This window comes from Lepeophtheirus salmonis, chromosome 6, assembly GCF_016086655.4.
Source record: "Lepeophtheirus salmonis chromosome 6, UVic_Lsal_1.4, whole genome shotgun sequence".
In the NCBI taxonomy this organism is placed as follows: Eukaryota; Metazoa; Arthropoda; class Copepoda; order Siphonostomatoida; family Caligidae; genus Lepeophtheirus; species Lepeophtheirus salmonis.
The window spans coordinates 43929307-44073485 of record NC_052136.2 but is presented as its reverse complement, the minus strand read 5'-3'; the positions used below and the strand labels follow the sequence as shown (position 1 = coordinate 44073485).

At 30.9% G+C, this 144179-nt stretch overlaps 3 protein-coding genes across 6 annotated transcripts; 1 reads left to right on the top strand and 2 right to left on the bottom strand.

Annotated features, from left to right (window-relative positions):
- Positions 1-4543: 4543 nt before the first annotated feature.
- Positions 4544-7408, bottom strand: LOC121120503 (2-acylglycerol O-acyltransferase 1). 3 transcript variants are annotated; one of them, XM_040715393.2, is made up of 7 exons: positions 6917-7350; positions 6589-6858; positions 6432-6532; positions 5916-6129; positions 5519-5847; positions 5204-5227; positions 4544-4655 (listed from the first exon to the last, which is right to left on the bottom strand). In XM_040715393.2, exons 1-6 carry the CDS (start codon positions 6919-6921, stop codon positions 5223-5225), a joined length of 924 nt encoding a protein of 307 aa, XP_040571327.1. In that variant the 5' UTR covers positions 6922-7350; the 3' UTR covers positions 4544-4655; positions 5204-5222. The 3 variants fall into 3 exon arrangements, with proteins under 3 accessions (XP_040571327.1, XP_040571326.1, XP_040571325.1); XM_040715392.2 differs by lacking the exons at positions 4544-4655; positions 5204-5227 and having other exon boundaries at positions 5321-5847; positions 6917-6972; positions 7055-7408; XM_040715391.2 differs by lacking the exons at positions 4544-4655; positions 5204-5227 and having other exon boundaries at positions 5321-5847; positions 6917-7359.
- A 691-nt stretch (positions 7409-8099) lies between these two features.
- LOC121119803 (uncharacterized) lies at positions 8100-39526 on the bottom strand. Its single transcript, XM_040714600.2, has 10 exons — positions 39224-39526; positions 30069-30341; positions 28810-29037; positions 19669-19888; positions 19434-19600; positions 17034-17528; positions 14411-14654; positions 14074-14337; positions 11558-11911; positions 8100-8675 (listed from the first exon to the last, which is right to left on the bottom strand). Exons 1-10 carry the CDS (start codon positions 39293-39295, stop codon positions 8191-8193), a joined length of 2802 nt encoding a protein of 933 aa, XP_040570534.1. The 5' UTR covers positions 39296-39526; the 3' UTR covers positions 8100-8190.
- A 25417-nt stretch (positions 39527-64943) lies between these two features.
- LOC121120295 (FMRFamide receptor-like) lies at positions 64944-143227 on the top strand. Of its 2 annotated transcripts, XR_011780883.1 has the most exons (8): positions 64944-65144; positions 105940-106329; positions 122482-122636; positions 135603-135772; positions 137097-137390; positions 137447-137783; positions 137849-140431; positions 142572-143227. XR_011780883.1 is itself a non-coding variant. In XM_071889535.1 (7 exons), the coding sequence occupies exons 2-6, from the start codon at positions 105951-105953 to the stop codon at positions 137757-137759; spliced, it is 1311 nt and encodes a 436-aa protein (XP_071745636.1). In that variant the 5' UTR covers positions 64948-65144; positions 105940-105950; the 3' UTR covers positions 137760-137767; positions 137849-138385. The 2 variants fall into 2 exon arrangements, 1 of the variants encoding a protein (XP_071745636.1); XM_071889535.1 differs by lacking the exon at positions 142572-143227 and having other exon boundaries at positions 64948-65144; positions 137447-137767; positions 137849-138385.
- The last annotated feature ends 952 nt before the right edge of the window (positions 143228-144179 follow it).

Genomic DNA, 144179 nt, shown 5'->3' with positions numbered 1-144179 from the left:
TTAGTGTCTACGTTTTGTTATTCAATATTTTTACTAATTATAATATTTTGAAACTAATAGAGGATGACCTATGTTTGCTAGAAACTCTTGACGTTTAATGCGATGAAGAGTCTCATTTCTATCGTTTCATACTTTGGTCAAATTATCAAATGCATGGCAAAACAACTAGTTTCTGAAGTAAATGATAATATTCAAAAAGATATAAAAATAAAAAGTAAAAAAGTATTAAAAATTGAATAGTGAGGAATATAATGATGATTTATTCTATTAGGAATATTGATAATGTTCTTCAACATTCATAAAAATTTTTGTCAATTGAATATTATATTCAGTTCACAACAATGAACATATGTTGCTATTTTTCACCACTAGAGTGATAAACAAACACATATTGAGAATTCTAACATTGTCTATAATATTTGAAAGAAGTAAAAATTATCGCTTGACTGATAAAATACCCTTAATGGAGGGATAGTGCATTGTTCTGATGTCCCTTAACATCAAGCTCTGTGGCAAAGACTTGTAAACTCGTGGATCATCGCTTATAATTTCTAGAATAAGTCGGCTATTACTGTTTTAAAATACTATCCTTTAATATTTAATTAATCATCGTACATATAAATAAGCAGAATAATTATTAATTAGGCTATAAAAACTGAGGAATTTAATAAAAATGTATCAAAAAAATCAGTGAGGAATTGAGAATCGAATTTTATCATCCTCTATTCACATCCCTTCATTGATTTGAGCCCCTCGTATCTTTAATTTACAAAATGAAAAGTTTACACATCTATATAACACTAATATATCTTCCATTGATAAGTTAATGAGTAATAAATTGTTAATTATCTTATAAGTTATGTAACTAAAAAAAATGTTTCTGACAATATTAAAATATTAGCCTCGCAAGGATCTAAGATTTACTTTAAAGTAAGTTATATAATATATTTATAAATTATATATTTTCCTTAATATTTTATTACTTGTTGCTTTATTTTTATAAATAATGAAATAAAATGTAACATAATATTTAAATGATTCTTGTATTCATTTTTAAAATTATATAACAATGTAGAAATTATGTAAATATACCGAAGTATTTATTCATTATACATTTATTTTATTTTTTAATACTTTATTTGGAATGTTTAAATACTGTGCCATAACTTATAGTTATGGACTTATAATTTATGTACTTTAGTCTTGTAAAGGGACGTAAGGTTTTGCTTGTATCCCTATACTTAGTTGATTTAATATTATTTTTAACAAATGACTATGCCATTTTAATTTAATTTTAAGATAATACTAGATATGAAACTATATATATTATATTGTGTGTACCACATACAAGAGTCAAATATAGTATATTTTGATTTTTTATTATTCGAATATTTATCATCAAATCCAATAATTTTATATAAATATATAAGAAATAAACACCCTGTAAATACCTTCAGCTCCTCCATTATCTTTTGGGACTTTCTGCTGTCTAAAGTTTTTGTATTTTAAATTATGTCAACAATTAGTCAATATTAATTAATAAAATAAATTATAAATAGATTTTAAATCTATATTGATAATATATAGTTTATATTAATATTGTCAGTTTATGTACTATGTAAGGTGAGGACTGAGGACAAATACTGTGTTGGAGGAGAAAAACAAAGACAAAATAGGTTTAGACATAAATTACTACATATATGGATGAACGGAACTTTTAAAAGTCAACGAAACCTCAGAAACTCACCTTTTTCTATTAATTAATAATCAAAAAGGACAAATATGATGTAAACTTTTAAGTAGTCCTTCATAGATACATTGAATAATGAAGTAACTAAATAGTTGTGTTTGAATTTTTATACAGTGAGTGAGCTACAAGTCTTACATGGGAATATTTTGAATTTAAACAAATAATATAAATATTTTAACCCAGCATAATCGGTATAAGTATTCTAAATTTATTTTATACTAAATTTAAAAAAAAAAGTATTTTTTATTAAAAAATATATTTGACATCTACATGTCTAGTTCCACTTTGCAAAATTGAAAAAATTGCTGGGAAAGATATTAAAAAAGCTTCTTTTCATCAATTTTCTAACAAAAATCAAGAGTTTTTAGAAAAATAAAATCTATCATACCTCGAAATTAGATGCTTATTGATTCTATTTAGAGACTTCTCTTAATTTTTGTAATAAACAGAATTACACACAAATATAGAATCGAATTGTACTTTTAAAAACTAATTTTACTTGAAATAACTACATTAAAAATTAAAGTGATATAATAACTATAATGAATTTATATTTGACTTTGAACTTGGAAACAACTTATTTGCTTTTGGAAAATTATTTTACAAATATTTTTTAAATACATCTTAAAATACCTCACCCATCAACTATTTCAAATATTTTTAGATGGAAAATTAGTTGATAGTAAAAAGGAACTTATTTGTTACCTTCATTTCAAAGACGAAGATTTTCACAGCCAATATATATGCTCGGACACTCTTATCATTATCAAACACTGTTCGCTGAAGGAAGATGTAGTTCCATAACTACATCTTTATAACACTCCCATGATTAAGCAGAACACCAGAAGAGCATCAAAATTTTCTTGTGGTGAAGCACAAAGGAAGAAAACAATTAATAAACTTGATCGAATGTCTGAATTTTTTTTGGACGATGAAAAAATTATCTTTATCTGAATTGAAGGGAAAATTACATTTAAATCGCGTTCCAAAAGAAATTCAAGTTATTTGGATGAAAAATGATTCTCAATTTTTATTCATAACTAAAAACTATGCAGGTCTAATAAAATTTAATTAACATATTGTAAGTAGTAATTTATCTATTGTTTTATATAATAATATTAAAAATTCAATAATAAAAAAAATCGTTATTATACAATAACTATCAAACAAAACCAACAGCTTTTAAAAATTGTATCATAAAAGTATAAAAAATACTCATCACTATATCAAAAAAAATAAAAATATTTATTTGGTTAGGTTTTACGATTTAAAATCAAATAATTAGAAACTATATAAAATAGACTATCGAAATAGTAAGTTTATAGTTTAATATTAACGTTTTTAAAATGACAACACGTTTCATTTAATTGAACTCTATCCTGTTGCTCCGATCGTTCATTATAGATATCTAGGTTAATTAATCTATAAGGATTAATTATTACATTAGTAGGTATAATATTATGTTATCATCTTGTAATTAGAGAAGGAGGCAGGAGAAATAGGGGCTAAGGAGAAGTTGAAATATATGTACGTATAATTACATTATTATTTAAATAATGTATATAATTATGTCATTATCAATTCATTCCCAACACTTTAACTTATAAATGAAATTAACCATAAAAATATCTGCTTCTTCTTATTATACACACACACTTGAAAATGAAAAATAATATTAAGTTCATTCACGAGTTCTTCTACATCAATCATAAATTTATCTGCACCATATATACTCGTTTAAATTATATGTATAAATTAAAGTGACTAAGGCATTGATTCCCAACCTTTTCATCACTGCGGAGCCTATTGAATATGTTCAACCAAATGTTATATTTATTACTATTTATGTAATCCCCTGAGCCCTTGTGGATCTCACCCAGTTGCAAACCACTGCGATAAGGTATCATTTTTGTCAAGTCTAATACATAATATTAATATTTTCTTTTTGATTTTACTTAGTTATCAGTTTTATTTTTATTTAAGAAAGTGGCAAAATAGTAATTAGGGAGAGTGAGGAAACATGTAAAAAAATCTTTTTTTTTTTTTAACTGTCATAAGTTTCACAATTTAAAAGATAATTCAACGCCGGGTAACATGATATGGACATTGAACAGAAAAACGAACGGCGTTCATTTACTTATAATCTATAGGAGGTAGCTTGTTGACTATTTTTTCCAAAGATGAATAAATTTTGTTTTCTTGATTATGGGTATAATTATTATCTTTGATGGTTGCTTGCTAAAATATAGTTAATTTAGTCTTTTTTTTCCAGTCCGTTATTTCGTTTAATTGTACCATTCACTGGAAAATATGTCATGTCAAGATAGCCTTCAAAATTACACATAAATTATAATTGATCAAACTAAAGGTAAAATGGACGTTTATTAATTTGTTTATCTATTATAATGTAAAATTTTTATTCAATTTGTTTATGCGATGTACATAAATTTTAACCCGACATTAGTACCTTCAATCTATATTCCTGCGCAATATGAAAGTACTTAATCTTAATTTTTAACATATCCTTTTTTCAATATGGTTGTAGGGCTCTTACCCCCCCCCGTCATCCTTTAACTCCTCACCAATTACCTCCTTTTATCCCCCTCCCTAGCATTTTACCCCCTATACAACAAACAGAAACCATACGACCAAACATTATATCTTTTAACAGCCATAAAAACGTAATTATTAATTTAACTTAATGACGTAAGTATAAGTGATGGATTTGACTTCTTTTGACCTGATCACTTTTCACCTCTTGAAAGTTGAAGAGGATTTTTAATTAACTATACATTTTATTTATTTACATTTATTAATAGTTATTATAATAATTAAAAATATTATAATAAATGTATAACTTAAATAAAATAGTTAATTATTGCCAGAGGTGGGAACTTGGATTCAAGGCCTTTGACTCGACTAGGAGTTGAATCCATATTTTGAAGACGATTTCACATTCAAAGACTCGAAACTTGACTTAGACTCTATAGCTAGGTATTTCAACTCGACTTGGACTCTAAAGCTAGTATATTGTGCACTGTAGACCCAGTATTATAGTTATGGACTTGGACATGACTTGGTATTTTACGTGGACTTGCAGTATAAGGACTTAGCCCCTACTCTGATTTATGCTATATCGTAAGCTGCAGGAGTGGAAACGACATTCCAAAATCTTTAGAAGCTATAGGTAGAAATTATTAGAAACCTACTGGAATTTAAGTGTGGGCTCATTACATTTTGAAAACAACCTATCGGATAACAAATCTTGCCCTTTTACATGTCATGGACTAATAAAAAGAAGCAAACTTAAAAAGATATATGTAGTTCCATCAATATTTCTTCTCGAAACACACTCCTTAATCTTGGTGATTTATAGAACTCATATGTACTTTTCGGTTCGAACTTGAAAGTTTCATTGTTCAACTATGTTAAGGATGAAGTGTTTGGAATCAATACATCTCCATGAAAATTACTAACCTATTTAAAAAAAGTAAAGTATTTTATCAAATTATAACTAACTAATATTAGTTGTACACACATTGTAAACCATTCATTAATTAAATAAATGAATAAAATATTTGAAGTTTTATTAACATAATAAAACATATTTATACCGAATTCAACTAATCACAAGTTTAACATTAGTATCTCCATATAAAGGGTTATATTTATTATATAATTTCTTTAATTCATTTACATATATGCAATGAACATTTTCGATCATTTCAATGGAAGGATTAGGATCCATAACCACGGGTATTGGCTTACCAATTACAACATGTAGTGGAACACGGAGAGGAAGGATACCTAATGAGTATTGGAATATCCCTCGACCAAAAAATATAAGTGGAACAAATCCAAATATTCTTTCGAAGACCAATTGAATTTTCTTTAACCATGGATGTTCAAACTGATGATAAAGTTTATTCTCTCCAAAGGTGAAAGACGGAATAAGATCAACGCCTGTACGAATAGCCATTTTGATAAAGCCTTTTCTTTTATCCAAATATAGTTTAAGTACGTCCTTATGATCTCCGAGATCCATTGCTTCCATGGCACCACCAACGATGAGTATATGGATTAAACCCTTCCCATTCCTGTAAAATAATTATTGGAGTAGGCAAAACGAGTTTATAAAAAAAAATCCTTGTTGGTCCCAACGAACCTCAAGGCAATTTCCATACTCGACTTTGAGCAAGAAATGTATCCACATGACGTAATTAGCTCTCTAATGAACGGTATAATGAAAAAATTGGATGTACTAATTACTCTAGATTTTATATTTGGATAAATTTCTTTTAAATCCTTGTCATTTGTTGCAAATGCTGCAAATACACCCGAAGCCATAAAACCGTGTGGATGACTTCCAAGCAAATAACCTATTTAAAAGTATTTAATAAAACTTTGTCAAAACATCTCGATTTACACAATTTTTGTATATGTACATAAATTCCCCTCCTGCAATAAATTAGTTGATATGATAATAAATTAATGAAATCACGAAAATATTTGTGAGTTTGTAGTTGAAAAGAAATTATATATAATACCATGTTTCAAAGGCTTTAGCCAGTCGATTAGTGGTCAAATATGTGTATGCCAATAAGAAAAGTTGAAAATTGAATATAAGTAATTACTGATTTTATACAAACAAATACAAAGTTATTTAATAAAATTAGAGTACCTTTATTAGAATCTAGATCAGCAGTTTTGATTACTTGGACAGGGAAATAATCCTTAAAATACTTCCAAATCTGCCAATTTCGAACATGGAGGCATATACTTCTAAACATTTAACCGAATTAAGATTAACTCTGACAAACTCTTAGTATATATCTCACCCATTAATATTCCGTCCTCCATTGAAAGGAGTATTAAAGTCATAGATTAACCATGCAATATACGGCCAAAGTATCCATCGTACTTGTGAGGTCCACAAAAGATACAAAAATATGGTACAGCCCAGAGGAAATCCAATAACAATGATACTGGACCAAATTAAAGCTGCGATAGTTTGCAGACGACGCTCAAATGGAACATTAAGTGGAGCAAATTTAATGCCAAGGATTTGAAATGGCTTCTGGAATCTTGATTTATCTGTGTAAACGAAACTGAAATTGAATTGTCAATTGAGTAAAACCCTTATTTAAATAGTTCTTTATGTGTTACCTCATAATTTATGTTGTTCATGGAATAGGTTTTATTTGTAACTCGTATTGAAGGTCCTTACAGAATGGTCATTGAACGTCAGAATATATAGTACATATATATTTTATAATATTAGTTAAGTATTGATGTTCAACTTACATGGAGCAGCTTGACGTTGAGTATTATATATTAATCATTAGTACACTATAACCCAACGAAAAAAAAAAAAAAAATACTAACTGTCGAGTACTCCCTGACCTTTCTAGAAAAAACAAGATAAATTTTAACTATAAGATAAGATGGAATTTCTTAATAAAAAAGTACCAACATTCATCGCACGCTGTTGGTATACCGTGCAGCATGTTTGTCTTCTTTCATAGCTAAACCTGGTATAATACTAGAAACCTGTAATTAAAGATTCCAGCGCTCTCGCTATAAAAGCTCGCTAAATATTGATATCCCCCCCCCACGAGTAGAGTTGTAGAAAATAATACAAGCGTACAATATTTTGGAATTTTTTTACAATAGCTCTGTATTTTTTTTTTTTTTTCCAAAACATTTAATATTTTCAGTATAACCATGTGTTTTTGAAATTTTTTCCTAAATTATTTGACTTTTTGTGAATAGTTGTAGATCTTTGAAAATTTTTATATTTCAAATTGTGTATTTGAAATTTTTAAGAGCAAATTTAATATTTGAAATTTGTAATAACAAATTTAATATTTGAAATTTTTAATAACAAATTTAATATTTGAAATATAATTTGTACATGGAAAAAAAAAAGATTTTTTTTCCATAAAAACACACATTTTTTTGGTGAAACTTGAAAGAGTCTTCCAAAAGCAATGATCAAGTATGATTAAATTCTATCGAAGTAAAATATAACTTTGTATACAAAATTTCCTTTTGTTCTTTTTAGATCTAACTTTTAATCGCAGATACCTTTATTAGTGAGAATGGAGGAATGACCTCTTATTAAACCACATCGAAGGAAGACTTTTTTTGAAGTAATATCCATAACATTAATAGACTTTTTCAGTTACTTCGTAGTGCATCGTATTTCACTTGTATTGGAGAAGAGCGTCTCTTGATTAACCTGTTCATCTATATATGACTTGACATTAAGTAATTCTTGCCTAACTTTTTGTGTTTGGATTTGATTTTCCTTTTCTAATTCTAATAACTATTGAAAAGATCATAATAATTAATTAGATACATTTATTTTTGTCTTGTCCTAACTAATGCTTATAAAATTTAGTGAATACATATATAAATAATTTAAACAAAATTTAAATTTACATAATTTTCTGAACGACTCTTTCAGACGTTTGATCATAAATATAACTTCTGCCATTATAAAAAAGTTCATCATATTTTAATGCCCACTTTTGCTTAGACTTTGTGGATCTCTTTCTGGCAAAAGCAATCAATTTCCTTCTGGATAAAATGATTGAGTCACTGAAATCTTCTGTTATTCTTATAGCCTTTTTAGAACGGGACAATCGAAGGATTCGAAACTTCTCCATTATACTAGGGAATTTAACTCTTATTTTGTCTTTATTAGAATGACGAATCCTCTCAATATCGGAAATTTGAACATCTGTTAAATCAAGTTTCTCTTTAAAGAATTCCCTGACTGATTTCTCTAAATGATTTGCTCTCTCAAGACGTCTTGAAGGAGGAATCCCTGCGATTATCAAATTATATTTTTTTGAATTTGATTCCATTACATCCAATCTTTTCATCACTTTTTTCATTGTATCGGATATTTCCTTCATTTCTAGCAAGTTTTAGAATCAATGGAAAACAAATGAGAAATAATTACAATTAGGGATAGTTTTCGGGATTTTTTTTCGGGCCGAGTAGAACTGGAGATTTTAATTCCCACAAAGAGTAATGCACTACGAATTTTTAAACGAAGGTGGTCATTCAAGAGTATTACTACATCAATTATATAAAATATAGTCTCTAGAAGGATACATTTTTTCCAAATGAGTTTTTCTTTGGAACCACTTAATTTTTGATAGATATTTTAAAAAGGACTATTAAAATAATTTTTGTTTCGAAAAATCTTTTACAGAAATAATTATATATCGATTTCAAATTTCCATTAAATTATCATAAATATTGCGTGATTTTAAAATAAAAAAATTAATTCAAACTATTGGCACTCACTAATCTGTGGAATCTTATAAGTATAAATGGTTGTTTGGGGCTCTAAGTCATTATCGAATTCGTTGACTTTAAGAAATATACATTAAAAACTCTTTAAAAAAAGTGAATACCATAAAATAATCACACAACCTCTGCTAAAAAAGTTAATGCAGATTAGACTTCGATATATAAGTGCTTGTACAACAGATTTTTCGAAACCAAATTGTATAAACACAAAAATATAGTCATGTAAAAAAATAAGGATTACCCTAACGGTGCCTATGTCAATAAGTAATTTATATGTATATACTATACATATAACTTTAATTACAAAGAACCTTCAGAAGTATGGAATAATACATTAATTTAATAAAGTAATGCATTTAAGTTACTGATGATTATGGTCACTGGAATCCAGGGGTGAGATCATTGTTCTATATTTGAAAGGTCCTAATAAGTTGTGTGATTATGTTGTCATCAGTACATGACTGCATTCTTATTCAACTACTCTCCAGAATTCTGAATGGGTTGTGTCCAAAGCTGTGTACCATTTGGCGAAATAAAGACCAATTGAAAATATTTGTCCCAGTAACAACAATAGCTACACAACAAATGTTTGTCTGCTAGGGGCGTTGAGTGTGTCATGACTATTGTTCTATAGCCAATTACACAACCTCTATGAACTCACCCATTTAATTGAATTAAGAAGGTAAGTTCTGAGAAAGGAATATTAATAAATTGTTCAGTAACAAGGATGTACGGTAAAACAAACTTATCTGTTATTACTGTTGTCTCAGTCCTTACTTAGGACTGAAAACTGAAGTCCCGTCCAATTCAGTATCGGTCCGGTACAGTTCAGTCATGCATATCAGTCCTAAAACTTACAAAGTTCGGTCCATGATGACCGACACTCAAATTTATTATTATTATTTTTTAAATCAGTTATAGTACTGACAGTCTTAAGAACCGGTACCAAGTAATGATTTGAACCGTCATAAGACTGGAATGAACTGGACCGAATAAATAAGGACTCACGCAACACTATCTGTGATATCTGAAAAATAACTTCTTGCTGGGAATTTTTTTTTTCTTCTAGCCTAGAAAATCTTCTCAAGCTAACAATTTAGTCACTTAGTTGTATTGCATTGATTACGACGTCTCTGTTGGCAAATAAGGAATTTTTTATATTTAATGTGACGTAATCGAAATTTCAGGCTTAGTGAGGATGTCGCAAAAAAAAAAAAATATTCAGTTATCACTTGAAAATAAGTGCTTATCCAAAAGGTAAATGCACGAAATTACTCCTCAATATTGATACATATATATAGTGCTTGCCAGTTCTTATTTATTTGGTTTAGTCGAGTATTACAACCAGTCCCATCAGTCCTTGGCACTGGTCCTTCGTACAAATTAAAAGAGAGAAAAAATAAAGTAGAGTGAGGTCATCAAGTACCGAACTTTCTCAGTTTTAGGACTGATGTGCAGTACTAAACTGGACCACACCGAAACTGAAATGTACAGAACCGAGACTGAACTGGACAAGATTGAGACTGAACTGATACTAAATCAGGATCCACATGGCAAGTACAAGGTAAAAACAGGTACTCACCAAATTAAAAGATACCTTTTTTGAATTTTACACACCAATGAGTAATTACTCCAGAGTGACCATTTTTGTGTGTAATATGTGGGTATTTTAACATTAATGTTCCAGGTATTAATCGAACCCATTCCTAATTATTAGTGATGCAACGATTAATCAGAATCGGGAATCGGATAATATGGTTTTTTTTCTCCAGGAATCGGCATAAGGAAAATAAGGACTTAATTGTCCATTCCGATTCTGATTTATTACTGGTATTTATCTATTTATTACTTTTCTAAGTTATGAGAAAAAAAAAAAAAAAAAATTACCCCCAAAATTAAGGAATTTTTGTTTTTTACTAGAAAATTTAATATTTGAAATTTCTTTTTCAAAAAATCATATATTTAAAATTTAATTTAATTTTTCAAATGTTTTACAAAAAAATTATTTTCTGTAATTAACTATGTATTTTTGATTTCTTTTGAAAAAACTTATATTAGCATTTTTTTTTTAGAAGAACTCTGGATTTTAGAAATTTTCCTCGAAGAAATTCATTTTTCTGAATTGCTATAGATTTTGGAATTTTTTTTGTCCAAAAAATTTCTTTTTTGGTAAACAGTGAATATTTGTGAAGTTTTTTTCAAAAAAAAATTAATTTCCATAGAGTATCTATGGGTTTTTGAAATTTTTTTTTAACAAATTTCATTTTTTGTGAATATTTTTCTACAAAAATTTTAATTTCTTGATTTTTTTTTTTCAAAAAAATCCAAAAACAAAGCCCTCCCCCAAATATAATCCTGTGGACGCCCCTGATAGAATCGGAATACGGAATTTTTACTAGAATCATGTCGGAATTGGCATCGAGATTTTTTTTTAATTGTCCCATCACTACTAATTATAAGTCATAATTTTGAATTTCATACCCTCTATAATAGATGTTTCTTCATTCGTTCTAATTTTTTCCTGCAAGTTGAATATGGCCTGAGCGTATTCTTTATCCCTTTTGTTGTATTGAACAATATGACTTGAAAATTGATCCAGGGTTACGTAGGTGGGATCGTCACTCTGTTTCTGAGAAGATTCCATCTCTGCATTTCGAAGTTGAAGAATTGATTGTTGAAGGTAATATATCTGACTCTTCATTTTCTGAACCTCAGATTTGATAGCAGTAAATTTCTCATTTTCGCTTCGGACTTTGGCTCGCAGTCTTTCATCCGTTTTCTCTCGGAATTCATCGAAATCCCCAATTTTAGTATCATAAAAGTTCATTCTGTGCTCTATAAAAAAATATTGTTTTATTAATGTTTATTAAATTTATTGACTTGGGAAGAATCAGTGTTAATTTCGTCACCCATTTTTTAATTTGTAGCGTCTACCTCTATTCTTGACATATTGGTTTGACAACATTTTGTCAGACGAATCAAAGAAAAAATTTGTTCTGTCTATTAGTTATTTGTAGACTTGTGAGCGAACAGGGAAAAAATTGCGATCTGATCAGAAATTTACTGCAATATAACGATCAAGGCCATTTTCAATCAGCGATCCCATCAATTTAAGTGCAATCATATTCAAATATACAATTTCTTTAAACCTATAACTAGACCTTTATATGATATATAGATACCACAGTAAATGTAAATCTGGTTCTTCTATTGGCGTCTGTCTGTAAATATTTTTTTTGTTCTGTCAACAAATATGAGTCATGGGAATTGATTTTGGCTGATGTGAGGGTTAGTTAAATTTGAAGAAAAGGAACGTTAAATACTTCCTCTCCCTCTATTTTCCCAAAGTTTGTCAGGAAAACCTTGATTACACATAGTTCTTCTATTACTTTAAAATTGGTAGTTTTAAGTGAATATATTACTATAAACCCTGCCTCTGCTCTCTGCCATTATTGCAGTGATAAAAAAATCTATATATAAATATCGGCACAAATCAGTTACCACGACATTTTTAAGAATCGAGACCAAGTCAAGACCGAGGTTATAAACTTCGAGACGAAAATTAAGATCAACACAAAGACCAGTATTTTTAGTTCGAGACTGTATTAGACCAAATACCAAGACCAAGACTTTGATGTGTAGAGACCAAAACCATAAAAAACAGTCTCGAGAGAAATCTCAAGACAACGACGTGTCTCAAGAACGACACCACTATTAAATGATATTTAATTTTGTATAAATTGATGGGGCTGCATTTTGTTTGCTGTTTATGCTGCGATATAAAAATCAGAACTGAGTGTGATTTTGTAATCAGCAATATAATATATTCATATCCCAATTTATTGCCGAACAGAAAAAACTCCGATCAACAAGTTTGTGAATTAGTCGTGGAAAAACCTTCCATTTTTTATTAATATATGAGCCGGCAAGGGACCATGAGAGCCACTTCAAGTTTAATTGTTTTTCTTTTGGGATAAACTGCTTTGACACTCCAGCTCCACTACGTAACGAATTTCACTTGTATGTCAGAGTATTACTGTAGATTATTTAATCTCTGGGGTATTCAGATAATGGAAGAAAGCTGATAGGTTAACTTTTTATTTTAGCATCAGAGTTGAATATCATTGGAATTAATGATTAAAAACATAAAACATAGGGGGGGGTACAACTATGAGGGGGGATTTTGTAAAAATAAATTAAAGACAATAATCGAATTGATCTATGAGTGCAGAATCCCAAACTGATCTTAGTTTTTTTCTCAGTCATCTGAATTCTGAAATATCTGAGATTATAGTAACTCGGGATTATTATCGTTACCCTTAAAAAAATCCCCAAATTAAAAGTAGTATTTTTTAAATTTTTTGAAGAAGGAGTTTTATGATTATATATACTATTGATTCTATATTTTGTTTATAAGTCGATATATTTCCATATTTAGGTTGAAAAATGATTAAAAACTTTATACTTTTATAACGTATTCATAGTAGATTTGTAGTGATGAGGAATATCATAGCAGCTTATATTATAGAAAAATATTCAATGTATTAATTTGGGGATTGTTGTAAGGATAAAAAAGGATTCTGAACGATTATAGTCCTGAATTACTATAATCCTAGATATTTCAGAATTTAGATGACTGAGAGAAAAAATAAGATCAGTCTTGGATTCTACGCATAAAGATAAATTCCTATTTATTCTTGAATTTATTTGTAGAAAATTAGTGTTCAACTGTGTTATTAATATGAGAAAAACAAACAAATGTGTGGTTATATTGTACCCTTTTTGTCAGCTGATATCCTTGCTCAATCATTTGCACATCTTCTCACCTTTAGTATTTATTTCTGCAGAGCAAGTATCGGTTCAAATACTGATCTATCAGAAAATTATAGTCTTGGCTGACGAAATTAACAATGGAAAGGAGGAAATAAATTATGAATAATTCAAAGAATTTTCCGTCTAACTTAATGCTTAATTCGATATGAATGGATCAACAGTACCTAAATCAACTAGATTCTCTTCATTTATTTTATCAATTCTTCGTCCGATCTTTAAATGAAGTGTAGAAGAATGCCTTTGAAACTTTTTAAATGTATCCAAATCCTGATGAACACCCTTTAACTCGTCCGCTACTATAAATGTATCATCTTTCAGCTTCTCAATCATGGATTGAATGCTTTTAAACTCAACTTCGAATCGTCGTAGTTTGGTCTCCATTTCCAGACTTGAATATGCTCCACCATAGAAGCTGTTATTTTTTGGTACTATTACAGTTTAAATTATTTTGAAATTCATTTCAAAATACGCAAATACAAACAAAGATTGAAACTCACTTACTAAAATTTTGGACTTCCTCCAAAAAATTATTAATTTCAAATCTTAATTTTTCGATATCCGCTTTTGCATCGTTTCTAAAATTTTGTAATATAAGAATATCTTTGTCGTAGATTTCTTCAATATTGCCAGTTGTTTGATTTGTGACTTCTTGTAATTCATTCACTTTGTCCCAAAGACGAAGAAAATCATCTTTGGCTTCACTGCTAAACTCAGAGAGCCTTTGAATTTGATCCTCATAGGTTTGCTAGAAATAATATTTGTTAGCACTCCTATAATATTTTTTTTTTTTGCAGAATTTATAATGTAAAAAAAGTCCCCATAGGAAAATCTGCCTTAGGAAAACTCGCCGTTATAATTTTAGCATCACCAATAAGGTTTTAAAATCCTTATTACCATGTATTCAAACATCATTTCATGGTTACTTCATTTTAATATATATAACATTATTGTTCTGTATACTGGTACTACAGCGTGCCCCAGCGAATCGTTTATGTAACTTTGGAATGGTTTCATTGACTTAATAAAAAATAAACGATTTTCCCCTGTAATATCAACTGATAGATTAATAAATACAAAATAATTGTTGTGAAACAAATTTCTTCGTCAGACCAACAACAACTGGGATGAGGGCCAAATTGAGGTTCAGTGATTCTTGACGTGGGTTCTCCACCATCGTTCCCTACTCGTAGGGTCTCATTACCAGGATTAAAAGCTGAAAGACGACAAAAAGGGAATTGAAAGGAAACCTGGAAGCCACAAAAACTCAAAAGTGATGTCAAGACTACGTGGTAAATTTTTGGTCAATGTGGCCTCCGTTCTCACCAAACTGCAACCCTCTTGACTATGAAATCTATGAGCCGTAAAAAAGAAGGTCTGTGCCACTTACCACTGTCATGGAGAAGTAGTGGGCTGAAATGTTGGAGGAATATGTAAATAAGAACTAAGACCAAGGCCATGGCCAAAGGTGATCACTTCGATATTCAACTGTTTATATTAAGTAAAATAAATATATATAAAGTCTCAATATAGTTTTTTAGAGTCTTGATATAGTTGTGCTTGGTGAAATTCGTTGTCAATTCGGAGGGACAAACCTCTCTCTTATGGGCAACTGGCCTAAGTGACAAAAACTCAAAAATTAAAAACGTGTGTGTTTTTAAGTTGTTTAATGGGCATTGCATAGAAATTTGTTTGAAATAATTATGAACGTTTAGTATATAATCTAATAAAATATGGTAAAATCCATATTATCAAATCTTTTTGTGTAGAGTTGATCTGTTTGAAAAGCATAAACGGTTGCTGCGTGTGCTCTTTCTTTTTTTTTTTCTGATTATTTACTGGTGTGAACTTCTACCTCTGAAGTAAACATTCTCCCTAATCTTTGTTGTAAATTATTTTCAAAATGTATAGCGGAATATTTAAACATATATGAGTTTAAATATAGTTATAATATTTTCCTAGAACTAATGTTATTTTAAATGTAAAAGGGATCCCTCTGTACAGCAGTAACTTTATTTTATTTCCCACCTTCCCTTGAATCATATAGCAAGCAGATGATATTAACAAGGTTCTTAATTTAGTTGTCCCTATGTCTCGCTTCCACCTTCTCTTTGCGCTTTTTTTTCCCTTAGAAACATGTCAACTCTTTGCATGAACATAATTTGACATACATCTCAACTTTTATATAATAGAAGTATTTATTTTTTATATGGACTAGAGTAGGTTTACCCAGCGTTGTCCAGGACATTAAGAAATTAAAATTAATTAAAAACTCTTCTCCTTGATATAAAACAAAAAATAAAGACCGTCAAATTGTAAGAACTATTCTCGCCTCATTTTGTTGTTGGCATGTATCTTTTCCACCTTTTTTTAATAAAGAGATTAAGTAGGTCTGCCCACCCTTGTCAGGATATTAGGAAATTAAAATTAATGATGAACTCTTCTGTTTTACTTTTTTTTGAAAGAAGATTTTGATAAGGTATAGTGAAGAAAAAAATATTCAAGTTGAACTATCGTTCGCTCATCTTTCATGTTATTGTCAAAAATTATTTGTCTTCTTTCCTCGTCTTTTTTTGCTTCACTAAACTGTATACTATCCTTGTAAAAAAGTGTGCAAAGAAACATACCAACTTGAAGCAAGAATCATTCTTAAAATTTTACGTTCTTTATTTTTTGTTTAATATAAAATAGTCCTTTGTTTTTCAAAAGATTTGTTTTTTAGAAAAATGCTATTTATAGGCTGCTATGGGCTTAAAAGCCAAGATTTTTTTTTTACCAGAACCATCTCTTAACCCTTAAGAGCCTACATGAAAAATTTCAGGAAAATCCATTTATTTGTTTGGGCGTGGGTCCCGGAAAAACACACATAGACACAGAGATTTGCATTTGATTTATAGATATTGGCAAGGACTGATTGATGATGACGTCACTAGCTGACATCTAAGATAACAAAATTTTGCAAATATGGGGGGTTTCTGGTTTCTGACTTGGATGTTTCTTTAAGAGTTAGGGCAGAATAGAAAAGACGTCCAAATTTTTGAGACAGATACATCCCTATTAATCAAGCTATCAAAGTTATAGTGGCGAGTTTTCCGACGGAGAATTAACCTAACACCAAAAAATATACCTCTAATCTCCTTAAATTCATATTGATTCTTTCTATATCCTCAAAAATATCATTTTCAAACTTTGTATCAACGAAAGTTTCACCGTTGGGAGAATCATTTCTATAGCCCGAGCTACTATTAATGGCCGTATAAGTTAAATTCCTCAATGCGTTTAACTCTAATTCGATTCCTTTGCGAAATTCGGATAATGCCTGCTTTTCTGCGTACAAAACTTTTTCTAGTTCCTCCATTTTACTCACAACGTCCTCAGGAATGGATTCATATCCAGATTTAGTAATTTTTGTTGAAAATTCCGCTTCATTCCCTGGACTCAAATCCTGAATTCTTGATTCATAGTTGGATCTAGAAAAGTCAATTTGTTCCTGATGAGTCCCAGCCTTATTTGTGGCATAGCACATGTAAACTCCAACATCATTACTTTCAATACTATTAATAATGAGAACATGGCGAGATCCAGCAGTTTGTGTTTGAACTCTTTTGTCCAGTTTGACGACCTAAAATGTATTATGGAGTATAAATTTTTATCACTTTGATAGGTGGGCTGATTCCTAGAGTTGTAAAAAATATGACCAAAAAAGAGTGCGGTACTCTTGTAGTTGTTATAACCTGAACAGTATTTTTTATTGTCTAATGCCGTTTTAATTATTCTAGAGGTGGGGACATCTAAATATGAAATGAATCTCGGAGAGTAACACTGTGGATATGTTGGGGATTTATTGGGTTTAATTGAAATCTGAACAGTAACTAATTCAATCATTAATGATGGTTCAGTGATTTAAATTAATTAATATTTGGGTATATTAAAATATTAACTATTAGTTAAAAACCAAACCAGAGCTCTGTAGCTTACGTAGAAGTCAAGAAAATGACAACTGAACCTGATCGTCGAATTTCCATTCACTCTTAATATTTTCCTGGACTCCAAGCAATTGAGCGTTTCTAGGACCACTGTCTACGCCGTAAGCAAGCCCAAACGTTGGAGAGAAAGAAGGGCTCTGTCAAAAAGGCTAAACTGGACCTGACTGATTTAAAGAAGACCGCCCAAGGCAATTCCGTCAAGTCCAGCTGGGGTGACATGCCTTCTGCCGTAGCCAGGAAGCCATCATTGCCGCGAAGGACGGCTACATTAATGATTAAGAGAGCTCAGATTCACAGTTATTTGTGGTTTTAGTTTTGTTGAAATTTTATTGTTAATAAATAAATTATATCTTATTGAAGTTTAAAATTCAAAGTGTTCAGATTTTAATGGACCAATCTGAATAAGTATGAGTATTTGTTGGATTTTGAGCAGAATTGAGGATCAACATCCGGATAATTCTTGTCCGTGCCTTTGCTAGATACAGTGTGGGATTTGTGATAATTCCCTTTCCCTCATAGATGCTTGCAACTAATCAAACGAAACATCAGGGCAGCTAAGCTGCCCTTAATTTAAACCTTCTTCAAGTTGTTAAGTTTACTATGCCATTTTTCGGTTTTTTTGGTATACCGACAGCCCTTGTTTATTCTACTCAGTCCGATCTTAGGACAGGCCCTATCAGCTTTAGGACAGATGCGCGGTACTCAAGTGGACAAGACTGCTCCCTTGAGTTCTTAATCAGAATCGACACAACACTACCGACAGGTAGTATTTTATAAAACTCCAGGAACAGATTTATATTAAAATGAATTGATGAACAGGAACATCTCTGAACAGGTTCAACCCACTGCATATCTCACACACATACACAAACCCTCATTCAAATTTGTACATAACTTAGAAATCAGATTTGAATGACAAAGGTCCAAAAGTGCGAAAAAGTTGTCATATGGTATGAAAATTACCTATGCAAAATTGCATTGTCCTATCTCTAGGTCGCACATATCGATCAAATTATGACATAAGGTAAAAACTCTTTACAATGTAAATATAACTACTATACATAAATTTTGGATGAAATTGTATAAAATAATTTTGATAGACATTTTTTTAACCCATAAAAAGTGTTATGAAAGTTTAATTTTAAAATTGTCCTATGAAAAAAAAAAAAAAAAAAAAAAAATTGATACTTTGCGTATAGTGTACAACATCCTTTTTTACATTTTCGGAAAGGAAACATCAAAATTTCCCAATGTTATTCCATTTTTTGCTCCATAGGAAAGCTTTAGAAAAAAAAATTATAAATGTTTTTATAGGTTAGAATAATGTATATCACAATTAATAAATCCAAAATAATGATTAATGTTAATCCTTTTGGACGAAATAAATAAACGTTGTCTATTTGCAAACTTTGAACTAGATGTGCTATCTAAAGAAGACATTGTAGGGAAATGATTTTAACATGAGTCAACTTTTCCGAACTAGCCGTAATCGAAATTTGAAAAATAAACCTCCCAAAGCATAAATTCTTCATTCATAATACCTCGTTTCCTTTATACCACGTAACTTTGGAGTTTGGCTGAGAGACGACTGTGCAAGTCATTTCAAGGGAGTATCCTTCACCAGTTCTAAAAGTCGATTGGTCAAGACTGAGTATTTTTGGAGCAAATAAGATTTTGACCATGAAGGACGAAGTGGCTGATTTATCTCCTATAAAATATAGAATTAATTACATTCAATCATAGAAGACAAAAATAAGAGATTAATTTTTAAAGCACCATCCTCTTTTTTAGCATAGCAATAATATTGTCCCGCATCGTTCACTGTAGCATTTGAGATGTACAATTCATTCCCTTCTACTGAATACTCTCCGTTTTGAAAAGATTGGCCATCTCTTGTCCATTCGATGACGTAGTCGTCGGAAGAAGCTGAAGATACAACGCATGATATTTTTCCCGATTCTCCTACTTTGATCTCAACGTTTCCATCGTTTGGATACTATCCAAAATATATTTAAAAAAATTAAAATGTACCTAATACAGGTCGATCCTAAATACTGTAAACCAAGTAATTGTATAAATAAAACACATTTGTAAAATAGGTTGGATTTTTTTAATTTTCTTCAAATTTCAATTACGACTAGTTCGGAAAATAACCTAGGCAAAATGTTATTTTCCTACGATGTAATTTTTAGATAGCACAACTAGTTCAAACCTTGAAAGGAGACTACAGTTCTTTATTTCGTTAATAAAGATTCAAATACAGCATTAATTATTATTTTCATTTATTAATGATGATAGACATTATTCTAACCTATGAAAGGTATTTGTAAAGTTTTCTTTCTACAGCTACCCTATGGAGCAAAAAGAGAGAATAACAGAATTTTTTTTGTTATTTCATTCCTGAATATATATATATATATATAGAAGGATGCACACTGCACGCAGTTTATCAAAATTTTTACCTACTTTTTTCTCTTTTTTTGTTTCATAGGACAATTTCAAAAATAAACTTTTGAAATATTTTTTATAGGTCTAAAAAAAATCTTACAAAATTTACAATGCAAATAACTAAAAATGTCTTCTTTGTGTCTATATTAACTAAGGATAGAGTTTTTGCTTGTTTTCATAGTTTGATCGAGTGCTACCTGAAGGTGACCTCATTGAACAATACAATTTGGCACACGTAATTTACATACCACATCACAACTTTTCCGTACTAGCCGTAATCGAAATTGTATTAGTATTTGACAAAAAAGAAAAAATCAAAATGGTTTCCTTATGCATAAACTACCAGCTTGAAATGATAAGGGACAACGCGCTCGTAAGAAATTATTCTCTAGAACTAAATGAACGAAGAGTCGCGTCTCGGTCGTTCCTTAAGAAAGAAATATTCATTATGCAGATATATGTATTACGGGAAATGTGGAAAATCGGGCAAAATACCCGTTAGAGCGGGCATGTACAGAATGCCCGGGCAATATATAAAATTCACAGGCAACCTGTAAAATACCCAGATATTGTGGCGCCACTTCCTCCAAGTCAAATAATCCTCATTATCAAAAGCCTGCGATAATTAAATTTCAACTTTCCGATTAGGATGTCTTCAATTTCGAGAGATAGAGAGAGAAAATACGACTTTTGGGGAAAATTTTAATCTATATATAAATTATTTAGCTTTATTTATCTATAATTGAAGAGAATAACTTAATAAGCATGTTACTTAACACATAATTAGCCTAAAGTATCCATAAGTAAGAATACCATTTCTGTTATGAAAATACTAAATTTAGAAATTGAACAGAAAAAAAAACTCTTCGCGCTTTAGTCTTCTTATAATACTAGACACCTATAAGGGAAGGCTCAAGCGCGCCCGCTATAAATGGGGTGAAAGAACTGCAAAATACTAAAATGACATAATATAAATCCCATTTGTCATATTTTATGAAAAAAACACTCATTGTTTATATTCCAAAGGTTGAATATGTAACTATATCTAAAAAGAGGACAATGATAGGATTGAGACTGGAAATAAATAATTTCATAAAAACTTTTTCCCCCATAAAAATATGATTTATGATTGACGTGATATGACGCCACATTTTTGAAATTCACTTGTTAAAAACTATTATTTTCTTCCATTGTTTCTACTTTTATGCTACGGGAAAGAGTTACGGTAGACTGTCCAATCATACTGAATAAACTTTCATTTTTGAACTTTTGACGAAGGAAACACAGAATTTCTGAAAAAGTGAGTGAATTCTCGTGAAATCACTCACTTTTGTACTTATTTTAAATCATCTTAGTAATTTTTCAGTTCTCTTACCACATTTATAGTAGGAACGCATGAGTCTTTGCTTTGAGGTTTCTAGTATTGTATGAATAAGCCGTGGGTTCGTTAAAATCTCCTTCTTATAGAAGAATTCTCGCTTATCTACGGATTTTGCATCTGATTTGGATGCATCTTCAAAAATTAAGACGGGATTGAATAGGAAGTCCAAATTTTTTTAACCGATACATCTCATCTGTTTTTCTAATTCCTATGTACCTCATAAAATATAATTGAATATGGATTCATACAAAAACCATATTTATGATGAGAAAATCTACATACGGTTTTTTGTTACTTACACTTCGTGATTTCTAAATTAAGTCTTCATAAAGAAATAACAAAAATATTTTCTATAAAATGTGATATTGAATATGTAAAAAAAAAATATATATAATATCTACTGAATATGCGGCAGAAAGAAAAATGAGTAGACTTTACTTAAGTTGATAAATACAATTAAGACCTAGTTTTTAATTGCAATTTTTCTAAAGTTTGTATTATTAATTAATTAAAATATAAGTTATATCTATTAGGAACTCATCTATATAATATATTGGCCTGTATAAATCGTCCTGTTTTCATTTCCCGAACACAGAAAATCAAATTATGACCACTTTTAAAAAGATATTTAATGAAGGTTTGTGGTGCATCAACAAAAAAATAATCTTGAACCAAAATCGAGAAAAGTACAAAATCCCAATTATTTTTTTTACTTCAGATATAAAGACCAATATTTCATAGACATATTTGAGTCAAGCATTGAGCTTTCTATTTAAATTTGTGTAATGTTGAAGATATTTGATAATTCTAGCTTTGGTTTCAAACTTTTTTTAAAGACTCATATTGGCCCACAGATAGTCCTTCAAATAAAATATATCAGTTTTACATTTTTTGATTGTGACGATCCTTTAAAACCAATTTATAGAGCCTCCAGAAGGTTTAAAGAATATTTTTTTCTTTTTGAAATTGATGACCATTTGTTGATAGAATTGAATGATAATTTGTAGAAGAATACAAATGTTAAATTTTGAGGGAAAAAAATACAAAACACATTCTAACTTGCTTTTTGTGTTGACAGTGCACATATCTAAAATCATATGTATGTATAATAAATTCAGTTACTTTCTTGAGTGTTCAAATTGAAATAATTAAATAATATTATTTTTTTAAAGTCACGTCATCCGTTTATCATCCCATGAGCTCAGTTTTCAAACATTTTGACTCCTTTATGTTGTTATTTGTCTATCACAATGATATATTTGTCCACCGTCGATTTATATACTACTCACACCCCTTCATTAATGTTCGGAACGTGGATTCGTTGCACTTGAATTAAATCAATTTTAAAATGTGAATATCCCTACTCCTGAAATATTTCATTTGGGAAACACAACGTTATTGTCATGCTACTACTGGGCGCGGCGAAAAAATCTTTACACTCCCTTTTTGCTACATAAATGAAGGTTTTGTGAATGTGGTAAAATTATTCCGGTCAAATAATAATAAAAAAAAAAAAAAAAAAAAAAAAAATGTAATAAACAAAGAAAAAACTAGATCTTCTTAAGTGTCTTAGAAACCAATATGCCGTCTGAACGTGACCAACGAATTTCGGTATATGCAATTTTGGACGTTGCCAAGAAACTAGCGGAGGAGAAGCGTTATCATGGGTTCAAACCAACTATCCGGACATGAATGTGATGTTCCAGCAGGATGGTGCGCCTGCACACACGTCCAAATATCCCTACATGTGGTTGGAGGACAAATTGCCTTTCTGATCTATGAAAATGTGGCCCCCTTACCAGATCCCAACCCATTGTACTTTACTTTTTGAGTATATGTTGAGTCCAATGCCTGCACCATCTTTTACCCAAATATCATCAACTTCAAGGACACCGTCAACCAATCCTGGGATGCCATGTCTGAGGACAACATCCACAATGGTGCAAGGCCTTCCTGAGCTGCGTGGAAGCCATCATTGCTGCCAAGGGGGGCTACATCTATGATTAGGCTTGTCACTCCACCGGATCTTCAAATCCTTTAGGAGTTCCAACTAATTACTATAAAATCCCCTTTGACCCTACTACACCCTCAAAGATGCATTTGGATTTGGGTTAATTTTTTGTCTTATAGGTAGGCTAGTCTCTTACTCTCCCAGGTTAAATGATGGACCCTGAAAATTTTATCCCAGCAAGCCCTCTAGTAACCCCAGCTCATATTTAACCAGAGTGGTATTTTCTGTTTAGGTACGCTATTTTGCGCTCAATCCCCAATAAATTAGGATGATTAATTGCTTTAGATTAATGACATAATGATTGACACTTTTTTTATTTTTTTTTATCAACAATTAAGTTGCTAGAACCTGTGAATAAGAATGCAAGACTTGACTGCATGACGAATTCATAATTTAGAAGAAGACTATTTTATGGGAGAAGTTTTTCATAAAAACAGCTTTTTTACGGTTAGTGAAGAATTAACAAGAGGGAAATTTTGACGAAAATAGATTTTAATAAGAGGACATTTGATCCAAGAGTTAGTTTTTTTTTATTGTGGGAAAGGAGGAAGAACAAAACAATTCAAGAATTACTGAAGGCAGAAAACGATAAAAAGCACTTCTTATAGTTTATTGAGATAAAGATTGAAAGACTAAGAATTAAACTCCAAGCCAATATATGTGTAGAGGACCCTCCGTAATGTAGGGCTAAAAAAATTTCCTAATAATTTAGGCGTTGTGAAGATGTGAGTTTATACTCCAATCTTGGCTGGTTCAGTCAGGAAATAACGTTCATAGAGTATGGAGGTCTCAAATGAAGAAATTCGCCATATTATACATTTTTACTACCTGAAAGGGAAAAACGTGTCAATTTTGAAGTGGATTGTGACAGGCGAGGAAAAATGGATCGTTAAGTAAATTTCAAGTGACAGAGATCGTGGTCGAAAGCCAACCAAGCGGAATAAACTGTGGTGCAGCCGGGTTTGACTACCAATAAGGTTTTGTTGTGTGTTTGGTGAGATTGGCAAGGAATACTCTACCATGAGTTGCTTCTCTATATAGCTAAATGCTCAATTATGCCCTCTACAGTGATCAACTCGACCGTTGGAAGCTGGTAATCAAACAGAAGGGGTCAGCATTAGTGAATAGGAGAGGAATCGTGTTTCATCGAGACAACGCCAGGCCGCACATATCTTTGATGACGCGCCAAAAGCTCCGGGACCTCAGATGGTAAGCTTTTATGCATCTACCATACAGTCTGGACCTGGCACCAAGTGACTACTACCTGTTCCTATCGCTGGCCAATGCACTTGGGCTACAAATTTGGCCTCTATAAGACATATGAAAATTGATTGAAATTGAGTGATAAATACGAAATTACTTTTTTCTCCAATCTTATTTGAATTTAAATATAAAGAGAAATAATATTTGAGCTATAATATATAACGTCTATGAAGACATCGCAGCAGGACATATCACCTCCATTGAAAGAAAGTCCCATTTCCTAACTTGAAAGGGGTTCAGTGTCTCCAATAGACAGTTAGAAAATAAATACTTAAAATTTCTTTGCACATTAAGGCAAAATTTCCTTTTTTTTGGGTGGGGGAGGGAAAGAGGACTATTGTCTCTGCAGGCCACTGTAGACACCTCTATATTCATTGCAGACTTGGATAAACTCAAATCCAAGGGGATGCTGGTGAAAAGTTGTGGTTCTAAAGACTTGGGTATGAGTCTTCTATCACTTCTGTGTCATATTGGATGTGTGAGGGGAAACTCCATTTGGCTGAAGCTTCTTCCTTGAAGTAGGAATTGTCCCATAGCAGGAAAACTTTTCTCCAGGATAGTGCTTACGTACTACATGCTCCCAATTTTCACCTTTTAAGGCTCAAAGATAAGGGGTGCATTACTGTACCTACAGATGGAACCCAAGACCTTCAGAGTCTCTGGTTTTTGCATCTGGGAGATCCCTACTGGTATAATTATGTCCTTTTTGGCCAAAAACCTGATGTGGTAAATTTGACCTTAACAGTAAAACATTTTTATAAATAAAAACAATGTTTCATTTGTCTCTCTTTTCATTGTTCTAGACTAAAATGACTCAATAATTTTTTTAAGCAAACATTGTTGACAGTTTGTTAATAATAATTTATTATTTACTTTTTAAATTTCTACAATAACATTAACCTTGATTAGTTTAGAAGGGAAAATGACTGCATTCGGCATTTAAAAATTTACTCGTACAATTTGCTTCAACAAAATACGATATAAATATTTTGAATTGTTAGAAATGCTAATATTTTACTAAATTGTGGTAAGTCTTCATTAAAAAAAAAGTATTTGTGTATAAAATCAAAATATGCATTCCCTTATTAATTACACATGGGAACACTCATTTTGTACAAATGAATTCAAGCCAAAGAATGAATTTATCTTTGAGCCCAGAATCCAAAACTGATCTTAGTTTTTCTCTTTGTCATCTGAATTCTAAAATATTTAGAATTATAGTAATTTTGGGATCATTATTGTTCAGAGTCATTTTTTACCATTAAAATAATCATCAAATTAAAAGTAAGATTAATGAAACTTATGTAAAAGCGTTCTTTATGATGAAAAAGTGTTTTTATTGATTATATATTTTGTTTTGAACTCGATATATTTCCATTTTCAGGCTGAACGGGTGAAAAACGACACTTTTTTTAGACCCTTAGAAACTTATTCATTATAAATAGTGATAAAGAATACAATAGCTTATATTATAGGAAAATATTCAAGGTATAATTTAAAAAAAAAGATTTATTTTTACAAATATACATCTCCATGGTTTTTTGTGCTTGGTGTATTTTTTAAGTGATACTATTTTGAAATATTAAAACTATCTTCTCATCGTGAATGTATTGCTTTATTGTTTAAATCCTGGTTTCTCATTTTAAGGAAATAGTCAACTTTACTCCCTTATGATGTCCAATAGCTATTCTTCTCTCAACGTCCCTCCTGGAATTCGGAATCCGAATCAAAAGATCTCTTGAGATAGAAGATCAAGTTAGAAGTACACCCTAATAAAAATTTGATCACTCATAAAATACAAAATTTAACAAAAATCCTTTGATATTCAAATCTTTTAAAAGGTTTTTTTTAAAATAAAACTTTTTTCTGTAATATAAGATATGATATTACTTATCACTATTAATGATGAGTAAGTTATAAGTGTCTAAACAAGAGTCTGTTTTTATGACTTTTCAGCCTAAAAATGAATTTATAGCGAGTTCAGAATATAATACATAATAAATAAAATCATAAATTTTAATCATAAAAACACTTATAAATAAGTTTTATTGATCCAAATCAGAAATCAGATGCCTAAGAGAAAAAATGAGATGAGTTTTGGATTCTGCGCTCATACATAAATTCGATTATTGTCTTTAATTGACCAAATCCTATCCAAAATCCCTCCCTCCTAATTGTTTCCCTGTCTTATTTCCAAGGTTGTGTTTCAGTTCTTCAACCACTAAACTGACAAAGTCGAACCGAAACCGCAATATATTACTTATTGGTCTCTGTTCTTGTGTTTGTTCCTATTTATAATATATATATATAAAACTCAATGTATATATGGTAAATAATAAATTAATATTTATCAAGAAGTGAAGTTCTGAGATTTTTTTCTGCATATCAGCAGGTGATAGAGTTGTATCTGAACTCCAAATAAGTAAGGCTATGTTTGATGTTTCTCTCCATATTTATAAATCTTATTTTTTGATACCAAATGTCTAATATATTATTATTGAATATAATTTCGTTGTTCATTCATGCCAAATATGACACGCAATTTTACCAATTTATGATTCTAAAAAGTATAAATACAAATGACAAATCATAATCAATTGTACGAGGTAATTTTTAAATTATTTTTGGGGTTGATCTCTTTTCATTGACGCATCATATATCACGGACAATAAGCTACACTACCTATGTCATGTTATTGGTGCTCATTGATTATTTGTATTCATACTTAATATTTTATTCTACTCCAAAACATGTGTAGATAAAGTAGTAAGTCCGCCTCTGAAACAGTCCCAGAGTAAGTCGTGCGGTCTTTTATTTTGAAATGACCAAGGTTATACCCTTATATATCTAGTAGTTCAAGCAGTTCTGGTTTTTAACCGCTAGAACTGGAACAGATGTTTATCGGTCTTCATTTTTTATGTTGCTTGGTTGATACAATTGTATCTGATTTCCAAATAGCTAAGGCCTTCTGGAGGATCTGGAAAAATGGTTTTATTCACCAGGCGATGTAAATAAAAGAGGGAAGGGGTTGGGTAGATTATGGGTTCAGGTTCACTACGATGCTTGTCATGGCCCTATAATATTTCTTAAGCCTGGGGTTTTCCAAACTTTATTATGCCAAGGCCCTTTTGCACTAATACATTTTTAGCTGAGGCCCACTTTATAATAAACATGTGCACTATGTATGTGTAGACTGAAAGCAATCTTTAATTCTCCATCTTTCATTGTCTTAAGCAACCTTAGTTTTTGGGGTCCCTGTTAGAACTTGGGGCACTGTGCACTCTGCGTATGACGTAGCTCCGGTCCTGTTTGTATCTAATATTATTTTCTGGGCCGGAATTTTCAAGCCACAAACCTTGTTTTAAGTCCCTCTTACTAAACTGAGCCTGAAAATGAGCTAAGACGGAAGACCGTAACTGAGACCTAAAAAGCTGAACCAAAACCGTTGAAGTAAAGGAGCTGAGACCAGGACCGATAGAACCGCTGAACCTGAACCGGGCACAACCTCGGATATTTCTCCTTATTTTAAAATTTTTAAGAAATCAGGAACAAGGAACACTGTAGTGTATAATGACTTCTGTTAGCAGATATGTTGTCTCTCAAAGTTACAATATTTCTCATCACATTAATTCAGGTGGTGTTTTTATACTCACTGCAATTTAGACCATATTCTCTTAATTCCCAGATTGTACAATTTAAAAGAAGGAGTTGATTCTTAAACTCTCTTTTTAAGTTGTACGTTTCTTATGCTTTACAGTATTTAGGGTCTATCTTGTATACCTTAATTGCGTACCTATTTATAGGTGAAACTTACTTTTTTAATGAAGAAAGCCTTAATCACATTGAGAGTATGTTGAACACTTAATTCTTCCTCCTTCACCATGATTGAACAAGTGTAAACACCAGAGTCCTCTTGGGAGACTCTTGAAATATAAAGAGATGATTCTTTTAAAGAAAAACGATCTGATCTATAGAGCATGATACTCCCAGTAAAGAGCATTTGACCATCCTTTACCCAAATTCGTACAAACTCACTAGAATTCTAAAATAATCATTAGAACGTGGCCAATTATCATTTTATGGGGCACAACATCAATACCCTCCCCTCTAGCCACGGGTAAGTAAAAAATCAAGGATGACTTGCAATCTTGTATTAAATGCTGGAATATTTTTATCAATTGCTGTTATTTAATTATTTCATTTCAAAATATAGCTCTGAATATGTAAAAAAGTGATATTATAAAAACTCCTTTAAAGGCCAAACCCACTGTAATTGAAAATTGAAAATTTTAAAGGTTATTTTCGTATCCTATAATAATAATAAATGTAGATTTTAGTTTCCTGGTGTTCCAAGCCTGAATTTTGTTCCATAGTGTTACATATAAAATGACCGGCATTCATTTGAGCAACATTAATTTCATCTAGGGGCATCTTAGCAACATTCATTTGCCCAACTATTTATTTTGGCGAGCTTTTTACAGTGTCGTTTCATATAGTAAATCAAAAGTAGCTATAGAGTAAAGGAACTTTCTATAGTTTATTTTGTCCTCTAAGAATGCTGAATGTTTCTTAATTCAATGAAACTAACAGAGTTATAAAGGAGCGCCCAAAAAGATACATCCCAACTCTCTTGAAGCCTTTTCCTGAAAAGAACTAAATGTATATGCTTTTGAACAAAGTCAAAAATGGTTCATGAATCAAATGTTTAGTTCCATAACAAGGAAAGTGACAAGAATGCACATCCTTTTTTAAAGATTCTACTCTAAGCACCTATCGATCAAAGTGTTTGAATAACATCTTATTTAATAAGTTTTCTAAATGCATCCCTCCACATAAGCTTACGCAGTTGAGGCGAAATCTGAAAAATGCCTCAGTTGCTCCTCCTAGATTTTTACAATTTGATTTGAACCACCACTATGGTGAGTGATGACGTTTAATAAATACGTCATTCATTTTCTATTGTTTACCATCTAAAAATATCACTGAAATTAACGTTGTTCAAATGAACGGCACGATATATTGGGATAAAATAACGAATCCAAGCCTGGATAGCACAAATAACACTGGACCCACCGTTGCTTCACAATCTAAGGAAACATCTTCTCCAACGGACACATGATGCTTGGTTGGCTCAGTCAACATTTTTGGCTTATACATCACTGCTTTTTCTTCGTTTTCTCTCTCTTCTGAATCTTCATCTTCGTTATTCCGACTCTCCCCTTCATAGTAGTCATAATAGTAGTCCTCTGAACCACTTCCATTCCCAGAGAAATACTCATCCATATATTCGTCATTCTCTTCATCTTCAATATCATCCAACTCTTGATCCTCTGTCAGCACAAGTACCTATCGAGAATAATAATTAATATGAAATAAACATTGATTACAAATAAATAACACCAAACATTTATTAAGCGGTCAGAAAAGGGAAATTGAAACAGTAGCTGCTTAGTGCAGGTGACAATTTAAGACAAGGTTTGATAATGTGGAATAATTCATGAGCTAATAATAAGGCATAAAAGAATACCATTAAGGATAAAATGTACGTCTAAAATGAATAATCAGGATCAGGGCGTCGCTAATCCGTTATATATATACATATATTTGTTGTTTACAAGTTGCGATGTGTGTACAACTTGCATCTTGTATAAGAAAATTGTACGAGTTTCAATTTCTTCGTCTTCAAAATTACTATGAATATTCTAATTACTAACTATAGGTACATTGATATTATCATTTCATTTAACCTATTAAAATTACATGGTTATTATATATGTAAAATATAATTGCGGATATTTGAACTTGGATATGGCCCACAAAATACTTCTATTTTAGTAATTTGTATTAAAATATTCAAAAATTATACCCTAAACATATGGATCCTCCATGAAATATTTAAATATCCTAAGTACTTTAAATCCTTCATTTAAAATTAGACAACTCATTTTGGATTGCAAATTGTACAAGTTTTGTATACAATTTCAAAAACTGTAACTTGTACAGAACATGAGCAATTTACTTATTTACATAAGTAATTGTATTACGGTGTTAATTGATGACAGGTCCCATTTATCTATCATCTGTTTACAGTTTTTCACCAAAGTTTCACGCGCAGTTGTTATGTAACAGAGATTTGAGTTCGTTGATATGAATATTTCTTTCTGACCTTTTATTTTTATTTTTCAACATAGTCTCTTTGAAACTCTGCACACTTCTCCCAGCGATGCTCTCATTTTTTAAAACTGTTTCTTTTATAACTTCGCTGTAGAGTTACAAAATTCAGATTTTTAAAAAAATAAACACCCTCACATCAACTCACTCAAACGACTGTTAAATAACAACTACGCTTCCAAAAGGGCTGAAACTTTGGTGAGTAAATGTTCACAGACTCTAGATATATGTAACTAGCTTTTATTTACGAGTGCTGTAATCTTCACGTTGATTTATGAATATTTAAAGGAATTTACTATAATAGGAAATATTACATTTTCCAATTATAGGGCTGAATGAAGGGGATTCTACCGAGATCCAACTTTTTTTTGCCTACTTACAGGGCATGAGTAGACTCAAGCTCTAAAAAATTGGTAAAATGGAACACGTAGATTGGCTTGGGTGCCATTTTTAATATTTCGTATGAAATATTTTTATGGCATTTTTTGCACATATTTATGCTATTTTGAATCAAATTTAAATTAAAGCAAATGTTCTTGTGAGTATTTTGAAATACCCATTTTTGAAATCGGTAAACTTTGACCAAAGTTATGTCCCACTGAATTTCGAGGATATTACAAAAAGGGCCTTAACTTTGTTTCTAGAATCTTATGCTGGACTCATGGGAAAAACTCTAGAACATAGGGAGGGACCAGCCTCTGAATTTTAATCTCTACCTCAAATCGCAAGTTGAATTACCCAAGTCTACCCAACGATTATATTCAATTTGTTTACTTGGGACAATTACCTCAAAAACAATAAGCGATGCATTGAAAATGGCAAAATCTAAGAGGTTGGACAGTGGTGTGCCATTTGTTAGGGGACGTTGCAGTATACTAGGGATCTTAGGCTTTAAGGAGGATTATAAAACAGTATTGGGATCCTTTTAATCCATATGAACAAAAATGGTTCTCATATCAACTGATATCGATCCTCCCTCTACACTAATAAATCAGCAGTGGGGAATAAATACAGCACTTGCTGTACTTTGGGAATTGAAAATTCAGAACACTTCTTGTTCCTATGTCTGTCCGTGCGACAATGAATTAACCAAGTGGAGGATATAGTACAGGAAAAATGGAACTGCAGAATCACTAAGAGTGATTGGCTAGTGTCAACGTCGGCCAACAAGGACTTGCAATTATAACACTGCAACAAATCCTCAGGGCTCCGTCTTTTATCAGTACACACAAATGTTCAATCAGGTTTTGAATCTACTTAGAAAAGGCAGGGGCGTCTGTTGTGGCTGTAGCCCCCCCCCCCTCCATATCAAAGAATTTCCGTTTCTTAAAAGATTTTTTTTGTCAAGAGGAAAAATTTTGAGGAGAAAATAGGGGTAAAATTTTTTTTAAAGGATTTCTTTATTTTTAAAGGTCATTCAGTCAAATTATGCAGCAGAGGAAAAATTTTGAATTTTGAAATTTTTCAAAAAAACACAAGTCATAAGTGGAGAGCAAAAAATCGTTAGTTTACAAAAAACAACAACATCAAGCGAAAATGGTCGTGGTCTAATCACGGCGAGCCGGCACAGACGGTGGCCAAACCAGGATTAACGGCAAGGAAGATATGTGTGTTTGGGAGGTAATCATCATGCTCAAAAAGATAACTAAAGAGGGGGATAGTGCATTGTTTTTAACGAATAGTGAATATTCTCCATAGTAAATAACAGAGGTGTAAACTTGGATCCAAGACTTAAAACTCGAATTGATCTGAAACTCAAAGAATCATGACTTGACATGGACTCGATAGCTGATACTCTTGACTTGACTTGGACTCCAATGCTATTTTATACTGAAACCTATATTATAATTATGGGCGCCCCGTTAATTTTGTCTTAGATCACTTTGGCTTAAACCATCTCGTATTAGCACATTTGTGCTGAAAACATTTTGCCTTAAGGATATTATTTTTGTTTTTCTTATTTTACTAATTTTTTTGTCCCTTTTGTCTATGGTTCGAATTAATGACAAGGGGAGACTTTGTTGGGGTATGCATTTTAATTTTGGGGATAGTTATAGTTTGTTAAATATTTATTACTGCTTGCCATTCATACATAAAATAAAATTGGACAAATTGCAATTTTTCCAACAGAAAATAACAATTTCATGCGTGTTATGGTAAATAATTACTAATACACATTTAAGATTTTGATCAAAAAATTCTAAAGGAACATCAATTTAAACCAAAAATAACAAAAACAACCCATAAATCTCATATATTAAGGGGAAATTAATTGAGGCAAAAGGGTTTTAAGGCAAAATGTCCTAAAGCAAAATTATGTAGGGCCTTAATTATAGACTTGAAATGAGCTCTGGAAAAGATGAGCACTTGTGCTAGACTGGATAAAAATATTCAAAGAATTGAGTCTTGACTTGGTCTGGAAGTTTGATAACTTCCCCTCCCCCCTCTCATAATAAATACACCGAAACTTAAGTATTCCTATAATATTTTAGGAAGAAGGAATACCTTTTTTAGGTGGAAACTTGAAACTTACACTCTTGTGTTATATTGGTTTGAGAGGTTCTGTGACACGACATTAGAACTCTCTGCAATTGTATAGGTCCCCATTTATTTCAAGCAGATACTACTTTTTAATTTTTTTAGTCGGACGATAAATGTCATCACAGCAAGATTAAAGGCTTAGGGCATAAACTCTTTTCCGTGCGGGTCACTCTCCAACAGAGGTAGCCAGGCTGACGGGAATGGCTCGCAAGACCATCTACAATATTAAGGAGATACTTTTTTCTTTCCAAATGTGTAAGTTTCAAGTTTTCACCTGTTAAAGCTAGTCTTATACCCATACTATGCTCCTAGATCAGATAGAGTATTATTAACACACTAATGTTTACTTATATGTCTATTTGACCAATTAAAGGAACGTTTAAAAAAACGGTATTGCATAATTTCTCGAATAAAGTTTCAGGTAGAAAGATCGTTGTACGAGGTCCTAGATCGTATATATTCACAACTGACAATTACATTTTGAATTATGATCTCAAATATCAAATAGAAGTCAAATCCCAATTAATTTGGCATCATTAATATCAAAACCATACCTTAATTTAAAATAGAAAGAACGCAAATTTTTATTTAAAAAAAAAGAAGAAATGAAGAAGAACATCACAGTTCTGAAAAATAATTATATTTATATATTTTAAAAAGACATAACTAGTCATGACTTGTCTGACTTGACACCTTTTGTATTGCATTCAAGATGACATAATAAATTTTTTCATTTTTGAATTATGGAATGGGGTTTATCAATTCTATAATTTACTATTGACCTTAAACTTTCACTGATATAGTTATTTCATTTCAAAATATAGCCCTGAATTGAAATTATATTCAAAAACCCATTTAAGACCCAAACCGTTTACGATTGAAAATTTTAATGATCATTTTCGTGTTTTATGTCTTAAATAACAATAATAAATGTGGGTTGTTGCCCGAGGGCGAAAATGCTGTTGCGTTGTGTTATGCTTTTTCTTTATATACCTTATAAATCCATTATAACAATTTGTGTTAGTTTTTTTATTAATTTTGATTCATATTAATTGAAAATTGAATATTCTAAAATAATTAATTTACAGCAAATACTTAAAATATCAAGTTTAGAATGGGAAATTATTCCGTACAAGCTCTCCAACTTTTTTTAATATGATACAATGCTCTTTTATGAAGCCTTCGTTATTCGACATGCATTTTCTATAGTCTGCAGTTTTTGGTATGCATCTGAAACATCCTTAAGAGAATGCAACTCTATGCTGTTTTAAAAATGCAATTTCTTCGAATAAATCTAAATTTTGAAATTTTTAATGAAGGTTTGGTGAATTTGGTTGTTTTGTTGACTTTTAAGTCGTTCTTTTGCTCTTTTTATTTCCCTTTTTACAATTTTAGGAATACATATGCGTTGCCACTAATCTAATATCAGCTGATATTATTTATATCACACTCAATCTTATCAAAATTAATAAGTTCATTTCTGGCACCTAAAGTTCCTTAAAAGTAATAAATATTAATAGAATTTAAGATGTTATTAACTTATAAAGATTAACTTTAAAAAAGAGTGTGGATTTGTCTCCTTTACTTGAACTCAAGCAAGTTTTTTTAGAGCTGTAGTGAATATTTCCTAGAGCAAAATGGATGAAATAATTAGAAAAATATTACAAACTTATACAGCGTCATTTTGAGTCTATTTTTTCATGTACTCTACAAGAAATGGCACACATCAAAGACTGTTTATTTAGTGCAAATTGTGATGTTGATATGTTTTTATTATATATTGCATCTATGCATTCTTAAAAAAGCTCATTATAAAATGTAAAACCCATTTATTTTTGAGTATTTATCCCCATTTTTATGGACAGGAGTCCACATTTTTATATGAAAATAGAACACATCAAAGTCGGTTTATTTAGTAGAAATTGTGATGTTGCTTCTAAATATGTTTATTAAAATTTGCATTCTTAGACAACTCAATTATAAAATAATTACTGACTACGTTAAAAAAGAATGTTGTTCCCTAACGGTGGGCGTCGGCTGGGGATTGGCTGGAGGTGCTTTAGCCCTCGCAAATAAAGGAATTATTCTTTTTACTATAATTTTTTGATCATTCGGGTAAATTATGCAGCAGCAGCAGGTTTCAATTCTTTTTAATTCTCCAAAGAATCAATTTTTCTTGAATAATTATGAATTTTTTAATTTTTCAAACTTTTTTTCTATAAAATTTATTTTTTAGTGAGTAGCTATGGTTTTTAGAAACTTTTTTCCCCACAAATTTAATATTTGAAATTTTTTTCCAAAAAATTTAATATTCAAAATTTAATTTTTTAAATTTTTTTTCTGATAAATTAAATATTTTCAATAAATTTACTTTTCTTGTGAATAGTTATTGATTTTTGAATTTTTTTGGTAATAACTATAGAATTTTGGAATTATTTAAATTTAAGGAAGTTCTGTCTTGACCGGTCTCAAATAAAAACTCGCATTCAACCGATCTGACAAAACCAATTATTTCGAACCGAATTTATAGATGAATTTTTGATGACGTCAGCTGTGTTTCAAAATTGTGATCATTGACCTAAATATTCTAAAGAGTCATATTTGTACGGCTCATAAATCAACACTTGTCCGACCGTTTGGGACAGGTTAATACAAGTTATATGCTGCCCGAATTGGGACAGGTGGTCCCAATTCCTTCAAACTAAGTTCGTTTTGATATTTGACACAACCGTTTTATAGTATAATAATTGGATTCTGCTTTATTTTAACAACTTTATATATTTCTATCAAAAGATTACCTGGCGTTGCTTAGCCAAGGAGGGAGCAGGACATTACACTGATAATGGTCAAAACAATAGAAAAATTATTCAGAAAATAATCAATCCGGTTAAGTAAGATAATCCACAAAGTCTCATCACAGTCCCCCCCAATACTCCTACTATTTGCTCTCGTAACCTTAGTAGTAGCATTATGAATTTGAAAAAATATTGTGTTATAAAAATCAAATAACATACCAACATATGTATATGCATCTACAAAATTGTCTAGATGATAAGTCAATTTTTGCAAACATTGTAAAAATAATATAATAACAGGTTCCAGAAATTGAAAATACTCAATTGCAATGTTAAAATTGTATGTACATAATTCGTAGTTTTGTGGAATGTCTGCTAAAATATTGACATTTGATGAAAAAAAGAGACAAAAATAATAAAAAAAAAAAAGAAGAAAATGGCAAATATTTCAGATAAACGTCAATTTTTATGTATCAAATTTATATGCAAACGAATCCCCACACACAAATTTATACAAAATTTAATTCATTTACGAATCCATTATTTTATTGAAAGTTTTTTGCACATGAAAACAAAAAAAAAACGAAATTTCAACTTTCACCAATTTCTTTTTTTTACCAATAACATTTTTCAATCTTGATTAAGTTTAGAAAAACTTATTCGTAAGGTTGTTTTTTGAAGCGCCAATCATTTATTGATAAATAACTCAACCCCCTATCTAGTCTCCTGGAGCTCCAAAATACGGCTTTTGTGTTTTGGGAATAGCATAAGCCCCCTTATACGACCCCCCAAATCGGACCCCCATATTATCCTGACCAGGGTCGAAAGAGGCATCAATAAAAATTGCAGCCTCCTAGGTTCAACGGCGTGGGCCACGTATAAAGGACGCACAAACAAACTATTTTATATATATATACAGATTTATATTTCCACAGGGTTAGAAAAATATACATTTTGAATAAAGTTTGCCCTATGGTTACTGACGGGGGTATTTAATTAATAAATAAATAAATCTATAACTGCATAAAATTAGAGTGAATGTTTCAATATTGTCGATATATTGTTGATTCAAAGGAAGAGTGAGTATTTTTATCAATCTAGGGGTGTATAATGTCTCAGATTACTAACAGAGGTTAAATGACATTTTTTAAATATTTTTAGTTGCATTTTTAGTAATTTTAGTATTACCTATTTTTATGGAAGGCAAAGCCTTCTTGTTGCCTTTTTTTTTAGTACATTCTGTAAAATTTCATTTAATGAACTGTTTTAGAAAAACTAATTTGAGTAAAATGATCCTTTTTTTCCTAGGATTTTTCTATTTTTATCAATCAGGCGCACCCCTATTAAAAGTCCATGGCACACTACGACTGCAGTAGTTACATTAGCCTTTGGAGGGCCCTAAAAAAGGAGTAATTTTTTCCATTGTTTTTCCTGTAATTTATATCATTTGAATTATTGATTATTTTGCTCTCAGTTGATGTAATTACATCAAAATTCAAATCTCACTTATTCATGATCAATTTAAGATAATATTGTAACGCTCACTACAGATGGGCTAGTTGCAACAAGTATTACAATTTTCCTTGTATTGTTTATTCTTCTATATTATTTAGATATTTACGTTACGCAACAGCTATGGTTTTTTTAGCTACAGTATTCTTGAGAGTAAATTTATTCGGTCTAAAATACTGATCTAATAATTTGTAAATAATACATTGAAATAAATATTTCAATATTATGAAATGGTTATTTACTCATCAAAATAAAGCGGATATTTCCAACATTGACGAGTCGCATCCAAATAGAATATTCTCATAAAAACTAACTACTGACTACTATAATCTTTAAATATATTTAAAAAAATGGGATCATGGGAGATAAACCTTTTTAAGTACGCTTCAAATTATCTTTTTTTATTAACTCTTTGTTATATTCTTATGTCATCATCGCGAAATAAAGGCTTTGTTACGAAGTGCCTTCCTTAGTAAAGCCTAATCTTATTAATTAAGCAATGTTTATTTGTTTGAATTACTCAAAATAGTCACTGCATATATATATATCATAAATATTGGAGAGGAAGAAGAACTCTTTCAAAAAGGCCAAACTAGGTCCGGGGGAGTTAAAGAAAACAGCCCAGGTCTCAAGTCCATGAGGGCCCATACAAGATATCTTAGGGTTTCATACCAGACTGCTCAGAAAGCTATCACAAAAGTGGGTGGAAAGATCCTTCTGAGGGTGGAGAGGCCACTTTTGATACCAGCAATGAAAGACACCCATCTTCTACACTACAAGACTCTTTTAATTTCTTGTACAATCTTTTTGGAAACTCCCCCACCCCTACAGCTCTGATGCCAACCTCCTCGATCATACATTTTGGGTGCATATCGAGGGGAGGCCCTGAAGAGTCCACTCAAAGCCATTATCAGCCAGGACTGGGACGCCCTACAGATGACTACATTTGTAGCACGTGTCAGGCCTTCCTCCGCCTGGAAGCCTTCATTGCCGCTATGGGGGCTACATTAATGATTAAGAGAGCTCAGATACACATCTATTCATAGTAGTAATTTTGTTGAAATTCTATAGTTAATAAATGATATCTTAATGAAGTTTAAAATTCAAAGTGTTTCAGATTTTAAAGTACCCCTCGGTAAGTTAGATCGAACTGAGACGATAACTGTTTGAGTAAAGACAACACTAATAGGAAATAAATGACCCACTTACGTTCAGGTAACTAATTGAAAATAAGACAAGGAGTAGAACAGAGGAAAGAGAAAGATGAGGTAGAGTCTTCATTACAGCTTCACTCTAATATAACTTCGATTTAAAACTGTCTCTTTTTTGCAAAAATATAAATTGAAATGTAATACAGCACAGACACACCAAAGCAAAAAAATAACAACAACTATTTCAAAATGGACACATTTACATTTTTATTTACGACAAGATTTACAAATGTGTGTATTTTTAGCCACACTTTTCCACCCTCTTCCTTGTCTTCGTTTGTTCCAAATGAAATAAGTTCACATAGACTATACATGTACGACACATTGAGTATTAAATATATATGTATATATATATACAGGGTGACCCTTTGAAATTATCCCTTTCCCCCTTTTTTTTGTGAAAAAGTCAATACAGATGATTAAAATGTTGAACATAAGTTATGTTTCCGTCTCGGTTTGTTTGCTTATAATCAGGATTACGAAAAAAGTTATAAAACCAATTTAGATGAACATTTGTATGAACGTTATATATGGTACCAGTAAAAGTTCAATAATTTGGAGAGGTCAAGGTTAAAGGTCAAGGTATTATTATGACAAAGGATCCGTTTAGTATAAAAGTAGGTTTTCTTTACTAAAATTATTTTTAGATAACGTTATTATGATAGTTTTTCAAAAGGTAACGGTAATTGAGTATTCACCCTTCACAGTTTTTATCTGGTTATTTGTCGTATATTTATTCCTTTTGACGAGTAATTTTGAGCATTTTCCTTTTTACCTACGTACGCATTTAGACAAGTACTGATGGAATTGACAATCTTTTGTTTCCTGGCCTCTCACTCATCACCAGGGGAGCTGGAGATCAATTCAAAGTTGAGGAGCTGGAGGTAGCTTTATGAAAATATATTGAAACCACATAATACCGCAAGTTTTTATTCATATGAGCTTTCATAAAGTATGGTGGTCAATTGCCCCCTTGTCCCCCTGGTCTGGGGTCCTATCACTCATCAGTAAATTGGACAAAGTACTTCTTTGTCTTAATGCTTTATTCTGTACTTCTGAAGGTCATTTGTAAATAAGGTTATAGGTAGACAGGTAAGTAGTTACAAATTACTCACAGGTCTTAAAATACCCGGTTCTACTAAATAGAGATCAATGTTGGCACGGGGAACTTGATCATTATTTATTTCGATTATTTCCCATGTATAATGACCATGGTGAATGAGAAAAATTTGTGATACTTCTTGGAGGTGTGGAATAGGCCACTGTTCTGCTTCCAAATTTACCCTGAATTTGTATTATTTCCTAGTATCCAGGGAATAAGGTTTCCTGTTGGGTCCTCATGTAGAAGTTGGAGTTTTCTTTCAGTGAGTATCCCATCTAAATCATCCGTTCTAGGAGATTATGACCTTACTTTTCACCCTATCACGACCACTTTTATTTCTTTTCCTTGAGTTGATCTCTAATTTTTGTGTTGTTCCGCGGCTCACAACCTCTATTTGCAAAAATGAACCTAGGGGATGCCGAGTATTACGATGATTATTTGACGCCAAATTTTTTATTTCTTTATCTTGTGGTTCAATATCTGCACCTTTTTCAGCTGCTTATGTTTTCAGCCATAGAGACGACGAAGGCAGTTCAATGCAGTAAGGCTGTAACAGATTAAAATCTTCAGTCTGCAGTAATGAATGTCAGCTATAGCCAAGGATATAAAAAAGATAGAGTGAGAACTTGAGATTTGAGTCTCACAGCTTCAAGCTTATATTATTTTTTAGTGTTTTCTTTCAAAATAAATGGCTTTGACTTACGAACTCCATCAAGGAACGAATATAACTCGTATGTCAAGGTGTCACTATATTATTTTGATATACTACATATATATTATAATTTCAGAATCAGTTGAAGGAAAGAAGTTGATTGTTTAAATTTTTATTACACTTTTAGAGTCAATCAGATTCAAATATCATTTCTCTATTTGTAAATGCCGATTATTAATGTAAGAAAAACGAACAAATGTGACGTCATATATTACGCTTTTTGTTTGCTGATACTTTTGTTTAATCATTCATGCATCTTGTCCCCACTATTTATTTCTTTCTATATTGTTTCAGCTATCAACTGACATCATTTTCAATAGAGTGTTTTGATGTGACGTCAACATTGTTGATATGGGTGATTTTGGAGCCCTAAACCGCCAAGTGTTATACCATAAAACAATTTTTATTATTGCTTTTAAGGAAAATAGTGAACTTTTGGATGTCCAAAGGGGGCCAATGATATAAAAAAAAAACTTAAACCGTGCAGTCTTTCACTAATATATCCCTATAATGCCAAGTTTAATTAAATATATCATACTCTAATATATATTAAAAAGTAAGAAAAGACATTGTTATAAAACATTATTTCCATATTTTAGACAATAAAGTTAAATATTACAATGGAAGGATTAAGATATTTTTTTCTTATAATTCTACTTTCCATGCGTCACCCGGTATCAAATTTCACTCTCACTCTCAGTATCATATTTTTCCCTTCGTCTTTTTTGGGCACGTCGTTAGTTTTCATTCACATGTGCTTACAATAAAAAAAACGACTCAAGATAATAATTACTTTATTATAAATATACATTTAAAGCGTGTTTAATAGTGATGTATTTGGGGTCTTCTCATTTCAAATTGACTCGTGTCAGTGACACCCGACCTGATATGTATTTTTTTAATACGGACATGATCACTTTTCCGCTCTACATTCTAATATATCGGGTATCGTGGATGGTCCATTATAATCTCTTTGACACTTTGAATTTTAAACTTCAACAAGATATAATTTAGTAATTAACGCTTAGCTTCCAGGCGGCGGAAGGGCTGGAACCCGCTGCAAATATAGTCTTCTGTCATGGTGTTCCAGTGGCTTTGAGGGCCTCATATTTTTGGATGACAGACACTGCACACCTCGGTTGGCATCAAAGGTTAAGGGGAGGGGAAAAAGTGTCAAAAAAAGAGTTCAAAAGACTAATTGAGAATAGTCTAGCAACGGAGGAGATAAGTTTATTTTATTACTGCTGTCAAAAGTGGCCTCTCCACCCTCACAAGGCTCTTTTAACCCACTTTTTTGATAGTTCTCTAGACAGTCTGATGTAAAACTCTTAGTGGGCACTCATGGAGTTGAGAGGATTTGCCTGGGATGTTTTCTTTAACTTCTTAATATGAATATGAAAATTATGAAATAGTAAGTGTTGGTAATGTATTCGGCAAAACTCACTTAAATTTTTAAAGCTGACAGCGCCCCTGTTCGCATATATATATTACCCAAACTATATATATATATATATATACCTAAATCTTACACTAGTGTTTAACTCTAACTAAAATATGTACTTACATATAAATAGGTATATGAGTCTTAGTCAAATATATTTGATGATAAATGATTTAATAAATTTAGTTGCTTTACACAAAAAAATAATTATTGATTAAACCTTGAAATCTAGTTAATCATAACAAATTTATATTCAACAAGTAAGTTTATTTTTTTATAACTAACTAGTAATCCTTGTTCCCTTAAAGAAGAAAACAAGGTTGTTACAATGTAGACTATTATGAGTGATGATACAAATATGATATTGAAAGACAAGGGGGGGGTATTTTTACCAGAAAAGGTAGTATGCGCTGTAGCCCCTCCCCAAAATTAAAAAGTTTGTACTTTTTACTAGAACAAAAGTTTTAGCAGAGCAAAAAAGAAATATTTAAATTCTTTTCCCAAAAAATTTGTGGACAACTATGGATTATTGAAACTTTTTCAAAAAATTAAGTATTATTTTGTTTTTCAAAAAATTAAATTTTGAGTGTAGTTTTGATTTTTTTTTGCAAAAATTTTATTTTTGAACTTTTACGTTTAGAATTTTTTTGAAAAAAAATTCAATATTTCATTTTTTTTGATGAATTTAATCTTTTGTGAACAGGTGTATATTTTTTTCCGAAAAATTTAATATTTGAATTTTTTTTTTACTTACACAGTCTTTAAATTATGAAATCCTTATTAATGACCTAAATCATAAGAAGGATGCTCCATGTTAAAGAATAACTATAAGGTATGGAACAACGTGGCTCAATGGACAGCGCATACTTGTTCTCAAGTTCTCCTGAACTCAATGTGGGTAGGTTCGTGCCTCAGTTGTTCCTAGAGAAGGAAATATACTTCATGTTAATGATGAAAATCCAGTTTAAAGTGAGGGCATGTTAAAAATGAAATCGAAAATCAACATGGTAACCCTGCCAAGAATGTTAGGAGGAGAGAAAGAATAATACTGATTACGTTTCATTAGATCAGCGACAATCGGTTGTCACATGGGAGGAAGGAAAAAAAAAAGGAAATTTGCTAGAATTACTCCTATGTCAATCCCCAATTATACTCCGTGTCCCACATACACTTACAATTATAAATCTGCAACAAATCCTCAAGATTACACTCTGTCTTTTATATAATATTGGACTACATTTAGATTTATGTCTGTATGAAAACGTTTATTGGTACACCAAAAGCTTCCATAAGGTTCAAATTAAGGACAAAGAGATATTTGGTTCAGTCAGTTAAAGAATGCCTTGAAGGCGAACAGGCAAGGTGCCCGTCAATAGCCTTGTTCGTGAATTTGATAGCAGCCTAACACTATGTACCCCTTGGTGAAGCAAGACTTAAGGCTTAATTCTTAGAAGATAACTCCTTGTCAGGTTTGGTGCAAAATCTTCCTTAATCTGCTTGAAAATCATGACTCTTAGCCTCCCCCACAACAGTGACTGTTCCCCTAAGGATTTGGGTATTTTTAAGCACTTTAGGGGGAGGATTTCAGGAGTCTGATACACAACAAATGACCAACGGGAGGCCGCAATCATTACTGCTTGATCCAACCTAGAGATAAGCTTTATATATTGTACAACTGCTGTGCAAAGTTCTGTACCAGGCCGGAACTACTCGTTAAGGGAAAAGGCTGCTATATAGATTAAGAATGTTTTCCATGTTTGATTATATTTTTTGAAATATGTTAATTTTTGTAATTTTCAAAAAGAGTTGCATTTTAGACGGAGGAACCTGTATTAAACAAAGAAAAGTCATAAATATACGCCTAAAATTTTCAAACAACTGCCTAACTTCTGACAACTGACTCTTTTGAATTCCACACAAAATAATTAATTTTTCAAAAAGCAGGGGGTTGTATAATTGTGAAATACACAACTTGACCCGCGCCCTAAAAGTCAACTCAGTATGCATTTATAATCATAATTGTTAAGTATAATAATTAAACACTTTCTTGTAGAGGAAACGACAACATCACTCCATTTTTCCCAAAAGACGATAACACAAGTTGTATAAATCAAAAAAGTTTTGTTACTGTTTTATAATTATAGTTACATTTAAAGTTTTGTTTTACACAGTTCTACAAATCATAAAAGATGGGTGACGTCCACCCGTGTCCATAGGCCGAACTTAGATATTTTGACACCAGGTGATTTTTTCATTTTTGTTTATTTTTAAATATGTTTTCATTGAGAGTTTTTATAGGCTTAGTTATTTTTAAAAGAAAAGATGCAAAATTTGATAAGCAACTTATTATATTATAGTTGTGGATGATTAGTTAATAATTTAGTCACCAACTTTTTTTTATAAAATATTCTGTGAGACGATTTTTGTAAATATTTACTTTTGACAACTTAAGAGTGTCTGACTGTATTTCCAAAAAACAACAACAACTTTAGAATATCGCATCTACAATGAAATTCGTTTTCATTTCTACATATTTTATTGTGTGACATTTGTATGGCAAGCATTTGAATCAAAAGTTGGTAATTCAATGATTTTTTGCACTTTTTTATGCAATATGTCCCCCTCCATTTTAAATAAGAACTTGAATAAGGTGACAGAAGCACAGCAGACCTTGATTAAGTCCGCTGACAAGTTGTTCCACTCCTCCATGATCACGGTGTTCAGGCCATCGACATTTGGGTCTTGTTTATCTTTCTCTTGAAGACACACCAAACAGCGAAGTCCAGAAGGTTCGTGTCGTGTGAGGACGAAAGTTAGAATTCTGCCGGCCAGAAGGCATCCATGTTTTCCCCGCTCAAAAGCTGCACTTCTAGGACGCGTGTGCACATAGTAAACACATAGTTGTCCCTGGGGCACTTCAACCATGATAAGCCATGGTACCTGAGGGCCGTGTTGTACGGGTCCGTGTTGACTTTCTAATTGGCCTTGAAGAAGTAGGGGTGCATCTTGGTGCCGTCAGATACCACAATGCCAAGGTCCATGACCTGAGCTGGATGTTTGGTCTCGAAAGTCATTTCGACTTGACCTCTTGATTCAGCAAAGGAGTGATCATTTATCTTGTTCAGAACAGCATCCACTGTGAAGAGGGGAGATCGCACACCCTCTGCTGTTTTGCTATTTGCTCGGACATTTTTGATTGCACAAAAACAAAACCTACATCAAATTTTAGCTTTTTGTCAGCTCTTGTAAAGTAAAAATTTGTCAGACTTTTAGAACTGAGTACATTTTTTGAGTCCTCACCCTGTACATAATACTCTGTTCATTTATAATTTGAATTTAATTTGTAATAATAAAATTTGTTGTAATGAAAAGAAGGAAAAAAATATATATATTTGAATAAGCGTGCCCCCATCGTTGTTACTATTACGGCTATAGTGTGTATAAGAGTGAAATACGATTTTTCCATTATATCGGTTTTAAGGTATTTGCTGGGTTTAGTACATTTCCTGCAGCTATTATCATACCTTTTTTATCCGTAGTCAGTATCGTTTTTTTATATATATGAGTTTATAATTTTCGTTCTTTCCTCTTTTATTTTTTCAAATGCCAGTTTAATGAGCCTAGATTTTGTTTATCACTTCGCATTGTTTCGTTTAATAATTTTATAAAGTCCTCTGTAATAAAGCCAGGTCTCCTTCCTGTCTCCTAAAGTGTCGTGCCGATATCTCACTATACGGTGAATTGGATTCAAATTATCTGAAACTACAGGATTGCCACGAATCATCGTCTTTCGCTTCAAAAATCCGTTAAAGGGATTTTCTTTCCATACATATTCCTATTCTGTTTAATTCCGGGTTATCACCTCTAGTTTTAATCCTCTGCGTGTCAACTCTTTATAGGTGAATATGTCATATTTTTATATCGTCAACTTTGGTTTTTATCTCTCCCTCTTTATCGTTGTCGATATTACATTTATATATTTGTGACATTTAGTGATTCTAAAAGGGAGAGTCCTTTGGGATTCTACTTTGATTACCTTGTCATCTGTTATGGATGAAAACATTTTCTCAGTTGCTCCCTAGAACGCGGCTCTTCTTGGAGAAAATATCTTGAGGATAAGGATAAAGATAAGGACACGGGTTTCCTTTATTCCTAAGTTAGAATATCTCTTGCCAAAAAAAGTAACGGCTAGTAAATTGAAAACAATGTCTTATAGTAGTGTTTGTCAACACAAATCGAAAAATCGAAAGAAAGGTAATGTAAATAATGAAAATGACCAACATTTATTGTCATATTGTGGAGCCGTCAACTGAAATTTAAAAAAGTACTTACGCTTGCCATTTGAATATATATCCTATGGTACAGTTAATGATTCTAAATGATGAAAAACTTATATCTATTTACTCACAGAATTGATAAAAGATGTCCGTTAAGTAAAAACTAAATGCATCCAGGTAATCTTGCTTTAATTGTAAATGTGGTTTTGAAATTTAACCAAACTAAAGTGCACTTCATTAATTCGGACAGAACTCATCGTCCTCTATTTACAATTCAAGAAAAAATCACGAACAAGATTACCTATATTACCAGTTGAGATTGATCTTAAAGACGAAAATGACAATCTGTTCAAAAATACGTTGGATTGCCGCAAACTTATCCTTGCGAGAGATGGAGACCATACCTTTGACATACAATTTAAGTAAGGCCATGTAAAAGTGTGTGAGAAGGCATTACAATCTATGCTTTTTGTGAGGTAAACTATTTTTGCATTGGAAATTTATCCACTACTGAAAAGTCAAATTTGAAAAATTCTCAATTATTAATAATTCAAGATTTCAAAATTGGAATTATGCACATTCGGATTTTGTAATCAATGTAAAGGGAAATCCAAAGAACAACGTCCCTTCTTTGATTCCTTTAGAGTCGGAAATTGAATCATTAGAATTCCTGGGACAGACGCGGCAATATGAAAATTGTTTTATCTTTGGGTACTATACGTCTGTTTGCTCGTCATGTAAGGATGATTACGCGTTCTGTCTTCTAAGACAGTTTAACTATTTTTTAACGGTTCGGGTTCAAATAGAGGAGTTATATCCTTTGTTTCTTAATCTCTCGGTGATCCCACATGTCAAAAATCCTACTCAAGTGCAAGTGACTGGCATAACATTTCAATATCTAATGAACAGGCTAAATTTGAATTAATCAATGCTTATGGTCCCAATGTAAAGAGTCAATATTTCTTCCAGGCCATTATTAACAATTGCAAAGGTAATAATTTACTAATCTTACTAGTAGGAGACCTTACCGTTGCCCCACATTGTGTCAACAACTCTTATGAAAATAAAATAAAAATTTGGAAAAACTTAAATGTGAATTAAATTTGATTGACGTAACAGCCTATTTTAGCCCCAGTGATAGTGTGTTATAGAGAAGAGGCCAATCAAGGTCACGAGTTGATTTAGCTCTTGCGTCAAAATTCATTCATCAAAATACTAGGTAAGCCTTCTATCGTTCTGAACCATTGTCCGATCACAAGATGATAGTTGTTAGCTTTGTACTCAAAACTTCTTCATAGCCCCTGTAACTTCTTTCGTGGTTGATTGAGTATGAAAAATGCATAAATTAAATGAAAACTAACATAGCAAATAGTTTTAATGCTTCATTTTCTGTAAAAAAGTTATGTTTTCTCCTTAACCGCACAATACATAGTAATGCTAAAAGCTCCATTTGTGAAAAATATAAGTGATGGATGATTTTAAAATTAATTGGAACGTACCTTGAACATGGATTCACTTTTTCAACGAAATAAACTTCTGAGTTTTATAAATCCTTCTGAATTGCAGATATCGCCGAGTTAGAAGCGAGGGCTAAAATAGAAAATGAAAATAATTCCCTTGGAAGGATTAAAAACCTTACCAACAAAAATAATTACTCATTCTCATTAATAAAGAGAATAGAGTTTGGGAGTAAAACTTTAAAAAACAATAGGACTTTGCAGAGGCATTTCGTAAAACCTTCCAGTAGTTAGTTGGTGGGATCAGAAGTAATTTCCCTAAAAGGAAAATGAAAAGAACCTCTGTATTCTCTAACGAGATATTATCCGAATACATTAGGAAAAACTTAAAAGACAATAAGACCTCTGGTCCAGATGGGATTAGGGGAAAGTTATGTAGGATATGCAGAGAAGAGATCGTTCTGAATATGATACAAAATGGAAAACTTTATGGAGAAGAAGGTATATCTGCCAGAAGCTGTAACTAAAGGACGAATTGTTCTAATCCCCCCAAAAAAAGGAGATAGCTTAAACCTTGACAATTGGAGGCCAATCATTGTACTAAACAAAAAATACACAATAATTTTAGGAGTTATATCAAGTCAGATTGAATCTATTTTAAATAAAAAGATAGGCCCAGAGCAAAAAGGGTTTTTAAAACGAAGAAAAATATATGACCTTTCCCAGAATATTCAGACAGCGATTAAAGCAGTGAATATGGATAAGCATGTTAGACTTATTAGTACCTATTATTTAGAAGCCTTCGATTCCCTTCTTCATTCTCACATTTTGAGATCGGGGAAAAAACTACTACATATCTGCTTTTTAAACCTTGTCAGGGTATCATCACAAGTAACGAAATGGTAACCAATTTACTTGAGCAGAAGTTGTTGCATGGTATGTAGGGTTGTACTTCACCCCTTCCCCCCCATCCCATCTCTTTGTTGCTGTAATAGAAGAGCTAAGAACGACCATGACAAATAAATATCTCGGATTCGGTGTTAGTTTAGGCTATAAATTTACCAATATTGGCGAAGGATGCCATATTAGAGGAAAAAAATTGGTTGGAGAATCATGATCACTGGAATTAAATTGCAGCACCCAAGGAGATCAAGAAATCGATTGGGTGGTAGGCTCAAATATTTTGTAGACATAATCACAAAAAACTATTCAAAATTTTTGGTTGATATAACGAAGAATCCCAACCTAGATTGGAGATATGTAATAACATCAAGTCCATACTATGGATATATTATACTTGGAGCTGCTCTTATAAATGGATAAATTGACGACTTTTTCACTTTTTTGGAAAGCGACTCTCAATTACGATTGTGGAACAATCGTGGATATTATTCATAAAAATTATGGAAATAAACTTTTTTTCAAGAGTTAACGGGACCCTGTGTCTTTGAAATGGGAGGCACTTACAAAAAATCAGCTAAGAATGCATGATATTGAAGGTCACTCTATTTTTTGTTTTACCGAGAAGTTTACTTTTCCTCTCAATAGGCATTCCAAGCTACACAATGTGCCCCTTCCTTGTGATTTGAAAATATATTTTTTTTAATTTCAGAAGAGGACTCTGCGTTGTGAATGAATAGATTAGGGAATTCAATCTATCAAGTAATTGGATACATAGGGGTGTGTCTTCAACTTCCCAAATAGCTGATGGAAGAAAATTCACTGCTCCATTTCAAATAGCCACAGGAATTCTGTTTTTCAGGACACAATGTAAAGATTGTGGTAAATTATTCAATACTATTAGACACGAATTTTCGGAATGTCCACAATTTCATATTCTGAGAACATTTATTAGTTTACACCCGAAGGGTCTGGAGGACAATAACGTTAACATAATTACGGCGTGTCATTAAAAAGTAATGAAAGTACTCATTAAGTTAGATTAATTGGGAATGCTTTATTAAATATTAAGAGCTACAAAGGAAATAATATAACTGTACGAGAACTTGTGGTTGTGGAGGATATTCGTGCTATTTTAATTTCGGCGGTGGCAAGACATAAAACATTCAAATTGAAGATCTCTTAGGGCGATTGAGGTTGCTTGGGACTGGGCCTCAGATATCCTTTATCAAACGCATTAAGAAGTTTTCATACTTTGCAGAAAACACTAAAACTTTAAAAAAAAAAAACGAGTTTAAAAGCAAATGTTTGTTTTTTTTTGTTTGTAAGCCTTAATCTGGTGAAAAAATTTTACACTATTATTCTTCTATTATATTTTTGTAAATGCGTCTTCACCAGAAAATTTTAGATAACTATAATTTGATAAATTATTTACTGTCTAAATAAAGGTTAAAGTAAAAAAAGTATTAGACTTGTTTTATTCGAACCTAAATCTCTGGAGATGATTTATATAAACAAAAATAACATCAAACTGAGGAAATTAGTGCAAGAAATCATCATACACCACAGTGAATATTTAAGATACAAAAACATTGTATCGTAAACTGTGACATCGAGATAGATTTAAATATAATTAAGAGCAAAAATTTACACATAAGGTTAGTGACACCAGGTATTTGATGAACTTCAAAAGGAAATTTCCCTTCTTATAAATTGGTGGAGATCTACAATAAAGATGCTAGTCCCATAAATCCTGAAAGTAATATCCATATTTTATTTTTTTAAATAATATTTGTAACTAATTTTAGTTAATGTTTATACATTAGTGACAGTACAACCTATTAAAAAATGAGACTTTGTTAATGCCAAATTTTATCTAGAATAGATAAAATTTTTTATAAATAAAATATATAATTAATGGGTATCCTGTAGATGTTTGCTGGCACGTCATACTTTCTCTTTCTATCTTGCGATTGGAGACAACACGACAGCAGAACCTTCTAATTCAATTATCCAAACCTTTCCCTAAATAAGAAATATCTTCGGTACGTTAAGGGCAGGGATGCGAAGTGAAGCAAAGAATATATTGACGGAGGAATAGGAGAAGGATATCGACTTTTTCGAGTTATTCAGTGAATTAGCACTTCGAAGGGTCACGAAAGTAGATTGAATGTCTCATTGGGGGGGAGCGCATACTTAAATAAAGAAAAAGAAGCATTCCAAAATAAATTAAAATTTTTTAGTATATTAAAAATTAAAAACATTGAGTATATTAAAAGATTAAAAATATTGAGTGTGTTAATAAATATATATATATTTAATAGCTAACACATTTAAGAGTTAAAAAAAATGGGTATCATTGTAAGGAACTTATATGCCATCAAATCCACTAAATCATGCAACAGAAAAAAAAAGTGGAGCATAAATGAACTTTAAAAAAAGAAAGGAAAATATCAAAGAACCTCAGATATCATAATGTCTTCAAGAATTCTATAAAAATGAGTAACATCCTTGAGACGCTTCCTCCACATAAACTCTTTGAGATGTGTCTGGAAAAGCTCTATAGATCTATTCTTTACTCCTAACCGTCTCAAGGGTATGACTCCAGAAAGGCTTTATCGTCTGAGTATGAGCTCCAGTTAATGGATACACAAAGTTATACTTATGCTTAACTGTAAAGTGTGCCATATCTAACCCATTCCCAAGGTTACGATAGGCTGCCCAATTGTCAGAAATGACACTTGTTCCGGATAAAACATTCTCTGACATAAGTGGTACCAATGTTGTCGCTGAGCAATCTTCAACTTTAACTAGGAAGCATTCCTCACTCTACCTATCAACACCTCCAAAGACATCCTGGTACCTCTTTCTATTTAGTCTTATCAAATTTAGATTAATCTATTTTTGCAAAATACCCCAATTTTTACAGAATTTTCAAGAAATTATTGAGACGGGGTATTTGGAAGCCCAACAGCAAGTAAGTTCTACTAGTTTGCAGACGCTTAAATGGCTCTTTGATTCCTTTTTTGTAATACTTTTCTACAAGAACTCTGGCATTCCAATCAATCCATATTTTTTCTCAAAAAACCATGTTTCCGAAGCCATTCGATGACGTTGTACTCGTCACATACAAAGTGTTTCGACAATTCCATGACCTCATCCTTTGAAATACAATTTCCGACTGACCAAGAGAATAGGAAATTTCTCATTCAAAATGTACCCGCAAATATTATTTTATATGTAAGGTATAACTGGATTGGCATACTCAATTACATTGGATTGATTATACAAAAAGATCTAGAAACTGCTATTTGAACATACATAGATGCAAATATACAATACGAATTCAAAAAATGGTTTAACCAACCTTTATATATTTGTATTAAGGAAAAAACGTACATAAATACAATTTTAATATTATTATAGAATTTCAATAATATTTGTATTATAAAATTTACATAATACAAAATTAAGTTTATAATTGATTATAAATTAAAATGGCTCTGACAATGTACTGACTAACTGACGGTTTATTTTCATTCTCTTACCCTCTCATCGGTGGCAAAAATTGTAGTATTAGAGTGTCATTCATTAATAACCTAATTGATATTAAAAATGATTAAATTTTGGAACTACAAAATACCATAAAACCGGTAAATATATGTACATACATTTTTTTATTATGCTGAAAGACAAAGTTGATATTGTAACTTTATGTTATGATAAAAATTTGGAGATTTTTGATTGTTTCCACCTAATTTTTCAATCATATTTATATATGATTCTTCAAAACACTTTCTCTATACTTGATTTTAGTAGAAAGTGAATACAAGAAAGCCAATTCCTTCACTTTTTGCGGTTTGCCCTTACCTGTCTTTACTAGAGATTTGATTCAAACAATCTCGAGAGAGGTCTAAAAATCAATAATAAATCATTTATCACTTTTTACAAGCAGATTATCTAACGATTTGTACAACGGAATCACAGAGTAAAATCTTAATCTCATTAAAAAAAAAAACGTTGTTAATGAACTTGCCCAATTCCAAGTAGGTTAATGCTATAAGGCTTGAAAATAACCATAACTAATCAGTCACCACTCTTTAAAGAAACACTCTCTACCACCTTTCCGTACGCAAGCTCGTTTGGTTTCGTGGTTACTTTCGATATCCCAAGAATATACCATCATTAAGAGTAATTCCTTGAATATTATAAAATTATTAAAATTCGGAAAATAAAAGCGTTGGTCTCCCACTCGGAGAAGAGTGTCCAAGGTTTGATGTTTTTAATAACTTACAGTAAATTTTGCCTTCAAATGGCAGTTTATGATTCCATGTCCAATTGGAAGACAGTTTTAATTAGTGATATCCAAATTATGTCAATAAGATTTATTTGCATTTTGGGCTCTTATTTGCATGTTTTTGCATTTTTTTAGCTATCATTTATTTATTAGCCAGTTAGCCAATACTACTACTATACTATTGATGACCTAACGGAAAAATTAAAATCTATTGACAAGAAGTTTGAGTCTCTGAATAACAAATTAGAAGGACTCACTCAAGAAAATATAATCATCCAACAAGAGAGTTGATAATAAAAAGGAGCTAGATAATCTCAAACAATGGACTGATCATGAACTACGCGATGGAGAGAGGACAATAGAAGAAAATTGATCATTTATGGCCTTTCGTCAGGAATAGAGTCGAAAGAGCTAATTGTAGAAAAGTTCAGAATTTAAAAATGTAAAATCAAATACGCTTTTCGTATAAGGAGCAAACAGAATTACCCACCCACAATTATAGTGGGGTTAGTATATGACCTGACCAAAAAACTTATAATAAGCAAAAAAATAGAAAATGTGAATGTCAAAGCATCCTTTACAAAATACCAAAGAGACACCGACCAGAACGTCTATGAAGATTGTAAAGAAAAAAGCGTGGTAAACCCAGACCTCTTTCAGCTTGTAAGGAGGTCTGGACAGCTAAGAATTATCAAAAGAAAAAACTAAAGATATTTTTCATAAACATCAGAAGCTTATTTCGCAAAATCCATACACTTCAAATGATTATTGACGACCGCCAGCCTTCATTGATCTGTATCACCGAAACTTGGCTAAATAATCATATAAACTCCGAAATCATTCTAAACAACTATTTTCTAATTTCTCGAGGGGATTGCAACTCATCGAACAAATCCAGAGGGGGTATCTACTGCCGTAATGATACAAGAGCTATTAATCTCCAGGACACTCTGGTGAATTTTTTGAACTGTATACGATTCAATTTCAAAATTTGAAATGCACTTGGATATACAAGTCCCCCGAATAATTACAAAAGTGACCTTTAACTCTCTTCTTTCATGAAGGAAATTAATAACTCAACCATAATGTGCAAGGACTTCTATATTCCTGCAGTTGACTGGAATAATCTGACATCTTATTCCAACGCAGCAAATCTACTAATCCAAGCTTTCCCTGACTCCTTTCTCCACCAATACATCAATGCATCTACACACATCAAAGAATACATATTAGATCTTGTCTTCTCTAATTCATCATGTAATATTAAGACCAAGGTCAAGAAGGAGGTGATCATTATTCCATTATTAGTGATGTTGATTACATTGTCAAGTTTAAAAAACCACACGAGTCACCCACCTACCTACACTCTAGATTTTAAAAACGCTATTACATCAATCCAAACAAGCTTGTTATCCATTGACTGGGTTTCACTCTTCTCCACCCCGAATATCTTCACGAACATGATACGAGGTGTCGAGGATATGTCGTCTATATTTCCTGATATACTTCACTCTCTTATTGATAAGTAGGTTCCCAACAAAAAAACTCATAATAATAAGGACTCTCCATGGACTAATCGGAGCATCATCTTATTAGCAGAGAAGAAAAGAAAGGCCTGGTGCCAATACAAAAAATTCCCATGTCCTCAAAACTTAGAAAAGTATAAAGTTCTACAAAATGATGTTTAGCTTCTTGTGTCTTCGAGTAGGCGTAAATCGGGCCCGATCAATATGATTTTTTACGAATTTGAGTTGGATGACGATACTCGAATGACCGATGATCAGAAGCTGAGTAATGGTATTTACTTCCATCTTACTATTCAACAAGTCGATGCAGGAGGGAGTGGTACCGTTTGACTGGAAATGCGCCAATATTATCTCAATACACAAAAAAGGAAGCCATAAGGATGTTCGTAATAACCGACCAATTTCCATCACAAGCCAGATCTCTCGACTAATGGAGAAGCTAATTAATTCTGAAGTGAGAAGTTTTTTTGACAAACACAATTTGATCTCTCCCAGACAACATGGATTCTTGTGTTACAAACCCCTTATCATTCTGGGAATATGTCACTCGATGTAGGGCCTCCTCACTGGATACATATGTCTTATACTTTGACTTTAGCAAGGCATTCGACAAGGTGCTGCATTGTGGGATCGAACACAAACTATATTGTATTGGGATTGGGGGTGAACTATTGCAGTGGATTTCATCTTGGCTCAGAAATCGAAAACAGCGAGTTCTGATAAATGACATTGAATCAGCTTCAATAGGTGTTCCATCCTCTGTACTTCAGGGTAGTGTCCTTGAACCTACCCTCTTCTCTGTCTATATTAGTGACCTGTTTGACAACCTCAGATCCAAAATATATATGTATGCTGACGACACAAAGCTTGTTTGCCGTTCAGAAGAGGAGCCCAAACATGACCTCAGAAAATTTCTGAGGTTGAGCGACCATTATAGAGTTCCTGTAAATCTTGAGAAGAGCTCCTTTATCATTTTTCGGAGCGGTGCTATTGATCTTGGAGAGATGAAAAATGTGGGTGTCTTGAAGGATCTTGGAGTGCTGACACCTTCTAATATGAAATTCAGCACTCACATTTACAATATTGTTAGAAAAGCAAACAGAGCGCTTGGGTTTTTGTAAAGGAGTTTTGAAACCAGAAATATAAAGCTGATGAAGAAGCTTGATGAAGCCTATGTTATGCCTATTTTAAACTACACTTCTCAGTTGTGGAATCTAATGTATAGAAAGGAAACCAGAGCTCTTGAAAATGTATAGAAACGCTTTATTAAGATGGTATGCGGCGATATATCCTATGAGGTTGGTTTACATCTAGTCGGGCTGTTGTCGCTTGAAAAGGGCAGGAAACTTCAGGATGTGGTTATGATGTTTAAAGTTATTAATGGACTGACTCATTTTAATATCAAGCCCAAGGTATGTAGGGGCTTCCCTCCAACATAGCTTTTTTAATCGAATTATGAGGATATGGAACAGCCTTCCCGAAGAGGTTACAAGAAGGTCTTCACTTTGCGGTTTTAAGAAACTTTTAAAAAATAATCCACACCACATTATATCATTTCATTTTACCATATTGTTTAATTAGATTTGATCATATTGTTTTATTATACTTTATCATAATGTTTTATCATATTTTATCATGAGTCGATAATATTGGGCTTTTTTTAGCACTAGTCGAAACCAACCAAATAAATAAATAAATAAGATTAAGTAGGACTTGAGATCAATTTATGCTGTAGTAACACATGTACCCCTTTGTGTGGTCGTGTTCTTTGCCGTATGTACCTATGTATATTTTTGTAATGTATACATATCTTTACTATTTTATAATGTATGTATGTACTATGATTAACAGCAATAAATTCATAACTAACTTTACTTTATGATTAATAATGTTATATCGTAAAATTGTTAAATATTATAATAATTTAGTTCTTTTTAATTGCAAAGTTGTTATTGCCTAGAATAATATTTAATATTATGAAGTATCCCAAAAATCCCTTACACAGTTATTTTTCCATTGAAGAAAGTATAATTTTTTTAAAATAAAAATATATGTAAAATTAATTAATATTATTTTATTTCAAAATTATTTAATATTATTTTATTTCAAATTATTTAATATTATTTAATTTCAAAATCATTTAATATTATTTAATTTCAAAATTATTTAATATTTCCATAATATCTTTTAAATGGGAAATAAATTGATTAAATATTATTTAATCACTGATAATTTATGTAAAAATATATGGAGTTACGACAAGAATTATAGATTTTTGGTGTGCCGTCTTTGTAATTACAGAACTATTGTCTTGAAGATGTTCAAAGTAGAACAACACCGTAAAATCCACATTCACGAAAGGAATTTGTAACTTCATACAAGTCATATAATTAATTCCAATTCTGAACATTTCAATTTTACTGCAGATATAACCAAAATGCTTATCTCTTGCAATATTCCGCTCCATATCGTTAATCATCCAAATTTTCTTAAGTTAATTGAAGAATACACTGGAAAAGTAATTCCTTCTCGCTTCTCCATCACCAAGTCAATGGATTCTCAAATTAAAGTATTGTTGACCAAGATTTAAAAAAAATTGAGGGAAAGGATATAGTTTTTGCATTAGACCGAACTACAGACACTCAATAGTGGTCCATGACTGCAGTGTTGGTTGTTCCTTTGTATGGTTATTTTTTGGATCGTCCCTATTTCATTAATTTGGAAGGTATCCAATGATTACAAGTGTTGCTGTAAAAAGTATAAACAACGTTTGCGTCTCCGATTTCAGAGACGAAAGACTGAATGTTTTCATTACCAGTTAAATAAAAGCAGACGAAAATACCAAAAAAATATTTTTCAATTATGTTGCATATCACTTGTTTTGCTCTGAAGTTAATATATTTTTTAAATTCAGGTGATCTAAAACAATTGACTACTACGCCAAGTACTTTAATTCATTTAAAGGGTATATTAATGTTAAGTATGGAAACAATGATGCAATCTATAAAAAAAAGAAGATGTTTTGAAGAATAATCTACTTTTGTCAGAAATAATGTTTATTCAAAATAATTTAAATCCAATCCATGTAACCAATAAAACTTTGAAAAATAAATTATTGCTACTCCCAAGTATAACTATTGTAGAAAATCTATGCCAGATATTACACTCCAACCTTTCAAAAATGATATCTGTAGGCGATAGTGATACATCAAATTTAGAAAATTTGCTCCATAAACCATCAATCACGATACCGAGTCTTTAAACTCCAAAACACTTCTATCGTTAAATTTAATTCCGAGACTGTTTTTAGCACGATGTCGTACATAAATGTACCTAATATATCCCGTCTGTCGAAGGCTCAAGTCAAGAATATGATAATGAAATTGAACATTGGTATTTATTATGAAGATAATGAATGACTCCATAAGTTCTAAATATAATAATATTAATAAATAATTAGAAAATTGTTACTTTAGTTTTAAATAATACATAACTTCATCCATCATTTTATAACGGTTCCAATACAAAATTTAACTACTTAAAAATATAAGAAATTAAACGCTATTACTAACTAAGAAAGTGATAATAATATTTTTATGATTTATGTTATCATTTGACTATTTTCATAAATCAATTTTCCATTTTATTATCATAATATCCTTCACGTGATAATCCATCAAACAGGACCTTTTACAGTACATGTATGTCCGACATCACACAGAAAATTCTCTCCGAATCAAAGTTAACAATATCAGTGTTTTTGTATTTAAAAAAAAATCCATATCGTGGCTGCTGGTTTTAGGTGCCTTTGACTTGTTGATGGGAGTGGAATATTGCAAGAGATAAGATCACTTTATTGTTCTAAATAAACCTAATTTTATTGGTACCCAAAAAACTCATTACAAAAATACACAAGCATGTATAATCACGCAAAAAACAATATTAAATACCCTATTTCGAACACAAGAAGCACAATGAATTATTGAGATACACCACAATTTCCAAAAACAAATGGCAAAAAAAAAAAAGAAAAAAGAAGTACCTTTTTTGGGGAAATAAACAACTTTATATTTTCTCAGACTTTCGTATTACCTCACAGAAAGCTGGGTTCAGGTTAATTCTATTGACAGAATATAATATTTATTTGGCTGAAAAAAATCATGAAAAGCGAAGACGTTTGTGCAAATATAATCAAATACGCACTCAATAGATTAACTGAACTTGGTTTCTACGTCAAAGTATTTTATAAACCTAAAGAATTACTTAAAGTCATAGATACTTTCTGTAATTATTTATATAAAATGACGGTTGTCTCGGGAAAGTTAAATCGTTGGTACTCTCATTGCATTGGGTCCTCATGAGCCACATAAACATAACCCTCGTCTTAGAATTGTCCATGAATATTTTTAAGAACATACACTAAAATCAACAGACAAGCTCAATATGTTAATAATTAACATTGATGATTGGATTCATAAAAAAACGAAGAAGATCAAGGGCTAACTCTGAGAGTGAGAAGTCAAAGCAGCTAAGATCCAACATCAAAAACTATGAAAAATTGTGAACAACTAAAATGATAGAGGCGAATCAAAATTGGTTGTGTTCCAATCTAAAGATGATTTCTCTGTTGAAATTCTTGAAGTCTTTATATATTTCCCGAGATTGTCTGTCTTTATTAAAATCCGAAAAACTGACGGATGGCATTTAATTAACAGTCTTAAACAATTTTGGCTGTATTTGCCCCAAGTATTTCATCTTATCCATTTTTTACTCATCCAATTCACTCAACTTTATCAACGTGGCCAACAAAATGTTGAATTACCTCTGTTGCAACGATACCTCTCACTTTGGAGACTATTATTTCTTACGAGATAAACCCATTCATATCTTATGAATCTGTTATGATCCTGGTATCTCATTCACAAGGAAGGTGTACACCACACTACTCCCCTATGAGGTATAGTAGTTTTTTCCTTAGATGAATTCTCTCCCCCCCATCGTTCCTCGTGGAATTCTGATTCTGAATTCGAACATCTCTTGAAAGGGGGATATTTAAGATAGAAGTATCTTACTTTGATTGACTTGATCTTCCTTTTACGAGGAATGACGTCATGAAATTGGAAATAATATGATGATAATGTTGACTATTTGCTAGTAAACCCTAATAACAGATGGGATCACTTAAAAAATACAAAATGGAACAAAATCCTTGGAAATGCATATTTTTTTAATAATCTTTTTTTATAAATTATACATTGAATATTTATTTATAATATAATCTATGATATTCCTCCGTACTATGTGTTATGAATAAGTTGTAAGTCTATACAGAAGAATGCCGTTTTCATCATTTTTCAGCCTAAAAATGTAAATATATCGAGTTCAGAACAAGGTGAAGAATCAATAAAAACACTTTTGAATCTTAAAAAAAATGTTTTAGATAAGTTTTATTATTCCTACTTTTAATTTGGGGATTGTTTTAAGGTTAAAAAATGACTCTGAACGACAATAGTACCGAATTACTATAATCTCACATATTTCAGAATTCAGATGAATGAAAAAAAAACTGAAAAACCTTAGATTCTGCGCTCATTGATAAATTGGGTTATTGTCTTCAATTCATTTGTACAAAATCCCCCCCCCCCCTTAACTAACTGTTTCCCTCGGTTATCGATCCTTCTGCTCAGCAATATTATAAATCAAGGATAAAATATATTGAATCAATGTTATATTTCACTGATCCAAGTATTTTTTATCGTAGTGGATACGTTTTACTTCCACATCAAATTTTTCATTAGCTTGATAGATGATAACTCAGAATTGGTAAAATGCAAGCTCGTCTTTAACAAAATAGAGGGATGAGAAATCCTACTCAATAAAACCTTTTCTCATCTTTCGAACACAAAATTGATATTTCTTATAAGCTAAATTTTTGAAATATAATAGACGGAATCAATAAAAAAAAAATAAGATAACGGAGTATTTATAAATAGTGAAACTAATGTTATTTTTGTATATAATTAATCCCAAAACAATTGTATTATTATTTTTTTACACTGTAACTTTTTTCTTCAGTAACACCATTTATATTAATGAACTCTTATGGAAAATATTTATTTATTATCTGTAATGAATTAATTTGTGTGGAGATCCCACATTTTCATTATTGTAATATTCCAATATGGTGACTAGCAATTTAGTTATTTAGGAGAGGATTCCCGCCTTAATAAGTTTTAGAATTGTAATGGTATTAAAACATTCTTGTAGATGTTTGCATAGTGAGGTCTCAAAATTAGAAAATTTTAAAAGACGATTTCACTTCTACATATTTCTATTTTTGTACCATTTTTATGGCAAACTTTTGGAGCAAAAGTTGGTAATTCAATAATTTTCTATACTTTCTATTCAATGTCCCCCCCCCCTTCTGAGTGAGGGCTTCAAAACGGGGACGAACAGAAGCTCAGCTGGACTTGATGAATGAAGTCTGAGGGCAAGTTGTTCCACTCTTCCGTAATAAGGCTCTTCAGAGCATCGAACTTCGGGTGAGATGTTTTGTTTGTTTTATTGTCCAAGACGCACCAAACAGCCAAATCCAGGGGTTCACTTCGGTGGGGACGAAGGTCAGAAGTCTGCCGGCCAGAAGGTGGCCATGCTCTCCCTCCAGAAATGCTGCACCTTCTCAGCGGTGTGTGCCGGGCGCCGTCTTGGGTAAACACGTAGTTGCCCCTGGGCAATTGTCTCTTCAACTATAACAAGACATGGTACCTGAGGACCTTGTAGTAAAGGTGTGAGTTGACTTTCTCATTGGTCTTCATAAAATAAGGAGGCATCTTCCTGCCGCCGGACGCTATGACGCTGAGGACTTATACCTGAGCTCGATGTTTGGTCCTGAAGATTTCCTTAATCTGAGCTCTTGATTCAGCCGAGAATCAATATTTCTCATATCCAGAACAGCGTCCACTTTGAAGATCCTCTTGTCAGAGATCGACTTGTGTACGGAGGAGATCGCACAACCTCTTCTCTTTTGCTTGTTGCTCGGACATTTTTGATCGCAAAAAAACAAAACAAACATCAAATTGTAGCTGTTTTAAATGACGCCAAGTACAATATTTTTGACTTTTATAACTTTGGCTAGACTCCCTCGAAGAGGATTCTAATTTTCGAGTCCTCACTCTATAATTATCCAAGTGTGTGACTTGACAGATTTAGGACTCGAATTTGAAATTCCTTATTTGGGACTTTATCTTGATTTTGAATTTCAAGTCGGACTCAGACTCGCCCTGAAATTGCAGCAAATTCACAGCCCGAATTACAAGGATATGTCTATCTTGGAGGGGGAGTGGGGGAGGGGCATAATCACACCAGATGAGTTACAAATCTTTGAAATATTTACTATACTTGTTTTAAAAATAAATACACTAGTTTTTTCACAAGTTTTGAATCACCTAAATGTTATTTACAGGATATAAGTTATTTGAATCTACAATTAAGATTTATGTGTTTAAATTTTTTTCTCTTACTTTGTAAAAGACACCCTTGAAAGTTTTTTCCTTCGTTGGCTTATTCCTTGATCTTTAAATATACATATATTTGTGTTTTTAAGTAAAAAAATTTATAGTAAAAACAAAAACTTTATATTCCCAAAAAGTTTATGCAGGAAAAGAAACCAAATCCTTACATTACAATATTTGATCTACATTAAATAAATTTGATCTTAGTTAGCACTAGACTTAGGATTTGTGAGCGATCAATAAATCTCTTAGAAAATTGTAAACTTTTCTTTACCGGTATGAAGTAAATTGAGAAAAAATGGATTCTAATTAGATTACACAACAGCTTTAATAACCTTTTGAGGATATTTCTGGAAAGCCACTTAAAATCAAAAAATCTCTCTTCTCAGAAGGAAAACTATGAATATGATAAAATCAGGGTTATTAATGTATATTAGACATTTAAGGAAGTCAGATTTCGACAACAGCAAATTGAGAGGAAGGAATTTTTTTGCACAAATTGGACTGTTTAATCATCATTTTTGAATCTTGAAACAAAGGAGGAATCCTTTGCACTAAATTTTCCCCAAGTCTGACTGTCCGTTGTACAATCTAACTTGAATCGTGCAGAAATGATATATTAATAAATTTTCCAATTAAGTAGCTTCTGATTTCATGATGTCTAGACTCTTTGAATTAAATTAAATGATGAACTTAATGAAGATCAAAAATGAAGAGCAATTATAAAAAAGAAGGGGAAATACTTCAAAGATAAATAACTTTAATAATTAACAAAAATCCTGAACTTCCATTTCTACATAAGGTTAATGAGGAGGTGGACGTTCGATACCGGAACCATGAATGGATTCCTTATATTAGTTTTGGGTGCATATTCACAAATTTTCCTTGGAGATCCACCAAGTTTTTTTATTTGCTCCGCAAATATCGTGCAAAAACTTGAAGATTTAGTAGTACTTGACAGAATTGCATATCTAATATTATGATTTGTAAGGGATTCCAAGGCAATGGTCGACGGAATCAATTGACCATGTGGGAGTGGATGTTTTATTTAAGTCCTTGATCATATTCTCCCTAGAGTTGGAAATTCTCTCACACTAGGGATGAACCCCCCGCTCCATAGCTGTCCCACTGACGTCAATCCTTTATATCATTATTTATTTTTTCAAATGAATGATTAGTATTGTATTTTAATCTTTATTGGCAAAATAAATAACTTTTGTCTCCTTTCAAACTTTTAACTAGATATACTACCTAAAAATGACATATTGGGAAAAATTTTCATAGGATATTTTTTATCATATTCCAACTTTTCCAATCTAGTTATAATCGAAATTTAAAAAAAGTTAATAAAACACCACCTAATGTACAATAGCTATTAATTCATATTTGGCTCAATAAATCGACACCATTTTAAGAATAATACAAGGACAGACAGTTCTCTGAATGCTAAAGTAAAGAGAATCAACCTAGCCCAGGTAAAGGGCACGAGTAACTCTGATGCTTTTAGTGACACATATTAATGGATGAAGGAGTTTTCCACTCTCCCTATCTTCGATCTTGCAAAACCATTACCAAGAAGAAGTATATGGAAAGATATGCGAAAAAAAAGTTTGATAGATAGATGTACACTAGGAAGGATTGCTCCTCTGCCATCTCCATTATGCAGGGTTACCTTGATTTCAAGCTATTCTACAAAAAAAAAAAAAAAAAAAAAAAAAAAAATGTAGGGAATTTTTTTAATGTTCCTTTAATTGTTCAGATGGAATTGCACTGATTAAGTATAATTAAACATTGCAGAATTAAAATTACTAAATCTGCAATCCCAAAGGAGACATTTATCGGAAATTATACGGTACCTTGTAAGTTGGAAGTAAATTCTATAGACTCATGTTTTTAGTCTATTTAAACTAAACTAAAAAAAATAGTTTCCCTCTAGTCCGGTTCTCATTAATTTTGTCATTCCAGGATTGGTCGTTATCAGTCATTTATACACTGTCTGATATTATTATTTATATACCTATTTATACATATAAGTAGTCATATGATTGTATCGATAATTTTTGAGAGCTAAGCTTTCCAAATGATGAAAGATAGCAACGCATATCCTGCTTATCATTTATTTTTTCCGTCCCTTTTATTCTTTTCAATTCTAGCAAGAAGTGAAGAAAATATTAAAAAAAGTAACTATGGGACATTTGAATGGGAACAAATATCTAAATGATTAGAAAAAAGACTGAAAGAGTTGGAGAATAGAATAATTAGGAATGCCAACCCGATATAATAGTAGGTTTTTCACCATTTTAGTCCAACTCTGTCTAAAGTTGGTCATACTCAAAATGCTTTTTCGAAAAAAATATTATTAATTTTGTATTTCTACTCTGCAAATACTTTTTCATACGTTGAATAGCAATGAGCGTAGCTCTTTCCTTTATTTTCAAAGGAGAGAAATATATTTTAAGGGCTACTAGTAAAAAAAAAAAAAAAAAAAAAATATCATCCATCGTGTGGCCTAATGACGGAATAAAAGAGAAACGTTCATCTCAGTTTATAAGTTTATTCTCTTAAAGCTTAAAATGTTAATTTAATAGCAGTCATATTATTTGTAATATATTCTCAGAGTGTACAACACAATTGTTTAAGCAAAATTGGTTCTACTCGTCTCCTTAAAGGAAAAATCTATTAGATTATTCGTACAGGTAATTAATGTTTTATTTATTCATATTAAAAATAAATTCAGGATTATTTGCTTTATAAAAGATTCTATAAACCGACACTTTAAAAATTATGCCAAACTCCCACGTAAATAATTATATTTTGGTACGTTAACAATATCCAGCTAATTGTGGAGTTTATTTTTAACTTTTAATGAATTTTTTTAATTTAACCTAAAGCAATATAATTTAATCAAATGAAAAGTTTTTTAGCTAACAAAAGGAAATATTTATGTGAGTTGAATATTAAACGTTATCAAAGCCATATTGTGTCTATGTTTTACATATATACCCGTGACTACAAGTATAATACCTCTGACAAAATAATAAAGGATGTTAAATCTATAATTATTATCTAAAAAAGTTAATGCACGTTGTTAAATACTTCATTATTTAGCAACTACAATATACAATTTCCTTCAAATGTATTTATTAAATTAAAAAAAACAACAAAAGCATGTGGAATAAAGAGTAAAAATAGTTGTAATTTTTTCTTAGACATTTTTCTGGTTTTTATAGAACAATAATCATTTAATGTTCTTTATGTCTAATGTCTACCAAATGTTACAATCAATTTATTAAAAAGCAAATTTGGTGATTATGTTATTTCGAGAAATGTGTCAATAGTTTTTCTGCCTCGGTCATAGAATTAAACGCCTTTACATTGTCTTCTTTGAAGTCATCCCCCCCCCATGTAAATTTTTTTCCTTCAACTTATGAAGCATAAGTATTTTTTAAATATATTTTTTTTGAGCATCAAAATACCATTCTAATATCATAAATCAACACCGGCCCTCAGGCTGTACAGGTGAAGTGTTGGCCCAAAATAGAATTGAAATTCTACCACAACCGTGTTTGGAGGTACCAATTAACCTTTCTAATATTCTGTCATACACCCCAACCCAGAGGTTGTGGAGGTTAATATTTCTTCGTCGCCCCTGCCTGAGCAACGATAAATCCTCATAATGTCACAAAATACACCTCACCTTACAGGTTATGCAGGTGAAGCACTGGGCCTCAAGAAAACACATGGATGGATTTTGCTGAAAATTTTCATGTATATTCTTAAGGCGCCTGAAACGGTTCTGCTAACAATTTTTTTGGTGTTTCAAGGTCATGGTGGCCTTAAAATAGCATTTTTTTTATTTTTTAAATTCACATGTTGTACAATCTGAATGTTGGGATATATTTTGGATACTAGAAGGGATCTTTGATGTTCAAAGAAATGGTAGTTGAATAATTTAATCTGCCTTAGGGACCAGCAGCCCACTACCCGTGGGCGGGATACTATTCTAGCATATTATAAGGGGTTTTTGGTGCTTAGAAATACAACAGCGGTGCAATTTAAGCTGCCTTGATATCTAGTACTTCACCTGCACAACCTGGGCCTCGGGGTGTATATTATGATATATTGAAGATTCCTTGATGTTCAAGGAAGCGGCGGCGAAGAAATATATTACTTTACTTGGGCCCAGCAGTTCAACAGCACAACCCATGGGTGGGATGTATTATAACAAACTAGCATAGGCTTTAATTAGTAATGACTTTTCTATTTATGCTACTTTTACCAAGCCATTATGCATACATTTATTATTACTATTGGAAAGTAAAAAAAAAAAACGTTTCAAAAGTGGATAATACAATCAGTGTATACCCGAAAGACTGTAACAAATGTTAAAACTTATATGAATCATATAAATTTTGGGATCTCTCTATAAAATTTTTGATATAAATAAGTGAGCAATTGTGAACAAAGTTTGTAAAAGCAATTTTTGTGTTCCTTCATTGACAAGCTTGGAAAACAAACGCAAGCTTCACTACTTCGGGAAGAGAAATCTAGAAATTTTGTAGGCCATAAAGTTCATAAAAATTTACAGAACCTTCATAAAACGTACCTTAGACAGTTACAAGGAGACAAATAGTGTCAAATATCGTCCTAGAAATGATCGACCACGAACAACAAAGGACTTCAAAGAACATAAAAATAATATGAGATAGGATTCAGATTATTTAAAGAGGGCCATCGTAAAATGGTCATCGAGCTAGGCATGGGCCACACAACAATTAAAAGCTTATGAACAAGAACTTGAAGATATTACCTTACCTTCATCTGAAAATACAGAGTATAAGAAGAAAGACAACAGAAGTAAGAAACTTCTCAGTTTGGTGAAGTAGATTATGTCTCCCAACATTATTTTAGTGATAAGAAAGCTTTTATTGTTGAGGCTAATTGAATTCTCTTAAATGATCGAGTTATAACTATAAAATGATATTATACGCCCTGTAGATTCAATTGGACGCAAAAACCATAGTCAGTGATGGTATGGGGAGCCGTCAGCAGATCTGGTGAGGCATTTTTAGTCATTGTATCCTCTGGAATCAAAATTAACAGCTTAAAGTACGTATTCCCCATCCTGAAAAAAGGTCTTCTTTCATGGGTAAATTCCCACTTCAAGAAGATACTTAGGCCTTTCAATAAGATTGCATAGAAAAACATTGTTCTAGTTACTACTATAAGCACATAGTACAAAAAGAGGATTGAGATGGCAGCTCTTCTCTGTGCTGGATAGTCCCACAAGCCATCGGGCCTCAAGGAAGCCTATTTACAATATCTTCCATACATAGACACATTGTAAATCGTCATTCTTCTGGCACTGTGTGTTCATAGTGGCAACTAAGACAAAATTTTTTTAGCAATTAACAGCTAATTGTCTGTTTTACAATATTAATATGAAAATTGTAAAAAAAAAAAAAAATAGTAGATGTCCTTTATACGTTCCCACACCGTTGAACCTAGGAGGATAAAATTTTGCATGGGTCCTTCTTTTGAGTTTACCAAAAAGAGATTGGCGTTTCAAAAAACAACTATACGAATAACTACGTTTTCTAAACTTATTCAAAATCAAAAAAGTTATGGGCAAAAAAAGAAATAAGTGAAAATTGCAATTTCTTTTATTTCAGGTCCAAAAAAATGAACTTCTAATGGAATATGGGACTAGTAAATAGAATTAATTTTGTAGAAATTTTTCTGGAGATTAGTTTGCATATAAATTTACCATATAAAAAGTGATGTTTAACTGAAATATCTGTCATTTTCTGAATAATTTTTCAATTTTTAATCAAACATCAATATTTATTTATTTTTTTCGACGAAATTATTCTTCATAACTTTTTGTTTTTGAAAGTACGCAAATTTTTGGTAGGTTTGTGCTTCTTTTACAATTCCAATAAATGCTATTAGCTATATTTTTTTTGCAAAATTAGTGTAAAAAAGTGTTTTACAATTATCTTCGCGAATTTCGATTTGGGAATTTTTTTTTTTTTTTTTTTTTGAGGGGGAGTTGCTATGATGAGACTTGTAGGTTACCTTATTTAATCGGATTGATATTGGGTGAATAATCCAAGAGAATTAAAATTATCAGAATCTTTTTCGACAACAACAAAACATTCATATTATAATTGAAGTATTTTCTGAATATCTTTTTAGTTTTCTCAATTAATTTGACCATTTTCAATGTAATTTCCTTCTCCTTCCTTAACCCAAGCAACGTCTGGTAATCCTTTCCTGGTGTTATATATTATTATTTAATGAAAGCTGAGAACCTAAGCTTAACGTTAATTACGAAAACTTTTTCATTTAATTAACTAAACTTATTAAAATTATTATTTCCATAAAGAAATAGATGGATATACTTAAATATTCTATTATAAAAATTTATGTTTAGAAAAATTTATCGTAATGAAAGCAAAGAAATGTGTCTTTAAAAAATAAAAACTACAAATATATGACTTGCTTTTCATTCATTAAAATATCGAAGATCATTAAAATACAAAAAGGGCAAATTTAAATAATGAAACATTAAAACTATTAATACGAATATAAAATATACATTGTTGGAATTTTAAATCCAGAAAATTTAAGGAGAATGAATATTACAATTTATTTGCCAAAATTAATTTAGCAGTTTACAAATCTTTTGCTCTTATATGACGGGGTTTATTATAGGAAAGTCAATCACTCAAAGCAAGACCCTCCAGCTACAACTACAGCCTCCAGCCTGGCAGGGCTTGATGAGAAACTCCTTGTCTATGCTGGCCACAGCCTCAACCATGAACCACCACTAGGAGTAAACAGTGTTATGTGCACGCTAATTGGACACTCACTCCAAGACACCCCACGATGGTGGTCCAAAGGGTTCAGATCTGGCCAGTAGTAAGTCACATTTAATTTACACAAAGCCAAAGGTTTTAAAATTGTTTTTTTATTTTTAATGAATAAATAAGCGCCCAATTAATCGATTCTGACAAACTGTATGACACCGGGTCTGTTAATATTAATTTAAACTCTCTTGCATCTTTATCTATGGAGTTTTTTGTATCCTACGGCGTGCACCCTGTAGAAACGCACACAATACCCACTTACGGCGTTCTTATTCTGAAGCATCTCAAGGATTTCGTATTTTATATAATACAATTTAGTCAGCTGAATCGGATGACCACGATTTCATTAACATAGTGAAAAGGGTTGCTAATATTTTGAGGTCTAAACTTGTCCTGGATGTAAAATCCTACCTTGTAAATGTTCATCTTTCGGACGTAGAGTAAATTGGATTCTTGATGGATAATTTATGATAAAAAATATAATTTGCTATAAAATGTCTATTTTAATATCTCAACGAACTAATCAGTTTTTCTATGCTACTTAAAGGATGCTGTCTCTTAGATAATCAATAATGGTTATTAGGGATTATTTAGTGATCCTAGTACGATGATGACGTAACTGGATGATATCTTTGATGATGAAATTAAGTAAACATTGTTCTATGGAATAGCTATTGCGTCCCATTTGGACACGTCCTTAAGATGTAACCGATTACGGGCAATAATTATTTCTGGTTAATTAAAACCCATTTTTGGATAAATAATATATATATGAGTGACTCAAATAAGAGAATATAAGACATAAAATAGTTGAGGGAAAAAAGGATTATTATTACTTCGGATCTTTTAGCTGCCCATGATCGAACGAAAGTTCCCCTCCCCCCCAAAAAAAAAAACCAGGTCTTCTATTATTAGAAGCAGCTAAAAGTATGAGCCAAAATGTGGAAAACCTTTCATTTCTATAAGAAAAAATTTGTCAAAACAGGGCAAAGTAAAGACTGAAAAAATATAGAGTATCAAAGCAAATTTTAGTCCTGAATTTCCTCTCCGCATACGAAAAAATGATTCCGAACCTTACTTGAACCGAAAAATTGATGGATTACCTGTGATAGTTTAAGGAAAAAGAATTTCTAAACTATTATCGGTGGATAATTTTTTATATGGGATAGGAGAGGAACAGGCGATTGCTGTATTTAAAGCAATTAAATAATGGGATGTTAGACACAATATCAAAGAATAATGTGTTTTGACACTACAAGTTTAAATACCGGCAAGAATAATGAAACTTGTGTTGAAAAGGTACTTTTACTATTTGCTTGTAGACACCATATAATGGAATTAGTTATTGGAACTGTTTCTCGTAAGTGTATAGGTGCCACATCGTTAGGAGTTGTTCCGTTGTTGAAAAGATTTAAAGAAAATTGGTCATAAATCAACTAAACTAACTATAAACCCGGAAGTGTAGATGAAGAGGTGGCCAGTCTTTTGGAAGGCATACCAGATAGTATTATTGAATTTGCAAAAGATAATCTTGAAGAAATATATTCAAGAGACGAAAATAGAGCATTATTAGAAGTGTTAATTAATTACAACATTTCCAAAAAAAAACTATATTGAGACATCAGAAAAAGTTGCTTCGCTCCACATATGTGACACTCATCACATAATATAGTGGATTAATAATAAATGACGAGTCACAAATTCAATGTCTTCTATAAATCCTGGAAGACCATCGAAGGATCTACCCCAACACCAACAAGAAAATACTGACCAAAAGTCATTAGTATTTGATTAAAATTTACAATAAGAAATTATAAATTTTTTATATCTATGATATAATAAGAAAATATAAATATACTGTTTTGAAAATAAATTTACTTAACAAATGAAATAATTTGAACTGAATAAATCTTGTGTCTAAATATTTAAATATAAATAAAGTAGGTGCTTGCTCATTAATTTGATGTATCATCAAAAAAAAAAATATTTTTTTGTTAAACTTAGGCAAAAGTTGCGTAAACAAAAGAGAAGAACTGATTATTTTTTTTGAACACTTTAATTACCAAGTTTCTAGGATAAATATTAACGAAAATGGAGCTTCAAGGAAATAAGTGGCTTGTTTAGTCCGTGCCAGATTTTGCAGTTCTAATATTGTAAAGACACTTAATGTCAATAGAACCACCGTTTGGAGGGCCAGGGTTAAGATTAAAAATGATGAAGACATTAGTGATTGGTATAGAAGGGTAAGGCGATCAAATGAAACCCTGAAAATGCAAAAAAAAAATTATTCTTTTGAAAAATCGGAAGAAGAAGATGACGGACTTAAAGAAGAAGCAGTCGGCGAGCCGTTCCACGGTATTTAATGCCGTAAAAAAGAAGGTGACAAGTCTTTCCGGCATGTTTAACATGCTCACTCAACAAAAATTACGATGTGATAGGTGCAAAAAGCTTTACAATGACCTGAGGTATCATAGAAACCGAATTGTATTCTTGTGCGACGAGAATACATTTACAGTTGATCCCGTGTACAATAGGCAAAATGATCGGATATTATGTTTTGAGGAAGTCAACTGTAACCTCCGCGAAGTGTCCACTACCAAACATCCGGCCTTAGTAATGATGATCGGCATTGTTTCATCTAAAGTTCAAAAGATAAAGCCAATTTTTTCCACGTTGGATACAGAGTGACTTTCAAGGATTACTTAATATTTTGGAAACAAAAGTACTTCCCTAGATTTGCAAGATCACAATGCAATCGAAGAAAGCCGATTATTGCTTTCAACAGGACGGGGCTCCTGCACATATGGTAAAAATAATGCAGAATTGGATGGCAAAAAAAAAGAAGTCCTGGACGAAGGAATTCTATTCACCTGAGAGCACCGACTTGACTCCTATTGATTTGAGCATCTGGTGGTGAATTGAAAGCAAGGCCTTTATACAACGTCACAGTAGTATTGAGTCTTTGTCGACACTCCTTCTCAGCCGATTGTTTAATGTCGAATGTGCAAAGTGTTCTGGGGTCGCGTGGAACGGGTGATTGAGGCTGAAGGTGCTCAAATTTATGAATGATGTTCTCTAATGAGTAACACCAAAACATGTTAGAATAAAACAAAATTCTCTAGAATGTCATTTCAAGCCATTTCGTGTAATTAATTGTTCAATATTAATTACTTTCCAAGATGTTCTGACGGCCCAGTATGCACTTGTTACATTTAAAAACGCTATCAGGAAATATCAAGCTAATTTTTTTTTTTTCAATTATATTCTAATTTCTTGCTTTAAAAAATGAAATATCTAAGAAACTGTCTTTAACATTTTGTTTACAGTAAGATATTTCCTATGAAAACAATATATTCTTTAAATCACAGTGCTTACTTTGTTAGTGAGAGGTCAATTTTTGAAACCCTTAATTTCAAAATAAAATATAACTCTCGATTCCAGCTAGACTCTTATGTAATGGGATGCCCAAGTCAATAATTTATACTTTCCTTCTCTATAAAATATTGAGCTTTAGACAACAGATTAACAAAAAAAGAATTCATAATAATTTCATGTAGATTATAAAATTAATAATTATATGTAGTAGTAAATTTATAAGCCTCTCGCCTATAATGGGTTAAAACGGGACTAACGTCAAAAGATTAACCTTGTATGTCAGGAAATTAATACTTTGAAACTGGATATGATCACTTGTTGCAGTAACAGGCTTCAATCAGTTGATAATTTCACCGTATTTAATTGAAAGGTATAAAAATGATAAATTCATGCGTTTCGTTGATAGAGAAAATAATATCATATCAAATTCTGTGCAAAAGAATAACATAATTACTTAATTTAAGCTACAATTTCTAATCATCGAAATTTGTATATCTATATGGATATGTCTCTTATTAACAAAGTTAAAAATAAAAGACATAGAAACTAAATTCCAACTTACTAAATCCACCTGAAATTGATAGTAAAATCACTGTCATATTCGAAGGAGCAAGATGGACTGTCAAAATATAAGTGAATTTATACTGTAATTTAACATATGCTTGAATAAATATAATGAGTTTGTTGACAAGTTAGGGCCAAACGGGTCAGACTAAGAAGGATTGACATAATTGAAAGTATTAGAAGTGCTATTTAACTGAATGCGAAAGGAAATAAACAGAGGAACAATTATACAAAGAGACCTATGGAATAAAATGAAACTCAAAATGAATACTATTGATGACATGTTAAATCCAAATTACAATGTTGTATCATTAAAAAGTAGTGCTTAGATTATTCTAAAATATTCCAATTGTTTAATATTCTAAATAATAATTGAAAAATACCATTTTGCTATCAGGGGCGTCAACAGGACTATATATATACAATTTTTTTGGTGGGTAGGAAAAATAAAAATTTAAAAAAAATTAAATTTCTAATATAATATTTACTGAAAAAAAATTGACTACTAAAATTTAAAATATTAATTTAAAAAAAAACTAAAATATACCATTTTATGTTGACATGTTTTTCAAAAATCCACAAGTGTTCGCAGTGAATAATTTTTGTTTTGTTGGAAAAATATTTAAAAAATCTCCAGCTGTTTAAAAAAATTTATTTTGGCAAAAATTTAAAAAAATTAAATTTCCAATATAATATTTTTTAAAAAATATATAAATATCAAATATTTGCTAACAAATTTCAAAAATACATAATTATTAACAGAAAATTATTTTTTTTGGAACAAAATTTTCAAAATTATATTTCTAATATAATATTTTTGAAAACAAAATTCAAATATAAAATATTTCAAAATACTTAATTATAAACAGAAAATTATTTTTTTTTGAAAGAAATTTTAAAAATTAAATTTCTAATATGTTATTTTTTGAAAAGAATATTCAAATATAAAATATTTGGAAAAAATTTCAAAATACTTAATTATTATCAGAAAATTATTTTTTTTTTGAAGAAAAATTTGAAAAATTAAATTAAGTTTCAAATATTAAATCTTTAGAAAAAAAAATCAAATATTAAATTTTTTAGTAAAAAGCAGGGGGGGGGGGAAGGCTATTTTTTTCATAACTTAGAAAAATAATAATTAGTTAAATACCTGTAATAAGTAAGAATCGGAATCGTAAATTAAATCTTATTTACCCTATTCCGATTTCAGAAAAAGTAGCGGATTCTCCGATCTCCGATTCCAATTAATCGTCTTATCAGTATTAAAGACAAATATGGTCAATTTAATAAAAGCAGAAAAGGACCCTTCTGCCTTCTACGAAAAAGTAATTTTATTCTAATATTTACGAAGGCTTTGATTGTATATTATTGAAAACATGTGCAGGGCGTAAGTTTTCAAAATGCAAAGTCTTGAGAGAATCTAATGGGCAATGAACATGAAAATATGAAAAATGTTGGAGATGCAACAGATGTGATTGTAAATTACGCAGACTTTGTTGATATAATTGAAAGTAATATTGATATAGATTAAATAAAAATGACATGAACAATCAAAAAAAAGTTAAATTTGTCACTAAAACCTTTTTGTTTATCATCAAATTTTTTAAAAATATGTAAACACTTAGCTCTCATTTTGTAATGTTTTTATATAAAGGTATGTTCATGTGGCTACTTTCTTTACTTTGCGTCTACATAGAAAAGGTTTAGAGGATTTTATAATTACTATTTCATTGTTGAAATAAAAAAAGTCTCTTTCTAAACAAAAGCGGCGTTATTAAAAGAAAAGTGGAATACAAAAACGACCACAAAGGAGGAGAGGTTGTCTCGAGCTTAGCTTTTTTTAGATGTGTCAAAGAACATTTGACCTCCAAGCTCACCCGATCTTAATCTTTTGGATTATTTAATCCAAACAAAGGTTGAGGGAACAGATCTGTGTTATCCTTGGAGTCCGCCATGAAGGTTGTAAGAAGACTACATCCGTAAGGTTTGTCCGGTCTTTAGGAAGAGAGGAAGGCTGTCATTGAGGCTAAAGGAAGCCATATTGAATAAAAAATGTCGATTTGACTTATATTTCACCGGAAATAAACTTAACTTTATTCTCACTGTCTTCATGAACTAGTTTTAATAAAGTTTCACAAGAATCCTCATTGTAAACTTAAATATTACTCATGGAGTATATATGTCATTTTGATTACGCGTATGGAAAATTACTAACAATTGAATTGATTACAACTTGATACCTAATAATATTTGAAGTTTAAATTAAATCAATTAATTGAAATTGAAAATATCGAAGTAACATTAAAATTTACTCAATATTTTGCTGTTAATTGTCAACTTTTCTGTTTTTTCCCCTTTACTAATGCTCAAATTGATTGGTTGTGTAAGAATGAGTTATTGTTAAGTTGTGAGCAATTCCTAACAATGATTGAATCGCACTATGCAACAAAATTTATGTCTTGGATCCCCACCGGCTAAAACCCACATTTCTTATTATTTAAGTCATAAAACAAGAAAATGATCTTAAAATTTGCAATTGTAATACGTTTGGTCTTTAAATATTTTTTTTTATCATTTTTTTCAGATTTAATTTCAATTCAGAGCCATATTTCGAAATGAAGTAATTATGTAGATAAAAATTTAAAGAAATAAAAATTGATAAAAAACAGTCCAACATTCTAAAGATGAAATATAATTTGAGTTATCTTGAATTCAGTTCCTACAAAATGGGGACATTGCAGTTGTATGAAATATTCAATAAGAAAACTTAAAGTTTTACTAAAAAATCTATCAAAATCGTTTTTAAGTTGTAATTTTCTGAAGTTTTAGCTTAAATATTACATATATCTTTTAATAGTTTAATTTTCTTATTGAATAATTATTTGACAAATTGTAAGAAGTAATGAATATTTTAGAGGCATAAAAAGTTTAGAAACAAAAAATAAATAACTCGATTAATACTTACTTATTCGATTTATTATTATATAATTATTATAAATATATACTTATTATCGATTTTTACTTATTACAGGTATTTAACTAATTATTATTTTTCTTTATTTAATCAATAAATACTAGTCAAATACTTTTTAAATGAAAAAAAAATATATATAAAAAATAACATTATACATATAAAAAAATGTTAATAGTCATTGTCGGTTTCTATGGCTTAAATAACAATAATAAATAGGAGTTTTAGCTGGGAGGCAAAAATAGTGATGCGTAGTGTAATAATTCCATAGTTACTGAACACCAACTGATTTTACCTTTTTTCCTGTTTTTTTTTTTTTTGGAAAATATAATAAAGGTAACAATGTGTCCCATGAAATGAATGGATTTTCACAATTTATATTGATTTGAATTACTTGGAAATAAGATAAGTAGGAAAGTTAAAAAACATAATTCTTGCAAATCTTGCCTCTCACTGATTTTATTTTATGAATTTAATAGATTTCTTTAGAATTATAAAAATTGCTTTTATAGAACAATGAAAGAACAATGAAATTCAATATTTGGTTTGTTAATATGCTCATTTCTGATATATGTTATATATTTACCATTGAGTTCATTTTGTAGTTTATCCCGTTTATTATTTTAATCAATAGTTTTCTCTCACATAGGAAAAGATAGGATACTAATGCTTTATATAGATTTTTCAATATTATTGTTTTTTTCTTTTTCTTTTAAAACTGTCCTGAAAGTCAGTATAATTGGACTTATAAATGTAGTGTTACTTAGAGAAGGCACACATAATTTAGTAAATGTGGTCTGCTTCCTTTCTCAAATTTAAAGTTCATCCGTTTAAGTCTTAAGGTGGTAGATGTTTAGTTATACTAAAGAATTTACATATATCGTGATCTGATATTTAAAAGGGATATACACTATATTATAAAGAAGTCAAATTTGTATATTTGAACCATATAAACAAGTTGAAAAACATGTAATCCTTCCTTAATGGGAAAATTTATGTTATCCCTATCTTTATGTACGGATCTTAGATATGGAATCCTTCCAGAAACTATTTGGTTAAGTCCCTGGAAAAGGCACCTTTTAGGTTTGTCCTTATTTTTCTATATTCATTCCTCAGGGAAGTGAGGCCAGTCTCAGCGCTAGGTAATTTCGTCGTAAACTGTTTCACCTTAATGCCAATTTGCTAAGGAAAAGAAAATTAATTCTTCAGACTTTCAATTCCAAAAAAAATGGGTCAGCTAAAAATACACACGATTTATATCTCTGGTATATTTTTGACTTGTCGGAAAATAATAATGATAATATTTCAAATAATCCTTTTTTTTATAAATGGATCAAAATATAAGTGTATTATCATAACCCATTATATCCAACTGGTCTTATTTGAATTTACGTAAATAAAGTAAATTTTGTAGATATTAACTTCAAAATGTTAAAGGTCTTACTGAAGTATTTAGTGCGGTTGAAGTATAAAATATACATAACGTTAGTTATCACTGAGTCTGCTTTGAAGAGAGTCTAAAATGTCAGTGATATAACCGTTAGTCAACTTCCTTTTTTTTTTTTTTTTTTTTTAGGTCTATTCCAAGTACCAGTATAAATGTTCTTGAATTTCTATTGTTAATTAAAAAATTATATCTTTTTGAAGTTTAAAACTTTTAGTGCTCAGTTTTTAATGAACCACTCGATACTGTATGTATCTATGATACTATTAATTTTTATGGGATTGAGGTTTGGAGACTAGCTTGCCCTTCCATAACCTTAAATGTTTGTTCTTGAGCCAATACTTTGTTGTATTAGCTGTATTTTTCCATGCATTTTCGTGCTTGTAGACTCCTCGACGGCCCATTTCCTGTTGTGAAATCTCAAGATCTCTTGCATAGAACCACGTGGACTTGAGGGTATTGGGCTGGGTTGTTTCCTTTAACTCCCTCGGATACACTTTTCCCTTTTTGACTGATCCTTCTTCCTCTCCAACATTTCTGACTTGCTTTACGGTGTAGATGGGATTCTGGAGATACCCAACTGTTTCGAGTGCACAAATGGAAATTCGTCGACCACGTTCAAGTGTCATTTTCTTGATTTGTACATAAGCAAGATAACTATGGTTTCCTTGGTTTTATAACTAATTGTTTAGCTTTAATGTGTCGAAATATTATTTAATTTCAATTACTCAACTGTCATTAATTATTGAATTTGTGAGTATTCAGATTTGAATGAACCTTTGAATGTTGGAGGGAAAAAATCCTACTCATACCCCCAAGAACGTCATCTTTAGCGTCAATCACGGGGGGGGAGGTACATTATGTTTATTCTGCAACCCACATTATACTCGTAACTACTTACTCTTACAAACAGGAGAGTTGCATATGTAAAACAATTTGCAATTTAACAGATTATGGTTTAATATTATATTAAATGGGTGGGCGTTTTGCTGTTATATTTCAAAAGTGTAATAAACAGCATTAATTGGGTAACACAAGATTGCTACAAATGAAAATCCCTAGAAACAGAGTCCACTTATTAAAATATTGTACAAATAAATTAATAAAATAATTAAAATAGTTAGTTCTAAAACAACTATTTTGTATTTGTTGGGTAAATATTGAACTGATTAAAAAACCATATCTCCTTGGAACATTTATGGATTACATTAACCTTTCAGAAATAGCTTATATCTTTTTATGTTTAATTACAGTCAGATAGTTAAGTGAGCTCGAAAACTCACTCTTAAATAATTTCGATAAGCGGATTTAAAATATAAGTAAAAAGATAAAAAAAGCCTGGTATAACTTCAAAAACTGTCCGTTACGCTTAATCAATCAGAACCCTGAGCATGTTTTTTTGCAACGAGATGGTCCCCTTTGGTGGTAATGATAGATACAGACACAAGACACCCAAAGTTGCTCATGCTCAGTGTACTCTTTTGCCTGGTTATGGTGGTTGTAACTTCAGAAAACCTTTAAAACATTTTCCAAAGAGGCCTGTTTCATACTCATTTTTCTGGTTGGGTTCAATTTTGGTTCGCAAATGAGGAGAATTTGGTCATTTCAAAACAAAAGACTGTTCAACTTTGACTAGCACTGTATTAGAGGCGGACTTACTACTCTATCTACAGTTATTAGGAGTAGAAGAAAATATTAACTATGAATAAAATAACATATGAGCATGGATAACATAAAGTAGGCATTATAGCTAATTCCCCGTGATATCCTATGAGTTAATTAAGATTGTCAACCCAAAAATAATTAACAAATACTTCGTACAATTAATCAGCTTTTTTAATTACTTAATATTTTCTTCTTATCCTATTAACTGAAGATGAAGTAGTAAATCCCCTTCATTATCATCCCAGACTTAGATAATACGTAAAACATAAATAACTAATTAATTCTAAAAGACTCCAGGGAAAGAGCGTACTCCTCAGAAGATAATGTGTTTCCTTCTCGTAACTGATTGGCTAAAAAATGTCAGTTACCATAAGATCTATTTGAAAGTTTTGATTGGGTTTTATTTTCTATTTTGTTGGGTTAATTTAATTATCTGCTATAATTAGCCAATAATAATGGTAGATTTACCATTATGGTAATGGTAAATTTGTAGTTTAGTGTATTAAAAAATAGATCAGCTACAGATGTAAAGTCTCTAGGCTTATTGTCCATGAAAATGTATACCCATACCAAAAATATAAATAGAATAAAGTTGTTGATCAATGTCCTCAAACCTGATAATTGGAATCCAACAAAAGGCTCAAGAATTTGGCAAATAATATAATCAATATTTTTTTCATATGTGAGGGATGTAAATTTTTTAAATTCTGTTGTTGAAAAAAGGATGTCACAAGGCTTTATATTCTAATTTTGTGTACTAAAATTGTTTGTTTTAGCCTCATTTTGTAAATAATGTTTTTGAGGAAGTCTCCAGAACGGAGGTGCAATAATATCTTAGGCTTTAAACCTTATATAAACATTAAAAACAAAGCTCTTATTTATGTAACACTTTTTATTTGGGAATCTATCTCATGTAATTCAAACGCTCATTCGCCAAAAGGAATTCATCTATTCGTCCTCTTGCCTAAGTCTTCCTGTTTCTTCGGAATTATTCCTAGATGAGTTTTGACTGGTACTCATACCAATTTCGATGGTAATGTCAAATAAGTTCAGTCCCTGGAACGTGTCTCTTTTGTGAATAAGGACTGACTCAAGGAGATAATGAAGAGTTCACATCGTCTTGGATTAGGATTTATTCAAGAGAATATCACTGAATATAGTCCATTTCTAATTTCAAATTTATTTTATCACTTGCTTAAAAAATTATAATATTAACAAGATTTGGCAGAATTATATCCAAGTTAATTTTGATTTCCACACTATGTATACAATTTCATAATTTAAGCAGGTAAAGTAAATCAGAAATGATATTATCAAGATCCCAACAGTTCTTCAAATATTTCATTAGAAATGGATTAGATCATTTTTAAACTTAAAATTGTGAGTGATAATGATAATTTAAAAGAGAAAAATCGTTCATATTGTATATTCCTGGAAATCGTTCACTCTCCACGTATATAACAATTTTTAGTACTCCTTGAATGAGTAGATGAGAAGCTTATTCCTTCTTCTTATATTTATGTCGTTGTTGTTGATTCTGGGTCTGTCCACTCTTTCCCTTGAGTCCTTTAATTAATTCTTCCGCAGCCTGGTACTGATTGATCTACGGTTGGGACCCATTCACTTAGATTAACAAACAATCTATTATACTTATGAGATTCCATTAGGCTGTGAGTGCCAATAGTTTGAAGTCTTAATTATAAGAGTATCAAAATTATACAACTTCTGATATAAATTAACACACATTTGAAAGTGATATTTCATCACTTTTGCAAAATATTTTTTGAATAAAAAAATTATTTTTACAATTTTTATTTAAATGTCTACCAAAATCCAGTAGATTCACAAAGAAAGAATCATTCATAGAAAATAGGAATCCACCCAAATATCCATCTTCTGTAGTAATTAATATTGGAAAACTATATTTAACTTGATGTAAAGGGATATTTGGAAACTTATAATTAATTTAACATTGCTTTCATTTATAGACATATCGGAGCTTCTGGAACAAAAATATAAGTTTCAAAAATATATTAGTCGTTTTTCAATGTGAGTCTGTATAGCTAACAAGGTTTTTTTTCTAGATTTTTCATAAGATTTCTTAAAATTGTACTTGAGAATAAAATATTTTTTAGGATATCTAGTTTATAATTATTTTATAGTAATAGCTTCCTTTACGTAATTCATTCAATTAAAACTCGATTATATATTGAAATGAAATGGATGTAATTATTTTTATAGATTATATTTTGCAAACTTTTCGCATTAACAAAAAAGTTTTACTAGGTAACCTATTCATTATAACTTGGTTTACTAGAAAAAGGGAAAGTTAAATCGATCATATATTTCCATCGGCGTGCATTCGTTTGAGGAACATAAATAGTGATAAAAGTTGTGTGTATAATGGGCATCTTAAAAAAAAGAAACCGAAAATCAAAATGGTAACACTGCCAATTTGACCTATATTTTGGAAAAGATCATCTACAATCAGGAGTGACAAGGGAGGAAGGGGAGAAGGAAATAGCAAGGACATTGGCAAAAATTACTCTGATCAATCCTCAATTCTAATTGGAGTACAACAAGGACTTACATTGTAGCCCCGCAACAAATCCTCAAGGTTACTCTCCATCTTTTATGAGCTCACAAGAATGCTCAATTTGGTTTTTAATATAATTAAATCTATTTAGGAAAGAACTACCCAGAAATTAAATAATAATGACAACTACTAATGCAACGAAAATTAATTCTTCAGATTGCCAATTACAAAAAAAAAAAAAAAAAAAAAAAAAAAAAAAAAAAAAAAAAAAAAAAAAAAAATAACAGGCCAGTTAAAACATTCACATTATTTACATCACAAAACATAAATTTCCGCGAGTGTCATCTTAATAAGATTCACTTGAGCCAGTATTCACTAAGGCGAGCATTTTTTCAGCATCGTCAATTTCAGTAACATTTTCATATATTAAACCAACAGTATTTTTTCTCTAAATGAAGCTAATATTGATCAATGAGATCTGAAAAATATTGCTTCTCAACTCCCTTGATACCTTTTCCTAAAAAGAACCAAATACATATAGTTTTGAACGAAGCCAAAAATGGCTCATGAATCAAAGGTTTACTATCATAGTATTTGATAACAAAAATGATCAGATCTTTTTTTTTAAGATCCTAGAAGTACCTATCGACCGAAGTGTTTGAATTCGATCCCACTCAATAAGTTTTCTAAATTCATCCCTCCACAGAAGCTTGGAGAGTTGAAGTTAAATCTGATAAGAGACTCAGTTGCTCCTGCTAGATTTATTCCATTTGTTTTTAAACACCACGCTCGTGAAGTTTAATAATGACGTCATTGATCTTGTATTATTTGTTGTACGAAAATATTGCTAAAATGAAGGACACTAAAAAAAAGCCCACTTCATTCATCCAAATGTTTGTGTGTATTATGTTTGAAATGTTTCAACATTAAGATAATAACTAATGTATCATTTTCATGCATTGGTAATCCTAAGTAAACATATTTTACATTATTGTACTTATATATACAACATTAAGTACCTTATTTTATTCCATTAGAATTGGAGTGTCTGGGAATAGATCAATTCAACATATCCATTTTATCACAAATTAATGGATATAACTTTGAAGATTATGTAAATCATAATTCATAAAACGACATTTTAAGGGTCTTTGAAAAATTATTTGTGTATTTAAAGTTACCAGAAATGGAATAATACCCACCATGATCAAAAGAAATAAAAAAAATTGTATTTCTCTGAAATTGAAAGGTAAGCTTAATGTTAAATTCATCAAATTAAATATATAAATGAGTGTAGAATATTTTTTTTAGAGCAGTTTCTCTTGTGATTGAATAAGTATTTACATTTATTCAATAAATAAATTGATTGATGGAATTAAACATTGACAAGTGAATTTACATTAGTATTTGTTTTACAAGTTAATGAAGTTGGATCCGGATTCTTATTCTAAATTGAAATGAATGAATATATAGAGTTTTAATATTCATATTCTTTGATGAATATCACTGAAGACCGTTATTACTTATTACAAAGGTAGTTACATATTCAAATGCCATTGTATGATACTTCAAAAATACTTATAAAAAATCATTGAAATAAACTATAAGTCACCGATATGGGTATCATAACTTGGCTTGATACATTGGAAGTATGAGTTAACAGTCCTAGATATACAACTTTGAGGATTCGAGTCCTTTAGTAACCACATAATGCAGTCTGTATAGTTCTCTTTGGACAATAAAGAAGGTTTATGATTCTATTACAATTTCAGACTGCTCCAACTCTACTATGCTTTACAGTTTTTCTCGCACTCGACATTTGACTACCTCCCAGAATACTCTCAGTAGTCGTTCGCGTCACAGCCAACCACCTCTTCTTCTGACACATCCTGAATCATAACGAAGTGGAAATAAATATACTTGCCTACTATTACGATAACCCACTTAAATAATTTTGAACCTAGCAGAATTCAAGGTTATAATTTGTTTCCTCCTTGATGGGATTGTCGCCTCTGTCCTTAAAACCTCTTCAGTAGATACAATATATTTATTCAACTAATCATTGTTTGTAATATATTCACTTTCTTTACGCTAAAAATATGTCAAAAAATTAACTATCATTAGTAGTTGGTTTGAATGTAGTTCGAATCTATACAGTTGTACTACTTTTAATGATAAGAACACGACAAGAATTCGACTGGAAGAAGTACTAATCACTTCTCCGGTATCAGTCAACTATAATTCTACATGATGGATTATTCATATTGGAAAATACTCCATAACTACATATATAGTGATCATTAATTATTATGATAAATAAATAAAATATTTTTCATCAAAAGAAAATAAATTCATTTACCTTAAATGACATACGAGTATTAGCATATTAACAATACTTATTTATTATGCCATCATTTAAAATTAGGTTAAGTTATGCATCTTTGGACGTTTCAAATTGTCGGACATTTAACGGTTAAGTCGCAAAAATTATTCAGTACTTCAACCAAGGATATCAAAAGAGATTGTTATATAATCGTCACACATTTTTAAATTGTCCTGTAAAATTTAGAATCGATTGATCGTATAGTTTTTTAGAAACAAAAGTTTAAATTTCGAGGTTCTAATTATTTGTAGTTAAAATTCAACACTTCGATATTTTATGGTGCTTGATCATATGAAAATATTTCCTCTCTAGTTGGTTATATTAGAACAAAATTCCTTTTTTCGAGTTCCATAGGAATTTTGACATTGGTATTTGATTTATTTGCTGGATTTTTTTCATATTATTTGTGAAATAATTGCTCTCTGATAATATGAACAAAATAATTTACAAATTCATATTATGGGACAGTGTTTTAAATTGATTAAAATAACAAATAGCTAGATACGGAAGAGAAACTCATTCCAATAGCTGTTTTTTAGGAAGAAGAAAAGGAGGAACAGACTTACGGTACATACAACTCCCCCACACATCACATCAATCATATTAATAATTAATAAAAGGGATCAGGTTTATATCCGTGCATCCAACTCCGTCTCGGGAAGGAATTTAACGGATCCACTTCGAAAAGATAATGTAATTTATTCTATGGATACCTCAAATACATCTCTGATTGACGGTTAATTCTCTCTCTAAATTAGAACTGTCCAAGTGTCATATGGAGTCTCTCATAGGTCGAGTCGCTTCACTCCTACTCATCACCTTGGGAATGATCAAAATTTCCTTTTCAAGAATAAATCATTGTTATGGATCCCTTAAAGGTGCGCATACCTACATTAAGTTTAACTGGATTATCATGACTATTCCCCTTGATGCATTGTCGATGTGGGGAGTTGAATCTTGAAGTCAATTGAATGTATACCTTTTATAGAGGGAAAAATATGAGACAGCAGAAAATTCTTTATCCAATATTATGTTCTACCTTTCCCAAAGTTTATTACACAATCAAGAGGAAATATTAAAACTAATTCATCAATTAAGAACTCAAATTAATTCCTTTATGAGTTGTATATTATAATATTACAGTAATTGATTAATAAAACAATGAATTAGACAATATAAAAACAATCTTTAGTCAATGAGAAGCTGAATTTAGCAATAATGGAGTTGCAAATTGTAACTTATAAGTTCCTTAATCCTGTAGGAGTTCAGCTTCGGTTTGTATTCTTAAATATATTAAAATTATCGAGGTGCAAGGTAGACTTTCTTTCTTATTAATAAGTCGAACCAAATTGAAAATGAATCTTCCAAGTTAGTGAATGAAGCCTTTCTCAACAAAGAGTATAACTTGGATTTGTAGAACGGTAATACAAAGATGTCTAAAGCAGCTACTGATGTTCTAATTAATAATTAATATTGATAAATGAAACCAAAGAATGTAATAGGCTAACATCATCTATCAGAATACAAATGATAACTCTTGATTGCTGAAGTAAATGAAGGATTTAGAGTTAGAGCCAATTCCTCTTCATAATTGATCCAACATACTATCAGGATGATAATTAATATTCATTTTGACATGGAAGAGTCTCAATGAAATATATGATAGTATTGGAAATGAGGATTTAACTCTGAAAGACTCTATAGGTACTTGCCTAGAGTTTGAATCCGAGTAGAGATTTAACAGTGAAGCAGATATTGGAAGTATCCATGGAGTACATGGTATCATATCTCAGAACTGGGTCCATTATATTTTTTCCTGAGACGGAGTTAGAAACACAGACATGATTCTTTTTTAATTATATAAATACGACAAAAGGAGGTGTGATGATTCTTCTTTTTCTAATTTCTTCTTCTAATTTATTTACCGTGTGTCTGTTCCTCCATCGATTCGTTCCCATAAAATAAAGGAGATACTTCATCTCAAGGATTGCCAAATAATCAAGGATTCTTCTGAGTACAAGAGTATTTATCTCGTATAATTTTGCTATTTCATGGTGTCTGAAATTAAGAAACAGGATTCGAATAACGTCCGAAATTAAATTTTTTGATTTGAAACTTGACTGAATTGATGAATTTTGGGGATTTTTTGATAGTGTTTTTAAATCTTTAATAACGTCTTTATTCGATCTTTTAATGAAAATATTTTGATACTATTCTTCTTATTAACATATTCATCAATGTGTTTATTTAAAAAAATCTCAAATATAAAGCAAGATATCTATATAAAGTTTATGAACATAAACACCTCTTCGATGTGTCCGACGATGCTTAACTTAACCTATATTAAAATAAACAATCGTTTACATAGTAAATATCATTTTTCGGCCAAATGTTCCAAAAAGTCCATCGGTTAAACGTCATTTGGAAAATTGTCTTTCGATATAAAAAATTCTTTTTAGATGATTTTTAGACACTTTTAGATATAAATGTAGACTATTTTCTTTAAAACCACCTGACATCACTAAATAACCAATACATCTTATTATTTTCCGTTAAAAATCAATGAAATTTCCTTGTTATTAAGTAAAAAAGGTCAGAAAAGATGTCAAAATAATATTTAATGGAGATAATTCATAAACATAATCGTTTTTTCTTTGTTAGAAACCAAATGACTCAATATTACTTAGAGTTTTATAAACTTTATAATGGATTACTAAAACCCTCATATATATATTCATTAAAACATATATCCTTTTTTCAACTTTTCTATTAGATGTTCGATAATTTAGAAGTGTGGAAATAATTTTTGTAATAAAGTAGTTAGTTTCTTCAGTGTTTTTTTTTTAAGAAAAATTACACTCACTGATGGAATTGTAAGCAGTAAACATTTTGATGTGTAAAAAAAAACAAAAAAACTGATTAAGGTGATAGATTACACAGGGGAACACTCATTATGTAGAAATCAATTCAAACCACAAAAGGAATTTATATTTGAGCACAGAATCCAAAACGGATCTCAGTTTTTCTCAAAGTCATCTTAATTCTGAAATATATGGGATTATAGTAATTCTTCACTATTAGCATTGATAGACATTTTTACCCTTAAAACAATCCACAAATTAAAAGTAGGATTAATAATACTTATGTAAAAGTGTTTTTTAAGATTCAAAAGTGTTTTTATTGATTCTGTAAATAAATATTTTGATAAAGTTTTATTTTTTATTCATTTTCCTTATTTTAAAAACCAAGAAAAATGTAGAAATTTAAATAAAATAATTTTTCTGAGCATGTAAAAAGAACCAAAAAAAAAAACCACTTGAGAAATAAAAACATTGTTTAAAAAAAAAACGTAAATCAAAAATAATCAATATTCAAAGCTATAAATTCAAAATAACGTTTAAAATAGGAAAATTAAAATCCACTTCATAGACTTCTTCTTTCAACTTACCCTGAGGGATATTGACTCATTACCTTGGACACGTTATTGTTAAATTCTTTGAGCGTCATCATTCGGTCAATAGACCTCAAAAGCAGTAGAAGGGTCCTTTTCTGGCATATATAATCGATAAGATACTCTTGATCAACTACTCAATATATTAAAAAAACTAACATGTTCAATCAAGGTAGCAAATAATTTTAATTTACACCTCATATTCGTTGATCAATGTAGCCTGTAAAGGGTTTATATTTTTATTATGCATAAGACGAACCTTTTTTTCTAGTATGAAAGTTAATGAAAAATCCAGAGTGTAAAAATCTAGGCTAGATGATGCTCAGTCCAAAACTTTTTATCTATGTGATCTGTTAACTCATTATGATTTAGCCTAGTCAATAATTTTTTGTCCTCGCTTGACCCAATTGTAATATTGCCCCCCCATGGACCCCACCAGCCGACAGGACACCTCTCAGGACTCTATCTGAAGCCATCATGCTTTTAATCTTGTAAACCAGACCCGGGGAGCACCTTGCAACCTTAGTGATCTCTTCGAGACTCACTTGGATAAAATAAGAGACCCTTTGTCTTTTCGCCTCCATACTGACAAATGTTGGTTTTTTAATGTGTTTTAATTATTATTTATAAAAAGAAATTGCCCTTACTTTTAAAAACTTAACCTAGTATTTCAAAATATTCACCTTAAATTAATCCAGATTGATTTCAAGCCAAGTTCATGATTTCAAATCACACATTATATGTGATGGTCATGTTACTCTGAATTGAATTTGGCTTTTTGGAAATACTAATTAAGGAACATATTGATTCTTCACATACATTTATTTAAAGTTAGGTATAATTCCAGCTGGCCTGTAACCCTGATAGAGATATTATGACAGCATACTTTATAATCATATTTTTTTTCTTCAATATATTAACACTAGATGTTATATAGATAATACATATTGACATAAACATTAAATCAAAATGCATTTTTTTTCAAATTTACGTTTCGCAGGACTAGATTGAATATATTTTGAACAATTTAAAGTGTTATTTCTCACTAAATTCAGGTACAATTTTGTAAAGAAACTAATTCAAAAAACCCTGGAGATCTTTAAATCAAATGATTCTATTCTACTAAATTTTTATTCTAATATATTGAAAAGATTTGATTGCTGTTTCATTTTCCCAAGTAAAATTCGTTTGAAAAAAAAGTGATCAATTTTTTTTTCATAATGCAATCTGGCTTTATTGATAACCTCGGTCAAACGGAACGGAAGCTTTGGTAGGACCAGGCAACCTCGTACGGACCCAGATTTGCGATTGTACTGGTTCTGTTTTTGCAATTTTCATTTACATTTCCCAAGGAAGAAATTACTCTTTCCAAAAAAAAAAAGGCAGTGCACCAGCCCACACGGGTAAAAATTGTAGGATGTCTTGGTAACAAAATGAACTCACTTTTGGAGGCGGGGTTTGGGCATACAAAGTCCTTGGACTTGAACCCAAGCGATTTATATCCCTGGTGAGGGTAGACCTTGAGGCTTATGTCAAGTATCATTCGTCTGTAGATGCACTGACTATGTCCATCATCCGTAAAATGGTAAAGATGGATCTGTCTGATGTCACCCTGGCTAGGTTAATGGGCCATTCACTCCATTGATATCCAACAAACCTTGTCGTTGAATGGCTTTAATTCCTTTCATGGAAATGATGTGGGCGCATTCGTGTTTATTCCTCCTAAGAGTTTCATGTTGAGTGTTTTTCAGGGATAATCTACAAGATTTTTTAAATAGTGAGCCCATAAACATACATATTTGTTTAAAAAAAAAAAGTTAAGTAACATAATTTTTGCTATAACCTTATACATAAAAAAGGAGCAGTCAACAGAAAGGTCCTAATTATGGTTACAATCCGATATTATGTAAATATAGTTTCTATGTTTCCAGAGCTTGTATAATAAAGTTTTGTTTGTATATATTTAGTATGTAACAATACAAAACATTAGCATTTAGAAATTATTCATTTTCAGCGATATATTCTAATTCACTATGAATAAAGTAGTAGAAATTTATGTTTAACTATAGAACTTGGTTATGAATGAACTAATATCATTTTTATTTTTTAAACATACGAGTTTTCTTCTCATAATTACAAAATGACTACAATTGGATAATAACTTAATTTGTAATTCACTTCGTAATTTGTAATATTCCCAAAAATATCTATGCGACACCCATATATTTTAATTAAATACACAAACAGCAATAGAAGCAAATAGAGCATGAGCAAACTGAAAAAAAAAATTATCTGCATGTTGGTGTGAAAGACTAAATGAGGACGCCTGTTGAGGTTAATTTTTAGAGTGCCTTTTATGGGGGTGTCATATATATTTATTGTAATATCTCGTGTATAACTTATTTATAGTTCACCATCTATGTTAATTTTTAATTTACCATACACTTCCTGTTACCCATCCCCCCTTCTCAAAAAAAAAGAAGAAAAAAAAAAAAAAGAAGACAAGGAGTTTTTGCTTTTTACCAGAAAATTTAATATTTGAAATTTAATTTGTAAATTTTGTGTTATTTCTTTGAGAATAACTGTCGATTTTTGAAATTTTTTTCAGGGAAATTTAATATTTGAAATTTTTTTATGAATATCATTTATTACAATTATCAATATAATGGATAGAACAAAATTAAGATAAAACTAAGAATAAATCAAGAGGGATTGCGATAAAATTAATCAAAAAATCAACCCTCTAGGTCAAAGCCCAACCCTTCAATATTAATCACTTATGTTTTTTTACATACTAAATAAAACTCAAGTCTACCACTACAAAATAGTAAGGTACATAAAATATGAAAATGTTAATGATCTCATTATCCGATATCCTCAGTTTTAAAAACTCGTCTATTATATTATTTCGATGTGTTTTTGTTTTTTGTTTTTTTTTGCCTATTATTCAACATGAACTTTTGATTTAGCTTAATCATTATATATATATTTATTTAATTATTTCGAATAATTTTAGAATTTTGTAATCATATTTTTAAAAAAATACAAAATCCGTGAGTAATTAAAATTCAGTGAATTTTTAATCAAAGTTTTGTGAAAAACAAAAAGACATTTTTATGGAAGAACGATGGAATGAGATACAGAATGAGCGAAAAAGGAAAAAAGAAGAACAATAACAAGAAGACTAATGATCAATAAACTTATAAACTAATAGGAATGTTTATACCTCTGCCAATGGTATATATTTGTAGAAAGGGGGATTTATCTTTAGAGCCTTAGGAAGGTTCACGTCCATGGCAACTACCCAATTTGTTAAATTTGATATTTTGACTATTAATAAAACAAAAATTCACAACTGAGTATTTATTATAACATCAACTATTGTGTCCTTCAATCTAAAAGGATACCCCATTAAGGAAATTTTAAGTTACAAAAATATATATACGTGAAAGGGGCGGATTTAATCTTCGAGTCCTATATTTATGAAGTAAAATAATAAATTCTCCCAATTCTTGATTTTTGTTGAGGTTATTTTATATATGTAAAGTAATCACATAAATGGATCAAACTTTTTTTATCCTGGTGCTTTGTTAGTCCTAGAGGGACAATTATTGTTGTTTGTTCTTTGGGTATTTTGTCCTGGGAGGAGGAACTTGGTCGGCTGGGGTTTTTGTCCTGTTTCCAGAAAACATATAATTAAATTATGAGTTTGCTTAGAGGGAGTGTGAAATTTGTACAGATGAGTAATATTTAACGAAAGAACGACCTTTAAAAATTGGAAAAGAAAAACGGTTGTTGCGTGTGCTCTTTCTTCTTTTTTGTTTATTTTAATGGCTCAAAGTGGTATTATCTTCTTTTACTGATGTATGTGTTATTACCAGTGAGGAAACTCCACTTTATTTTTTAGCTTGTCCGTTTTTTTGTTTGTTTTTTTGGAATTGGTAGTCTGAAGAATACATTTTATTTTCCTTGGGAGTTGTCATTATTATTTAATTACTGAGTAGTGAAAATCCTTTCCTAAATAGCTTCAATTATATTCAAAACCTGATTGAACATTTTTGTATGGGCATAAATGACGGATTGTAATCCTGAGGATTTGTTGCAGAGTTATAGTTTGTAAGTCCTTGTTTGAGTAGAATTTGGGGATCGACATCGGAATAGTTCTAGAAAATGTCCTTCTCTATATCCTTTTTTCCTTCCTTCCTCTCTTCCCACAGCTGATTGTAGCTGATCTAATGAAACGTCATGAACATTATTCTTTCTCTCCTCCAAAACATTCTTCAAATTATGAGGGTTCCCATGTTGATTTTTGGTTGTTGTTTTTTAACATGCCTAATTTACACTGGATTTTCATAATTCATTATTGCCTATTTTTGGTGTAAACTGTTTTAAAAATGGTCCATAAAATAAATATATATATTAATTTAATTATAATTACAAAATTTTCCCTGTACTAATGCTATTTTAAATGGTGAAGGTTATCTTCTTTATAGCAGGGATTCATTTTCTCCTCCCAAAATGAATTTAACAAGCAGCTAATATTAACAAAGTTTTTAATTCAGATGTCCCATATGGCTGTGCAGTGTTTATGTTATATGTATATTTATATCATATTATAGTGACGTCACTGATATTAACGACTTCATGAGCATTAATAAACAATCAAGTGATTATAATACATGGTGCAGTGAAATTGATTCATCGAAAGACCGCAATAGGTACAACAAAAGCTTCCACAAGGTCGAGATCTACGCCAAAAGAATTGTTTAAGGCAGTTAAAAGCACCATTCAGGGCAAAATAAGGCAGGTGACCATCAATGACCTTGCTCGTGAATTTGATAGCAGCCAGACCACCAAGTGCCGCTTGCTAAAGCAAGCCTTAAAACTTATAGAGATATCTGATGGTGATTTTCCTCGCCCAGATAGCTCCATAATTGCAGGGCTAAGTTGATCCATGTTTTTGGTTATGGTGCTCATATTTTTGGATTGGTTTTGCTATTTTTTTGTTTACAGTTTCCTTAGACAACTAATTACATTAGGACCATTAGTGTGCCATTAACAAAAAATTGTTGCATATTCGACGGAAGGGCGACTATGCATATCTAAGACTGACTGTGTTCTACAGGACAAAAATGGTGATGCTGTCGAGGCTCTTACTCTTCTCACTGATAAAAGTACTTTAATATCCAGTATTTGCACAGAAATTTCATTCCAAAAGGAAAACGGAAATGGTCATCTAATGTCTTCTTTTTTCTATTCAAGTCGTAACATTTAATTTATTAGGTTTATTATCATTTGAGATAATAAACGAACTCCTTATGTTTAATGGAGTATAAAAAAACAATATAAAAATAATATTTAAAAAAAAAAAGAATATGCGGATTTTTATGAGAATAAGCAAAAACGACAAAATTATATATTTTATTGATCTTAAATTGAATAAATAACTTACTGTAGATAAAAGTTATAGACATAAATAACTTTTTCAATTTTGTCGTCAGAGTAAATCCATAGTTAATAAAAAGGTTTAAAAAATTAAAAATCTAGAATGAATAGTTAAAAACTACATCAGTGGTTTTCAAGAAAGTTTAAAAACAACTTCTATTATAAGTGGATTCAAACTAAAAATTGACAGCATGGTGAGAAAATGAGCATTTAATTTGAAACAATAAATTTATCTTTAATGAAAGTAGTTATTTAATTGAAAAATGTTTTGTTCGATGCTAATTAATTCAAAAGTAATGTTATATTTATTGAATCAAAGAAATAAGTGGTTTTTTTTCTTATTTAGTAATACTGATTTTAAAAAAACATATAAAAAAACGGCTGAATTAATTTTTTGATTGATTGGATTCACCATTATATGAGTTCTAACCTAACTGATGAAAAGAAGCCTTTTTATAAATACGATACTATTTTTTTGCAACTACGAACAACTACATTCTATTTTATCTTTTCTTAATTAAAGAATATAAAACTTTTATATAACAATACACTATTTTTTTTTCAAAAATCATGAAATTGTATATTAAATACATACCACAAATCTTATATAAAAAAATCTAAAATATCATCATGTGAGGGAGTCCTTGTACTTTTAATTTTAGAAAGCTATTTTCATAATGATAAAATTTATATCCTTATGAAAGAGACCAATATAGATATATTTTGATTTGCTATTAATATTACCTTTTGTCTATCATGCAATATCTCTGATACTCGACTCTTCATCCCTTCAGCATGCCTATATTTTGAGAAAAAATGTTCCAGGTTCTCTTTTTTAATTTTAAAGAAAAAACAATGCCTCTCCTCCGGCGATTTATTAAATATGTTGCCAAGGTATAAATATAAGTTATGTTTCTGTGAATGAACCAAGGCATGGAAAGTCTAGTCTTCTGGCATTTAATGTTCTCGTAACACAGGATTTTCCCCTCATAAATTCCTGTTTGTATTTTATTGATCTCATTTATTGTGTTTTATTAGACTCTAGGACCTAAAATCTTCGATTCTATCGATTTCCCTGTTCCCTTATCAAAATTAACATACACTATTCTACGGTCCAATCTTCCTTCCATCTGCTTTTATGTTTATATGAACTCTTTTACTTTCTAATTCCTCGAGGTAAGTTGAATTAAGGTTTTTATTGAAAATCTCAAAAATATAATCAAATTTCTTTTTGATTGACATCTCCGACACAAAGTCCAGTCGAGTTTTTTTAATAAAAGGATTGTATTAATAATATTTAAAACATCTTCCTAAGTATTGCAGATGTTATTCTCTATTTAGAATACCAAATTATTTGGTTTCATTGTATCTAAGACACTGTAGAATTTGTGGAGGTTTTCTGTTCTTTTAAATGTTACGTAAATATTTATGTCCAAAATCACTCGAAAAAGGAACTTAATAAATTACTACAAAGGTTATGGATGAATTATATATATCTTTGCAGGCTACGGCTTAAGCCCCAATATCCATAGTACAGATATTCGTAATTCAATATCGACATACGTCGATACGTCGTTACTGTATGTTGGAACAGTTATGCTTATACAACATAATAATTCCTAAAAATATTTCCAATCCATAATTTGAAAAACTTATATAATACAGAGTTGCATTTTTTCATTGACCCCAACTGTTATGGAGAAAAAAAGACAAACTAATTTTAAATATATGGGTTAATTGTCTATATCTTTTTCTACGGTTTTATATTTATATGTTCCTTCAATTGGTCAGATAAAATTGTACTGATTAAGTATAACTAAACGTCTTCGTATTATAATTAATCCATCTGACCTATAAATTGTCTTTGAAGCCATACATACATATCGTGAAGAAAATTTTGTTTATTTTGTCATGTTTAAAAAAAATCAACATGGTTACATGAAAATTTGAAGAATGTTGTTTATTATTTTGTAATAAGAGTTTAATCAAAAAAGTTAATTTGAAAATTAATATAACCAATATTCATAATCCAGTTTTCGGAAAATTTGTGCACCATTGACAGTTAAATAATAATCTTTCTTTTATAAGTAGAAGAAAGATTTATATAGAAAAATGTATAACATAGAGGAACACACATTTGGTAGAAATTAATTCAATCCAATGCTGATCTCAGTTTTTCTCTCGGTCATTTGAATTCTGGAATATCTAGGATTATAATAATTGGGACTATTTTCGTTCAGAGTCATATTTTACCCTTAAAACATTCCCCAAACTAGAAATAAGATTAATAAAACTTATGTAAAAAGAGTTTTTATTGATTCTGCATCTTGTTCTAAACTCGATATACTTATATATTTAGGATAAAAAAGAGGAAAACGACACTCATTTTTTGAACATAGTAACATAATATATAGTTATGAAGAATATCATAGCTTATATTGCAGATAAATATTCAATGTATAATTTAAAAAAAGATCTATTGGAAAAATATGCATCTCCAAGGATTTTGTTCAATTTTTTATGTGATCCCATTTTGAAATATTAAAATTCTCTATTCATCGATCGTATTACGATCCTAGTATCTCATTCCGAAGGAAGGATTCCCCTTTTCTCCCTTATGAGGTCTGGTTCTTTTCTCTTCCTGTCGTCCATTGTGGAATTTGAATTCGAGCATCTCTTGAGATGGCTGATCAAATTAGGAGTATCTTCTTTTGATCTTCCTTTTACAGGGTATGATGTTATGAAATTGGAATTAAAATCAGAAAAATATAATGATAATATTGACTATTCTCTGGTCAAACCCCCTTAAAAAATAAGATCACTTAAAATATACAAAATGGAACAAAAATCCTTAAAGATCTTATTTTTTAAATAGATATTTTCGTAAACTATAGAATATTTTTCTTTAATATAAGCTATGATAGTCATTTGAACGACAATAGTCCTGAATTACTATAATCCCACAGATATTTCAGAGTTCAAATGACTGAGAGAAAAACTGAGATCAGTTTTGAATCCTGCACTCATAGATAAATTCAATTATTGTCTTCAATTCATTTGTACAAAATTTTCCCACTAATTGTTCCCCTGTGTAATATACAAGTACAAATATTGATAAACCTTGTTAAATGTTTTCAATTATCCGTTAATTTAATGCATAAAAGAAACTTTAATTAAGTTTGTTTATAACTAACCTTCAAATAGGAAAAAAAAACTACACTCTTTGAGAAATATTGTAACTTTTGTCAAATCGAGGTTGAGTCCTCTCATCTACTATTCTATTGTATCCCTATGATAGACATTTGAGCCCTTTTATGATCAAAGCTTTTTGATTGGTTAAAATAAGAGTTTTTTTTATTTTCTGGGATATTGTCTTTTTAATAATGATTAATTTTTAATGACTGAATATCCAGTTTATTGAGCTCCGTAACCTGTTAAAAAATAATAAACGATGACCTTGGTAAATTTTTGTTGATTATAGAGTAGAGACCTACAACTTTCAGTAGCATTTATTTACAACTTTATCTCCGTTAGTTTTAATTAAAAGGTTTCATTACATAACCAAACAAAAATTAACAAGTTTTGTTTTAATCTAAGTGTAAAAAAGGTTGCTGCAACAAAACAAAAAAGGCTTCAGGTGTGCATCTCATCTGCAACAACATCAGTCCCATGAGGGATGCAATAAGCGTGTGCACCTCCATCCGGACTGTTAACAGCATCAATAATCATATCGTCCCCATACACTGAAGTAGAACCAAAACTTCAGCAGCAACAATATGACGTTTGCTATCCTCACAGCGTCGTTGTAATGATAGGTTTGACATAATCCAATTAATTGGCAATATACTTTATCTTACATAATTTTACAGAGTATAATATACATCAATGAGTACTATATATACATGGACTTAAATTACATTTGGGGGGGATCACTACCAAAGCTACGTATTAGTATAAAAGCGTCCAAATATCACTAATTTACCAAAATTTTAATAAAATGAAATTTCTATAAGTTACAATTATGAAAAATACTCGATAAATGGACCTAAAGCAACGGACCACTTAGCAAGAAATAATAAAAAATACACTCAGTTCTCAATTAATAAATATATATTTTAAAGCCAAATTATTATCAAATTCCTCATTTCTTCTCAGATCTCAAGTTTTTTACCTTATCTGAAATAATGTTTGGAATTCAGGGTAATCATTCTTTGCATATATTTCACGAACAAGGCATCTGCTAGCTTGATGTTTTTTTTAAAAATCTTTTTTTAAAAACTTTTGTCATTTAATTTTTATGTATACTTCACAGGTTTTGTTTTACTCGAAATGATATATGTTTTTTTACATGCAGAGCTCTAGAAAACAGACTTTCTAAGACTTCTTGTTCAAGATGGTGGCGAACTTCAAAAAACTCATAAACTCACAGACATTCATTTAAATTGCATGGGCAATGCAAGGCAGCGGGTGTCCTATGCAGCCCGTTTCTTTTACATCAATATATAAATTATAAAAATATCCTAAATCATGTTTAAGTGGTTTCTCTACTAATAAGCTTGAAAAAAAAGAAAATATTACGTTCCAAATTATAAACTATTAAAAATATAAATAATATGAGATAATTTTGATACTTCTATTTTGTATAGTTCCACCCGATGACGTCAGAGACAACTATACTATTTTTCGAGGGAATAAAAATTGTTGCTGCCAAACCCTGAATTTAAAGAACATTGCTCATAACTTTGTAATTTAGTTTTGTATCTGGACTCGACTTCTTATTACTAATTATAAGAAATTATTGGAATGGATGTCGTAATATGATTTTAATTTCACACGTATATCTTCCACCGTCTTTTTAATATCTTATATAGGTTTCTTCATTCTTCTTTTATGTGTCGGGACTTTTGATCTAAGATCTTGACAATAAACTATTTGATTAGTTGAGTTCTACTTTTTGAACAGAGTTAATGATTGAAACAGAGTTTTCCTACAAACACTTGAACTTTTGTTGCAATTTTTTTCCAAAATATTTAACATTTAAAGTTAATTTTGGCAAAAAAAATTCCAAAAAATTCTAAAGCCCAACCCTCCCAAAAATAATTATACGAACGCCTATGTTATTAGGCTAAATCTGGTAAAGGCCTATATTGTAAATTTAATTTAAAAATAGATTCCTAAAATAGTACAGAGCCTCGCTAAGAAGGTCTACACTTACTTTGAACCCTGTATAGTAAAAAGAAAATAGCCAAAAGGAAATTAAAGCCAGTGTCTATTTAGTTATCCCTGATCTTGTAAATGACTCCCTTGTAAATTTAATTATCAGTACATGACCAAAATATGATGAAGGACTGCGTCTGCTTGGTAACCCAGATCTTGTAAAAGCATCTCTTGTAAACTTCCTTTAAAATAGTAAGGAGCCTCTTTGATAAGGTCTACACTTCCTTTATAAGTTAGATTCAGAAGGTTATTGAAGGTTCATTCTTAGGTTACTGCAACCACCTCCATTGCAATGGATCCTCCAGATTCAATAAAGTATTATTCCAGAAAAAAGTCATTAAATCATATACTTTTCTTTAGAAAAGCCTACAAGAATCTCACTCAAAAATGAACATTCTTTTCTATAACCCACATTCTGTTAAAATTTGTTGTATAAGAGGTCATTATAATCAATAATTTAGAAACTTAAAATCAAATGTTTCCATTATTCTTATTGTGCAATCCGTTCCACTTATGATACCACAATAGTTAAGAACAGCACTGGAATTTTGATACTTAAAAAACCTACTTGTACTGATTGGAAATTCTGAACTGCCTGAATAGTGCTAACAAAGAAGATTTTAAAAGTAAATATCATGTTTACGGAAATATTCTTTCAAAATCTAATTATGGAACTTTCAGAAATAATCAAATTTGTCATATTTGTGTATTTGGTTAAAATTGAGTCTATTTTCACAACCAAATTAACTTACCCAAAAAAAATAATATATATTTATTTTATATAATAACTCTCTTTAACTTTTCCATCTAATCCTAACAAAAAATCAAAAAAAAATCTGGGAGTTTTCATTACCCCAACGAAAAAAGTTATACATTGATCATTAATATTCCAGATATTCATTCAGCAGAGGAAAAGTCTGCCCTACCATTTTTTTAAAGGAAAGAGTGGCTCAATGCAGATGCTTTCATCGATTGTCTTAAAATGAAAGTGCTATCTTGGGCCTAAGGAAAGTTCTAAGATAACTTTGTTTTCACTCAAAAAGTTGTTGTTCTCCTCTCCAGATACAAAACCTTTTGACTTATATATCTAGGCTTGTATGGAAGAGAGGGTGTGTGCTACTCTTCAAAGGAGTGTCCAGTCTCAATTCAAGATATACAATGGATTTAGGGTTCGTATTGAGGCAATTATCAGAGCTGAGGTCTCACATATAAAAAAGAAGTTGTGTGAAGCACTATTTTCATATGATTTTTTCAATGCTTTCATAATCTCTTGTTTAAATGTTATGAAACTAATATCTTTTAAAAAATGACATCAATAATCCTAATTCCGTGACTATATCACTTGAGTATATATATATAGTGTTTAGGTAAAATTTCAAATAAAATAAAAAAAAATCTAAGTTCACTGACCTAAAAAATAATGATAGACAAAAACTAACATCATAGTTAACTTTATTTTTCATCAATCATATTAAAAAAATAAAATATACATATATATAATTTTTGTTGAAGCCTATCATTCCTTTGGTAGATGATGATATATCACTAATCAAAAATTAATCATCAAAATACTACTTTCTTCATCTGTAAGATATTATAAGTCAAAGTTGGATTCAGTAGTGGATCCAATACTTTAATTGAAAGTAGGACTACTATCAATGATATCAATTATGATTTCCTTATACAAAGTTCTCCTGTAATAACTCAATCAATAAAATGTTTTTTTTTTTTTTTGCAATCAATTGAATTACTGAAATGTTCAATTTCATGATGCTTAAAGGAATCTACAAATGTGAAAAATTGATTAAATAATGAAAAGATAATTTTTCGGAGGAACAAAAAAATAATTTGGAGGAAAAAAATAATTTGGAGGAAAAAAATAAAAATATTAATTGAAAACAAAGACAACTTCGTAAATTCGATTAATTTCTTATTTATAAAAATAATTAATTAGATACTTTGATTCTTTTTGTATTTACTAATTTTACTGTTTTTTATCAAGAGCATTTTCATGGGACGTCATCATTGTTGAAATAGGCCATTTTAAGTACTTCACAACCAAATTTTTTGAAAATATAAACTCTTTTTTCTTTGATATTAGATAGATTAGTAAATAGTTTGGTTGTACGGTAAAACTATAAAAAAACTGTACAACTATTTTACATAGTAGAACTGAGTTGCTATTACTACTTGAAAAGTTAAAAAACTTTGCAAGTTGGTCCACTGGCTCTCTTCTACCACCTTCTTTATCGCCCGTTGCAGCCAATACATGCTAATAAAATCCTACTCTCCGAGTATATGTTTTATTTTCATTAGCAGGAAAAGGCAGTTTAGGTTGAGGTTATAGGGGGATGTTTAATCTCGTTATTTTCCAACAGTTTGTAGGGTATCTAAACACTCAAGACCTTAACGTACACTATATTGTCTGTCAGGATTTTATGAACGGTTATTTGCGTTACAAAAAGTCTGTTGCAACTTTAACGAGTGCTCAACCTAGGGTTGGAGTGTATCAAGTCACAAAAATGGATGATATTGTCAAGGTTCTGGATCTCCTAGGGACGTCCTGAACGAACCTTCTTCTCCAGAGTTAAAGTTACATCTGTCATAGCTATAATCCAGTTTAAAATTGTATGCCTAGTAGATGAGTATTTTGGCTCAGTGTTGGAGAGTTCCGTGTAGATCTCTTTGACTGATTTTCCCACTTCCAGCCTTAAGCAGACACAACTGTGAAAACCAAGATTCTCCATTGTACAGAAGTGAAATGGATGACTTATACATTTGAAACCCATGTATCTTGACACTTATTAACCAAATAAAAATAACAATCCTTCTCAAAAGATCGAATATATTCGATAAATAAATACCAGTTTACTACTACGTAGGCACATCTATCCTTTAAAAGATATATATTTTATAATACATCACCCCTCCGTTAAGGGGAAGATATTTAAACAATAAATAAATATCTTAAATTAATCAAAATACAAATATACATAATTATGTCTCAAATAATAAACTCCTTTGAGGTATATTTCGCAGGTCGTACAATTTTTCTTGAATTTTTTATTATTATTAGAATTGAGGTTTTGAATTAGACATCGTCATCCAAGAGTCTTCAAAAGTTTGAAGCATTCCTCCATATCTTTGAGTGTGAACTAACATTAAAGAAGAGTCCGGTAAAGCTGGATATTTTGATATATTAAAGCATACAGAATTAATTAAAATACAAAACAAATTTGAACTCTCTAGCTTACGTACAAGTTGAGTAAATGATACTTGAAAGTGATCGACCAATGTTCATTACCGCACTCTAAGCTGTTGGGCGTCTCAAGGACCACTGTCTACGCCATCAGCAAGTACAACACGTTGGAGAAGAAGAAGGACTATATCAACAAGGCTCTGTTAGACTCGGAGGAGTTAAAGAAAACCTCTCAGGCAATCCCCACAAGTCCATGAGGGTTCATCTATGAAATCTTAGAGTTTCACACCATACTGTCCAGAATGCTATGAAAAGGTGGGAAGAAAGAGCTTTGTAAGATAGGAGATACCACTTTTGAGACCAGTTTTGAGTTTTTAGTTCTTTTGTACTCTTTTCCCCCCCACTTTTGTCCCCCATACATCCCAGATGCCAATCTCCTGGACTAGACCTTTTGGGTTCATGTTGAGGAGAAGGCCTGTAGTGTCCAACATCCAAAAACCGATGGCTCCAAATCCCCAGTCAGCCAGTATTAGTACGCCATGAAAGAGAGCTATATCTACAGCGGTTAACTGGCCTTTTGCCATCGCCTGGAAGCCATAATTTCCGTTTATGAAAGGCTACCTTGATTAAGATAGCTCAGTCATACATCTATTTATATTTAGTATTAATTTTGTTGAAATTATGTTATTAATTCATAAATTATATCTTGCTAAAGTTTAAAATTCCAAGTTTTTAGATTTTAACAGACCACTCGTTATAATAAAAGGGAGCTATGTTGCTGCACAGTGCAGAATACGTACTTAAATCATATCTTAAAAAAAACAGGTCACTAAAAGAAGTGATTCAAAATTTACTCACATTAGTTACTATGTATATTTTGTGGTGAGAGGATTTTTTTGCTTCTGAATTTGCATAAGAAATATTGGATTTTGCTATCATACAAATCTAATTGTTCTTGCTTACGCTCAGAATAGATAAAACACTATTCTTTTACACCTAAAAACAAGCGTCAATATTTCAATGTCAACCATACATTCAAATCGAAAATGACTGTACTTTTCTAGTTCACATTTAAATAAAAAACACATTCTCTCATCATTTGTTCCGCCCTAGCTACAACCAAAAGGAAGCGTGTATGTAAGAAAGCTATATTTAAACCAATACATGCGAGGAACGAAACTTTTAAAATTGATTCATTTTAAATTGTCTTGAGCCAACCATTTTAAACCCATTTTTTTTTAACTTTTTACTTCAATTATCTTCACAAAAGTTTTTTAACTCTTTATTATTCAGCTTACTTAAAGAAGTTGTTGTTCCAAGTCTCTGTGTAAAAAAAATAAATAAAAAAAAAAAAAAAATAGCTTCATTAAAACTTATTTATTTATCATTTGAGAATTTCCTTTTATGTAAAAATATTTTTGTCGTTAAACGTTTATTCTAAAAATGGATTTTTCCTCTTGATTAAAATATTTCTTAACAAATTGAATCCTTTATGATCCCCAGTAGGTTTCTGTCATTTAATTGCTAATAAAGCTTTATAGTTTAATATCGTTATATCATTCTCCATGCAAAATATTTAGATGTTTCTATTACCTTGTATGGCCCACTGCTTCTCATACCCTCTAACACAATAACCATATGTTTTGACATCTTATTTACAATAAATTCTATCCACACTATTTTTCTACTTAACAGCTTGATAAACCTAGAATATTTAAGTATTTTTGAGATTATTTTGATCTAAATCATTCCAAGATCTCTTTATTTCTTAGTGTGGATGTTTTTTTTCCAAGTAATGCTCGTACTTCGACCCCTTGTTAATAAAAAATTGAAATTTATAGTGTCTGTTTTGGTGACAAGATTCTGGGATAATAGTGTTGTTTTTAGAAGATGTATTAAGTTAGGGAGGACCAAAACATTTCATGCATGAATTCTTCCTGGTAAATTTAAACTTATCATGTTGGATAGTAAGCTACAATTCTTTTTACATTTTTTTGCCAACTTTAGCCTAATTTCCATCACCAAAGTCAAACATCTTGATACATTGCTTTAATATTATGTAAATAATCAATCCATTTTCAACAAAACGTTCCTGCTATAAAATTCGACAATGAATAAAGAAACAAAACAAAACCACAATGTAGCTAAAAGTTTCATAAAATAGAATGGGCAGTATTTACATAATATTTAAATAAAATGATAGAACAATAATCCTTCTGTAGATACGGAATAACTTTTATATTTCTTGTAATTGATCATTAAACAGGGCAAATAATTTAATTATTTTTCTGACAATGAGTGGTAGTAGTGTAATATGTCCCCATTAAAGTTCCATGAAAACTAATACGCCCTAACGAAAAAGACAGATTATTTGGATGCCGCTGCGATCAAAGTAGCTCCGGTTTCTTCGAGTGTATTGTGGTAAAGTCTTAGAATTAATAAACATAGTGTGATATATCAAAATTATAAATTCATTATATATTAGAAAAATAAGATAAGGTTTCATCAAACATAACCGTCATAGCAAAATTGAGTTAAAGTACAAAAAAACATGCATATCGCATATAGTAAAATACCGTACAATAGTAATCAAACAGTTCTAAGAAAGATATCATTTTGTATTATTATTATGATTACTTTGTGAATATTTTGTTTAATCAATATTATTTATCAATTTTTGTTATCATTTCCTCACATAATATAAACAAAACTATATTATTACTATTCATATAATTTAATGAAATCTACTTTATTACTAAAAAAATATGATTATTATAAATAACACCTTTAATATTATATATTTCAATCATATACGTGGAATTGTTGTAATTATTAGATGGTAATTACATAAATCCTGTAAGAATCAAATACCGTAAATATTCTTACATAAATAAATATTTATTTTATAACATTTGTAATCTGAATATATTTTTGTTAAAAAATTATATTTAATAATTAACAAACATGAGTAAGGAGACAAATAGATGTATCTAAATTAATAAATAAATTTTTACCCGTAAAAAATTATCCAAATAAAATGTATAAGAAAATACATAGACGATAAAGTATCAAATTTAAAGTGAATAATTGAATATGGTTACAGCGTACTCCTTAAATTGTTGTTACTTAAATCATGGAACAGTTCAACATTAAGTTATCTAAGGCAATTTTATACTTCAGCATCCAAATTAACTCAATTTTGTAAATCTTGGAACATTATATTTTTATATGACATATTGAAGCTCCATTATTAAGACGACTATGAATTTTACCTTTATTTAAATTTCAAATATTAATTTTCTTTCGAAAAAAATTTCAAAAATTCATAGTTATTCACAAAAAATTAAATTTTTTGAATTTTGTTTTGAAAAATTATTATTATTATTATTTTTTTTTTTTTTTTTTTGGGTTACATTCCCTTTGGCACAACCCCTGTGGATGTGCATGTGCGGACGCCTATGTCATAGTAATATTTCAATTAAAGCCGCAAAAAATCTGGAGAGCCGTTTGGGAGCCGAAAGAGGTGGCTCTTTTTAGTGAGCCGAGACGAAAGAGCTGGTTCCCTATAAGGAGCCGGAATTCCGGAGTGTTATAACAGTCCTTATTTTGAACCGCTGTCCAGTTCCACTTGTTGGAAAAATCGATCAATCGTGACGTCAGTGAGGTTTCTTTTCATATTTTTATTATTCTATTATACTTGGCGTTGCTAGTTTTTATCATATGTGATAACACCAAAAATAGTCTTATAAATAAATATAAGATTCCATATGTATATTTTTTTTGAGCTTATAGGTTTATTTTCTATATATTACTATCAGATGGTATCTGTGTTGCAGGGCTGAATAGAGGGGAATAGAAACACAGAATGAATGTAAGAGATATGTAGAGTAATAATGTAAAGAGATGTAGAAGTATACTGAGGGAGAATAGAAGAGGTATGAGACAGAGATAAGCAGAGAAGGAAAAGTACGTATTGTTTCTGTCAAAAACAGGCTTTTAATGACCTCGGAGGCCCACAAAATCTTATAGCAACATACTTGGATATTTTATTACATCTACTTTCTAAATTTCAGACTTATCTGCTCGATCATTTTGTATTCCAAGAGCGATAACACCAAAAGCAGAGGCTTCTGAAATTTGAAGGGAGATAAAGCCCCCTCCCAAAGGGGGGCTAGTGACGCCACTGATGTTATACAATAGAATACATTTTATGAAAAAAGTAAAATATGTTTGTATTATATTGCATTATAATGATGAAAATTTGAATTTTGGATAAACACCCTATGACAGTAACTGCGTGTTAAAAATATATCAAATATTTGTAATAAAGCAATGTGTTCCATTTCTAAATTGATTTTACTCTTTTCAGGAAGATTAATTATGTCCCAAAGTTACGCTAATACAAGCAGTAATTTATACATGAGCAGCAGAAATTCATCTATAGAAGAATTAAGAGACATTTGTGGAGTTCCGAATGAAGCGCTCCGTGCTTCACTTGAAATTTGGGCAGATGGAGTAACTGTGAGTGCAATAGGGATTTTTGGTCTCGTTGGGAACATTCTCTCTATTCTCACGATATCCACTATGAATCGACTTAAATTATTCTACAAGTTGATTTTGACACTAGCCGTCTTTGACTTAATGTTCATCACTTGTGGGGGACTCCTTATGGTTCAACAAGCTTTTCAGTTTCAAAGTGATATCTATAATGCCTTATTTCCACATATAATATATCCTGGAAGTGGATTTTCCATGACAGGTGAGGAGTAGCTTACATTTTTTAGTTAGTTATATCAACACACACGTCTAATAAATCAAAAACCGGGTTTAATCGAAGTATAACTTTACAATTTAAACAAAAATAATCCCGTTATAAGCCTTTTAAAAATAAAAGGTGTCTATTAATTTTGACCACAGTGCCTTCAATGAATTTCATTCAAATCAAATAATTGCCAGTTGTTTTATTTTTTATTTTTTTTACCTTTATCGGTATGCATTTAAAAATGTACAGTTCCTTAATAATGAAACACAATATACATGAAAAATAATTTGTTAAAACATATAGAGAAACCAAATTAAACATAGCTATTTTAAAATATTGGCACAAGCAGGAATATTGGGAAATAAATATCTGGAAATATCATTAATTTGACGTGAACTAAATATAAAATAAAAAGAGACTAATTTTTTATTTGAACATTCCCATAAAGATTAACAATATCTAAAATGGCATTAAAACGGTTTTTTATAGTACGTAATTTATGGACGATATATTGCATTTTATAAAAAATGCATCAACTTTTTCATTATTCGAAGTAAAGTCTTCATTGGCGATTGTTGAATGAATGAGTTTCTAACCATTATAATAACGGTTCCATAGTGCAAGTTTGGGTAAACTCCTTGTACTTCTATGTCTAGAAGGAATTGTGAAGGAACAATGCGCTACCTCCCACAAGTGTAAAGTACATCAAGGCTGTCATAAATTGTGTGGCTCCAATGCTTACCTCTGCCAACAGTCTGTTTTTTATATAATATAAACGGGCATCCGGTTGAATTTCTCTACAATATATCTACATTTAATTCGAAGCGAAAGAACATCTTTTTAAATTGATCATGTCTAAGATAGTAGACCCCTCAATAGTAATTAAGAGGCTCAGTGGTTCAATTATTTGGATGTATGTCCCTTAAACAAAGTATTTTCTATGTAAGCTTTGTGGATTTAGCGATTTAAGCCAATATGAAGTGTGACCTAGAACACCATGAATAGTGCACCAGGGAGAAAAAGAATGTTTATTTGAACAACATGGTAGACAAATCTACATAGAAGGTGATTAACACCATACCCTCCAACGATAACAGAGATAGTGTCTTGAATACATACCTAGTAAAAGCTTTTGGTCTTTGCTAATATACCCCTTACAAAGATCAACAACAGGAAGTTCAAAGACTTCCTGGAGACTCTAGCGACTCAGATGATAATTCAATAGAACAAGGATCTGTTTAATTGAGAAATTTAATAATAAAGAATAAATTTGTTTTTCAAACAGAATACATACCATTTTACCAAATGTATTTGAATTTTAGGCCTTTATCTCCATTTTTATTTGAATCTTTTATTTGCATATTAAGCTCCCTTTTTATGCATTATTTGGACATAACTAGTTATGACAATTACTTTAATTTATGAGAACTAATTTATAATGAACTCAAAAAAAAATCTCAATAATAAATCTAAAATTATCCTATAAATATTTGAAATAAGCAGAAAATTAATCTATACTTTTGTGTATAATAATTGAAAAAAATTTGTTGACGCAGAATTGTTTCATAACGAGACAAAAACATTATTGAAAGTGACTAAATTAATCGAAATGTGACCAAACTAGACAAAATATTTCCCGTATTCTGTTCAAACTTTATGATTAATAATAACACATATATTCGCTTAATATTATTTGAGACAAATATCTAAACATATTTGTTTGTTCCATCCCAAAGAGTACCTTCAATTGTGAGTAATCTTATTGCAATATAGGAGGATATTGGGGGGGAGGCGGAATAAAAATGTTTCGGGAAAAATCTTTTCCTTGACAATTTTTCTCTATAGCAATTTTCTTTTGGCAATAACTTCCTTAACATTGAAGATATGATTTTGGTATCAAAATGTCTTTTTTTACCACTATCTGTTAGATAAAACAGGTTGAAAAGGGAAAAAATTAATTTGATTGTTTTTTGTAACATACCAACTGTTTGATGATTTTGACACTCCACATAACAGTAATTTCTAATCCTTTAACCACTTGCAATAAGATTTAGGATTGAGCAGTGATATTATTTCATTGGATTTGGAGGTTAATACAGTGTTTCTGATCGTTTGAGTATCCAATAGTATTTTCGTTAGACTACAGTTTATTTGAGCAATCGATTTGAATTTTTTCCCCAAAACACATCAAAGATATCTAGTAAGGGGGTTAAAATTAAATTTGCTCAATTTTTATAAATTAAGTATCCCCCCCTCTCCGCCATATAAGAAAGTCATATATCAATACCATTTTGTATGTAAATATGAACAAATTTATTATACAGTAAAGCAAACTGATTAAGTTCAAATTTGGTGCTTTGTGACGTCATGTTTCTAACTTCAATATTTTCATACCAGGAACGTCATGGGTCACATATAGAAGATCATATATTTTTCTAATAGTCATATGTATTTAGTAGATTTCTAATTTTCTAAAAAAAATTTTAAACAAAAAGAACTATGTCCAATTGACTGTCTAGTTTCAAATTTAAGCTCTTTACCCCAAAAACCATATAATTTAATACCAAAATCATACTTCTACCATAAGTATGACAATAAAAAAACGGACTTTTGAAAAGTTTGTTTCTTTTGAACTGTTCCAATTTAAAAAAAGTATTTTGGTCAAAAATTGGTCATTTTCTAGCCTCTTATTACGTCTCAATTATGATCTTATGTGTAAAAAATATTACTTTGTTTATTTTTTTAGCATTTTTTTAATCATTTAAGGAAACAAGATGTATTCAAAGATTTGCAATATCCCTTTTTTATCAAACCCGGCATTGCTCGGAGTTTTTGGACGGCAACAAGCAGACATACAAATTTTGATTTAATAACACAGGTTCTCGACAAAATAACCCCCCAAAACTGTTTTTTTGTTGGGCACAAGACGTATCTATTTCAATAAATAGTTAATGATTTAACATAAATATGATAACAAAATAAAAAAAACGTAAGTATCCAACTAAATTAATAAAATGTTTTTAAGAAATGTTCAAGATATTGTTTATTAAAAAAAGATAATAGATAAAAGCTTAAATTGGTTTTTTTAAAACTCGGATATGAAGTTTCACTATCAATAAAACACCTGATTTATCCGTAGTTGAAGAGCTTCTCCTTGCGTATAACACTTGTTGGGCCTTCGAGATGACGGAGTTAATCATATTTTCTTCTTTTCCAATGTAAATACTATATAATCGTCTCGCTTTGGAGGATAAAAGTTAAAATTTCCGTTTAAAAGGCTTCCAATCTCGATATAGAATGGCTTCAGGTTTGCGTAGTCGAAAAGAAAATGGTCGCTTATTTCCATCTGGCAAAAATAAAAAATACGTTGATTAGCCACTTCTCTGCTGAAATAACAAATAAATACCGATAACACCAAAGCACTTCCTGATAGGGTAGTCTATTTTTGTTCTTGCTGAATAAATGCTAAAAGGCTTCCATGTAGGTGTCAAATTTAATTTTCTAAGTGTAGATGGGATTCATAAAGATAACCGAAGGCGTAATGGTACTGCCGGTCTTGGAATTGATAGAAAGTTCGCAAATGCGATTTGTATAGTTCAACGCCATTTTATTTATTAACTCGTACAAACAAGCTGTTGCCGCTGAGTAGTTGCCTCCCCTGGCTTGAACCCCCATGTCGAAGATGGAGCCCCTGGTGGGTAATTTCCATCTAAGAGGTATCTTGAAAGAGTAAACAATATCCACATCACCCTTAAAAAGCTTGTTCATCCTCTCAGAGGACTCTGACAGTCTTTGGAAGACTTTTTAAGTCCAGGGAGTGGCTCATCCGAGTAACTTCTCTCGAAAAAGTTCGAATGATGATTAATGCAAAATTGATCTTCTCTCCAGAGTTGCCCAATCCAGTAGGTGTTAAGGAATTTCCACAAGTCGTCAAAAAATATGACAGAGAGGCCACCATATTTTATAGAGTTATGGGTCCTTCTCGACGATATATTTTTTTAGCTTGTTTAGCCCAAGAAAATACTTTTCAAGGATGGAAACCTGCGGTGCTACTTTATTTTGGTATGGCGTTTCCCGTAATAAATGAATTTCCTTTGAGTCTATGTAGGTGTTCCAAACTCGAACTCTGTTCCCAGTATTGAGTTTAAAAGATGAAAAAAAAGTAAAAGTCGGCCCAACCCAAGAACTAATTTCGTGTAGGTTTTTTCCGTGCAATCATCTCCAATCCAGGATCCTAGCAATTTTGTGCTCATTGTAGTGTGGAAGATTGGCCAAAATATTTCGATTAATGCGCTCTATTCACTGACAATTTCTGTTTTTTCGATATTCATTTGCAGTCCAGAACATTGTGAAAAGTTATCAAGCAGGCCCAGAGTCTTTCTTATTGATTTAATTGTTTGCAAGGGACTACCAGACAAAATAACTGTCAGATCGTCCGCATAGCAAAGACACTTTAAATGGGATGCAATTGAGGAAAAACTAACAATATAACCCTTCTTATGAATCTAACTGATTAAGAGGTCTAAGCATAGAATAAAAAGTAAAGCAGAGGAGGGATCTCCTTGTCTTACTCCTTTTTTCATTGGAAGTTATTTTATTTTTTTGCACTTGAAAAAATAAAAACGAATTTGCAATTTTCACCTATTTCTTTTTTTTACCCATCACTTTTTTATTTTAAATAAATTTAGAAAACACAGTTAATCGTAATGTAGTTTTTTTGAGACGTCAATTACTTTTTGATTTATAACTCCACCCGTTATTTAGTCTCCTTGAGCTACAAAAAAGCAAACAGTTCAGCCCCTCTTATATGACCCTCCACAAAAAAAAAAAAAATCAACATCCCCATCTTAGTCTGACTAGGTTCGAAAGAGTCACCCAGTAAAAATTTCTTCCTCCTAGGTTCCACGGTGTGGGCACACATAAAGGACACAAAAAAAAATATTTTGTATATTTTTACAGATACTAATGTATACCGTGTGTAATATCTACTATCTATCCATATATTAAGAATAGGTTATGTGTAATAAGTATGTCCAATGTACTTGAATAACTTATTTTATTAGATTAGCATTTCTCCACTAAAAGTAAAATCCCATATATTTAGAATATTTTTATCCTAGTATAGTCCAACATGAATATAGGCTTTCTAAATTAATCAAATATATTGAAAGACATGAAAGAAATGTAAAAAAATAACAGAGTGGGTGGGGGGTTAGAATCCGTGCCACTGGGCAAGGGATTAAAAATTCATGTTGCCTTATTATAGTCGCTTAAGATAAAATCGCAGTCAGAGGGTGAATTGAAAAAACAAGTCCGGAAGGCCTTTTATTTCGTATCAATAGAATCGTATATCAATAGAAACGTCGTAAGTTGATAACTCTATATGGCGTAGTTGAATAATAAAGTGCATTAACCACGAACTAAGGCGAATGTAACTTGTCAAAATACAGAAGTTAGGAACTTGATAGGAGGAGTGGAGACATTTACTTTGGAGGAAAGAAACCGAGTATATGATGAAGGAAGTTAATTTATCTTGTTCAAAGTCGAAGATACCTTACAAGAAATGGAGAAAAAATTCAACTCTGAGTTCGAAGTATAATAAGACGAGGCCAATAATTTAAAAGATCATTCTTTGAGAGGTAGCTGAAAAAGTCGAAAAATTAAGGTTATTGATCCTAAAACTCTGAATAACTTCCAAAAACCAAAACCAAAGGAAAGAAAACCACCTCCCGTACAAGAAGTGAAAATTTCAAAAAAAAAAAAAAAAAAAAAATGATTTGAAGCTAGAGAGACTCACGAAAGACTCAACAATGGTGGAATTCAGATCATGGCAGTCATGTTCAAGTTCTACTATTCCACAAATAAGATGAGACAAATGAGCAAAGTGAATCAACATGCATTATTAAAAAGTTATCTAGATTAAAAATAACTAAGTATATTATCATTCACAACAACTCCAGACACTCCAATAATCGGCATCAGAGGATATTTAGGCGATTCCCCTCCAAACAAGACGGTATAATGATAAGTCTTGCAACCTCGCCACATTCCTTATAATATTCGAATGTCTTCGATATTGTATAGCTTCACTGGGACTGAACGCTTCCGCAAATGAATTTTGTATGAGAGGCGACACAGCATTAGAAGATTTAAATGGAGTAAAGAAAGTCGTCAAAGACATCCTCATATTTGCTTCCAACCCTGAAGAACATATAAATAGAGTCAAATTAATCCTTGTGCGTTGTAAGGAGAATAATATCACACTATTTAAAACCAAAAAATTCAAATAGGTGAATCTGTAAAGTCTGCAGGATTTATTGCTTCATCCAACCCCATATCACTGGACCCAGAAAAAGTCGCAGCCGTCGCTCAATTTCCTTCACCGAGCAATTTGACTGGTCTCAGATCATTCCTTGACCTTGCCAATCAATTAGGTGAATTTCTTTTAAATTTAGCACATACTACACAACCGCTTCATGGCCTACTAAAGAAAAATATTTATATTCAGTAGCTACACGAACACAAAAATGCATTTGAGAAAAATAAAACAGGTTATCACCATCACAAAAGGCTGTGTTCTTGCTGACTTTGATCCAAACCTTCCTATTACACTTCTGACGGTTAGAAATCAAGGTAAAAATCTTTATTTTCAAAGAATTTCAATGACTGTTTTTTTTTTTTCTATTAAGAAATTATTGATTTTCTCCATAAAACACTTCTTAAATTACCTTTGTAATTTTTCAAAAAACATGTGGTTTTCGAAATTTTTTATGATACAGTATTTTAGAAACACTAAATGGTCAGATTATAAATATTTAGAGGTTATAAGATATCTTTGATGACAGGTTGTTTCGACGACGTGTTTTTTTTTAAATATACATCTTGCGTAGAACAGTTCAGCTACTATAAAAATAGACTGGATAGGGATATGATTTATTTGAAGGATATATTAAGAATATTTGAAGTTAATAACTCTTTAAAAAAATCAGCTATTAAATTGATCGAATGTTCGGGTAAAACATTATCCTTGATATCAAAAAGTTAACTTCTTATTTGTTAATTTTGTAACTGTTTTTTGTTTTTTTAACTGTTATCTTGCTTTGTATTCTTGCTTCTGTGATTGCTCTGATAATTTTTTCAAATATCTCATTCACTGTTAATTCCTCTATAATAGATTTTTAACCATGATAGAGGATCCTGTGGAGTTTCTTTCAAAATTTGGCTGAGAGGTGCGGCAGGCATTATTCTCCAAGACATTCCAAACTGTAGTGTCCATTGGGGTGAGTTTAGGGCTAGAAGAGTGCAATATGAAGGAGGCGAGAAGTTAGCCATATTTTAACTGAATAATTTTTGGTTCTTTTTGGGGTTATGGGGCTGTATTGGGCATCATGGTTTTTCTGAGGAAGTACAATATGGAGATACCAAAAGTCCCTGCGACCATCTCAGCACTAACACTGGTGTGAAGGAAATAGCATATACGTTCTTGCCTTTTCTTGGCTTTGCTCCGATAATTTTACACCTAGAGACATGAAATGAAAACAAAAGTTTATTTTATTTTTGTTTTAACTGTCGCTTGTTTGCTTGTTAAATTAACGTGGATAAAAGTCTACTCTAAATTTTAGGTTCCTACACCGTATAAGAACTCAAGATTGTATCTACAAATTCTGAAACACAAAATGATCTCCCAAATTACACAACTACAGCTTTTTCTTTACTCACATACTGAATGGTTCATTAAAATCTTAATACATTCAACCTTAAAATTCAACAAAATATAGTTTATTTATTTACACTACAATTTCAAAAAAATTAATGCTATAAATAAATGTGTGTCTGAGTTTTTCAATCATTAATGTGTCCGACCTCAATTGTAATGATGGCTTCCAGACGGAGGCAGAAGGCACTCCCAGTATTAGCTGACTGTACCTCTGAGGCTCTCGTTGTTTGGATGACGGATTGTGCAGTAGGATGTACCGTTAATGTATTTTTTTGAGCTATGCAACCACAAAGGGCATCAAAAATATTTCAAAAGACTTATTTAAAAGAGTTTTGCAACGGATGAGATGTGTTTCTCTTATTTGTGGTGTCAAAAGTAGTCTCTCCATCCTCTTTTTGATAGCTCTCTGGACAGTCTAGTGTGAAATCCCGAAATCTCTTGCTTGGGCCATAATAGAATTGAAGGGATTGGTATATGATGTTTTCTTTATCTCCTTGGGGTTTAGTTTGGCCTTTTTTGACTGAGCCCTTCTTACTCTCCAAAGTTTCGGACTTACTTACGGCATAGACGGTTATCTTGGAGACGCACAGCTACTTGGTGTATTCGAATAGAAATTGGTTGTTTATGTTCATGTGTCATTTTCCTTACTTGCATGTAAACTAGAGGGCTCCAATATACTTTGTTACGTAATTAATTAATTATGTTTTATTTATATCAATACTACAGCCACGACCTTCTTCGGTTGATGCCGTCGAAAATTACCCACTTTATATCTCCAGTAAACATTTGCTTTATAAATTTTCGGGATATCGTGGCAACCCTGATATCTATATTCATGAAAGTGTGTCATCTGATTTAGCTCAAAAACCATGTAATAAATGAAACTCTAGATGTCCTTTAAATACGAACTTCATGTGGCCAAGATTGATTTCACTACTATGGATCCCTCTTGTAAGAGCAAAAGATTTGTGAATTTCTTAATTAATTATGGAAAATAAACTTGATTATCTATATATTGGTCTTAAATATTCAACAAATTGTGTCGTTGAATAATATTGTCTTTGAATAATTTTGTCTTTTTTATTCAAAAACAAACATTTTACCTAACATATTAAATAATTTTAATGTAACTTTATTGAAAATGTGTTGGTAATGGTGCACACGATATTGTACATTTAAAAAAAAATCAGAATTTTCTTGCCTCTCTACCATTTTGTTAATTTAATTAAGGAAATTATAGACTATAAACTTTCCAAACTCTCGAGCATTATGTAAAATCAAAAAAACATATCCGAAAATCAAAAATATCTCAAACAGCAATTTGAAACAAAGTCATATTTCTTTCAATAAATATCAAAGTAAATATACAAATTAACAGTGCAGAAGGTATGTTCTGGCGGACTGGCTCTATTCTCAGTTTATTTTTCATGTTTTTGGGGTTGTCCATTTTCAGAGAATAAGCCTAATTTTGCTTTATTTTTCAACTACTTGTACCAGGTTTTGATAATTCTCCTTAGTTTTTACTAAACTTAAAAAGTTGGTAATGAGCTTAGCGCCTCTCTTTGGACAGTCATTTTCACCCTTTATAGCTTTAATTCGACCCTTTCCTTCAAGATGAACGTCCTTAGTTGATCCTTCTGTGTCTTTGTTACACTAATTTTCACAACAAGTGCTTCAGTGTATACAACTTCCTGCGTTGGCGTCATTTTAAGTTTGATTACAAATGAAGTCAGCATGGAAGATTTCAGTAGATCTACCGGTATGAAGACTTCTGTTCCTTTGTACTTAAGCTTGGACACGGTAGCTATCGGTATATTAGATTCACTTTTTTGCGTTTTCTATTTGGAATTTCATCTTCTTCGTTTTTTTTTGCAATTCTTCTCTTTCACCATCATCACAGAATGAGAGTTAGTTGGAACTTGAGGCTCTTCTGATAATTCTATTTGAATTTGTATTTGCTCTTTGTCACGTCTTCGTTCCACTTGCATAGCTCTATTTTTTCTCCTTTGTGCCACACCCTACAATTTTACGTCCAATGATACAAAAGATGCAATTAGATCCTTCTTCATCGATTCAAAGGAATATTAAATCGTCTTGGCTCTTCATTAGCTCCTCCACATTGTTTGCCTTAGGTGGGAGGTCATATTCACCTCTTCCATTTATCTTCCTTTGCCGCGGCTTTATCTGTATGACGTCGTTTGATAGGAATTCCTATCAAACTTGGCACTTTTTACTATTAATCTTATAATTTCATCCTTTCTCTTTTTATTGATTATGACAGAATATTGTCTTTGCCATAGATTGCGAGCACATTTTCCAATGCACATTTTGCACAGTCCTTCAAAGTTGGATTTTTTTTTTTTGTGGTGGAATAGTCGGATGATAAGTAAAGCCCTGTATCACTTGTTTACAAGTAGATAGTCAATTTCCAATAATTTCAGAGTCCTCCAGAGTAACTGCAGGACCAAGACCATAGGTACCTCTAACACAGCCAGATGTTGAAGGACTAGAATGCATATCTTATACGTGTCTGTCCAACTCTTTATGTCTGTGGTCAATGTTGAACTGCTTTTTTTTTTACAATACATGCACTTGGGACATCTTACATCTTTCAAGGTAATTGTCTAGTTTTAATTCTTATTATGTGGAATCCCCCTAAATTCCCCCAATGAGAAATTCCAGTCTTATTTTTGGGAATGTGAAACTACTATCACTTTCACTTCCCAAAGTTGACTAGTAAATATATATACATATATATATGTTCAAGTTTTTGAAATTTTTTGAAATAAAGTAGAAAACTTAAGTTTTTATGAAATTTATTAGAAAATAAATGTTTTAAAAAATATCTCGAAAATTAAATTTCAAATATTACATTTTTAGAGATGAAGTATTAAAATTTATCAGCTGTGAACAAAAAAAAAATTAAAAAATTAATTTAATTTTTAAATATTACATTTTCTGGGCTATTTTTTTTCATAACTTGGAAACGTGATAAATATGAATCAGAATTGCAAATTAAACATTATTTTTCCGATTACAGATAAAAAACCGATCCTCTGATTCCCAATTCTGATTAATTCTCCAATTACTCTTGTTTATGTTCCATGTTCCAGTAATTTTGATATCAAGGATACACAACACTTGGAAGGCTAATTGTCGAATATTTGTAATTCCATTATGTAAACAGTGGTTTGGTTGCCAAGGAGATAAGCATTCATAGAAAAAAAAACAAAAAAAACAATAAAACTAATGCATTTCGAATAATTTTTTTTTATATCTATATCATTAAAAATATTGGGTTAAATTATAAATATATTGTATTTTTTAGGAGAAAAAGTAATCTTGTATATTTCGCTTCATTTGAATGCTATATAGAAGTAATATCCAATTAAAGCCAAGTATGCTTTGTTCTTTTGGATAACTTATTGCCAACGAGAATACAACTTCTAAAGGCTCTTCTTGTAGAAGCTATTGCCCATGTTAACCTTTATTGAGACCAAATTTGTACCCCCAAACACGTTGGCCATAGAACGGAACAGCTTGTAGTCCCTAGTTGTCAGGTCTAGACTATAGGGTGAATGCATAAAAACTCCCGTGCGAGTTTCCTGAGCTTATGGCGTGTCATTAGAGATGCATACCAACTGGTGGTATCTTATTGAAATACAATTTCTTTCCTACTCGAGTTTCTTTTTGTATCCAGCCTTCTGCAAATTTTTCAAAACGGGTTAGGATCGATGTTCATCTCTTGGTGATACTACGAATGTAAAAAGAAATAGTAAATCTCGACATTTTTCATGATTTTAGCAATACTTTTGACAACAGGCCTGCCAGTATGCACCTCCACTACACCAAAACGAAATCGCTCTAACCACTGTTGGGCACATATAAAATTACTTTTCCCATTAAATATTATATGTATTTTAATAAATAATAAGATTTTTTTTGAATGGGATAAGATATTAGCTATAAAAAGTTTAATTTACTACTTTTACTTTATTAATAGAGTAATATTATTTTGCACAGTAATCCATCAAAAAGTTTCATTTTATAGTTATCTGCGTAGTCATGTATAAAATAGGGCCAAAACACGTAAGATACTCTTTGCTGTTGTAACATGAAAAGTGTTTTAAATTGGTATCATTATTATTTATTCCTCAAGAAAGAACATCTAAGTATTAAGTAATCAAGGATTCGTGTGCTCATGAAAGACGGAGAGTAACAATGAGGATTTTTTTGGAGATTTATAAGTGTTGAACTCGGGGTAGAATTAAAGATCGACATTTGAGTAATTTCAGCATAGATATTGATATTGATTTTAGGAGGTTTGGCCATGGCAACTCTGTAAAAACTCTTTACACTCTTTAAAAAACAAACAAAAAAAAAAAACACTAATCATGCAATTAAAAATATAGATATACATATTTTCAATTAAATGTATTGCATTCAATAATTAATTGTTTGACTATACAAGGGAACACTCATTTTGTACAAATGAATTCCAGCCAAAAAAAGGAACTTATCATTGAAAGCTGAATCCAAAACGGATCTCAATTTTCTCTCTCAGTCATCTACATTCTGAAATATCTGTGGGATTACAGTATTTTGGGACTATTATTGTTCAGAGTCATTTTTACTTTTGTAAAATTGTTTTTTTTTATTCTGTAGCCCGTTCTGAACTCGATATATTTCCATGATTACGCTGAAAAATGATGAAAAACGACACTCTTCTTTAGACCCTTATAATTTATTCATAATACACAGTGATGAGGAAAAACATAGCTTATAATAGATCATATTTAAAAAGTAAAATGATTTACTCATCGTGAATGGATTGCTTTATTGTTTCGATCCTGGTATCTCATTCCCTAGGAAGGAGTACACTCTACTCCCTTATGAGGTCTGGTAGTTTTCCTTGGATGAATTCCTTCGATTGCCTCGATCTTCCTTTTACGAGGCATGACGTCATGAAATTGGAATTAAAACATATTTATTAAATAAATCTTTATTCAAATTATGTATGTATATTCCTCATCAATACATATTATTAATAAGTTATAAGTGTTTAATGTTTACCTTTTTCATCATTTTCAGTCTAAAAATGGAAAAATATCGAATTCAGAAAAAGATACAGAATTCACAAAAAATACTTTTTAATCATATAAAACACTTCTACTTAAGTTTTATAAATCTTACTTCTAAATTGAAAATTCTTTCAAAGTTAAAAAATGACTCTGAATGATATTATTCCCAAATTACTATAATTCTAGAGTAATCAAAATTCAGATGACTGAGAGACAAACTGAGATCAGTTTTAGATATTGTGCTCATAGAGAAATTCGAATATAGTCTTCAATTCATTTGTATAAAATTTTCTCTCTAATTGTTCCCCTGTGTAGTATATATTTCACCTCATTTGAGCATGATGTCATACATAATGGCTCCATTAAAGGCATATATCTTATTTTCAAAACTTAAAAATTATTATAGAATAAGTAAAGTAATTAAGTTACTTCAAACGTTTATCCGAATAAGCTACAATCGCGTATTTCAATGTTACTTCTTAAATACCGACTGGTCCATTAAAATCTGAACACTTGAATTTTGAAACTTTAACAAGATTAATCTATATTCTAACAATAGAATTTCAACAAAATTAATACTATAAATAGATTTGTTTCTGAGGTCTTTTAATAATTAATGTAGTCGCTCTTTGTGACAAAGATGGCTTCCAGTCAGCAACGGAGAGCCTGGTACCTGCTGCAGATGTAGTCCTGAGTTATGTCGTCCCAGTGCTGCCTGAAGGTGACTTTGAGGGACTGTGTGTTTGGTAAATTAATTTCAATCACTCAACCTTCATTAATTATTGAATTAGTGAGTGATCAGATTTCAATGTACCACCTGCTACAGGAGAGTAACCACATCTATAATGCATGCACCAATTTACATTTATGTATAAACAGGGTAGAGAATTTAAATCCAGACCAGGTTTGAACCTCAATATCATGTCAACTCTGTAATCTATGTATATGAATGTGTGCTGATCAGATTTATTTAACAAAACTGTATAAGAAATAATACAATTCCTTGTTATGTTCTCCGAATACAAAATATTTTTTAGTTGGTAATTTGAGTAGTATTTTTGTATATTCCAGAGCTTATTTTATTGAATGTTTGTTCATGAATGAAGGGGAATATAATTGAGGATTTGTTGGAGAGTTTTATGAAGAGGTATATAAAATATGGATTCGAAAGCAGGAGTGTTTTTTTCTAGTTGGCAATCTGAACAGGCTTAATAATTTTCTAAAGCTGCTTTCAATATTTTTTAGTTATTGAATAAAGAACCTCGAAGTATACAGTAGTAACTTGTGATTGTGAAAAAGAAACATTAAGGGTTTTGCTTTGGAGTTATAAGTGTACACGGAGTAGAATTATAGACATTCCAGTCAATATGAGATTTGTGTTTATTTTCTTCGTATCCTGGCTAGTATTGTCTCGGTCCTTATTTATTCGGTCCTGTCCAGTCCAGTCTTAGGACTGACGGTACATGGATTTTTCATAAAATATTGATGGTTTATTTACACCAATAGGATATGAAATATGTACTAAGATTATTGCAAATATCTCGCAAAAAAATATTATTTATTCATTATAATATAATTTAATATCGAAGATATGATATAATTAATTAGTTATGTAATTCATTCAATTATATAACAGAACAATTAAAAAAAAAGGAAAAACACCCCAATAGAAGTCACGAGAGATCTATTTTACCTTTTCTAAGGACTGACAAATAGTACTAAACTTGATAGTACCGGACTGGACCGGGGTGGTCTGTCCTACAAAAACACGGATGCAACAATAATTATGGCTGCTTTCAGGTCATCCAATGAGAGGGCATGACATCTTAGCTGCTCTTCACCCAAACATTCTTTAAATTGTAAGGATTACCACATTCATTTTCGATTTTCTTTTTTACATTTCCGCCTGGATATATTTTATACATTGCTGAAAGTACGTGTACACGCTCGATAAATATTGTATTTCCGTCTTAAATAGTTATACTATTATAAAAAAACTTATCAAACCACTGAATTTTGCGATGAAGGCACCACAAGAAAAGTAATAAATCTTGCCTACTCACAACCGTTCTTTGCAAATATTATTCAGTATTATTTAAGTATCCATAAAAATTTATAAAAAAGTAGTTTACCTATTTATGTAAGTAATAAAGAAGTTTTTGAAAAAAAATATGTTTGTAGGTTTATTTAAACATTTAACGAGCGACTCCGTCAGGTTTGGCTAGTATATTTATATTCATTATTTAGAGTTTGACTGGATGCTTATATAAATGCTGATACTTCCATTTTGATAGTTACTACTTGATCTTAGAAATAACCAGTCTTGTGAACAATGTGGTCTTCGGACATGGCCACCCACTGCCTCTTGGAATGAGGTCTTTATAGAACAGACCCTACTTTCGAAATAGCCTAGATACCATAGTCGAGAGGATTGATGTCGGGCGAGGAGGGGTCCACAAATCGTGCTTGTAAAAATTGGAAAAATTACCTCGACCCATTACTGCGTGATCCTGGCCTTGCCCCCTGGGATGGAGTCCTGCTGGAACAGATAGATTATGGGTGGTAGTTAGTCTTCGCTGAGGGTCAAACCACCTCCGTGAGGACGTCCTAGTACTCCTTGTTCTGATTTTAATGTCTTTTTTTTCACATAAAGACTTTATTCGTTCAGAGAAGTTACATATATAAATAAGCATTATAGTTTATAATTAAATCCCTAAATAAAAGTCAATACAAAAATTAATTAGCACGGTGAGACAAAAGGTAATAAAGATACTCTGTAGTAGTTTATCACATTTCATAAATATCTTCAATAAAATTAGTAAAATGATATGGTAAAAAACAAATGAATAAAAATTATCAAAATTATACGACTAAAAAAAGTAGGAAGGAGACAAAAATCACTAAATTTAAGCATTGGATGCACAAAACTTTTTAAATTGTCTGTGGATGCGTATTAGACGGCAAAGAAACGTCATATAATCTTTCGAACCATATGGGTAGAAAAAATAAATTCTAAATTTCACAAAGAAAGGAAGTTAGTCTAGAAAGATTTACAGGTAATATTGGGATAGGTAAAGAAACACAGAGTATCCCAAGCTTTGACAGGTTGCGAGCTTTTGTAGAGATCCGAGCTTTTGACAAGTTCCGAGTAACACTCGGCTTTTTATGCATACGAGCTTAATTTTTTTGTGTCGTTTTTCATTTACTTCATAAAACTCGATATAACTTGATAAAACTTGATATAGTTTCCATTCCTTTTTTTTTAATGTAATGCACTAAGTTTTTTCATCAAACAAACTAAAGAACAAAAATAACTTTATTTGAATTAATATATTGTTGTTTTGTTTTCAGGTTCAACCTATACCTGTTTGGCCATAACAATTGAACGTTTCTGCGGAATTTGTCACCCGAATTCAACAAAATTAAATAGAAGATTTCGTAACTACGTATTTGCAATTGTTTGTATTTGTATTTTAATTGATGCTCCGCGATTTTTAGAAATTGAGGTAAGTTTATTGGTGGAGAAGTTTAAAGGGATTACTAATAATTGTAAACGAGATCCTTGAAAAGAAAAAAACTGAGTTTAGAGAATAAACAAGGAAAAAAAGTGCTCTTTTTTTCCTTGTTTATTTATACTTTAATAGGCTGTGATGGTGTTAATCGGACATTGACTGATATCAAAATATTTCCTGATCCAATACAGATCCGATATAGTTAAAAAAATATTTTCGACATGATATTCTGATCTGATTTGATACATTAAAAATAATTACATTTTTTTGTATCCAAAAGAAACATTTTTGGGTTTTGTCACAATTGGTTTCTTTCGTTTATGAAAAAATTCATATCCTAAGGATACAATAATTTAAAAAATCAGAACTAGATATTTGTTTGGAGCTTTTCAGAGACAAGAGATTTATTAGGCTGAGATGCAATCTGACTAGTTATTTTGTAGTTGTAATCATTTAAAAACATGCTTCACATTCATCTTGTTTTAGCCCTTGTTGATTAATGCTTAACTTGATTAAAAAAGCTGAATAGTGAGAGATTATTTAATTATAATAAAAATATTTGATTTATAAAATCTAGATATTTCAATTTGATTAATATAATGTAATGCTCATAAGATGACCGATTTTGTCAAAAAATAAGATCAATTATAATATAACACAAACTTGACAAGCCATTTTAATGAATGAATATTATTTTGGTTTTTTATCTAATGTTAATTCCAGATAGCGAATTTTGTGTTGCACTCTCTTTAAGAAGGTCATAAATCATAACAGATGCTGAATAAAACCTCTCTCGAGCGTTTTCTTTCCTTTTAGAGGCAAGGACGGATCTAATTTACAACACAAATAAATTAGTGGACTGTGATTCTAATTTTATTAAATGCGACCACATGCAAATATATATATAAAAATATCGTGTACATAATAAGAAAAAACGACAACAATATCAAAAGTATACATATTGAAAAAAGGACTATAAATGATACAGGGAAACACCAATATAACGAATTAATTGTTACGACTTCGTTATTCAGATGCATTCCCCTCCTACAAAAGTTAATTATTAGTTCCCTGCTTTTTTTCTGATTGTATCGTAAAAAATATTAGAGCAAATATATAAATTTATAGGAGTTTTTTCCCGATACCGATACGATGAATATATTGGATATTTTGCTCGATATATGGTTTGTCCGATTTTTTATCCGATATATCAGTCCACTTTTAGTATTAACATCTTTCTTTATAAAAAAATAATTGGGTGTAAGTTCTATGAAAGACGCAAAATAAAATTTAATTGAACAACAGTACTTGGACAATTTCAATAGAAAAAAAAGGACATAAATATACAACCTTTTATAACATTGCAATCATCGTAAAATTTCTATCAAAATGAGCCCCATTTAATTCCACATTTTGACCAATTGCGGCAACTTCAGACCCTTCAGAACTGCTTCACACGCTATACGGATGGTCTCCTCCAACAAGTTATACCATGCAGACACTATTGTGCCCTTCAAGTCGTTTACTCTATGGTATGAAGTGATACTAACCTCTCCCTCTCCAGAATGTCTTTATCGAGAAGTCCATACGTTGAGATCTGAGGAAGAAGGGGGCACCTGTCTTTGCTCCAAAGGTACTCGAAAGTGGTTTGGCGCTTCTCTTGCACATACTTTGCAGTATTTGAAGGTGCTCTGTGCTACCGGAAGAAATAAGAGCCTGTTCTTGGAATAAACATCAAGGTCATCTTCATACCACAGAAGGTAATGCCTGCCCATACTATCACTGAGGCCGGCGGTTGCCCTCTGAATATGCTGCACTCGTTTGAGGGAATGCCTTCGATGATTCAACCCAACACCCGGTTATTGTAAGCCAGCTCCACAGTGAAGATATTCACTTCAGTACAAACGATTGAAACGTGCGTTCAGTAATTTCAAAATCACCTTCACCTAGATCACTGTCTTGGTGGCCTTGATGAGAAGCTGCCGCTTTTATAAACGATACAGCTTCATCCTCAGAGGTCCTCCCTGAGGTAATAAATATGTACATATACAGGGTTGATCTTATCCTGTGGCACACATTTTATTATTTTCAATCCTGAAAAACGTTGGTGCAAATCACAGAAGAGGACATCTTATCTCTGAACATGAGATGAGTTGGAAATCGCAAAAAAGATTCTAAGTTTTCTCAAGGACAACAAAAAATTGGACAGCAGCTACATCAAGTCCATACATCCAGACTCTCTCTCAACTTCAGTGAGACACGTCTTAATAACAAAAAAACCAGTTTGAACAATGATCCTTGGCGTGGAGGAGTCTGCTCTCCCATTTTTGTTGAGAGGAAGCAGCAGCTCCATGCAGATGATACCATCAAACTTTTGAATAAAAAAGAGCTACATTTAGCCAAGATAAAAGTTCGGGGACAACTTCTTCTGCAGAGGCGAAACATCTGGACTAATCTATCTAAGCACGTCTGGAGGGGAAAGTGTGTGCTACTCCTCACTGGAATTTCCAAAAAGTTTATATAGGCTTCCATTAAGATGAAGTTGACCTTGCTCGAGTCTGACTACATACTCAATGGTTGCAAGGGATTTACGCCTCGTATTGAGGCAATTATTAGATCTGAGGGCTTGAATACTCTTGAAAAATTGAAAATAATAAAATGTTTACCGCTAGATAAGATCAACCCTACACATACATCATTATAATTCAATGACCTATTTGAATCAAATGAAGGATTTATATTCAAATTTGTGGGGTAAATTAAGTTACCTAATAATTTAGGATATAATTTAGAACCTTTATTTGATTTAAGAAACTTATATTGGCACCAATTTGGCCCCATTCAAATCCAATCCGCCTTTTGTTTTCTTCTTGAGAATCAAGTTTACTTACTTAAATACAATTTGCAACACATCTAATGGGGTAATTTGAATAATTGGTCGATAGAAAGTGACAAACTTTCGTAAAATAGTTCAAATATAATTCAATCTCAATTTTGAGAAAAATCATTCTAGCTTCCTTTAGTGTTAACAAACCACATGTGTAGATTTTACCTACAAACTACCAATCTATTATTTGCAAATCAAATGATTAGTGAAGTATATAAATATTTTTAAAAAGTGGTCTATACCAGGGGTGTTGCTAGCTTTCATCATTCGAAGGGGGCCCCAAAAAATTTCAATACTTTAGTATAACTACTTATATAAATAGGTTTAATACTTATATATGTTTATATGGTAACTGAGTGATCCTGCTTTGCAAGGCTTAATTGAGGGAAATAGACAAACAGAATGAAGGTAGAAGAAATAAACCGGAAAAGAGGGGTTTAGATTGATACAAAAGGTGAAGAGGGAAGAAATAGAGATAAGGAGAGATGTATAGAAAGAAAGAAGGAAAAAAAAGCCTCTGAATGATCTAAGTCTAAATATCGAAGTATGTTTAACAACATCTTCGCTCTAAAAAAGGATTTAAAATATTATATTTTACTTCAAGCTGATGTCAGACATTTCTTCGTTGAGGAGCACGTCAAAATACTTGCAATTATAATATATTTATTTGAAACAACAAGAGATGCACAAATAATGCATAAAAATGGAATTAATTACGCAAATAAAAATAAATAAAAGACAAGTGCTTCCCAGTAGAGTTATATGTCGGAAAGGAATATAAAAACGGATGCATTTAATATTCACAATAACCTCAATATCTTTGGTGGCAAGATTGATACGATAAACCTTGGTGAGAAACCTAAGAGACATAATTATCTTGTTTTGGTGTGAAAAACTTCGAAAATGTGTAATCAGGACTGTTACTATGGAACGATTGCACTAATACACATTTTCTACCTAAAAATGCAAATAAAGTTCGAACATGCAGAATAATGTTATAAAAGCCAAAAATACAAATATATTTTATTCACATAATTTGGACATCACTAGATATAAGAGTGAAATAAATCAACTTTTCTGGGAGGCACGTGATTAAATAGTTTAATATTAAGATGTGGTTAAATAAATTCAGCACATATAGTGTTGGAATTTATTTCTTAGTCCAAGTTGTAATACAAATATTTATTCGTTTGAAATTTGCTGTTTGATTTTTAAATACTTCTATGTATGTGAAATTACGTGGCCAACCAGGCAAAATAAGTACATTAAACTGTTTTAATCTAAAAGTAACCACTGGCATACTTTTATTGTTTATCTTCAGTAAATTGCAACGGTTCTTTATTTATAATGCCTTCTCTCTTTTTTTTTAATTAAGGCCTCAGTTTATATATTTGTTAAATAAGCGTTCTCTTCTTTTCTCTACTACTCCTTCGTCTGGTCCAGTTCAGCTCTGCATATCTATCCTAAAATCTTATAAAGTGTAGTCTTCGATCCTTTAGTCTCCTTTCTTTTAATCAGTTCTAGTACTGACAGTCCTAAGGACTGGTCATAAGTATGGACTGTCCTGAATAAATAAGGATCAACGCTACACATATCATATCTTCTAAGTCTGCTGTTCAATTTTAACAAATAAAGTATTTATGCAAAATGTAAATATTTTTTTACTTTTGTTTATATAACCTCCTTTTAGGCTTTTATTTGACGGAGTAAAACTTTTTTTTTTTTAGCTCTGAGTGTATTTTAGAAGATATGTAAATAAAGGTATTTTCTAAAATACTTAAAAATATGTAGAGAATAAAATTTTGTTTTGAGATATTTTGATTTGAATTTTAAATGGAGTCTGTTATACTTGGTATAAATACTTGGGAATTTGTAGTGATATTGAACAGTAAGGCTCATGAACCTTGCTCCATTGGGGTGTATATAAAATTGTACACTTTAATGTTACTTCATATGATTATCCTGAATAGTATAAATATTAAATAAGTAAAATTAAAAATATTGATATATCGTTTATCTACATATAAAAAATATCAATATACAATATTCTTAAATACGGAGATTTCATTGGGATTTGCACCCACAGGATATCCCCCATTTAAAAATTTCCATTTTATATGTAAGCTTCATTTAATTAAACGTTTAATAAACATTAAATGAAAAGTCACAAGATTTTCTTTTTTTACGAAATTTTCTTAAAAAAAGATTAGAGGTAACAATAAACTCTGTCTCAGTTCGAATTAATACTTCATCCATATATATATATATTTAGTCTAGGACTACATTTTTGATAATGCTCAGAAGTTTATAAATCACAGTATAGTTTTATACTAATTTTAACAAAAATAGTTAGAGTAAGATATTTTGCGGGTCCACTTTATAAGTTTACCAGCATGTCAATCGTTTTTTTCTCGCAATTGGAGAATGTGTAAGTTGAGAAATGAAATTCAATTTTTGCAAACTTTTCGTAATAAGGAATAAACTTTTCTAAGGGAAGTAACGCGATGCGTATAATATCTTATTGGATTAAGAAAGGGGTTTCTACTTATTCGAGATATTATGGAGGAGGTTGTGAGTTTGTTTCTCGTAGAATATTTGGGGGAAGGATTGCTTAAAATTAGGGCAGGTACACTATGCAGGTTAAACACCACTTCCCTGATTCACAAAGCATATATATATATACCCTCCAAAAGCTCCAAAATATATTATTTAAGTAGATGACGTGAAATTTTTCACACTGGCATTTATCTATAGGACAATTTTCTTCAATGGCAATTTTCATATCGCAGTTTTCCATGTACGAAATTACATATATTTATATACAAATATTGATCCTTAAGTTCAACGGGAACGGAAAACACAAAACTTTGTGTCCCTCTACGCCTCCTTACCCCCCCCGCCCCTCCTTTCTCAATAAGAAACAAACTGACAACCTTTTCCATAAAATGAGACCCTCATTTTCCTTTCATGATTCCCTAAATATCTCTAAAAACTCGACATTCCTCTACTCCTACCACAAATATATATTCTTCGTGTGGAATTGCTTCACATAGACAAGTTATTTCCTTATTATTAAAAGGTTGCGATAATTAAATTATAACTTTTTGCTTACACAGTCTCCAATTTTGAGAAGTAACGCAGGATATAGGGGATAAACTTTTTACAGTGTACCCAATTTTGCTAATTGCATCGAGTTAGTAATTGATCAATAAGCATACAATGTATAAACATTAAAATTTTGTAGGTTTTTATTTATGTTCCTAATTTAAAAAAACATTTTTTCAACAAAAATTGGTGATTAATGCTAATAACTGAAGGTATAACATCATCATTATCTGAAGGATTTACAATTTTATTTATTGAAAGAGCCAATATTACTAATGAGTAGTTTTAAAATTAGGATCTTAAGATTAATTTTAGAATAAAGCAGACCAAAACAGTTTTGTTTTATTTCATTTACAGGCGCTGTAAGAATGATTAATTATTTATCGACCTTTTGAAAAATCACATTAAATTAAATTAATACTTTAGCACTAATTATAAAACTGTAATTAGTTTTTCTGTATTAAATTGGGGTTTCCAGAATTTTGGACTTATCTATTTTGAGTTTTTTTATCCTTATATCGGATTTGAGACAACTTTTGGAAATAAAAACAACCCAGTAACCCACATCAAAACAAGTTCATTCCTAGGAATATGCTATATTAATTTTGAATATGTCCTTATATTTGATATACAATGATATAATCTTAAGAAAGTATAATTCAAATATTAAGAAACCATTGTATTTTATGGCTTTTGTTTGAAAAAAATTAGGTCTTTATTTTTTAAGTGTATTTCAAACAAAGTAAATTATTTAATTAGTAAATGCGTATGATATTTAATTATATTATATAAAAAAGGAAATACTTAGATTCAAATATTTATAAATAACAATTGAGTTATTAAATATTATTTTATAAGCCTTTTATTAATTCTTTTCTCCGTACAATTGAAAACAAAAAAAATTGACAGCTGAACCAAACTTTTTAGAATCAAAAACTCTCTTCTAAATTAAACTCAATATATTTACGCTTTAAATAAGCTCCTTTGGTGAAAAACACACTTCCAATGATCTAAAAAAATAGAGGAAGACTAAGTCAATTTGACGGATCCATCAATAGATAGCTGTTATTGAATCCAATATATTAACACCTCTTATTGCCTTGTTATATTTAGAAACACTGTAAGGAAATGTCAGGCCCACATACTTGTTTTCAACTCTATTCTACCTTTTTACCTTAGAAAATGAAATATCTTTGAAATTGTCTTTAAAATTTTGTTAATATTAAGATATATCCTAAGATAAAAATAACTTTTATAAATCAAGATGCTTACCTTATTGGGGAAAAGTTCTTTTTTATAACCATCTAATTTAAAAATTTAAAAAACGAATGGACATGACTAAAAATTGAACTTGAGCAACATCAAGGATCACCAAAACATTTATAATTGTACTTTAACATATAGATCTTATACCTTAGAATATATTTATATTTTTCTGGAATACTTTGAATTGAACAACACTCTTGCCTCCAGCTAGACTCTTGAGTAATGCAGCATCCCAAAACATAATTGAAACTTTTTAAAATTATAATATTTAATTGAAGTACTTACGACGAAGGATAAAAAAAGTTTGTTAAATAAATTCTGCATTAAGATTTAAAAATGCATACTTATATATAGTGGTAAATTAATAGCCTTATATCCTGTAATTGGTTAAAAACGGTTTGAATTCAAATCACGATTCAATTAAGCCCAATATAGTCTTTTAAATGAAATATATCTATTTCTAACACATGGGCTGAAAAGTCCCGTCCTTAACAAAGAAAATTCAAAGTTGGTCTTTTTATAGTTACAATTATTATTTTTTTATTGTGTTTAAGGAGCGGAGTCCCCATAACACTTTCCAAGTCATTGCTTAGCTTAAACAATATTTTTTCTCATCTAGCACGAAATTGTTTGTGATTCATTGTTTTGAAAATAACAAAAGTAGCCTTACATTTAGCACAATAACTCACAAAATAAAGAACAGATTATCACGAAATTTAGACAGCTGTCTTTTGAATGGAGAATTTGTATTTTTCCGCCCGTGTGTTCATTCTACCATTGTAACGTTTTATTTTGCTAATTTACGTTCACAAAACGAACACAAGGAAACAAATAGAAGGTCAAAATTACAGACAAATGAAATTCAACTCAGAATATAATTTATCCTTGAGCGCAACATCCAAAACTGATCTCAATTTTTCTCTGGGTCATGAGGTTTCAGAAATATTTGAGATTACAGTAATTCGAGACTATTATCGTTCAGAGACATTTTTCATCTTCAAAACAATCACAAAATTGAATTAAGATGAATAAAACTCAAGTAAAAAAGATCTTTTATAATTAAAAAAGTGTTTTTATTGATTCTGTATCCTCTTGTGAACCCGACAATTTTCTATTTTAAAAGGCTGAAAAATGATGAAAAACGATACTTTTCTTGAGACCATTATACCTTATTCATCATTCATAGTGATAAGAAGTAATATAGCTCATATTATAGAAACATATTCATCTTTTATTTTTGAAAAATACCTATTTAAAAATTAGGATCTCCAAAGATCTCCTTTGGGGATGATAACCATTGGCTGGACGGATCTTCATGAAACTCTCCGGAAATACTCATATACACGTTATATTAATGATGCAAAAATAATTTTTCGTTTAGCTCGACCCTTTCAAGTAGGTCACTAATGACCCATTCGTCCTCAATAGGTAAATTCAAGAATTAAGTTCAGTTGAAGAATTAATACAAAAAATATTATATTTTAATGATATTATATGCAACACAAATTTGTATTTTCAATATTCATCATTTGAAGATAGCATCTGGAGTATCAATTGCCAAATTTGATAAATTTGATGCATAAATTTGAGTATAAATTTGCTTTTTTAACATAGTTTATTTTCCAATTGCTTTTACAAATGCATACATTATTTTATTAAGCCCTACAATCCATGGTACTTCAAATAACAATTTTGACTGGGCTGTAGACAAAACGCAAGTCATTGGCATAAAGTTAAAGTGGTTGCCTTTTTATCGATCCTTTTCGCTTTACAAACTACGTATCTTTTTGGTAGAGCTGACTGTAAATATTGTGGTGTCCAAATGTTTTGAATTGATGCTGGGGTGATGACTCGATTCCTCGATGTAAAGTCTCCCACCATTCCCTTGACCAAAGCCATGCAAAAGTCTTTTGCCGAGCTTATGGGAGCAATTTTTGTTCGTAGGCAGTCTTTGCATTCACTAACACCTGTTCCAAATAATCGAAGTGTAGGGGCAAGAAGAATTTAGTGGGATATTTTCTGTCCCAGATTCATGTAGACACTAGTTGATTTGCTTTATCTACTCTGCCCATGTGAGTGTTATAAAGCTTCACAACAGTAGGGCATCGAATTTGAAGTTTTTTTTTAGTTCCCCTTTTTCCTGCGGTTGGCCATAACAATGTCATGGCAGGTATTCATAGAAGAAATGATATGCACTGCCCGGTTGTTGAACCATTTAAGGATGCCAACACATGCATTCACGTTGGCATATGCATCCATACTTCCTGTTGTCTTCCTCAACTCTTTGTCTGGAAACAATTCAGGTCGTCCCTTTCTTTTTTTTCTGAATTGGTCCAGTATAATAAATTCCTCTTTCCTCTAACTGTCTTACCAAATTTACATATATAAAATAATTGTCCACGAAGACTCTGGTGTAGGTAAACTTTAGTGATGAAGTGAGGCTCAACACAACGTCACACCCTAGCCCGAACTCGGATGATGGTCCTCCAGCTTTGCCCTGTTATAAATCAAATTCATAACAGTATCCTGTCTTTGCATCGCAAAGCCAGTTCTTGAATCCCCACTTAATTGGCTTGTCGTTGAGATACTTGATACACTTTGAGATATCCCTTGAACTTTGTTATGTGTTCGTCTATTGATTGAAATTTAGAATTCTGAGCATAACGTTGGTATATTTTGTTCCAATGATCCAAAAGTGGTCGTACTTTCCAAGCCTTGTCATCGGCCTTCACATGATTGTTTGAAAAATGAAGCATTCTCAAAACTTCTAAGAACCTATCCCTGGGCATCATGGTCTTGATGCAATCCACTCCAAGCTGGTCAGTACGCCAGTAGTCCTTGATGGAAGGCAAAACCATTAATGCATTCCCAGCATTATCCCATGAAACACTTTGATTTCATCAGTTGTAACGATAATGGAAATGATTCCTCTAGATCATGGCTTCCCAAACTATGGTATACGTACCCCTGGGGTACGCGACGTGATTGTAGGGAGTACGTGGAGCAGGAAGATTTATTTATTTATTGATTGATTGTTATTACAGGAGGGCTACGTGGATGGGGATGAAATACTCCAAGGGGTACGTGATGTGAAAAAGTTTGGGAAGCACTGCTCTAGATGGTACTATAAAAATATAAAAGACGGTTTTAGATTTTATATATTTTTTTTAATTTTTGGGTACTGATGATGAATTGTTGGGTAGATATTTACATTAATGTAGTAATTTCGTCACAAGAGACTATTTTAATTTATTTTTGTAGTTACAATATAAAACTCCATTTTGAGACAATTGGGTCACTGGTGACATAGACATTTACAGTCTTCTAATTTGCACACATTTATTAATATAGACCTAAGATTTATAAATTATAGTAATTATCTCAGTTTATTTGCACCCGTTGAAGCTTTTTACCCTTACAACTATAAGAGCAGAGTTATTATGAAATAAATGCTAAAGTTGTGCTATCCAAATATTTAATTGCATATTAGAACCAGCTGAATTGCATCAAAGATGTATAAGCTTCTAAAACTTTTCGAAATGTATTAATTTTCTATTATAAAGGGGTTTTAAGTAAGAATTGACAATGAATGCGACAGTAAATGAGAAAACATTAATGCGTCACCATTGACCCAATTGTCCCCAAATGGTTAGTTAGATTTGGTATTTTTTGCGTGACCCCAGTTTTGTAGGGAAGCAAACTAGGAAATTGACAAAATTATCTTAACATTGTTTACAATTTAAATGTCCTCAAAAGGACGTCAAAGCCCGTAATAATAATATAAATATCATAACATTAAACCGAGCTTCGCACAAATTCAAATGAAATAATTATTAACTAAGTATATTATAAATATTAAAATTATCTACTCATCATGAATGGATCTCTTCAGTCATAACTGACACTTTACGACTCATACATTTTTTCCAAGAGCGTATTGATCCATTTTCAGCCTCTTGAGATCATTTTCAATTTTAAAGTCAGGGCCTTTCAGTCCTTATCAGCCTCCCACTTACAACAGGGAAGCGGCTTCTAAAAATCATACCAACCAATCTACTTGAATAGGCCCCTTGAATAGTCTGTATAAAAGAATTTGAACAGTATGGAGTTTTACAAATGATAAATATAAAAGTGTTTTTCAGTTGCTTAAATTGAATTTCATTAATTAAAGACAAAAATTTATTTATGAATTAGTACAAAAGAAGAGACCCAAAATACTTTATCCTCAACAAGAGATGCTGAAATTCTAATATCTACGGGAGTATAACAGGATGAAAAATTAGCCAAAGAAGAAAACCGAACATAACTAAGCTTCATACTTGAGTAAAGTCTACTCTTTCCTTTGGTGGGAATCTATTCATCCATAAAGAACAATGAATATATTCAATGTTTGAAACTATGACAAGATCCATGTACTTTCAGTTTCAGATAAAATGCTCTAGATGTGAAATATATTATTAATAATTATTAACTAGATACTACAACAATGATAAGTTATATTCCTAAACTAAAGTATACAAAAAAATTGTAATAAAAATACAAGTTTACTTTGAAAGTTTTTAGTTATTAGTTTTTTATTAATGCCTGAAGAAGTTGAGTTTTTATTCTCCAAGAATTAGGACCAAAGGAAAATACTTCTAACTTGATCATCCATCTCAAGAGATTATTTTAGTCTTATTCAGAACTCCGTATTCTACGAGGGACGACGGGATGAAAATTAATCCGAGAAAAACTATAAGGATTCGTAAGAGAATAGAGTGAACTCCTTCATTGGGAAACGGAATTCCATAATATAAACAATGAAGAGATCCATTCATGATGAGTAGATAATTTTAATATTCAAAATATACCTAAAAAGTAAATACTAATTATTTAATTTGAATTTGTGCGAAGCGCAGTATTAGGTTATTACATTTATATTATTATTACGGGCTTTGACGTCATTATGAGAACATTGAAATCGTGAACAATATTAAGATAATTTTGTTGAACCCCCCCCTAAAAAATGGGGTCACTCGAAAAATAGCAAATCGAACTTAAGTCCTTGGAGATCTCTATTTTTTTAAATAGGTATTTAAAAAAAAATCAAAGATGGGATATTTTTCTATAATATGAGCTATATTACTCCTTATCACTATGAATGATGAACAAGTTATAAAGGTCTCAAGAAGTGTGTCGTTTTTCATCATTTTTGAGCCTTTTAAAATGGAAAATTGTCGGGTTCACAAGAGGATATAGAATCAATAAAAACATTTTTATAATTAAAAATATCTTTTTACATGAGTTTTATTCATCTTTACACATTTTAGTGATTTATTTGATGATGAAAAATGTCTTTGAACGATAATAATCTCGAATTACTGTAATCCCAAATATTTCTGAAACCTGATGACCCAGAGAAAAAATGAGATCAGTTTTGGATGTTGCGCTCAAAAATAAACTATATTCTAAGTTTATTTTCATTGGTGACACTTTGTGTTCCCCTTATAATTTGTTGATAGAGGCAGACACTAATTTATCGAAGAGAACAAATGTAAGCCGGACTCAATTATGCAGAAATTGGGTTGAAAGGTCCCACACTCATATTTAGTAAATTTGATTCAATTTTGATTTGGAATGAACTGCATATTAAAATGATTTATCAAACTATACTTGTGTTGTTTGTTATATAAATATATTAAACTACTTTTATTATGTTATAGATTGAAATAACAGAGCATGGACAAAGTTTTAAATACTCTGCGCTACGTACAAATCCAATGTATATAATGACTTACACCATGTGGTATCGCTTTTTTGCTACTGCAGCCATTCCCTTTGGACTAACTCTCTTCTTTAATACTCAAGTACTCATCTACTGTCGGAAGAACAAGTAAGTGTAAACAGGGAATATTCTATTCATGAAATTTTCCTCTTATTCATAGATTTTTACCAACAGGGGCGATTTAAAAAAAAGAATAGTAATAAAATAAAATTTGGAATGGAATTAAAACAATCTTTTAGTTAATACCTAAAGGGGTTTAAATTTTTTTTATATACTTATCCATAAATTCTTTATTAAAATAATAAGAATCTATATGAATGTTACAAAGTTTGTCTGGATGTAGATGAAGGACTTATTTTTGAGTGTGCACATAACATATTAAAATTGTATGACTACTTGATCTAGGAAAAATGACAATATAACAACGAGGATTGTTAAACAAAGCTCATTGCATCATATTTAATCAAGCAAAGTTGTTCTATTTGGCGATCGTCCCTTTTTGAGTGTTCATTTAATATATTATTACAACATTACTACAGTAAATAAGATATAACAATGTAGCAACTAGCGTTTCCAAAAGCTCAGCACGTCATATAAAAGAAAGAAAGATGCAGTCAATATCTTAGGTATTATTAGAGCAAATAATGTCTACGCATCGACGCTGCCTATTAACTATGAGCAATGTCGAGTACACTCACTAGTGTTAAAATAAAGTTTTTTCAAAATTCTTTAGGATATTTATTAAACGATTGTTTTAATCCATAGTTGGGGAACTCCGATGTTCGGTATCTCCAATTTTATAAAATTACTCCAAATCTTTTAAATATTTTTTTTAAATGGTTATTTTTATTATACTCCTGAAACATACCCTGGAATGGCTCAAACCTTTTGTTGCTATGAAAATGTATTTTCTTGCCATTATTCCCAAATTTGGAAATTTTAAACTAGGTTAAGTGAATTTAGTTTGCTTCTCTGATTTTAAGTCGTTCTTTGCTTTTCCTTTATTTCAATTTAAGGTATACGTATTGCCACAAATTATATTTTTTTCATGCTCTAATTTAATGTTTTTAAGAATAAGTCGTAGTCTTAAACGACCCATGGGATCGACGTTGTTTTTTTACCTCCTTGGTGGCAAAGAACTAGTTTTAGGTTGAAGTCTTCGGATTTTGATAATAAATGACTTGAAATTTTCCCTATGGCAATTTTTTCCAAGGCAATTTTCTACAAAAAAAAATCTTCAGGGCAATTTTCCTAGAACCAATTCTGTATATATCAATCCATAACTATTCTATAGTAGCTAGGGGAAATTAGGCTTTAGTTGTTAAAAAAAAAAGCATGTAAAAAGTGATATTTCCATTTATAAAGTATTCCTGAGTGTATTCAAAGCCATTTATAATTGACCATTAATGAATGTTTCCCCCTTTTTTTACAGCCTACAAACACAGTCAAATCACGAACGGAGCCTTTTGATTATTTTCGCCTGTATCACGATCACTTTTCTCGTCTGCCATATCCCACGTGTCATTCTAAACATCTATGAATTCACACTTCAAAGGAGAGAAACGATTTGTCACAAAAAGTACATGTCCAAATTCAATCCACCAGTCATTATTCTCATTGCTACATCTGTTGAAAAAATCCTTCTTATTCTCAACTCCTCGGCCAATTTTGTTTACTATTGCTTCTCGGGGAATCGATTTCGAAATCAGTTTTGTCAAATAGTCAAGTAAAGATTTTGTTTCTAGTACAAGATTTATTCAGAAAAAATAAACTTTTTTGCAGATGTACTTATATGAATAAAGCCATCATAGTATCCCAATCAGACAAGAATAGTAACAAATTACAAAATACGTCATCCTCTCTACGTTTATCAAACAAACAACGTCACTCCACAAGGAATCATTACCAATACAACGACGACATGGATCGGATCAAACGATTCACTCTATCTCGAGAAGATATATCGGGTTCTACAAGAGATGATACTGTCCACACAGAGGTTGCCCATGTAAATGGTCAAAATTTGGACATTGCTCTAAAGGAGGAGCAACTCAAGATTTTCCTGGGTCAACACTATGACGAAATTTTAATATAATCTACAAAGTATAGTTCTTCAGCTGTATGACCTACTTTTTCCTCACCCCGCTTATTGGGAATACTAATGTTGGGACTCTCCTTATTTAGGAATGAAGACTGAAGTACGTCCACTGAAGTCTCAGACCGTTCCAATGCAGTCCTGCAAATTTGTGTTGTGTCTGTCTTAATTATTCGGTCTACTCCAGTTTTTGAATCGGGTCTATCAGTTCTCGGGACCGGTTCTTTAGTTTGTCGGTCACCCAGACTGTTAGTACTAATATAATTAAATAAAAGAAGAAGAAATAATTGTAACTTTATTAGTTTTTAGGACTGATATGTAGGCCTGAACTGGACGGGACTGCAGTCTTTAGTCCTAAACAAGGAATGAAACAACACTTTTGTATATCAGTCTTAAAACTTAAAACAATATATCATTGATGACGTCACTCAACTTTCTTTCTCCATTTTTAATCAATTTTAGTGCTGACAGTATAGAGGATCGGTCCTAAGACAGGACTGGACCGAATAAATAAGGACTGATACAACACAAGGGTATGCTGCATGATCCAACAAGTTGGCTTTAATCCATAGATACTACTCTCTTGAGTGTGAATATGGTTAGAAATGTTTAAAAAAAAAAAAAAATTGAATACCGGTGCACGTAAAATGATAATTAAAATTTCATTTACAATTTGCTTATTGCTCCACTAGGGACCAATACGAAAACTAACACATCCTTATAAACAAATCAGGGAGCGCTCTAAAACAAACTGTTATGCAAGTAAGTTGTGAAAAATATGCGTTGCTTCTATCTGTAACAAAAAAATGAAACGAAGTGACATCATTAATACTATTCTTTTGTTACATATTTTTGACATTTTTTCACTTTTTTTTTTGTTACAAACTGGTAGTACTAATAATTTAAAACTCTTGCGTGAAGGAGGTATACCGATAGCCAAAAAAAATTTCCATTATTATTTTACACGCACTGGTATTGAGTATATTCTTAGGTTTCAAAATATGGTAACATCAATAGATAAAATTGTATACATTGGAACAATGATTTTCTTTTATAAAACCAAACCATATTTATGGACATTTGTCATTTCTTGTACCAGAGTTTAAGAACCACTGACTTAGATAAACAGGTCTTAATCAATTTAAATTTGATACTTTGAGGTTGTGACGCCACCTACACTATTTTTCTGCCAGTAACGTCATTATCAAATATATTTATAGTTAGGGATGTGAAAACTGTCTAAATCCCTGTGAGTGTAAAAAAAGTAAATGAAGTTAACTTTGGGAGTCGACATATTTGCTGACAGATATCACCACATATATATGCTATAGTGACCCTGGTTTACGAACACATTTGCATTTTTAAAATAGGGTGGAATAATTAATAAGAGCACTAACATCAACAACATTATGATCATAAACTCTTTTTTAAATTTACACTTGCCAAGATTTTGTCAATTTTACCATTTTTGAAGAATATATCATTTATAAGCAAAGATAAAGTGAAAAAAACCTTTCCATAGCTTTAAGGAATGAGTATACGACCTAACTTTAATGAAATTAAGGATGATATAAATATGACGTCACAAAGCATCAAACTTGAATTTTAAAAGACCGATTTTTTTGGCAATGACTTTGTTTTATCAATTCATATAACTATATTGACACTGCAAAGCATTAGTGTCCCTCAATTAGGTGGTGATCTTATCTTTTAACTTTTTTAGAAAATAAAAATCCCTTAAAATTTGAATTAAGGTGAAGGTCAATTTTTTTGTTCCCCTATAATTGTGTACGCTCTCTCGCTTACTTTTACTCACTCAGTGAGCACGCTACCATTCTTGCTCGTGAATATTGAGCGGTACTCACTAATGGCTTACAATTGAAAAACAACTTGTTTGTTCATTCAGGATTATATAATAACGAGAAGGAGGAAGGTTGACAATATTTGAAAATATCTCATTTTTAATGTTTGAATTGATGTAAAATGAAATTATTGTTCTTGTTAATTTATTTTCTCCCCTTTTGAATACACAGAGTATGGCAAGATAACTTTTTTTTTCAAAAGGCCATAAAACAGGTTTTATTAATCAGAATAGTTTTGAAAATCATATCAGATATATGATATTGTTCCTACATTGAATAAACCAATTTTTGGGATTTGCCATGACCCTCACCAGCATATCAGCAAGTATATTGGTAATTTCTTATCGGATGTTGGCTTTCAAGTCTTATTAATTCCTAGGACTGTTTACCACTTCAAATCACTCTTTTATTCAAACAAGGAGAAAAAATGTTCACATAACGGTCTGAATTAATTGTCACGGAAATGTCATTTTCTTACAAAAAAACAACAACAACAAACAAGAACCAACAATTACAATGAAGGCAATTTCACCTCTAACTGTGACTTTAGATGAATGCAAATGCCTTTGATACAATTATCTGGTATTGGTGTGAACCCAGTAGCGCATGTTTTGTTTGTTGACGTCTCCAGTCAAATGAGAATGTGATAAATTAGTGAATAAATAATTGCGTCTTCTGTACCATTTTTGAGAAGCACATGATATGCCTTTCTAAACATGAAGCGAAATAACTTTTGGAGAGTTCCTGCACAATCACCATCTTGTAAGGATGGCAATGATCGTCATTATGGGATATCATACAAATCAAAAAGTGAGATACGTCATTCCTTTTTTCTCGAAAATGGTATATTGATAAAAAAAAACTTTGCAAATAAATGAAATTTTCCAAAACCCCCTTACCCCCACTGGTTTTTTGTATACAGAAAATTAAAATAAGTATACACAAACATTATTACTCATATCAAAATATTAAAAATGTATTTTTTTTTTGTTACTTTATTATCCTGGCTTCTATGTACTAATGGTTTCCACCTCCCCTTTTACCTTCACCATGAATATATTCATGCCTTTGTTTATGTCTATAAACTTTAGTAGATGTTTCCTAAACCAGTCTCACAGCTCTTTCTATGGACTGGGAATGATAAGGAAAATTATTAAATTTTAAAGGTTCCTTTTCAGCTTTTTTAAATATCTTCAACGTGCCAATATTGCAAAATGGGGCGAACAGAAATGCTTGTTTTTAAACAATCAATCATATTTAAAAAAAATGATGGGACTGATAGTTTATTAAATAAGGAACTTTAAATTGTCTCTATGGGTCGTATGCCATTTTTGAAGTTAAAACTTTTTCCAATATATATTTTCCAACTTTGGAATCGATATCAGCCAAACCAGTTATTAATATATTTTCAAGATTACCAAAAAAAAACTATCCCTTTTACAATCTTTTGGAACAATTGTAACAAGATCCTTGGTGATATCTTTCAATATGGGCATTGTATTTTGAAAATGCCTATCATCTTCACCACATGTTAGATTGAATTTTATCTTAAACCACATCAGAGTATATTAGTTTAAAATAAATCTTAAAAATTTCAAAGTTTATTATTTGGACTCGATTCAGATATGTAAAGTCTTAAAATTATATTTTCTTTAATAAGCCGCCCTGCTTCATCTAAGAGTCTGGATGACTTGTGTAGTAAAAAATAATTTGATGATGTAATAAAGATATTGCTGATCTGAGCTTAAATTTTTCAGTAAATCCGTAGAAATTAAAATTCGTTTTCCTTGAATGGGATTGAATTCAACTATTGGTCTTTTTGATATATCATTGTAAATAGCCTTTCCTATTGGTCCCTCATAAGTTACTGGTCCTTTCTATAGTCCATCTAATTATTTAAAAAGTTCTCTATTGAGTAATTTGTTCATATGCAGAATCCATATGAACCATTGTACTGGTCTTCCAATCTTCAATTGATTCCAGCCAAAGTCTCAACGTTTGTATTGCAACCATCACATATAACTGCATTAATGACTCCAAGGTTTCTAATATTCTATTACTGAAAGTACATATTTCTCTTGATTGGACTTCGCCTTTTCCACTTTTCGGTGAAATATGGTCAAGGTAAAAAATGGTCGGGCTTTTAAAAGATAGACTGGTTTTAAAATAAAACAAATATTCATTGGTTTTGAAATTTGATCTTATTTAAATTTTGAGAAAAATTATAACAGAAGAAATCCTGTCAGTTTATCTTTAATAATAACGACATGTTATTCTTTTTCAGTACAAAGTACCTTTTTTGGTCTTTGAACGGCTTCTATTTCTTCTTTTCACACACTTCTATATACTTAATTACTTTTGTTGAATCAATCTTTGAATCGAAATTCGTAAAAAACTGTCTTTTTTCTCGTCTTATTTTTTGTCTATCAAGGATGTTATTTGGAGTATGCAAATTCATGTTTTCCCACAAATAATTGCAAAGATATCAGATCATCAGAATCTGTCTGCCAATATAGCGACATTGGGATAGAGTTCTTAGTTTGGTTCTGATGTTCTAAAAAGTTTTTTTTCTTCATGATTCATGAATGAATGAACGGAGCACTTAAATTAACAAAACGTTCACAAAGAGTATACTTCTCCTAAAATTTATTAAAAAGTGCATTCACAAAATAGTGAATAATATTGCTCTATAGAAGCCAGGGTAATAAAGTAACAAAAAAAAATTAAAAATATTTGTTATTGATTTGGATATGTTGGATATGAGAAATAATGTTTTTTTCAACTAATTTTTAATTTTGATCATACAAATTTTTTTTTGCTTAATACGGAAGCATTAAAGCAAAACGGAGGTTGGGGGGGGGGTTTCAAAAAATCTAATTTATTTACAAGAATTCCTTTAATCAGTATGTAACTTTCGAGGAAAGAGGAATGAAGTATCTCACTTTTTTAGTCATCGTGAAGTATTTACCTTACTGAACAATTGGAAAGTCTAAGGGGAAAGGTATGTTTGCGTGGAGTACAACGTTGGAATTGCAAGATTGAACTTCGACTACTTATTGTTCTCGGGTGATCTGATGGGCTGTGATACTAAGTTCTCGTTCTGTCTTACTCTTGGTTTAATTGAAGGTACACAAAAATTGAATTCCGGTCCAAAACAGGGCCTCTTAGGGCTACATTGAAACAATTTCGAAAGAAGAACTGGGTTGCAATCACAGATAGTTAATATTTCCAACGCATAATATCAACTGACCGTATTTCTGAAAAAAATATGGCCTCTAAAAATATAACCATGGCCACGGCATTACTACTTTTACAGCTTGATTCCAACGCATCATGAAAAAAAAAGTTATTTTGTCTCACCCTGTAATTATTTAGTTTCTATTAATTCTGAAAAGTCCATAGATATTCATTATAAAAATTATGGATAATTCTCTTTTGAAAGAAACTATTTTGACGTACCCATAAAAGAGGATCATAATTTCAGTATTATCTAACTAAGTAAAGTAAAATTATATATATATAGGATAAATAATATGTAGATAATTAAGTATGTGAATTTAAATTTGTACAATGTGTTTTTCCAAATAAAAATAAAATGATTAAATATACATTGATTTTATTTTCCCAATATTAATTTATTTCTTTTTAATTTGATGAAAAATATCATGGTTGATAGTTCAATACCAAAATGAGATTTTTCATTTTATATTTCTTGCAGCAAAGCATTTGATCAATTATTATCCATGTGTCATACTATGAAGGATGAAAAAAAGAATAAAAATTAATATATATATATAAATAAATACTTATTATATTATTACAGGGGATGTCCAAATTATGTAAATAAAATTTATAAGCACTTATGGGTTTTATTTATATTTTCGACCTTTTTTTGCATTTTGTTGTAACAAAAGTGTATTCATGCAATCGTTCCATAGTAATGGACCTGATTACCCTCTCTCTAAGTTTTTCCTCCAAAACGAGTTAGCTTTGTCTCCTAAGTACGACACCCCGTTTATCTTATGCATCTTGCCGTTTAAGCTATTGAGGTTTTTACAGTCCATTTTTCCTATATAAATATAAGTTGCATTCATTTTTCTTTTCATTACCAATCTATAACTCTACTGGAAAAAATAACTTATATTAACTATTATTTGTATTTTAAGCAACAATTATATGCATTGTTTGGACATCACTAATTATTACATACTGGGTTGTTGAGAAGTCTTACAGCACATTTCAAACTAATTTTGGTTAAATTTAGTGCCCCTAATCAATATTAGTTTAGGTATCGATAGATAGTTTAGGTATTAAGCTTTAAAATGGTGTATAAAACATGTTAATAGATTGTTTTTTCACTAAGATGGAAGACAAACGTTTGGAGATCACAAATTTGATCCACATCAGATTCTCTAACACGTAGATTGTTAAGACATATGAGGATAATTGCCGTAATCATATTCATCTTCGTATTTGTTAGAGGGAGAAAACCTTTCATGGTGGTAAATTTAAGTGAAACTATAATATTTTTCCTGCTCTAATCCTATTTTATATGTAG

Bases quoted from the DNA above. Each gene is read 5' to 3' on its own strand.
- LOC121120503 (XM_040715392.2), bottom strand. The intron at 6,533-6,588 runs GTGAGATATATA...TTAAATGTTTAG, and splicing joins GGAGGACGGAATATTAATGG to AAGTATATGCCTCCATGTTC. The intron at 5,848-5,915 runs GTTCGTTGGGAC...ATTATTTTACAG, and splicing joins AGTATGGAAATTGCCTTGAG to GAATGGGAAGGGTTTAATCC.
- LOC121119803 (XM_040714600.2), bottom strand. From the start codon at position 39,295: ATGAAGACTCTACCTCATCTTTCTCTTTCCTCTGTTCTACTCCTTGTC. The intron at 19,889-28,809 runs GTAAGTTTCACC...TATTTTGGATAG, and splicing joins AGGCTTTCTTCATTAAAAAA to TATCCAAACGATGGAAACGT. The intron at 14,338-14,410 runs GTAAGTGAGTTT...AAACTGTAATAG, and splicing joins GGAGGAAGTCCAAAATTTTA to TACCAAAAAATAACAGCTTC.
- LOC121120295 (XM_071889535.1), top strand. From the start codon at position 105,951: ATGTCCCAAAGTTACGCTAATACAAGCAGTAATTTATACATGAGCAGC. The intron at 106,330-122,481 runs GTGAGGAGTAGC...TTTTGTTTTCAG, and splicing joins AAGTGGATTTTCCATGACAG to GTTCAACCTATACCTGTTTG. The intron at 135,773-137,096 runs GTAAGTGTAAAC...CTTTTTTTACAG, and splicing joins ATCTACTGTCGGAAGAACAA to CCTACAAACACAGTCAAATC.